General features: G+C 38.2%; 6 protein-coding genes across 29 annotated transcripts in view; all 6 read left to right on the top strand.

Annotated features, from left to right (window-relative positions):
* Nucleotides 1–9880, top strand: part of ndst2a (N-deacetylase/N-sulfotransferase (heparan glucosaminyl) 2a) — a 117682-nt gene extending 107802 nt beyond the window's left edge. For all 4 annotated transcript variants that reach the window (XM_084390875.1, XM_084390876.1, XM_084390877.1 and 1 more), the window contains 12 exons: nucleotides 2052–2139; nucleotides 2629–2783; nucleotides 3948–4133; nucleotides 4809–4937; nucleotides 5215–5397; nucleotides 5630–5726; nucleotides 5827–5950; nucleotides 6261–6435; nucleotides 6734–6904; nucleotides 7339–7448; nucleotides 7546–7648; nucleotides 8799–9880. In XM_084390875.1, coding sequence (XP_084247001.1) covers nucleotides 2052–2139; nucleotides 2629–2783; nucleotides 3948–4133; nucleotides 4809–4937; nucleotides 5215–5397; nucleotides 5630–5726; nucleotides 5827–5950; nucleotides 6261–6435; nucleotides 6734–6904; nucleotides 7339–7448; nucleotides 7546–7648; nucleotides 8799–8924 — 1647 coding nt within the window. In that variant the 3' untranslated portion in view covers nucleotides 8925–9880. The remainder of the gene's footprint in view (nucleotides 1–2051; nucleotides 2140–2628; nucleotides 2784–3947; nucleotides 4134–4808; nucleotides 4938–5214; nucleotides 5398–5629; nucleotides 5727–5826; nucleotides 5951–6260; nucleotides 6436–6733; nucleotides 6905–7338; nucleotides 7449–7545; nucleotides 7649–8798) is intronic.
* A 2535-nt stretch (nucleotides 9881–12415) lies between these two features.
* LOC311280318 (arylsulfatase I) lies at nucleotides 12416–19451 on the top strand. The gene is made up of 3 exons (XM_084392395.1): nucleotides 12416–14268; nucleotides 14705–15037; nucleotides 15121–19451. Exons 1-3 carry the CDS (start codon nucleotides 14009–14011, stop codon nucleotides 16214–16216), a joined length of 1689 nt encoding a protein of 562 aa, XP_084248521.1. The 5' UTR covers nucleotides 12416–14008; the 3' UTR covers nucleotides 16217–19451.
* Nucleotides 19452–22965: 3514 nt separating this feature from the next.
* On the top strand, nucleotides 22966–83683 carry camk2g2 (calcium/calmodulin-dependent protein kinase (CaM kinase) II gamma 2). Of its 17 annotated transcripts, XM_084390879.1 has the most exons (23): nucleotides 23022–23223; nucleotides 27864–27958; nucleotides 43709–43768; nucleotides 49411–49465; nucleotides 50471–50536; nucleotides 52972–53044; nucleotides 55946–56048; nucleotides 56625–56708; nucleotides 56887–56981; nucleotides 61008–61130; nucleotides 61413–61496; nucleotides 61699–61741; nucleotides 62005–62067; nucleotides 65992–66032; nucleotides 71237–71314; nucleotides 73473–73517; nucleotides 73926–73980; nucleotides 76933–77037; nucleotides 79278–79409; nucleotides 79857–79932; nucleotides 80548–80642; nucleotides 80758–81006; nucleotides 81088–83683. In XM_084390879.1, exons 1-22 carry the CDS (start codon nucleotides 23159–23161, stop codon nucleotides 80988–80990), a joined length of 1869 nt encoding a protein of 622 aa, XP_084247005.1. In that variant the 5' UTR covers nucleotides 23022–23158; the 3' UTR covers nucleotides 80991–81006; nucleotides 81088–83683. The 17 variants fall into 17 exon arrangements, with proteins under 17 accessions (XP_084247014.1, XP_084247015.1, XP_084247017.1 ...); XM_084390888.1 differs by lacking the exon at nucleotides 73473–73517 and having other exon boundaries at nucleotides 22966–23223; XM_084390889.1 differs by lacking the exon at nucleotides 62005–62067 and having other exon boundaries at nucleotides 23003–23223.
* A 2416-nt stretch (nucleotides 83684–86099) lies between these two features.
* On the top strand, nucleotides 86100–96154 carry synpo2la (synaptopodin 2-like a). The gene is made up of 4 exons (XM_084391544.1): nucleotides 86100–86468; nucleotides 89786–89937; nucleotides 90103–90812; nucleotides 92376–96154. The coding sequence occupies exons 1-4, from the start codon at nucleotides 86367–86369 to the stop codon at nucleotides 94904–94906; spliced, it is 3495 nt and encodes a 1164-aa protein (XP_084247670.1). The 5' UTR covers nucleotides 86100–86366; the 3' UTR covers nucleotides 94907–96154.
* A 2799-nt stretch (nucleotides 96155–98953) lies between these two features.
* On the top strand, nucleotides 98954–104967 carry myoz1a (myozenin 1a). The gene is made up of 6 exons (XM_084391546.1): nucleotides 98954–99067; nucleotides 100655–100751; nucleotides 102220–102407; nucleotides 102603–102867; nucleotides 103689–103860; nucleotides 103950–104967. The coding sequence occupies exons 2-6, from the start codon at nucleotides 100664–100666 to the stop codon at nucleotides 104182–104184; spliced, it is 948 nt and encodes a 315-aa protein (XP_084247672.1). The 5' UTR covers nucleotides 98954–99067; nucleotides 100655–100663; the 3' UTR covers nucleotides 104185–104967.
* Nucleotides 104968–106023: 1056 nt separating this feature from the next.
* The window catches only part of usp54a (ubiquitin specific peptidase 54a), a 49999-nt gene continuing 11843 nt past the window's right edge, over nucleotides 106024–144179 (top strand). For 4 of the 5 annotated variants that reach the window (XM_084390577.1, XM_084390578.1, XM_084390580.1 and 1 more), the window contains exons 1-9: nucleotides 117513–117680; nucleotides 127283–127879; nucleotides 134715–134807; nucleotides 136911–137045; nucleotides 137967–138080; nucleotides 138563–138645; nucleotides 140245–140350; nucleotides 141351–141497; nucleotides 142086–142235. In XM_084390577.1, coding sequence (XP_084246703.1) covers nucleotides 127733–127879; nucleotides 134715–134807; nucleotides 136911–137045; nucleotides 137967–138080; nucleotides 138563–138645; nucleotides 140245–140350; nucleotides 141351–141497; nucleotides 142086–142235 — 975 coding nt within the window. In that variant the 5' untranslated portion in view covers nucleotides 117513–117680; nucleotides 127283–127732. Of the gene's footprint in view, nucleotides 106129–117512; nucleotides 117681–127282; nucleotides 127880–134714; nucleotides 134808–136910; nucleotides 137046–137966; nucleotides 138081–138562; nucleotides 138646–140244; nucleotides 140351–141350; nucleotides 141498–142085; nucleotides 142236–144179 lie in introns of those variants that run through there. The other variant, XM_084390579.1, reaches the window with a different exon arrangement.

Here is a 144179-nt window from a genome sequence, read left to right on the forward strand (position 1 = left end):
ACGGCACCTATAAATAAATAAAAAAAAACACTAATTGTGTCCTCTTTTTCATTTTGTTCTTTTAATGTCGGTACATATTCCATGTATCAGCAGATGGCATTCTGAAGAAAAAAAAGTACTTTTAAATAGACTTCTGATGACAAATCTGAGTTGTTCAGTGATGTGAAATATAGAGTGCCACTTAAACATAACAAGAAGGAATTATGTATTATGTATTAATATAAATTTGTTAAATGTATTTCATTTTTTATTTGAATCTAAAATTCAAGTTTACAAATAAATAGACATGAAAAATTGTGTAGTTCAATAGATCACTTTCTTACACTTCAAAGCCTGTTTTTACTTTCAGTTGGTTAAGTTTAGACCCTGATTACTACTGTATAATAATAGCAATGTCTTTTTTATACTTTAATTTTCACAGTTTGTTGCAAATTTGAGCTTCTTGACATATCAAATGTACTTAGAGACTTCATGTCACCACTGAGTCGCCTTTGTCGCCTCTGGCTTTTGTCTTGCTTAGTTGGGGACACTTATTATTCGACAATATTGTTGGTCTGCCTACATTGACACCATTATATGAGAACTGAACGATGATATCACTGTTTAAACTAAATGAATAACGTTTTTGCAACAAAAATGAACCAACACTGAACTTAAGCTGGACTATGACGCTATTTTCTTCTAGATCTGCTGTACAGCCGAAACAAACTTTTGTTGCATTATTTTCCTGTTATCACTGTAAAGCTGCTTTGAAACGATCTGTATTGTAAAAAGCGCTATATAAATAATTGTCAGCTGTACGGGGAGAAGAGAATATCTGTATGGGAATGAATACTTTATCCTTGTCCACTGACCAAATGTGTTCCCTTTGCTGAATGCGACATTGCTGTGCATGCAGTCAATCTGTCTGCAGGAGCTGAATCTTAAGAACAATCTTGAGTCTGTTAAAGATAATCAGACTGGCTATGGGAAGAAAATAGGATTCAGGTATGAAGATGTTGCTGCAGTGCTGAGCTAAGTCTATTGTGACGGCAAAGTGGTGACAAAAGCTTTGTTCTGACCCCTGGCCATATTGACTGTTTCCCTTTCTCTGTCGTAACTTTGATCAAAGTTATTGATCGTCAAAGAAATACCACATTTTCTTTTTTAAAAGGGAAACATGATTTTGTTTTAATTGAACTCTTTTTATCAAACTGTCAGAGTTGATTCGCACTACTGATTATCCACCCTGGACACCACCCTGCAGTCTTGCCATAAAAACTGCAGGATTATGCTGACATGCTGAGCAAACACACTCAAGGCAGAACAAATATTGGATACACATACTCAGGGACACCGGCGTCTCTTAAATCAGCGTAAGATGCCATCTCTTCATGGCGAAGCAGCAGCCTTCTCTCCCCAGCAGCTCATCTTGATTTGTGATATTGCTGCAACTATCGGCTCAGCTTTGTGTTAGATTTGTGCGGAAAGCGACACTATCTCTCCCCGCCGTCTGATTTGTGCTGGAACAGCTCTGTAATTCGCTTATACCCCCATATCACTCTCAGAGTTTGAAGGGCTTGATGGCAGGATCATTTTGTATTTCAAGCCTCACAGCGCCGTCATTAGCTAGATGTGCGCAGTGATGCTAAGTTATGAAATGTGTTCATTTCACAAGGATGAGTTTAGATTGATGTTAAGGCTGCAGCTTCATTCGGCACGTCTGACCTGCCCGTGGGTAGAGGAGATTTGAATGCAAATGTATATTTCACATCCCACTCATTCTGTCTATCTGGCCTACGGCCTGAAAGTTAGTCATTTCTTCATAGGACTGAATAGGCACCACACTGCCATCTGTTGGTGACTTTAGCGCATAGTTGCGGTAAAGGTATCAAGGTAGCGGAGAGATTCGTTTTAACAGCACTGTTGATGTTTTTGCCTTCAAGCACAGCTCAGGGTAATGTCAGATGTTGTTGTTGTTGTTCTTGGCAAATTGCTAATCTTATTCCACAGATTTAAGACAGGACTTTGATAGCATGTTATTAAAGTAATAACTCTTCTTCAATTTCAAGGCTTTGCTCAACGCACAGAATAAACTACGGACGCTAGTTCCCAACTTCACCTTCAATCTTGGCTTCTCTGGAAAGTTCTACCATGCAGGTACTTATTTTTTCTCTTCTTTTGTTGTCTTTTAAGACTCTAAGCATTTGTTTACACTTGTTTACAGCTGTTTTATATTTTTAAATATATTTATTAATGAAGTTATTATGTGATGGTGAAGCTGAATTTTCAACAACCATTACTCCAGTCTTCAGTGTCACATGATCCTTCAGAAATCATTCTAATATGCTGCTTTGCTGCTCAAGAAACATTTCTTATTATTATCAATGTTGAAAAGAGTTGTCCTGCTTAATATTTTTTATGGAAACCTTGAAAAATCTAAATTAAGTGCAAACTGAGAGTGTAAAGTGATTTCAATTCAACTTACAAAGTATTCAACTTTTTTTCCTGTTCAGACTACAAAAACACAAAATGGATCTTTGTTACATAAGCACAAACAAACAAACACGTTTTTACTGTCTTCAGCCATTCTAAGATCCAAATGTCTTTACTATTAAACTTCAACAGTATGTATATGTGTGTTTGCAGGTACAGAGGAGGAGGATGACGGTGATGACATGCTATTAGAGCACCGGCATGAGTTCTGGTGGTTTCCACACATGTGGAGTCACATGCAGCCTCACCTCTTCCACAATGGCAGCGTGTTGGCGGAGCAAATGAGACTCAACATGCAGTTTGCACAGGTTAGTTGGTGAAATGTATCTCAAAACTGAAATACTGATTTCTATGCCACTAACAGTTTCAAACTGATTTTCGGTAATAAAGTTACCAAAATAGTTTTTTTCACTTCTATTTGGAGATGATCCCATCCTTAAAAGTACTCCATTGTTTTAATGTTTTAAGTGTTTACACTCTTCAGCCAACCTACAGAATTCTTACTTGTAGTTTTCTTGAAATATTAAGCTTAGATAGGCAAAATCATTTTTGCATAGAAAAAATGTGACAAAAAAAAGTAATTTCTTCGATATTTTCCAAATTCGTTTTTTCCCCTCATGTGTTGTTGTGACAGGGGAGCACGCTTTGTTCCTCCTTCATTGTGTCACTATTTACTGGCATTATTGCTGCTGTCGCAGAGGTGCGAGTATCGATTCTCTGCCCGCCTGCTTTATCTCATGTTGGTATTTCATTATAGATTTGTATTAGCACTTTTTCATTGGATCGGTAGGATTCTCTTTGACCTTGACTCGGTGTGCATCCGCTGAGGAGATTGTGAATTTGGCCTGTTGAAACGAGCCCACCCTGGTGTAATGATGGTCATTGGAGTGGGATATGGACCGCAGGCAGAAAGACAGAGAGAGGGAGTGCGCCGTGAATACTAACTAGCCCTTTCCTCCTCTCGCTAATCCCTCTGTCACATCCTGTCTTTAGAGCAGACACTGACACATATGCCTTCTCCTGCTCTCTGCTCAATGAAGAAGACACAGCTCCTTCATCAAGGTTTAATGAGCCTGCAAAGGGCCGTTCTTAGCCGGGGCTTATGGATCTCGCAGTTTGTGCTCACACACGAGTGGAGGAAGCTCTTAAAGGTGGCACTTTTGACTTGAAGTAAAGCCCTCTGCTCATCTTAGGATGTGTTTGTCTACCACCCTCCTGTGGTGTTGGAAAAAACTATGCCTCTTGATACACTGCCTCTGCTGAGAAACATAATCAAAAGCTTCTCGCTCGCAAACGCCCTGATGACATGTCTTGTTAACGGTGTCTCTAATGCATCTCTTATCGACTTTTCTCCTCTGTTCTACTCCCATTCACCCTATAAGTCTTGGCAGTGCAATTACGAGTGAATTTCAAGTGGTGAGTGGATTTGTGATTGATCATCTCAAGCGTTTGTTTGTCTCTTGCCATTACAGGAGCATGGTATTCCCACAGACATGGGGTACGCTGTGGCCCCTCATCATTCAGGTGTGTATCCCGTACACAGCCAGCTGTACGAGGCCTGGAAGAGTGTGTGGGGGATCACAGTGACCAGCACAGAAGAATATCCACACCTGAGGCCAGCACGCCATCGCAGGGGCTTCATACATCATGACATAAAGGTAAAAAGATGCTGCTTCACTGTAAGGCCCAATGATCTGATACAAAAAAAGAGGAGAGAAACCAAGTAAACCATCTTTCAGCCAAACGCATATTTTCTAATTTGCTGATTTGGTGCTAAAGAAATATTTCTTATCAATGTTGAAAAGAGTTGTGGTGCTTAATATTGTTGTAGAAACAACTTTTTTTCATTTTTCATTTTTTGAGAATAGAAAGTTCAAAAGAACAACATTTATTTTAATTAGAAATCTTTTGTAACATTGTAAATGTCTTTACTGTCACTTTTGATCAATTTAATGCATCCTTGCTGAAAAAAAAAAAAAAAAATAGTTGATTTTAGTGTCAAAGGGCCTTTTTCACCCTTTGAAAAAGGGTTTTATTCATAAAACACAGAATGATTTTCTGTGTAAATCTTACATAATTCAATTGCATGCAACAATTTATCTGATAAGGATTGTATAAACAATTCAGAGATTCATTCTGCTTGTGTTTTATGAATTAGACACAATAATGCAGTTATTGTAGCCTGATCTCAAATTGTGCCCACCATCATTAGATAAAAGTGACTTATGGTGGTTTCATTCCTTCTAATACATTTGTCTTGGCCATTCTTGGAGTGTGGCTGAAGCAGAATTGAGGCTTGTCTGTTCAGGTCTCTAACCTTCTTCTGTCTGCAGGTGTTGCCCAGGCAGACATGTGGCCTGTTTACTCACACTATCTTCTATAATGAGTACCCTGGAGGCTCTCGCGAGCTGGACAAGAGCATACGTGGAGGAGAACTCTTCCTCACTGTCCTCCTAAACCCTGTGAGTTGTATTTGTGCTGTTTCTCCTCTGTGTTTGTGCATGCGTGTGTGTTTAGTGAATGGGAGTGAGTATATTTTTTGGTGACAGAGTCCTGCCCTTGAACTGTGTGCTTTTGTTTGTGTTCGGCCCTATCGCCTGAAGTGTTTGTTAGTGCAGCAGCTGGAAACATAAACTAGATTATGATCTTCATAATGAAAGTAGTAGATGTTTCCACAGCTTTTATTTTAAAAAAGAAACAAATTAACTTAAATGTAAATAATGTTGTTTCCACCCTCAGATCAGCATCTTTATGACTCATCTGTCAAACTACGGAAATGATCGGCTTGGTCTTTATACCTTTGAGTCTCTTGTGAAGTTTGTGCAGTGCTGGACCAACGTACGGCTACAGACTTTACCTCCAATGGAACTAGCCGAGAAATACTTCCAGATCTTTCCAGAGGAGATGGACCCCCTATGGCAGGTAAGAGAGCATCACATTTGTGACACATAGATCTATTAATTACAATGATTGGTGCCTGACATGCAAAAAAAGAAAACACTCCAAAAATCTCTTTATTTAAAATGATAAAATAGTGTTATAAATTATATAATAATAATAATTAAAACTGTAATATTGAATGAATGGGAAAAGTCATGGAAATGTTTTAATCAAAATGTGTGGGAATGTTTTCTTCATCTTTTCATCTATTCAGAACCCCTGTCATGACAAGAGGCATAAAGACATCTGGTCCAAGGAGAAGACCTGTGATAGGCTTCCCAAATTTCTGGTTATTGGCCCACAGAAAACGGGTAAGTCCACATGTTTCCAGACTCAAATCAAAAATCCTGCTTAGGATCCAAAATACAACCTAGATGTTGCATCTGATATATTGACTATTTTTGGCAACAGGTACCACAGCTTTGCACTCCTTTCTGACCCTTCACCCTGCCATCACCAGCAACTTCCCCAGCCCGGTCACCTTTGAGGAGATCCAGTTCTTTAACGGGCAGAATTACCATAATGGCATTGACTGGTAATATACAAAGTACAACATTTTCTATCCCAGCCAATGTAGCAGACACAAACCATTAGTCATATGTTGTATTACCCCTCCACCTTATTATATTAGTAATACTGTCTGGGTTTCATATTGAATTCCTAATAGATCCATTATTTACAGGACAATCCCTCTGTTAAAAAATTAATTGTAATAGTGAGACATAATTTACAGTGTTCTGTAATGAAAGACTTGTCACAGTCTGGGTTTATTTGGAAATAAAAACATTGTGATTGTAGCCTCTTATAGCATATTTTTATTAAATGAGTGTCTTAATCTTTTGCAGGTACATGGACTTTTTCCCCTTCCCCTCGAATGTCAGCACAGACTTCATGTTTGAAAAAAGTGCCAACTACTTTGACACAGAGGTTGCTCCAAAGAGGGCTGCTGCCTTACTGCCCAGAGCCAAGGTCATAGCAGTGCTTATCAACCCAGCCGACAGAGCCTACTCTTGGTATCAGGTACTCTACAGCTTTCTCTCATCATCCAGATCTTTTCTTTTTTTTGCTTTTTTTTTTTTGTGGAGTGACTCAGAAAATATAAGTCTTTGTGACAGCCATAGTCTTTTTCTAGGCATTTTCTTCCTATTAGTCATTTTATGCATTAATAGGGCAGCCCTTATATAGGCAGCAGGAAGTAGAAGTTCTTGTCTGAAGCGTCCTAGACAGATGTAATTTATCTTAGTCACGAATCTGCCTCCACCCTTCTCTTTCACCATAGAAACTATGACATGAATTGTGTTTTTTTATGTCTTGTCAGCATCAGCGAGCTCACCAGGACCCCGCTGCAATAAACCACACTTTCCATGAGGTTGTAACAGCAGGTCCCTCTGCATCTAAAGAGCTATTGACCCTTCAGAACCGCAGCCTTCAGCCCGGGACTTACGCCACACATCTAGAGCACTGGCTTATGCACTATCAGGCCAGACAGGTAGACTAGTTATCTGTGTATGATTGTCAGGTCCTTTCCAGTTGAGTTTTTGATTTTTAACAGCATTACTTTTTTCTGTTTATTCATATTTTGAATGAGATTTTATTCAGATTTTTATTCCGGTTTCATTTTAATTGTAGTTTTTTTTTTTTTTAAGCAATTTAATGTGCTTTTGTCGGTTTATTATCATTTTATTTGTTTTTTTAGATTTCTGTTTAGCTTTGTTTCAGTTTTACTTTTTTTCTCCCATTTATTTCAAGTTTTTCACCTAATATTTATATTTTATTTTATTTCAGATTTATGCAAATAAAAAATTGATACTTTTAGTTTGAAATGTCAACGTCAGTAACATTTTGAAAATGTTAGACAAAACATTAGCAATTCTATTTGTTTTTTTGTTTTTTAATGCTTTCTTTAACACTCCTCCACATTAGCTCCATATTGTAGACGGCACCCTGCTCCGATCTAACCCAGTCCTGGTGATGGACGGCATCCAGCGGTTCCTGGGGGTCACACCCATCTTCAACTACACCCAGGCCCTCGTGTGAGTCCCGCTGTTTACACATCACCTCACACCGTTAATGAACACCTGTGAATAATCTTATTCTTGTATAAAACTGTGTGTTGTGTGTGTTTTGCAGCTTTGATGAAGGTAAAGGATTCTGGTGTCAGAGGTTGGAAGGTGGGCGTCCTAAGTGTCTGGGGAAGAGTAAAGGCAGAAAATATCCTGAAATGGCCCCTGAGGTAGATGATAGTCTCCTTTCTTCTCTCCTCCCTCATATAACTTTCTCTCTTTCTGAACGATGCCAGTGGCAAGGACACGCTGTTATGGACGTGTGACTCACCGGCAGTGTGAAGTGATGGGCTCGACCTCACACAGACACGGATAGTCATGTGTCATATATCACTGGATATGTTTCAACTAGTAAAATACAAGAAGCATGTTTGGTTCATTGCAAGTAGAATTAAATAGAACACACAGGGTTCTCTGTGCCATTCTAGGCTATTTGTCATGTTTTCGTTTATTGCTTAATGAAAAAAACTGAATAGGGAAAATGGCTTAGTGAAACAAACAAACTATCAATAAATGTACACAAAAACACATCTGTTAAAATAATCAGCGGATTCCACTTCATGAATCTTCAGGTGCCTTTCCACCGTCGGGCCAACCCGTTCTTAGAACCGCTCGGCCCGACAGTGGAAAAACTGCTTTTGGCAATTTGAATATTGGTAATAATAATCCAAACAATTTGTAATTTTATATTAATGTAATTACAAATATGTAATAGTACTACTACTACTACTAATAATAATAATAATAGAATTAACACAAATTCAGAAATAACAATTATTTTTATTAATAACAAATTAATAAGAATAACAATAATAAACTGATTTCACCACATGAATATTTGGTATAATAATAATAATAATAATCAAACATTTGGAATTTTTATATAAGTTATAATTTTATGATAATTATAGAACTAATCATTTCTAATTGCAAAATGTTATATTTATATTATTATATTATATTTCTATTTCTAATAATAATAATAATACAATTATAATAATTCAATTTATAAATGTATTCATAATAATAATACTACCACTTAGGACATTTTTTTTAAATAGATGTAATAGTTTTAAATACATTTTAAATTGAATAATAACTACATTTTCTAATGTTTTTATTTAATTTGTGGACCACTACTTGAAATAATTTCTGGGAAGTTGTTGTTATAAAACACAAACTGTAGCAGGTAAATTTAAGCATTTAAGCAATGGTACTCTAGGATGTTCTATATTGCAAACATAGTCTGTTTTTAGTTAGGACACACAACAGTTATAAGCTGCAGGTTTCCTGAAACAGCTCTGTTTGTGTCTTTCCCAGACACGTGCCTTCCTGACGGAGTACTACCGGGAGCATAACCTGGAATTGTTGCGGCTGCTGAATCGGCTGGGCCAGGCATTACCTACCTGGCTCAGAGAAGAGCTCCAGAGCAGCAGCTGGAGCTGAGAGGACGTCTCCTGCACCTCCAGTATCAGAACACGTAAAAAAACCAGTCCGCTCACTACAGAGGTACCAAAACCACTTGGTTCAAAACTATAGTAGCAGATGAAATGAGTGACGGCTTTGAGTGGACTGCAAACTTCAGCCTCTCCCTGCTGCCAAGGTGCTCACATGCCCTGTCTGGCATGTTGAAGATGAGGGAATGCTGGGATATGTAGTCCCTTCTCTTCTCTTAATGACAGATCTACCTATCAGGACCAGAACGCACAACCAGTGTGGACAAGCATGAATAAACTGGTGACTTAAGTGTGTTAATACACACTAGTACTCGTACAAACACACACACACACACAGTCTAGCCTTGCTCATCTCTCCTGAGGAATGATTGTAAAGCATTGTACATTTAAAAGCGTTGTATATTTTGGGTCTGGGTGGGTGGGATTATGACTGAATAGACATCAGTTGAACCTGAAAGCGTTTGTGTACAGCCAGAGCTCTGTTTGAGTAGGACACTTAGAGGACGTCAGATCCGCAGCCCTTCTCTTCTCCACACACACACACACACAAACGCACAAAGCTGGATCAGAAACCAAACAGTAAGAAAGATATGCAATCGAGGGAGCAATGTCTCGTCTCCCACTAGAATCCTCCAGTGAAAAGTGTCTTATCAGGTGTATCCCCGTATTTATCCTAACCATGCACTTTCCTCTACACTACGCACACTGACATGTGGAAGTTACTGTAGATGCTGTGGCAGATGTGTTGTATGTCAGGAGCTGTGAAAGCGGGAGAGGAGAGGGGCTGTCCTGTGCTGTGTAGTCTGTCCTATACAAGGAGAAGCTGCTGTCTAGTCTATTTTTCTTTTTCTTTTATTTTCTTTTATTTTTATTTTGTAAAAAAAACCTGTATTTTAAAAACTCCCAACGCTGTATTATCTCTAATAAACTCTTAGAGAGGTTGGATATGTTTGTGACTCATTTGATCTGGTATTGAGCATTTTGCAAAAAAAAGCAAATGGGCCTATGGGCTAAAAAGTAGGTGGAAATATTTTGGCACCTCATTCATGGAGTCATACTATTCATGGAGTCACAATCTGATTCCTGATATTTTTTGTTCATTAGAACATGCATGGCTGCATCCAAAATCGCATACTCTCTTGAGTAGGTAGTGGTACTTATTTTGAATAAGTAATTACTTCACGACCACAAAAAAAAAAAGGTACATTCTGTATAGTATGAGAGTGTGTAGTATGAATGTAATCTGGACGTACTACATCCGCCATGTTCCCCTTATCACGTGACCTACCAGCATCAGTCATTCACAAATCCTCTCCCGTGGCCTCATGGGATAGTATAGTTCCCAGTGTATGCACTCTTCAGAATCTCGCCGGAAGAAGTAGGTCATCCGGTTACTTTTTTCCTACTCTTTTATGAGTAATGTGAATTCTGACATACTTTTGTCACATACTGCTTTTCACCTACTATATAGTAGGGAAGTATGCGATTTCAGATGCAGCCCATGTGTATTAGCTGGACAAAACTGAAAATGTTTTTTTTAAGCTATTTGAGCTCAGGTAAAATTGAATACCAGTGTTTTGATACTAGTTTTTATTTAGATTTTATTAGATACAAACTACTGTTCAAAAGTTTGGGGTCAGTAAGGTTTTTTTTTATTACTTATTACTCTTATTCTTACCAAGGCTGCATTTGTTTGATCAAAGATACAGTAAAAACAGCAATATTGTGGAATATTATTACAATTTAACATTTTCTATTTTAATTTCACATGTAATTTATTCATCTGGTGGCAAAGCTGAATTTTTTGCAGCCATTACTCCAGAATTTAATGTCTTTACTATTAATCTTGATCAATGTAATGCGTCCTTATTCAATAAAAGTACTCATTTATTTTAGCAACAACAAAAAGTCTTACTGACCCCAAACTTTTTAAATATAGTGTATGATCCTAAAATGCCATCTGTTTTAGAGATTTTGGTATTTTTTCATTCAAGTAGACGAACTGTACTTGCCTACCTAGAAAATAGCTGCCTTGTGGGTGTTGCCACCAAATCAACTTTTAAAGGGAACACGCAGGAAAGCTCTTTTGAATATTTTTATATTTGCTGCCCAGAAGCACAAGAAAGTGAAAAAATATGTGTAACAGTCATATTGTGTCTAATAGTGAATACATAAATATTTTAAAGTAGCTCAGTCTCCATCGCAGTGACTTCAAGCAAACCACATTTCTCTCACCACAGATCACACTGCTGCATAATGAGCTTCCTGTGGAAGATTTGCTAAGAGAAAACATGTCTGTAAAAAGATACATAAATGAGAAGGTGATTTCATTTCTCTTTCAAAATGCACTCTAAATACGAAAAAAGTTTCTCTAAATATGCCAACACCATGCATGAGAGCCTGATGTGCACCTTACTCAGTTTTGTAAATAAATGCATAAATAACTGCATTCAGTTTCAATTTTGAATGCAGCATGGTTGTATATTACTGTCCTTTTGGTAGCTCCATAAGTAACATCATAGGTGTTATGCCTTTTTACCCCACGTAGTGGCGCTACAGACTTGAGTAATTGGTGGTGGTTTAATGCTCTCATGCATGCTCTCACATAATGCATGCATACACACGCTGTACCTCTGGAACATTTCCATTTATCTATTGATTTAAAGGGATAGTTCACCCAAAACAAATTTATTCACCCTCAAATTGTTCCAAACCATGTAGGAATTTCTTTCTTCTGCTGAACACAAAAGAAGATCTTTTGAAGAATATGGGTAACCAAACAGGCCTTGCTAGGGCCCCATTGACTTCCATAGTATGGGGGGGGAAATACTATGGAAGTCAATGGGGCCCATCAACTGTTTGGTTACTGACATTTTTCAAAATATCTTAATTTCTGTTCAACAGAGGAGAGAAATTCATTCAGGTTTGGAACAACTTGAGGGTGAGTTATAGTTTTGGGTGAACCAACACTTTAATGACACATGCGCATTAATGCTTTATGGGCTCACTGGGTGTTTGGCCACAAAAGGGTTTACACCTCTTTTGAGTGCGTTTGTGTATTTTTCATGTATATTTAGTTGTGTTATGTACTTTTATGTTATGTTGTGCTTTCAATAATGTAAAGAGATAGAAAAGAAAATTCTGTCATCATTTACTCATTTAGTTCCAAACCTATATGACTTTCTTATATATATAAATTATATATATATATACACACATTTTCACGTGAACAATACCTTTAAGGCTTGTTCACGTCATTAAAAATCTGTAATACTCGACATCTGTTTAGTCTCGTAGTAAAATGGCCACACTTTTAATGTCAATCATTTTAGTACTGTGTTAGGTTGCCACAATGTCCAAGGTAAAATCTGGGTCCTGAAGCTAAACCAGTTGCACTAAAGCCTGAACAGGCCAGACTGCTCATTTTAAGTGTTTTTTTTTTTTTTTTTTTTCTCTGGCTGCCTCCTCCATTTTCTCTCCCTGCACTGAAATGGCTGTGAAATTTCCCACTTGGGTGAGACTGTCGTCTGTTTTGGCTTAATGTAGGAAATTGACTCATTTTGTGGCATTGATTTCCTCTCTGCTACATAGAGATCACTGGCAGAGCAAACCTGAGTGCGGTCGATAGCCCTTCAGAGGGTCGGATATGTGTGCCGCACCTCTCCTCTCATAGGAGAGCGTGCGCTTGTGTGGTGTTTGTTTCCCTGTTTGAATTCTCACAACCTTCATCTGTAAAACTACAGCAGTAATGTACTGTCATGGCCTCATAGCTTTATCTAGCTGTTCCTGGTGTAGGTGTGGTGGTTGCAAACGACACATTTGTTATCTATCAGTGCTCATCTGGCTTCCTTTTGCTTTGATTGATTGAATTGGTAGGTTTCACAACATGACACATTTCCTCTAAGTGCAAGCTCAGGCCTGGTATGTTGGAGTGTATTTCTGTGGTTGCTACTGATTTTATGGATACAATGGGGGGGAAGGGGGAGGTTCATACAATGGAAGCATTCTTCAAAAAAGATTTTGTGTTCAGCAAAAGAAATAGACATACAGCTTTGAACCAACACAAGGGTGAGTAAATGACAACTGAATTTTTTGTTTTGGGTGAACGGTCCCTTTAATAGTGTAAGTATAGACTTTATTAAGCTTTAGACAGCAGATCAGTGCTTGTCCTTTACATGCATACTTCCACCGTTCCACAGTAAGCATCAGTAAGCCACTATACAGGAAAGTCAGCCTCTGTTCTGGGAACTCATTATTAGGTAAACGCCTTTCTGTGGTTCTGAGGTAATTAAAGTATCAGTGAAACGATTTGTGAGGTTTGTCTCATCAGCACTGCTTCACTTGCACTAATGCTTGTTGTTTTGTCAATATCATCCACAGGTAATATCCAACAGTACCTAATATTAGTTGGGTGTAATACACTTACTGACCAGGTGGTGTCAACAATGTATTTCATTGTTTGTTTGTTTTTCTTCTTCTTTTTTTCTTCTTTTTTTTGTCCTGTATTTTCATCATATTTCCATATTTTTTTTTACATTTCCCCCTATCAAGAAACATTCACATGCAACATCACACAATGAAACTTAATATAACGTTTAAAAAGTAATGCTAAAAGTATATAAACTATGTGCTTTAAACTGAAAATAGCTCAATTTATAATACATTTTTTATTTTTTAATGATGCATAACACTTTCGATTACTGTTCTATTATCCTGATCCTGTAGGTGTGTGCTAGAGGAATGTAACATGGTCTTGTTAGAAGACAGCAGTGTTTACTCTTGGACAAATCATCTCAGCTTGAAAAGTTTCTCAGACATACAGTATACCATCCTAGCATAACAAATCGAGAAGACCTACAGAACGGATTTCATTAAACGCTAGTTTCAAATTAAATTAAAAGAGCAAAATCTACTTCAGTGGGGGAAAAAGGACCTTCATGCAGTCCGAAGGTGGATCATAACAGCAAGCTTTCTCGGTTGATTCGGCTTGGTTGAAAGTCAACATTTAGAACATTTAGAATCACCAAAGGGCTAGTCAACGAACAACCAACCTGGTGGATTGGTGTATACATTATGGATGTGTTGGTGCTTGGCTTCTGCTTGGTGCTTGGACCGCTACACACTACGGAGGGAAAGATTTTCAGACCGGGCAGAGTTCCCCCACATATTGTTTTCGTGATGGTGGATGACCAAGGCTTCAATGACATCGGGTACCATGGCTCAGAGATCCACACGCCTGTGTTGGACCAACTGGCTGGCGAAGGGGTGAAGCTGGAAAACTACTATGTTCAGCCCATCTGTTCCCCCTCACGAAGCCAGCTTATGACTGGACGGTAAGAGACTTACTATTGTTGTTCGATGCCACTATTATATGCATCCTACTGTGTATGTATGTGTATGTCATACCTGAATGCAATGAGACTTCATACTAATAATCATAATTTTAATATTATTACTATTAATATGATCCTATCCTGTTTAATTTAATATTATATTGGATATTCAATATTAGTAGCTGTTCTCTGTTGTGTTTAAACCCAGTGAATGTATTGGTATAAACAAGGGTTCCTCTCTTGCAGAGTTTAGCTCCAATCCTAATCAAAGACATTTGAGCAAGTTCATCAAGGTCTTCAGAGTTACTAGAAAATTAGGTTGGTGAGTTTGATCCTGGTTTTAGCTAAGCTCTGCAGGGCAGTGGCCAGATTTGAGGAACCCTGGTATAGACAGTGTTCCTCCATCACAATCACCCCCTACCATCTTTTTCTTCAGGTATCAGATTCACACTGGGCTTCAACACTCGATCATCCGTGCACGCCAGCCCCTCTGCCTGCCCCCTGACATACCAACGCTCCCTGAGAGGCTCCGACAGGCTGGCTACAGCACCCACATGGTAGGGAAATGGCACCTGGGTTTCTGCCGGCCCGAGTGTCTGCCAACGAGCCGTGGATTTCAAAGCTTCCTTGGATCACTGACGGGCAGTGGAGACCATTTTAACTTCCAAAGCTGTGACGGTACAGAGGCCTGTGGGTTCGATCTGCACGATGGAGAGCGGCCAGCCTGGGAGCTGAGTGGAAATTACTCAACAAGGCTTTACACTGAGAGGTGAGAAACTGCAGCCATTTGTGAACCAAATACTTTTCTGCAATGGGTCATGCATGCTTCTGTTGTCATTTGGACTCTTGCAGAGTGAAAGAAATCCTGAGACATCATGACCAGCGGAAACCCCTGTTTCTATATGTGGCCCTTCAGGCCGTGCACACACCGTTACAAGCTCCTGGGCATCTTCTCAGACGCTACCAGACCCTTGGCAACAGACCTCGGCGCCACTATGCCGCAATGGTGAGCGGCGTAGATGAGTCAGTAGGGGAGATTGTCAGTGAGCTGCGGGGGCGAGGCTACTACAACAACTCCGTGCTCATCTACTCTTCAGACAACGGGGGCCAACCTCTCTCAGGGGGTTGTAATTGGCCCCTGCGTGGTGGCAAAGGCTCCTACTGGGAAGGCGGAGTTCGAGCAGTTGGCTTCGTACACAGCCCACTTTTGAAAAGGAAGGGGGTGGTGAGTCAGGCTCTGATTCATGTTTCCGATTGGTACCCAACCTTGCTGTCTCTTGCAGGACACCGAGAGTCTGATTCCAGCCACCTGGACGGCCAAGATGTTTGGGGCGCTATAAGTAGCGGCCTACCCTGTCCACGAACTGAAATCCTCTTCAACATTGACCCAGTGTCACGCAGGCATGGAGAAGTTGACCCGAGACTCCTAACTCTTAATGGTTTTGGGATCTGGGATACAGGAGTGCGTGCAGCCATTCGAGTTGGTGACTGGAAACTTCTGACAGGAAACGTAGGCGATGGAGACTGGTTCCCTCCACAGACGATGCCAGGAGGTCCGCAGCAGTGGCAGAGCATGGAAAAGCGACGAGACCAGCGGGGGAAGTCTGTCTATCTTTTCAACGTCACTGCTGATCCCTACGAAAGGGCAGATTTGGCAGAGGCACGGCCTGAGGTGGTCAAAATGCTCTTGACCCGGCTTGCCGAGTACAACCAGACTGCCGTGTCTCCACGCAATCCACCAGACGACCCAATGGCGGACCCGCAACTTCATGGAGGGGTGTGGACTCCTTGGCTAGGACAGGAGGAAGCTGGAGACGAAGGGGATGATGAGGAACCAGACAGCATAAACAGAAAGGCCAGATCCAAGAGTACCTGTAAAGTCTGTAAACTCAGGGCCTTATTCAAAAAGGTTGGTACCCGTATGCAAAGGGCCACTTTGTTCTTGTAGTCAAGAGGTAGTTTTGGACAGGATCTACAAAGCTATCTATTTTATTCTGGCAGTCCATTTAACTCATCTTTGCAAGATTATTTGTGGCACACTGGCTGTGTGTAATATGTGCAGCGATGTTGACATCAGGAACTCTTGATGTCCTGCCTGCATTGTAAACTAAGATTTTTACACATAAGTTCCCATCTGTTGGATGCAATGGATTTTACTGTAAAGTTCAGATCACCTACTGTTAATGGGTTCCAGACAAGAGCAGAATGAATTTGATCACATGTGACTCCTTAAGCACTTAATGTAGATGTTACTGGATCTTTATTAGATGATCCAGTTATTTGGCTACATAAAATAATGCAAGTAGTGGCAATGATTTAATAGGGAATAATACAGCAGTTAAATTTTTCTTCACTTGTTTGTGGACTAGTGTTCTCCAATCCACCCCCTGGTTCACTTTCTCTCATCTATCTGTTCTTTCTCTGACATGCCTCTGCCTTGCACTCCTCCTCACGCCTCTTATTCTCCTACCTTTTGCTTTTATGCTTGTGCTCCATCCAAATCCGCTCTTACATAGCCCACCACAACTAGAATAACACATGATTCTTCATTGTTTCTGCACTTTCTCCTCCACCTGTTTCTTGTCCTCTTGCATTCCTTCTTAGTTTGAGTAGATCAGGTCAGAGCAGATGAAGAAGCAAGCATATAAGAGCGAGGAAAAGTATTGTCTTTTATGTAAAATGAGGGCTATTTGAGGAGGAGGAGGATCACTCTTGGGTATGAAGGCTGTGTGCCTTTATACAATACATTTTTGGCCTGTTCATCTCCCGGTTTCAAGAGATAATACAATTCACAAGAAGTGATGAAATGTTCTCTGTATTCAATGTAATGTGTATTTTGAAAAAAAAAATAATAATAATTACATTATACCTCCTATGTACTGTAAATGCTTTTAATCTGTTGTAATTGTGTGTATTTCTGATAATGTTGTTAAGATGTTAATATAGTCACAAAACATAAATGGTACTGTAACCTATATCAAGCTGCAATGAAGTGACTTGTATTAAACACAATTCATATGAAATAATTAAATGAGGAGAACGTTTCCTTAAGTCCTACAGTAGGACACGCAACGCTTCGTTGTCAGAAGATAAAGAATCTAGAGCAAGGTAAAAGTCAATACACAGTTAAAAGTAATGTTAGTACATAGTGAAGATAATGCAAAACTTGTGTTTACTTTAAGAGCTACACACAGCAAGAAGTGTATATTTTGTTCAAACAATAGCAGTCAATAGACACCAAAACTGTTTGGTTACCATCATTCTTCAGAATATCAATTTTGTGTTCAGCGGAAGAAAGTAAGTAATACTTTTTTATTTTGATTTTTTTACTTCAGACTTAGATTGGAGAAACAGGGTCTAGTGACCACACCTTTACAATCTCTGATGTAAATCTGTTGTATACTTATCTTAGGTCATAGTCCAAAGGGCATTTTTATTTCCTGTTTGTGTCCATTCTAAAGAAGTGAAGAAAATTCAGGAATCTACCAGGATTATTACATAACTAACTATTATTCCTTCACACAAGCAGATGTAAGTGTTGTAATTTCACCAATGTAACAAAAACACTTCCTCCTGTTTATCTCTGAAAACTGTTCAAAACAGCTTCAGCCCACTTTGGAAAGACTTCAACTGTGGTAAGAATGCACAATGGGCAATCCAACTAACTCCCTCACAGTGTGTGAGTCATCCTGAACACATGCTGAGTTTGGCATCTCTTAAAGGTGCTATGAGTGATTTGTTTTTGAAATACAACGCATAAAATGTCCTTACTACCTGACAGATACAGCTGCTCAGACTAAAAAATTATAAAGAAAAAGACTAGGGCTCCAAAATTAAATATTTAGGGGTCAAATTATGTTTTAGTTGCCAAATTACAGAATAATTTGATACATTTGGTTGTTCAGAGCACTGTTGTCCACGCTTATGATTCTATTGCAGTGGTTGAGAATCTTCAGGGGGAAACATAATTTTTTTATATATTTACACCAAATAAGTTCATGGAATGTATAGTGTATATGAGTGTATAGCTGCTTTTGTTTACCTTTAAACCACCAGTCATGCTATGGTCTGAGATGAAGGAATGTTGTAGTTATATAAAGTAATGTTTTTCTGGCTGTATTTCAATGTATTTGCTCCACATAAGTTTGTTTTATTTAAAACTAGCAGAAATATTCTTATGAAAGTCAAATGTTGCATTGTTTATGGTTCCAGCGGCACATGCCACTCCCAAACAAAGTGCTCCTCAATTGGTTCAATCTTACAATTGAGCCTAACTATGCTAGACAATAACCTGATTTATCTAACCTGAACATTTTTTTTTTTTAGAATAACATTGTGATTTATTACTGCCAAACTCTTTAAATTTGTATCTTAAATTGCATGAACAATCATTCAGCAAGTCTGATGCAAGTCTCACACATTTAAAGATATGTTACTGTAATGTAACATAACCAAAACACAAAACTTGTTCAAAGTTGTGAAGTCTGTAATGGCTCGATAACTGTCTGATTCAAATCACTAATTTGCTTGTGACTGTTTTGCCAATCTTTACTGATTGAATCGTTAAAAAGAATCAGCTCATTTGTTGGCAAATATCATTCGTTGTGGCATCCAACAAGCACACCACAGCAAATAGATACAGAATAGTAATACTAGGAAACACTCATAACTATTTTTATTTATTTATTACTGTAACTCATTTTGGATGTTCGAGTTTGTCTAGTCTTTGAAGGGTGGGGTTTTGGAGAAAGGGCAGATTGTTGAAAGAATGTGTGTGGCCTAATTTGCAGCAAGTGTGGCGGAAGTTAGCAAAATGACTGAAATCGCTTACAGCATCTTAAATTCATCCTCGTTTAATGGTCACAACTAAGAGCAGTAGTGGATTACACATTTGTTTCACAAATCAATACAGCAACATAATGCTGTGGTGTGGCAACACAATCATCGCCACAAGGGGCAGCAGTCAACTCATTAAAGGCAAATTTTAATTCTTAAGATGGTAATTATGCTGATGTAAAGATGTCATGTGTAATACAATATTACAATTGTAATATACAAAAGATTAAAGTGCCCCTATTATGGTTTTTCGAATATTCCCTTTCATGCAGTGTGTAATGTAGCTGTTTGTGAACGTAAACGTTCTGCAAAGTTGTAAAGTTGAAAGTGCACAATGAATAAAGTTGTCTCCCAAAAGAAAGATCGACTCGTTTTTAATTCGAATCCTACTGCTTTACGGTTCTACATCAGTATAAGACATCTGCATAATGCCTGCCTATGTTTGCGCCCGCGACCAGCCCACAAACGTCTTCTCTGCTTCTTAAATCTCGTTCAATGTGGGATTCACAAAAAGCTTAAAGATGGGTCAGTAACCAGTATATTTGGACCAGCTTGCTCCTCAGAATCACAACCTGTAAGTATGAATAATTATTTAGGTAGGCTATATATTTTCTACCAGGAGATCAAAATAGTTTTGTAGTTTTTCTGGCAAACCGGTGTGTTACTGAAATAGTTCTGCTAATCAGCTGTGGGCCACTATTACCTAAAACGGTGTCTATTAATGCAGTTTGTTTGTCGCTCTTACTACTTTGAGTAAATATAAAGGATGGAGCAAGATTTGTTTTAAACCGTCGGTCATTCATGTTAGCGCTGGGCGAACATATGCACCGTTATTGATAGTTTCCACGTGCACCGCGATAAATTAGAAATATATACATCGGTTTGTTGCTGGACATACATTTGTTAATGCTGATGGTGAGGATTTACAGTTGCAACATCTCATAATGTTCACCTCAAAATTATTAGCGCATCACTGAGAAACACCCTGCTCAAGTCATCCTTGCAATGGAGGTTCAGGTTAAATAGCTAATTCTTGGATTGATATGGTAAAATCGTTACTGTCTTTACAGTGTGTACAATCGCTGAGCTTTAGGAAGCCTCGGATGGAGCTGCAGTTCAGTTATGGTAATGGGAGTCAGCTTCCAATGCACTGTACACGGTAGACCAATCACAACAGACTGGGCCATCTGGCCAATCAGAGCAGAGTAGGCTCTCGAAAAGGAGGGATTAGAGAGACTGATTCATCCGACAAGTCATTTGAGAATCACTGAACAATGTGGTGATGTGCAATGTATATTATGAGAAAATTAAACTGCTTTTTGATATTTGATGCATGTAAACCTGTTGTAGGAGACCTCCAAAACTAAATTGGGAACCTTTAAAATAGCATAATAGGGGCAATTTGAGCCCCACAGACTGCTCTTGATATTTTAGCCCGTTTTGTGACGCTTCAGTTAATCTTCAGATACACAGATGAAGTAATGACTGTGCTGATACCTCTTTCTTTTTACTGTAGCTCAATTCTAAATGCAAAACAAACACCGATCACTCATTTGTGTTTAAATAACTTCATAAACACTAACAGACAAAATAGCCTGATTATGGCACATTGTATCACACAAATAATTCAAACATGATCTGGAAATATGGTCTAAAATACCAAAAGCACTACATTTTCCTGAAGAACTGACGCTGTCTGGCAGCAAGCCATCCACCCTCTGCTGCTGTGCTTTTGCAGAGGACTGAGAATACCAAAATGTGGCGTTTCCCAGCATGCAAGGACACACTGCCATACACAGCAACATCACTACAGGAACACTGCAATTAATAACCACCCACCTCTACTCCGCTCTAATTAAGCTTTCATATCAACCTGCCTCTGTGTAATTACAGTCCCTGCACTTCTTATGCATTAATTCCTAATCGGACTGTTTTGCTTCACAAGGTTGACCATGAAAGAAGAGAGAGTATTTACGGCCATGAGACAGTATACTGTTACATTCTTTATGAAGCAATAAAAGTCCACATGATGGAATAATATAGTGGATCAAACTGAAGCAGTCTTGCATTAAATGAGTAAATCGATTGATTTTTATATTTAAATGTACTGTATGATTGTTGTTTTACCAGTGATTGACATTTGTATTTATTTGTGTTGCCAGGTCTATTTATTGACAAGACTCTAGTGTGAGATATGTTTATCTTATTAGGAACTACATCAACAATACATCTACTTGGGCATTTTGACATACAGTGTCAAATGGAATTGAGTTTAAAATGCATGGAATTGAGTTTGTGTAGCTGGAAGCATCTGCATTTATGTTGTTACTTAGTGTGTCATTTTATCTTACACCTCCAACCCTGTTTATTCAGTTAGGGTAAGGATAGTCAAATCAAGTACTCTCACTGGTCCGCAGGTTGAAGTTCTTCAGGAATGACGTAGAAAACTCCCTTGTGGTTGTTGTTTTTTGAGACTCAGTTTGTAGTTATAAATAAAGTCCTACAGGAGGCAATCGTAACAATAAAAACACTTATTTTGCTGTTTAGAGCTTGATTATAGAGCTCTTAGCTGATTTTAAGTTTGTTTGTTGCATTCATTTGTATTGGAACCAATAAAATAAGTGTTGGGGCGTGTGGGACTTATAAAAAGTGAGCCTCAAAAAAGAACAACCACAAAGGGAGTATTCTATGTCATTCCTGAACTTCAACCTGTGGTTTAGGCTAGATTTGACTATCCCTACCCTACCTAAATGATCATAGGGTTAATGGTGTAGATAAAAAGACACACAAAATTACAATTTACTTGCAAAGAGTATGTTTCGGGCCTTGCTACACTGTCTGTTAGTTTCTTCCAGGAAGTAGACCTAGTCTTCCAGCGATGGATTCAAATGTGAGGTTGTGATGATATCTGTCATGGTGTCAACAATGTATAAGCATGGTAAGACTAGAATGCAGACTGCCAATGAAGTGCCCTTTATCCAGCTAAATATTAAATATTTTATGAATATGAGCTAGGGGGACTGTAAAACTGACATTTAATGATTCAGTCAAACATACGCCAAAGAAAAATAACCGACCAATGGTGCATCCATCTAAGAGCTCAATGGTGCAGCCACAGCACCTGATAAGATATAATAAAACAATACTAAAATTGTATTAGGCCTACATCTCTTATGGTTTTTGTACATTTTGCATTGCTATCCACCTAATATTAATGTAAGAGCAGCTGTGGCCATTTAAACTTTAATGTGCAAGGTTTCTGGTGTCAGCTGCTTCCAGTTATTGTAGGCTAAAAAAACAGGTAGTTATGCTGCTTAGTTAACAAAAAAAAAAAAACAGTTTGTACTATTTACTGCACTTAGCCTACTTTAATCGAAAGTATCGCACATAGGCTATAGGAAATAGTTTGCTTCCGTGTTAAAAGATAAAGTGGGTAGGCCCAATATGCAAATTAACTCTGATGTGGTATTATAAAACGTGTACACAACCAATTAGTAATTATATTTCAATAATATGTTTTATCTGTAACATAATTTTAGTTCATTCGTCTCATCATAAAAGCTTAGGCTACTTTTGCTAAGCCATCCTTTCATTCCAAACATCAGCTCTCGGTTCATTAGGCCTATAGATCATATATGATATATGTCATGTATTCTAAGTTGTTGACTTCTAATTGTTCAAACCGGTTTTGGGGAACAATTCCGACTCCAAAAACGGTTTGTGCACGTTCAGACATCTCAACGCGGAAAAACACCACAGCAGTCAGTTCATTCAGCAAGAGCGCGACGTCGTTCTAGTCTTGTCGCGTCGCGTGCTCGGGCTGTGTTTGTCACTTGTCTCGACGTCGAAGGAGAAAATCTCGCGTGACTGGCTGCTTTCTCTCTCTCCACCTCCACACACACACCACTTACCAGCAACTCTCTCTCTCTTCCTTCTCCCCCACCTCCTCCTGTTCTCTATCTCTCTCTCCCTTTGAGTGAGCGAGAGATCTCCCGAAACCTGAGCGAGGCGGTCCCGGAGACACCAGAGAGGCGATATCCTCGTAAAGCGCAACATGGCTACAATTGTAACCTCCACCAGGTTTACAGACGAATATCAGCTGTACGAAGAGCTCGGAAAGTAAGCGACCGCACCGCTGCATTTGTGTGACTCGCTACACACATACACACACATTCACTCACTCTCTTCACTCACTGCATTGTGTCTCATCGTGTTGCCTGTGTCTAGTTCACTGTTGACAGCAGCCTTCACACACAGAGCCGTATCGGTTTTGCATGTGAAAAGCCAGTGCAGCCCGGTAACGGAAAGCCCGATTGGGTCGATTTGAACAAGTCGGTGTGAATATTAAGCCTCGTCGTTCACAAAGCTCGTTTCTTTGTTTATCTTTAGATGCGTTTCCTAACATCGTGCTCGCGCGCCACAGGGTGCTTTCGGAGCCTGCGTGTTGTCGTGATGCAATGTGCAATACTTTATAAACACTTTATCGACATTCGTTAGAAAGGGAAAGCCTTCAGTCTGAGGTGATCTGCATCCGTGTTTTGAATGCACACCTAAACTTTTACAGCATTCAGTAGCATTGATCGGATATCACCGATGACTCCTGCCGCGCAGGGTGATAGTAGACGGTTTGCTGCAGACTTGTGTAACGATAGTTATGGAAAATACTGCTGTTTTGGGCGTCATATATCGCAGAGTCATTGGGCGGTCGGTTACGGTTGTTGTCCAGCCGCCAAAAACATCACCGCGAGAATGAAGGAAAGGAAGTGAATTAGCGTTGTCCAATTCGTAAACGAAATATTTCTGTGGTATAGGATTGTTTTAATGAACCAGTTAAACCTGTATAGAAAACCGGCCTGCACGATTGTTCGTGTATCGTATTGAATCTATTTGAGCTGTTCTCGAGTCAACAACTCATGCAAATTACTTGAATAGTCGAATAGCAGATATTACACATAAAGCATACGCTATAGCCTACCAGAAAAGGTTAACGGTTTGATGGTATGACAGTTTTATCTACACATACAAAACCGAGTTGGCTTTAATAAAAACTGTAGCTTTGTAAATAAACGCAGCAAAAAGGGTCTAAAACTTTATTGGGCAAAAAAAAAAAAAAAACCCATATGACTGAACTATTGAAACGTTTTAGAACATGATGAGAAAGACCTGCTGAATATTTTTTTTAACCTGTTAGAAACTGTTAGAAAGACCAGAGCTGTGGAAATAATTCAGATTTCCCATCACTGTATTAAGCGTTATATATCATATATCAGTTGTTTACCAGCAACCAAAAGCATCAGAACGGAATGAAAGAAGTGAATTCGCGTTGTCCGGTTCATTTATCATATTGAATCTGTTTAAACTGTTCTTGAATCAAAAACGGACTGTCTCATTAATCCGAACCGATGAGCTACTAGACCATTTGGAATTACGTAGCATAAAATTGCTTTATAAAAACAGCTTAATAGCAGAGATCTTACTAAAACATACTGCGAATATGTTTACGATTAAATTGTATGCAGTTGGTTTTATGAAATAGCTATAGAAGAAACTTGGAGGTGCACACAGAACACACTGAAGACATTAGGGTCCACATGAGGATGCAAGGTCCTGCTTAATTGCTTTTTTCCTGTTAAACAAACTGATAGAAAGAACTTAGCTGTGGAAATGATTCAGATTTTCCATCAGTATTTTTAAGCATCATATATCACACTGGTAACTTTTGCTGACAGTTGTTAACCAGCCACCAAAAACACAGCATGTAATGAAAGGAAGTGAATATGATAACGTAGTAATTGCTTTAGTGCTGTTTTGTTTGTGAATTTGACATGCAATTCCTGCTGCTGTTTTTCCTTATACCATGCATTAGATCCTTATGACAGATATCACTGTAATTGGTGTTCTAAGAAATCACATTTGTAAACAGGAAAAAAATGTTTTACATGCCTGTACTAGCAACTTCCAACAGACAAGTTGGAGTTGTACTCTGTGCGAATGGTGTCAGTTTTGGCCTGGGCTACCTTTTTATCCGACCTAAGCTGCATTCACTCTATAAATGACTTTTTTTGCTGCATGTGGCCAGTGGCTGGTGGTGAGGTCGCTAGTGGGCGTTCCCACTACGGGTTGCCTAGTAACATTTGTGAATGACATTCACAGATGTTACTCCATTTTGTAGACGGCGAATCAGTTTTCTTGCCGCTACAAACAAAATTTTTGAGAAAAAATAGACTAAATATAAATGGAATCAGTACATAAAATGCTTAATATTAAAGATGAACAAGAAACAGCGAGTGTTCCTTGCCATCACGCCTATTTATCTGTGGCACAAGCACTGGTCTATCTGGGTTCATGAAACCATTCAGGCCCCGAGTCATCACGGCAAGTACCACCATATGTACACGGAGACGTATCATAAATTATAGTAAAGTTACTGACCGCTAAAATTAGTTTCCCCTCCATCTTGCCTCGACACTCCACTACAGGATGTATTGACGGATCGCGTGCGCTTCACTCCTATTGTTTGTTGTTCCTGAAAGTCACTCTTCATTTGCATAAAGTTACATTTATGCTGCATTCATGCCATGTCGTAATTCCCGTAGTCTTAAGATGTCAACACGTGACACACTGTGCACATCCTCAGACTGGGAATTATGCGTTTCTATGGCACCACTATCAACGCCTAAATAAATCTGCAGCGGTCAAGTGGTACAAATAGAAGCTCTCAGATAATTCCCATCTTACAAGCTGTAATTACGAGCTTTACGAGGACGTGACCGCCTTTTAAAAGTTGAAATCACGTAATTGCAATAATTACGGCATGGCATGAACGCACCTATATCTCACATTTGTGGCGTCGCTGGACAAACTCTGTCATAGCCCTTCATCCTGTCACCAACAGTCACTGTCACTTGTTTAGCCAGAAATCGCCAGCTCTCTATTAAAATGAATGGGATTGTACATTTCGACAGCGATTTCCACATCATGACTGACAGCAACTCTTAGCAAAACGACTAAGCTGAAGAGAGCTTACTAGAAACAAACTTCTTAACATACAGTGACTCCACGGCTTCGCGATTTAAATACTGTCAGTGTGAATGCATCATAATGGGTTAGGGTTTAAAGGGTTAGTTCACCCAAAAATGAAAATTCTGTCATTAATTACTGTTTTAAAACAAATTAAGATACTTTTGATGAAATCCGAGAGCTCCCCCCCCCCCCCTCCCCCATAGACTGCAACGTAATTGCCACTTTCAAGGCCCAGAGAGGTAGTAAAGACATCGTTAAAATAGTCCATTTGACTACAGTTGCTACGAAGGTACTTTTTGTGCGCAAAAAAAAATAATGGCGTTATTCAACAATTTCATGGAAGCCCTTGGATTTCATCAAAAATATCTTAATTTGTGTTTCGAAAATGAACGAAGGTCTTACGGGTTTGGACGACATGAGGCTAAGTAATTAATGACAGAATTTTCATTTTTGGGTGAACTAACCCTTTAACTAGCATGATTAATTTAGCCCCTGCTGTTAGATGCCATACCCACACCATTCTGCTGCCAAAAAGCATCTTTAGAGCTCTTTAGAAGCCAGAAATAGACTCATATTTTCCCTATTTGCTACCATTCACGATGTTACAGCTCACGATAGTTGCCTATGAGAAAAGATGACATTTCTGCAAGTATGTGTTGTGCAACATTAATCATGAAAAGCAGCTTTAATTATCTTATGCGGCCATCACATGGCCATATCACAAGCGACAGTCATTGGTCTCTAAATAATAATAAATAAATCAAATTATCAAATTATTTTTCCAGATTTTCTGTCCAATAGAGTGCAACAGTTCGGTCCTGAAGGGGAATTGATCAGTTCTCTATAGGGGAATTGATGATGCTAACTTTTACTTTCACACCTTTAAAGACAGACATTATGTGAGCTACAGAGTTGTTAAGCAATGGTAAATGCTTTTGTTGAAGCCATCAGACAGCATTATTTCAAATTATTTTTTAAATAATAGTTTAACAGTGGAATTCCTGGTGAAAAACTAGATTACCCATGATTGTGCAAATAAATCTTCACCAATCAAAACAAGCAAATCGCACAGAAAGAACACTTCAGAGCCCGCCCACTCCCATGAAGCACTGCAAATGACGTTACGCTCTCAAGCTACTTCAAGTATTTGTATGCATTATATGCATATTTTGCAATAAACTTGAAATATGTTGTTTATATGTACATTATCGTTAAGTACACAGTCTTGTATCCTTTGTCCGTTTTTCAATTTTTGCTTCAAATTAAAACCTGTAAGGTTGTGATTTCTTTTCGTAGTTGGTTGGTTTGGTTAACGCTTTAATGAAGACTTGAAGACTTCAGATGCAAAAGTCCGTCTGACACTTTTCTTTTAAATGAGCATTTTCATTTGGCTCCCATGTTTAAGTTCAGTAATTTCACTTTAATGGCAATGAAAAGGTTATTAGCCAGTTATTGAAATGCCTTATTTAAAAAGATTTCACTGATAAAATAAAAAAACATAAAAATTATAATTTAAAAGAAAAATGTCAGATGGACTTAGAGGTTTTTGCTTTACTTTAATAAAATTAATAAAAGAAACCTATGGGAAAAACTTATGTGAAAAAATACTTTTTGAAACCAATCCCACTGCAAAAGTGGGCGAGCACTGTTAGCTTCATTTGAAACATTACTATTGTGGCTTTTTGCTTGAATTGAATTCCAGTCTAGCTTGATTGTGCTGTGCTTCTTTTAAACAGGGGAGCCTTCTCTGTTGTTCGGCGATGTGTAAAGAAATCAACCGGCCAGGAATATGCTGCTAAGATCATCAACACAAAAAAGTTGTCAGCAAGAGGTAAGATTTTTCTTTTGCTGTCCTGTTAGTTGGTAGCCTGGATGCCAGCCGAACGTAGCCCCTCCCACAACATTTGAGGTCGGGAAGTTCGGTAGGATTTGATCCGTTGTGGAGCAACTATGCTCGAACCAGAGCTGTTCGGACCAATCCCGTCATTCCTACGGGATTCGGCAAAAGTTTAATTTATCAGCTGGCCCTGATGGTCGCTAAGAAGATGGGGCGCAATGAAAACCCTGTGGTCATTGTGGTTTCTAAAAAATTAGATGACTAACTTTCAAAATTAGTCTAAGCTGTTTATGCAACTGGCGACTGGTCACTTTTTTTGAGTGGCAGACACTGCTGTCTGATTGTACTTCGAGCAAATGCTAATTTAGGTACATTAACCTACCACAAACGATTAACAGTGAGCACAGAGATGAAATATTAGTCCTTCCGTTCTGCATCAAGCAGACTGAACGATATTGGTAATTTGCCTCATTTTGGATGGGTCTGTGCTGTGCTCTCATATGTGTAACAGCTAATGCAGTGGACCTGTTGATGCTACTTCTTTCATTCTTTCTCTATCTCAGTTGAGTCACTAATCACTGTCAGCATCATCAGTGCTAATTATGCTGTTGGTGAAGGGGGTAGGGATATATGAGCCTCAGCCACTGTTTCACCTGCATCACAAACAAAAGCAGCAGATCTATTTCGGGAAGCAGGGTATCAGATTGGGCTGTCTAGGTTTGAATTAAATTAAATGAATTTTAATTAAATTACTCGTATGGTATGGATTGTCAGCATGGGAATGATAACGCAGAGGTGGCAGCAAAGATTGATCATGATAACAAAGTAATTGCATTAACTTTGTGTGAACTTTTCACACAGACCGAAATCCAGTAACAATAAAGTGCCAAAATGGTGCTTGATTTGAAATCTGGTGACTTGTTAGGGGTCGTTCACACAAAATGCGTTTTGTTAGGAATGCACCGATGTTTTAGGTCGATACCAATTTTAACAAACATCTGTTGGCCAATTCCAATACCCATATTTGTCACTTGCTCACTAATTTTGTCATTAAAATAGATTACTGTTTGATCATGTTTTAAATTAGCAAAGTTTAAAAACATACATTAATAGGGTGAGGATATACTATTGATGCATTATCAAATTGTTTTCGTTGAACATGGATTGGAACCATTTAACAATCAGCAGGCCAACATTATAAGAGAGGTACAAAATAAGAAATACAAAATACAAATAAGATATTTGCTGTCAAATATTTCTTAACAACATGAACTCGTTTTTGACTTTTTTCTTTAATAAACTCATTAAATAATTCCAGTGCTGTTGCTTTATACATTATATTATTCAGAAAGAGATTGACTGACTGCTTTTTATCCACTAAAGTGTGTCTGACAAACAATGCAGAGCTCAATTCTAAGGAATTTTTCTTGCACAAACAAATAAATACAATAGAACAAATGATATAATATTTGTCTGGTAGGTCTAACCGTTTTCAGTTACAGAAATTGAATGAAGTAATCAAATGTAAAATATCACTGCATAGGCTATTCCTCACTGTATAAACATTAATGTTACAAAGTGAATCAGTCGAGAGCAGTTGTTTTTTGCCGTTCGATTAAAAGCACAGAAGAATATCAGGCTGTTGCCACTTTAAGACCGAATTCATTCTGTCCGAATGAAATGAATAAAGCTGAAATGCAGTGCATTCTTTCCTTTTATATCAACAGGTCAACTTCTGAACTGGAGTCATTTCACAATCACATACTTATGTGCAAGCATGCGCTTCTGTTTCTCCCCTCATTGTACTGTAAAGTTTTTTTTTTTGAATGCCATGTCATGCACGAGTCGCTGCAAAAGTCAAAATGTGTGTCTTGCACGTTTACGTTGAAAAACAATGGAATGAAAAAATGCATTCTGTGTGAATAGCCCCTGACAGTGTGTTTTTTCCCCACTGTAAACATGGTCTCATGTAAAAGCAGTTCCCTTCAGCATTTGTTGCTGTTTTAGGGTGAAATGTGTAAGTGGACACATGGCCTGAACTGGAGAAATGGTTGTTCTGTCTGTAGACCTTCAAGTTGAATTACAACAGATCCTTTTCTCATTGTATGTGTTTGTGTATGCTACGGTCCCCATGGATGACCAGTAAACAACAGATTTATTTAAAAGATCCTTGGACAAAAAGCAACAGGTAATTAGATCAGCATAGTTTGGCGACTCTCATAGGCTTCTTTTCAAGGAACCTGGCAACTGTTATTCTTCAAACTCTTTATCATGCTGGCTGGCACTGTATTAAAAAGCAACCGTGCTATTCATCCGGTGGAGCCCACACAAGTGCCAAAGCCCCCTCCCACGAAATCTCCCCATTCCCTTGGCCTTAATCAAAGCCCAGAGAGATCTCTCGACATGCCAACCTGTTAACAGACACGTATAAGCTATTATCATCTCTGAGTCATCTTGCAAAGGCCAGGAAAGTCTGCAATTGCTCAGTCAAATGTTGTTTATGTCTTATAGTATATAGAGTGCAGTACACTCTTGTATGTTGTTTAATGGTAGTGCTCCAAATGGCTTGTTAGATTCTTGTTGATATATTCTTATTGTTCATTGTGTAGTTTACATTTTTAGTACCTGTAAAATTCAGATTAATCCAGTGAAATGCAAAGGTAAATATTATGTAAATGTAGAGCACAGTAACTGAGAACAAATAACATGAACTTGTTCCTTGTTGCTCTGATCTCATGCTTTCTTTTTACTTTTGCTGTGAAACTATTGAAGTGTCATGAACTGACAATGAACAATACTTAATGTTAATTTCTACATGTGCTAAACCATTTTTTTTAAGTATAATTTAACATTCATTTCTAAAGTTAGTTTATGCCACAAATTAAATTCTGCAAAAAGTTGTTCATTGTTGGTTCATTAAACCTAATGCACTGAAGTCATTATGTAATGGAAGCAGCTACAGATATTTTCTTTCATATTGTCAGGCATCCACACACAGTACACGAAAAATAATGAATTTAATGCATATTTTCAGTATTTTTCACTAAAATGATTTGAAACCCGTCCAGTACCCCTGTTGAAGACCTCAGATGTAACATTATTCCTACACAGTTCTGTGGCCATGTGTGGTTTGGCTGAACGTACTAATGGAAGTGTGCTTGCTTGTAGCGTGCGTATGTGTGTGCCTGTGTGTGTGATGGTGGTCAGTGGTGTGATCCAGGGCAGCGTGGAGCCTGTGGCTGAGACGCAGACATCGTGAGCATGCAGTGGTGATGTCAGGAGGCGCGTGAAACACTGCTGAATAATTGAAATGCACAGCCTGCCGTAGCTCTAAATGGAAAAAGAGGCTAAGACCTTCACCACTTTCTGCCTCTCCACATCTCTCTCACTCTCTCTGACCTCCCTCAGATCAGCTGCAGCATCGTGGCCTTGTCGTATTATCGGGGCCCTGGAATGCTTCCTCGCTGCTCGCTGGAGGGCGACTGGCAGAGGCCTGATAAACGTAACAGCACTGCTGTGGTGAATCTTTAATGGAACAAACTGTGAATTTTTAATGAACCCCATCCAAATGGTGTGTGTGCACAACGGAAAGAGAGTGGCTGTTGGCTGAGTGTGTATTGGGACACATTTAAAGGAAAGACAAGACACTATTGTGCATGTTTATGATGTACGTGTGTAAGTACCAGTGAGGGCCAGAGGTGTCAAAGGGAGGGAGAGATGGTTGTGCACTTGTTAGATTTTTATGTACTTGTAAGTTAAGCATGCATGCATGTGTTGGGCTTGAATATGATTCCATGAGGGATCATTCTCAAATCATGCTGGATCAGGTTTTACATTCAACAAAAACAAGAACAAACCAAATACTAAGATAAACATTTCAGTTAAGGGTGTCAAAGTCAGTTCCTGGAAGCCACTGTCGAGCAGAGTTTAGCTTCAACACTATTTCACCAGCTAATCAATGTCTTCAGAATTACTAGAGACTTCCAGGCAGGTGTTTTGCAGCTGGTTGGAGCTACACTCTGAAGAATGGTAGCAAGGTAATGGATAGTGACATTGTATCAACCTATCCACCCCGCTTTTTAAATATCAATATTGCCCATTGAAAAAAACATATTGCTCAACCGCTAATTTTGTCTAGTTGTCCCAGACTTTTGGACATAGTCAATGACCCCCCCCAATCCTCCTGATTAACATTGCATGACATTCACCTCTCTACACCTTAAAGCTCAGTTGATGTATGTACCAATCTCCTGTCACACCCTTCTCAGATGCCTTGAGTTTACTTTGATGATGCCACAATCCTTCCTGTAACCTTAGATGAACTCATAGCTACAATTTAATTACAATAGCTTAGAAATGGGTGTTTGAAAGGAAAACTGCCTTAATTTGTCTCGCAAGTTTGAATGGGTGACGTTTCTCATTTGCTCAGTATCACTTGCAATCTTAATTAAACAGGATTTCCGATTAGCAGCGTTGAGTTCATCAGTGTTTACTTCCCTTGACCACATGCATAGGTTATAAGGAATGTTTTTGGATCGGAGGAGATTCATCTCAAGTCCTAGGTTTTGGCTTAAATTTAGCTTTAGCTCATTTAACATACTGAGGGATAAAAGGATTTTCTAGTGATCATAGCAATATAGGTTGTATAGCCAGATCAATTGTGTATGTAGATTATGATAGTTAATGACAAAATTTGGACACTTTTTGGCTATATAAACATTTATATTTATTTTAACTGTCATGTATTGCTGAAAGATATTCAAATGTTCTGCACGATGGCAGATATGCTGATTTATTACATGCGTATTTGTTTTGTAGAACTAAAAATAAAACAGGTAGACAGCTTATTTCGTTTTGCAATTGAGCATATGGAAGCCATCATTTCACTACCCTGGAGTTTGAGTAGTCTTGTTTAAAGGAAAGCCTCCTGTGCATGTTTCCTTAAAAGCAGAGGACTTAACTTCTGAAAAGTTACATTTACTACTATTCAGTTAGTTGGGAATTAAAATAATCTAAAGTTTGGACTCAACGAACTACAAAACAAAACAAAAGTTGAGTTTCCTAGATGCAATCCATAAATATAACACTTTCAAGTTTGTTTGTAGTTCTAGTTCAGCAAGTGCCCTGAAATAATCGCAGCACTTCTATAAACTTTCATTACGACTCTTGCTGATTTTCATAAAATTGAGGAATTTTGTGGCGACTAAACATTCGTTTGAATAGATTTTCATTTAAGTGGTTGGGTTCCAGCATTAGGGATTTTTTAGATTAACATCATAAAATATGCTGCACCTACCACCAACAAGTAATGAGCCACATTTATCGCACAATTGATATCAACACAAAAGCTCACCTTTTTCTTCCACATAAACAGAACACAGGTCTGTCATGCTATTTACACCGCAGGCTCTGTTCATTTCAAACCGATGAATGTTGCTCTGTATTTTGAAAGGACAAAATGTATTCAATGATACAGTCTGTACCATGTGGCACGCTCTACAAACATTGACACAGATAAACCATTATTCAGGTGGCTGACTCGTTGTTTGCAAGGCCCTAAATAATTGATTCATATTTCAGGCTAAAGTCACTATCCCCAAGCTGTGTCGAAGGAGAGCTGAAAGAGCTGATCAGAAGTGTTTGACCTGGTAATCTTCACTGAACTGAGAATTATCTATTAAGCGTTAATCATTTTCTGTCATGGGCAGTATTCTATTATCCTGCAATACACACCATTTTATATATAAAAAAAGCTCAATAGTTGGTAAACGGGTTTAAATTATTATTTTTGATGCTATAGATTTGAAGTTATTCTGGAGGGGCCGTAAAACAGAGCCCCGCACACAAGTAGTGACCTCGTTTTCAAGCGTTTTGTGTTATTAGTGATGTTATTTCGGTCATTTTTGACCCTCACTTAAATACATTAACATTACTTAATTTAGCTTTTTCATGCTGAAGTTATTTTAACTTTATCTTTCTAGAACTCTAGAATAATATTAATGGGCTACACCAAGCCTGTAGTAGGTTAATTTAATTTTGAACAAGTCAGTAAACACTTGACCCTGACAGAACTGAGCGGGAAGTGAATTCACAACAAGGTCATCCTTTATTCTCTCACGCTGTCATGCAGTGGTCAAAGGGATTTGTCCTACCTGCTTTGTTTTAACTGCTGGGAATCTGCAGGCGTCTAAATCACGTAACAGGATAATCCCTGTTGGATCGGGGAGAGAGATGTAGTGACACCCTGGATCAGCAGATGGTCTGGTGCGGGACAGACGCGCGGCTTAAGCTCACACTTACACACGAGAAGCACGTCAGCGTACAAAGCCAGACTCCCTCCACTTAACACAGAGCAGCTATGCTTATTCTTCCTAGAAAGAGTTGAGCTGAAGATGGTGTGAGTTTGCATACATTGTAAACATTGTTCCCATTAGCCAGTGTTTGGATGTTTTGGATGTTACCTAATGAGGAAATAACTGCCAAGAGCCTTTGAGGTGATTGCACTGTCTGGCCATAGGATGTTTCCCTCCCTTTTGGAAGAGTGTGGGGGGCATAGTTTCAGTACAGAGGATATACACTATTGTGAGTGGTGTCTTATTGGAAATTCATGAGTCTATTAGTAGGGCAATTCTGGTTGACAGTTTTACTGTCCTTTGTTGAATATTTACTTTTATCATAGCATGTCAATAAACTTGCACAAAGCACACATACGTCTTCCTAAAAGACTGAAGTTTATCTTGTAGTTAAGAAAGGTTTTTTTTTTTATCTTCTCGGTGGGTGGATTGATGGCAGAGTGTGTAATGGTGACAATGCTGTTGGTGGTTGGACTGCTCTCATTCCATGCCTCTCCACAAAAGTATGCTATTGAACTTTGAAATCAATCAGAGGGAAGAGTTTTGAACTGAAACCACTTGAATGAGCATTAGGGATGTGCAAGAGCAGTCATAATTGATCAGTCGTGTGGTTGTCTGAATTTTATATTTTTCTCAGATGTTCATGTCGTGATGTTGCGATAGATCTTTTCTGCATTGTGATGTACAGACTTGGTTCTATCTGTATGATGTTGATTGGATCTGTATGTGAGCTTGCAGTCAATTGTAAGTGGTGGGGGTTTACTGGCGTACATCACGAGAGAAGTATGTTGTTTCCCCCTAAGATTGAGTTATGACATTTTCATTAAAAAAGAAATGGTCAAAAAAGATTAACATGCATTTGATGAATTATTCACAATAAGATCAATATCATGCATTTAGAAAATTTCATTTTATGCTGACCTTATACTCATGGCATAAATATATTCTCCAGTACCAGCTTTATATGCAGAGAAAACTATAGTCAGCCAAGGTAGGTTGATTCCCACGAAACGTATAAAGAAGCACAAAACTATCATCAAATAAAGACCTTCAGATTATACATGCTAACAAGAACTTTGTTCACGGCAGTCGATTTGAAGTCAGACAGTAATTGCCTTTTATTATTGTAGAAGGTGTAGTTGTTTGTCAGTGTTTTAATGGCTGCAGTGGCATTGCTTTAAATGAATTTAGAGGCGCAACTTATCTAAGAGCGTTTACCATGCTGACAGTTTAACAACATGCTAAAGTATAACATGCTGTCGTTTGAAAAAACAAAGTAGTCTAAACATTAAAGCTAAAACAAAATTAGATAAACTAGGACCTCACTAATCAAATGATCAGTTGGTGGACAGCTAATGGACCATCCGAGTGAAAGATTTTGCTGTGCCTCTGAATGCTTGGAAAGCTGGCAAACTTGTTTTGCTCTGGTTATTGAATCATCTCCGGGGCTGTCATCCTTCGACCTTAACCTGAAGTTAACAATTCTGCCTTTCCACAACACTAGGCCTTTCCCAATCCATCGCAGACTTACAGAGCTGAGAGAGGAAGCCAGAGGAAGAGGAAGCATGCTTGGCTCTCTTAGCTTAGCGTATGCCAAATTAGTGAGTCTGTGCTTTTCTTTTATTCTAAGATTCTATCTATTCTAATGGGGTGGTGTGGCGCAATGGATAAGACACATGCCTTTGGTGTGAGAGACCCGGGTTCGAATCCACTGTGAGACACCAATGTGTCCCTGAGCAAGACACTTAACCCCTAGTTGCTCCAGAGGCGTGCGACCTCTGACATATATAGCAATTGTAAGTCGCTTTGGATAAAAGCGTCAGCTAAATGAATAAATGTAAATGTAAATGTAAATGTAAGAAGTTTCCGTTTTTTACTACTGCTGCTCCCCATGTGCTTTATTAATGTGCTGCAGGTGAAAGACTCCCTGCCTAACTGATTGAATCAAAAGTAGAATTGTCTGTTCTGCCTGCATATTTCTATGGCATAATTGGTGTCATCGAAGCAAGACCAGGCATGCAAAATGAGCAGTTTTGATCAGTGTGGCATCATCATGATTATGATATAGATGATTATCAAAACCACTTGGATAAGGCAAATATTGTAGGGATTCTACAGTTGCTTTTTCCCTTTTCAAAGTCTCCATCTGATGTGCTTTTTGTTTAAAATGTTATTTTATATAGAAATATTTCTGTCATCCTTTAATCACAAACCTGTATTATTGTCTGTCTTCTGTAGCACATGATGACAGAATGAATATATTGGTCACAAATTTGCAACCATACACGCATACACATCCAGTTTTTTTATATTACTAGAGATGCACCGATTGACAACCATAAATCGGACCTGGGCGCATTTTCGTTTTATTTTGGCCGATCTCTATTCCGGAATTGTGCACAAACTGCATTGCAATCATTTCCCAAAATGTGGGAAAAATTTCCCAACATTTGTGTGGAAATATTCCGAAGTATGGAAACAGGACAACAACAAAACTGTACAATGACAAACTCGCTTACATTAAATGTAGAAATTGTATTAACAAAACGAATAAGCACGGCATACTCCTGCTGCTGATCTATGCTGCGACTCGTTCGCTCACACTGCCTTGAGCAGACACGTTTAGTTTTTAATTGCAGTGTATGTTCTCTAACTGAACTAAATGATTTTTAAAACGATGGTGGGGAAGTGATATAATCGGTGTGCAGCTGAACATCGTGTAAAGCCGGGAACACTGTCTAGGCTATAGCAGCAAGCCAGTATCAGTATGTGATGCTACTGAGCTGGCTATTGTAACAACTACAACGTTTTATCTCCTGACCAGATCTTTTCTTCCTCTTCAGTAGAAAACAGATGTCAGAAATGCATCACAGTCTTTCACAATTAATTTCATCACAGATTAACAACATGTAGCACATCTGTCAAACAAGCTGTGTCTCCTGGCGTGTGCGGAGCGTTGGAGAACACTGACTCGACCCAGTCCTGCGACATGCAACAGCTACAGCCGGTATGATGCAGGGAGTGTCTGGAATCAGAGTGGACTTGCTCCCATGCACACGCACACTAACAAATGTGATAGCCAGTAGAGTTTGGTGTGTATATGTGAATTTTCACGCATATATCTGTGGTGATATTAGTCAGAGTGTAAATTATTCCAGAGAACGACTGTTTTGACACGTTTATCAATTGTTTGTTTGTTCACAATTTTTGTTTGACATTATCCAGTTATTTTCAAGTGGACCGTAGGCCTCAAGAGCACATAAACTGTTTGGCTTTTCCATTAGCCGTAGAAAAAGCGCCCCCCACACACCTCCTGAGACAGATTGAATGATAGAAATATGTGGCAGAAAGCATATAGGTGAAAAGAGAGCTCAATGGGGTGGAAAGAGAAGTCAGGTGAGTGTTACCATGGTGGCAGGATAGGATATAATGTTATAATAAACGTGTGTGTACTCAATCGTGTGCTCGTCCACGTCCCCCTGCAGTTGTCTAAGGAAAACTCTGCACTGCAGATTAGGCGTAGGATGACGAGGGATCAGACATCCCCGCCACAGCACCTTAAGCTGATTTTAAAAGGAACAGGCCCAATCGCCTCAGTTTTTGGAAGTGTGCATTACTTGGAGGACATCAGGCTGACGAGGCTGCCTGTCTATCTTGTATTTGCAGGCTTTCGATTTGATAGGCAGGCTGAGATGTGGTGTTTTCTCATGCTTAAGATATTGAGAGCTGTTTTTGGTTGTTTATTCTGGCAGTATGATGCTTCATTGGTATGAGCTGAAGAGCCAAACCAAGCTACTTTCCTGCATTACTGGAGTGTCTGTCTCACTGGAACCATTTTTATTTGCTCTTTGACAGCTTGGCTCACAGCGCGCTTGCGTTGAACCAGCGATAAGGTGTCGTAGGGGCCTGGATTTCATTAAAAAGCACTCATATACACAAGGTTTACTTTCTTTTCTTTCTCCCTTATATATTTACGCACATCCCTCTAACACACACACACATTTCCCCTTGGGCTTTGCTGCTGTTGCAGGACCTGTTTCATTCTGCATCCACTGCATTAATAAGAGGAGACTGGATCTGGTTCCAGGTAGAAGCTGTTTCCTTCTGATTGTCCCTTCCAGCAGTGTCACCCTGTCCAAATCAACAACCGTCTCACACCCTCTTCTGCTCTCACTGACTTCATACTTTGCATTCTTACAAAACATCATTGCAAATACCAGAATATTCAATATTTTGATCAGTATTGTTCTAGATATATCTTGATACTTATAGTGTATAAATAGACTAATATAATATATAGATATTATAGTCTATAATATAGTGTATAATATTTATAGAGTTTTTACCAAACAGTCAATAATGATTGTAGACCGAAATATGTATACAATAATCAAGACATGTTTTTCAGTACAGTATTTACCTGCAAGGAATGAACAGGAATAACAAGCAAAATATTTTTTTAATTTTGTGCCTGGTATGATGCCACTGCTGAGAGAGAACTTGCTGCGTCATTGCTGGACTGAAAATCTAAATACTGTCCAGTAGTTCATAATTCATCAACTGATATTTGGCCATTTTGAGATTAATAATATCAACCATTGCCAGTTCCCATTTGGATGATTGACAGTAGTCAGTCAAGATTCTGCCTCAAGTCAGTTCTGGAATTATCTGACAGCCTTGACGATGAACAATGCAAATATGTTTGTTTTTTCCTTCTTTTTTTGTTGTTGTAAAATTTTATAAAATAAGTTTTCATTTTTATGTTTCATCATTTTTGTCAATTGTATCTTATTTCTATTTGAATCGTTTTAAAATGCAATTTTGTGTTTTTGTCATTATTTAATGTGCCTTGCTCAATAAAAGTATACATTTCTTAAAAAAACAACTTACTGTCCTCAAACGTTTGAAGTAGATATTTAGTAGACTCTACATTTCTTATATATTTAGTGTGATTAGTATCTGAACTGAACTTGGCCTTTTTACAATATTAGATAGAAAGATGGCCTGGGCTTGTCATTCAAAACGTTGCTGGTTCAAACCATGAGGTATCACACTTACTGTATGACCTTGAGCAAAACACTTAACACTTAACGTGACATTCTAAGTGCTTTTGTCTACTAAATGACCACTACTGACATGGATATCTACACTTCTAAATCACTGCGGTTGGAACATTGTGGAATAGCAGCTGCTGAACTACATTTGCATTTCCTGAAGGAACTGCCAGTGCTCGCAAGACAGCAAAAGAATAGGAAGCAAGAGAACACATCAGGAAAAGGGCAGGACTGGACAGATTGGACCAGTACATGTCAAAGAGATGGCCAGGTTGTGATAAATGAGTCAAGATGATGATAACACTCCACCGTGTGTCTGTTGTCATGGAAGAACAGCTGACCAGCAGAAAAGGAAAGGAAGGGATGGAGAACGAGACGAAAGTCAGTAGTCTTCAACTGGAGTTAGCCTGTGATTTGTAAACAGTGAGGACACTAAGGTCAGCGTTGATGAGCCAACAGAGGATGAAAAATAAAGCAAGCAGACAGAACGAGTGAAAAGGCCACAACAAGGGCACTTCTCTGGAGTGCAGAGGAGATGTGAGAGAAGAATGAGCAATTAATTAAAGTCCCTCACCTTTTCCAGTATGTGTAGGAGTGACCGTATACTGTCTGTTCAAGAGTCTGGGCTGACTACATAGTTTCGTGTTCTGTGACGTGTTGGGATCTGTGAGAGCAGGAGCAGCTTGCGCATATGTGCACACATTTTCTCAATGTGTTTTTCAGAGCTGTAGGACTCAACTAAACTAAATTAAGCCAATTCATTTTTGCTGTGTAGCATCTGTTAGTAAATCCAGAACAGAAATGAGACTTATAGAGCTGCATGGCACCTATTACAAAAAAAAGTACTGTGATTTGTACAGTGGTATATGGTGATTATTTGTGTGCATACAATGTAGTGAATATATTACCATGGTACCAATTACTTTGTTTTGTATTGTAACTGTAAAAGCAGTAATGCATCTGGCAGCAGGTTTCCTTCCCCCTTGCAATTTTTCTTCTTATTTTACATAGACTCTAGACTGAGACCTTGACCACAGAGATTTACACTCGCTCTAAGGGTGCATTTGAGGTTACCGGCCCATGATGCATCTGCTCATGCTCATGCTGAAGTGTCATTATTGTACTGACTTGCTTACAGAAGTTATTTCGCTGTAGCCATTGATAGACATGAAAGAAACGTATTGATTTGACTTGATGTTTTTATTGTTTAAGGAACTTGGAAAGAGCACCTGCAAACATATAAACAGCTCCAGCTGTGCTTTCAAAACGGATTGGTATTTATGGTACATTATAAAAACACACAGGTCTGATATTGGATGAGCCATGGTGCTGTTGTAAAAGCTGATAAACATCTTGAACGTGTTACTGCACATTCAATTTTAATGTGTAAGTTTCTACGTTGCTTGGCAGGTATAAACACCCTACAGCTAGACCAATGAACTATATTCATTTGTGGACATTTTGTCTGATTATTACACTACAGTTCAAAAGTTTCAGGTCAGCAAGTTTTTTGTTTAAGAAATTAATTATTTTATTCAGCTAGGATGCGTTAGATTGAGCAAAGGTGACAGTAAAGACATTTATAATGACAAAAGATTTCTATTCCAAATAAATCTGTTCTTTTGAAGAGTCCTGAAAAGATTTACCATATTTTCATAAAAATATTAAGCTGTGCAACTGATTGCAACATTGATAATAATAATAAATGTTTTCTGAGCAGCAAATCAGCACATCAGAATGATTTCTGAAGGATCATGTGACTGAAGAATAAAGTAATAATGCTGGAAATTCAGCTTTGCCATCACATGAATAAAACACATTTTAAAGTAATTAATATATTACAATATTACTGTATTATATTATAGAACAGTTACTATTAGATGGTAAAAAAAAAAAAAACTATATTTCACTATATTACTATTTTTAGTATATTTTTACTCAAATGTAGGCTTGGTGAAACTTTAAAAAACATAAATTCTTACTGACCCCCAAAAATCACACAAATAATGGTTTTAATTCTATTTTCACTGACCGTTTGCTGAAACAGAAATATAAATTGTATTGTGTTTGTTTTGTGGAAGGTTCCTGCTATCTTTTGGAATTTTTTTGGAATCTATTGGAATTAGTTTTAAACCATATATACAGTTGCTGGTCTAGAATCCTCATTGTCATCAAAGGTTTATGCTGATCCAATCTCAGGGCTCTTATACACCTGTTGATGTTTCATTTAACCGTTCATAGCAGTCAATTCACTGTTCCTGCTTTCTGAATCTCTCTGTTTCTCTCTCTCTGAGAGTCCATGACATCATGGACCTGACCGCACAGTGAGAAAGCAGCACTTAGCCCAATTGGATTTTAGATATGGTCACTGAACAACACATCATTTATTTATCTCTTCAGTAATGGGATAAAAAGAGAAAACGAGAGAGATCATCGCACAAAGGGAGGAGCGTGAGTGGAAAGAAAAAAAGGTGGGAGAGGGGCCACTCAAAGCCATTTCTCTTTTTCGAAGCCTTTATCAGATCACAGCCATCAGTGGATTTGTGTTTATTCTACTTCAAACTTGATTTATAATGCAGTGGATAGATTGCATGTGGAAGGTGCAGCAAATGATAAAAACAAAATGTTTTATTACACATTCTCAAAGTGTTTAATTTATGTGTGTGTTTATTTTCTCTACATGCCAGCAGTCGTTGTACGGCCGTCTCTCACGCTCAGCCATCAGATTAACTGTTCTGTAGGGAGCCGAATATTAAATGTCCTGGATTAATTCTGTTAGGTAATAAAGACATCTGCTGCCATAAACCGAACGCACACGCACATCACTCACAGCGGTCACCGTTCGTTCTTTCAGAGGGATGTTTGTTAGGTAGCACTTTTCAGAAAAGCTTTAAGCCACCCGTGATCCTACACCCACATGTATTTCTACAAATATGATGAAAACATCATCACTTCAAGTGTGTGTGTGTTCATGAGAAGTACTGTGAATGCTAAGGCTGTGTGATGTTAGTGTGTTGGTGATGGTTTTTAGATTAATATTTGATCCTTTAAGATTGAAGCTGATGTCATTTCTGAGAATCATGCTTTGGGGCTGTCAGAGAATTTGAAGTCTTTTTGGGTAGAAGATCCACATCCACATGCGGTTAGTGAAGGCCTCCGACAGGAACATAGCAACACGAGTACATAAACACCCTGGGACATCTATACTTTTTTTTTTTTTTCAGTCTTTATTATATTTTGTAATATTTTCTTACAGTTTGAGGTCTGGCTCATTTTAGACGAGTAGCACACACCTGGTACTGTGTGATCTTGGACTAAGGATATGTTATGCATAAGAGCACTGTGTGTGCTAGTGTTTAAGTGAGACTGATCTGACCCAGCAGGAGTGCCTGCATTGAGTTCATGATTTGAATTCCTACTAGTGGATCACTGCTGCTGCAGATGACTGTGTTTGGTGCACATGTGCATTCTTTTCAACTAGGGTGTTGTCTGGCGTAATGCAGACAACTCTATTAAGATTCTTGACATGGTTTTGATAGAGTATACACAACAGCCCTGCATTAGAAACTCTGCTTTTCCATACTGACACATAGTCAAGAGTTCAAAACCCTCTTGGCTTATTCTTTATATCACATGATCAGGTCTCTACCATGAATGGTGGTGCGTAACATAATTGTTTATAGGCTGGGAGGACCTATGTATTCATATAATGTATTTACACTGCAGAAACAGTTTGTTTGTGTGTCTGTTTGATTTCCCTGCCATAAAAAATCTTGAAAGGTTTCCCATAGAGGTTATGACCTTGTATCCTTTTAGAGATCGATGCTCGTTATTTCAGGATGGGCAGTTCTATTAATCTTGGACGCTTTCTTTCTAGAGTGGACATCTTTACCTCATGCACATTGCATTCGCCCAGAGTCATTAACTATATTATTGCTAATAATAGGGCAGAATGCCTGCTATTAATTATGTCACTAAACGGTTGCATTGACTGCATCACAGGCACTGTTTACACCTGGGATTTGATATTCATCTAGGGTGATTGAGCACATCGGTCATTTCCATATAATGAAAGTGAACCAAATGACCAAAAAACACCATTTAAAAACATCATAAAAGTCCGTCTTCTGAAGCCAAAAGAGAAACAGAATTGATTTGTGTGAGAAACTGTATTTATGATCAAATACATGCAGACTTTTTTATTAGGAACATTAAAAAACCCTAAACTTTTCAACAGTAGTGTAAGTGGTTCTTCACTGATAATGTTTGTGTTCTGACAGGTGTGGAGGTTCAGGAGTTAAATGTGCTGAATTGTTCTCTCTGTGTTTAATCCTCAGATCATCAGAAGCTGGAGAGAGAGGCTCGGATCTGCCGTCTGCTCAAACACCCCAACATAGGTGAGTCTCAACAACATGCTTGTGCTCAATATGCTCAATGCAGGGGGTGCAGATTCGAGTCTGGCATGCAACATGCCCTGATGCCATTCTCCCCTCAGTAATCAAGGATAATAATGGATGTACAGTGAGACATACTGTACAAACATGCTTCACATTCAACACAAGATTATTTGCATGGAATGAGAAAGGATGTGGCTGACACGACAGATCACACAGACAAAATCTCCTGCTCATGCAAAATCATGGAAATGTCTCAGGCTTCGTCTCTTCAGGCTCACTTCAGTGTGTGTGAACAGCTGATTAACAGCCATTAAAACAAAATGGTCGGAACTGTTTGTGAAAATATCCTTTAACCGTGATTAAATGAGTCACACCAGACTTATTTAACAGGGAATATTCACCCAGAAGGTGCAATTTTGTCAGCATTTACTTTCCTTCGTGTTTATTCATGTTATTATTTTCTTCCATGAAACAAAGAATGAGAGGTTAGATACAATGTTCAAGCTGCTCCTTTTTATATACCAAAACAATTTGAACTCCAAAAAGGACAGAGATGCCACATAAAATTAAACCATAAGACTTTGGCTATTCCAAGTTTCCAAGAGATACTATACCTTTATGTAAGGGACAATCTGAAATGTGTGTCATTGATAATCATTAGTAGCCACAATCGTTGCTTGATGTTGCACCTTTTTTGTGTTTTTTGTAGCCCTCATTTTTCTTCTTTCTAGGATTTGTCTCCCTTCCCACCCTCTTATCTCATCTCTCCTCTCAAGCTTTTCTCTTTCTCTTGTATTCCCTCCCTTCCATTCCCAGTGGCCTAAATCTGTCTTTAGTACCCTTTACTGTTTAACCGCCTTAAATGGCCCTTTCTCTCTCTCTCATGTTCTCTTTTTCTCTTTTTTTTACTCTTTCTCCCTCTCACTCTCTCTCAAAGGATCAGATTGTCATGTTTTCTGCATGGACTGCCAGTAAACTCAAGAGCAATCAAGTGTGTATATGAGAGAGAGAGAGAGAGAGAGAGAGAGCATGCTCAAGGAGCACATGGCCTATGGCAGCAAAGACTCACACTCGTTCTTTTCCGCTTCCTTTTTCTTGAACACATAGACTGTACATATGCAGGGTAACTAACAGCCTCTGTACATTTTACCAACAGTGGGGTTTGTTGGTAACAAACCCTCTTCTAAAAAAAACAGCAGATATGAAAACATGACTGCCGTTGGCCCACAGACTCATAGCTAGACCAGATAGTGTGACATAAGCTCTGTCACACACACAGCCCACATGCATCTACATGCATTCTTCATGTTATCTCACTCAGAGCTGCGTCTTCAGGCATGCGTTTTCAGTGCAACAAAATGTAAGAAAGGAACAATGCATTCCTGTGAAGCTCTTCAACAGATTGTGACAATTCACCCAACACTGGTGTTTTTGCAGAATTTATTTTTCCGCTAAGTAAAAGAAAACTCACCTACCAATAAAATAAAAGATTTTGATTTATATGTCCCGTGACTTTTATTGATCAGTCAGATTTTTCTCCCAATATGGTTAGTTCAGTGTAGGGTTATAACAATAGATGTAGGGTGATAACTGAACAAAGATACAAAATAAATTAGCAAATAAATGTTCAGAAATATTTAAAAATAATAATAAAGTAATATAAAATACAAAAGTTTGTGGTCGATAAGGTTTTTTTTTAATGCTTTGACCGTTAAATAATGCATTTATTTGATCAAAAATACAGTAAAAACAGCATTATTGTGAAATACTATTACAATTTTAAATAAATGTAATTTATTCCAATTTAAAAACAATTATTCTAATATGCTGCTTTGGTGTTCAAGAAACATTTCTTATTATTATCAGTGTTGAAAACAGTTGTGCTGCTTAATATTTTTGTGTAAACCAGGATAAATTTACAGCATTTATTTCAAATAAGTCATTTTTACATTAACATTATAAATGTCTTTACTGTCACTTTCATAAATTTAATACATACTTGCTGAATAAAAGTATTTCTTTCTTTCGAGGAATTAAAAATATTTACTGACCCCAAGTATTTAGTACATTGTCTATTTTATATATAAATATGTTTTATACGCATCTGCAGCAGAAGCTACATTACTACAACACACACGACTAATATTATTGCTTTTTTTCCATTTTAGTTTTAGACCAGTGAAGTACCAGTACTCTAGTTCAAGTCAAAAGTATTAGGGCAAGTTTTATTGCTCTAGAGTACTAGAGCAATAACTAGTGTCATCTCCATCAGAGTACAACACAAATCTCCTCTATCCACACCTCACTTCTCTCTGGCCAACCTGTTAAAATCTCTCTCCATTCACACACTGTTCACAGCACCATGAGTCTGAATTGTGTTAAAAAACACAGTCCTCCTGTCAGAATGTGTGTGTTTGTGTCAGCGCCGCGGGTGATCCTGGGTGTATGTGGAGATAATATAATTCTGCTTTGTCCTCTCTGCCCTCCTCTAGCACAGCCACCTCTCACATGTCTGAGATTAATGCACGCTGTCATTTACACAGACCCACACACAATGAGAGCGAGCCAAGGGGTCTCTTAATGCCTGCGTGTGTGAGATCTGGCAGGTGCACTGTTTCAAATCTGTAACTACCGATGACAAATTCATTACTTTCAATCAGGATAACAAATGTTCCTTGCCTTACTTGCAATGCCACCGTTCCCTCAGTAATGTGAACCTCAGTACCTCCTCTGACACGAATGATGTCAGCTGTGATTCTTTTTAATTTAAAGTGGTCATGAAGTCAGTGTTTCTTTTTTCACAGCTCGGTCTTATTGTGCACAATATATCAAGGCACACTGTTTCAAAGAAAAAAAAATGTGATAGTGTTGCCTTCTAATGTAACTTGTATCCTTTGAAGAGAAAACAATCCCACAACAATGCATTGCAACAAATACAAAAAAGAAAATCCTAGATGTTGGCCGAGCATGAGAAAATGTTGTCTATAAATAAACTTATAATTCATTCAGTTCTAAAATAGTTCAGTGTAATTAAAAATGTTAAATTAAAATGTGAGTAAGCCAAATAAAAATGTAAAAATATTTAATTAAATTTTGCCCAATATTTGTATGTTATGTATCCTTATTAGTGTATCACAGTCTCCTATTATGAAGGACTAAAAATGACAGAACGAAAAATAAATAAATAAATAAATAAAAGTAGAAATAAAAAAATAAATGCAGAAATAATAGTGAAAATAAATACATTTTGGTAATATAAATGGCTATTTCTGTATTTTTACATGTATTTATGTATTTATGCATTTCTATATGTATTTATTTATGTATTTATACATTTATTTATATATTTATGTATTTCTATATTTATTTATTTATATAATTATATATGCATTTATTTCTACATTTATTTATTCCTACATTTATTTATTTCTGTATTTCCACATTTCTACATTTATTTATTTCTGTATTTCCACATTTCTACATTTATTTATTTCTGTATTTCCACATTTCTACATTTATTTTTCCCTGTGCATGTATGCTAATTGACCTATGGCTAAGCCACGCCCCCAAACGCGATGAGCCAATCACAGTACGCATAGCATTCTCTGCTTTCACGTCCATTGCAATGCATTGCAGTTAGTCAGTTTTTATTCGTTTTTATGTTTTTTCTTGTCATTTTGGCTTTTAAACAGCGTACGTGTGTGTGATTTTGGTTGGGTGACAGTTGTAGGTTACAGTTTGACAAGAGTTTACAGTTTGACAAAAGCACAATGTTGTGTTTTACACAAATATAAGTAGGCTAAACACTTTGCAGTTTTAATTATGTCCTGTATGAACAAAATGGAGTATGTTTTTATGTTTCCACTGTTCGATCGCGCCCGCTCTCTGACACACACACACTCCAGCATTGCAATCTGACATCGCAGCCTGTTCTTCTGCGCTCACACCAAGCACGAATAGAGCGTCAAATTCGCGCGTATCCGCGTCTAGTTCGACGCTTGAACATTTTGAATCCAAAGCGAATAGGACGCGTATAAAGCGAGCGTTTGAAGCAAAATACCACCAAACTATAACGTTTACACTGTGAACTGTAAATCTTTGTCTGGAGCTGAAGCTTATCGACCTTCTCAACAATAAAATTATTAATATAACCCTCCAATGCATATTTAAGGCCCTTTTGGTGACATCGAGATGATATATAATCTTTCTGTCTCCAAAAAATCATCAATTGCCTCCTGTGAAATGTCTCCTACTGTGACAGCTGCCATAGCGCCTGTTACCCAATGTTGAATGTTTGTCTGAGTGAGTGGAGGGGGCGTGGCTTAGCCATAGGTAAATTAGCATACATGCGCAGGGAAAAATAAATGTAGAAATGTGGAAATACAGAAATAAATAAATGTAGAAATGTGGAAATACAGAAATAAATAAATGTAGAAATGTGGAAATACATAAATAAATAAATGTAGGAATAAATAAATTTAGAAATAAATACATATATAAATATATAAATAAATAAATATATAAATACATAAATATATAAATAAATGTATAAATACATAAATAAATACATATAGAAATGCATAAATAAATAAATAAATAAATAAAATACATGTAAAAATACAGAAATAGCCATTTATATTACCAAAATGTATTTATTTTCACTATTATTTCTGCGTTTATTTATTTATTTCTACTTTTATTTATTTATTTATTTATTTTTCGTTCTGTCATTTTTAGTCCTTCATATCCTATGTCATTGTGGTTAATTAAAATGGGGTTTATTAACTTAAATTACCCGGAACAAATTGTCCCAGGAACTTTTTTCCCCCCAGACCTGTTGCTGTCTGCGTTTCCATTTCCAATCTTAATAAAGCCTGAACCTCGTCGTCGGTCCATCGGATGTATTTTAAACTCCATTGTCGATTCGAATTGCAAACAACTGTTAATGCACGCACCGCAACAGAATATAAAAAATGGTGGTTGAAATAAAATGCTGCGTAGAGACAACCAATCAAAATGCTGCGTGAACTCAACCCATCAGCATGTTCAGCGCCCAAGTCCCACCCCCGAAAGTTCCTGAACTTTGAAACAATGCTACCTTGCGAGCAGGGAATTTTTTCCCGGAACTTGATTTAGACCCTGGTTCCGGTCGAAACACACAGAGTACCACCCCAAATTCTCTTGTTCCTGGGGAAAGTTCCAGCAGTGGAAATGCGGCTTGTAAAAAGGGGCATAATAGGTCCCCTTTAATATATAAATAGTCCCAGTTTCTGTTAATAAAATAATTTCGAAAACAAGCTACATTGTCATAATTACAACAATTACAGAAATACAGAAAATGTCTTACCTTATATGGTGTATGGCCTTCGAATATTATGCTTTAGGTTGAGAACCACTGTCTTTTGCTGAGTTCTATTTGTGTGGCATGTATGTGGAGTCGCTCTCTATGTGCACCGTTCCAAATGGGTCACTTACGATGCTGCCTTAGAAGGCATTAGGCAGCAAGGTTGGGTTTTGTAATTGAGCTTAACGAGGATGACTTCATGGGCAGGTCAAGAAAAGGATAAAAGCTTGTTCTGTTCATCCTGCTTATGTTGTTTCTCTGTCTTACCTCATTCTCTCTATCTGTTTTCCCTCAACAGTGCGTCTCCATGACAGTATCTCAGAAGAAGGCTTTCATTACCTGGTCTTTGACCTGTAAGTATCTGAGTCAGACACTCTGATCTTCCCTCTTACTTCTGCTGTTAAACAAGATTGATCCTAGATGAGGCCTGTATACTCGCACTTTCCACTTCCTTCCAGCCCTGTTTGGCTGTAATTAACTGTTAATTACAGGAAAATGTAATTGATGTATGACTATTAAACTCTTTTCTCCAGCCAGTAGGGCCATTTCTCTTTACCATATAGTAGGGATGCACTGATATGAACATTTTGGCTGATACTGATAATTCTTTATATTTGAAACCCGATAACCGACATATTGGCCAATAAACATGAATCCCAAAAGTTTTGAGAGCCTGATTACAAAAACAAAAGTCTTGACATTAAAGGCCATGTCACAAGCACACAATTATAATGTTCTCATTATAATTTAATGTAGCCTATATGACACACTTGCGCTGCACACGTTGCACTTAACTGTATTTTCCTTTTTGAAGTAATTCCAATCAGATTTCAAGCAATTCAAAAGCATCATGACGAACAGTTCACATCTGAAGTGTCTCTGCTGAAAGAAACTATTATTTATCGGCTTTAACATATCAGTTACATTTTCTTACCGGGCCAATAACGATAACATTAAAAATGAACACATATATATATCTATACATGTTGTGCATCCCTACCATATAGTCTAAAATACTTTGGTTTATTTCTGAACTCCTTTGCTTGAGTTATGTTGACATCATGTTGAACGATTATCAGAGTCTGAAGTGTTGTTGAGATATAGAGTCCTCTGTGTAACTGCGTTGTGTGAGAGCGAGACATACGTGTGTGTAGATTGTAACTGTATGGTCCTCTCTCAGGGCTCTTGTGTCATTAAGAATCTGATAGAGCTCACCCAACACTTAAGTGCCGAACCGCGGTGATAAAACTTCCCTCCATTAGCCACACACTCCTCTACAGGCCTCATGCTCTTTATAGTTTATAGTTTTGAGTTCTCCTCCCTTGAGCTGTTTATAAAGCCTGTATTTCTTCCTGTAGTGTGACTGGTGGAGAACTGTTTGAAGACATTGTCGCAAGAGAATATTACAGTGAAGCAGATGCAAGGTATGTTCAAAAATTCAGCTAAAACCATATCAGTGTTTAGTTGTACGATTTTATATATATGTATATATATTTCTGTATATATACAATACTGTTCAAAGGTTTAGGGTCTGTTAAAGTTTTTGGGAAAAAAAAGCTCACCATGGCTACATTTATTTAATAAAAAATTATTTAAAAATACATTATTTCAATTTAAAATTACTGTTAAGTAACTGATTTCTATTTTAATATATTTAAAAATAAAAAATTTCCATGTGATGGCAAATTTTCAGCATCATTTACTGTCACATGTTCCTTCAGAAATCATTTCTAATATGCTGATTTGGTGCTCAAGAAACATTTCTTATTACTATCAATGTTGAAAAGTGTGCTGCTTTAATATTTTTGTGGAGAAAGTGAAAAAATATATATATATTAGTCACTATACTATATAACTATATAACTGCTATAGTACAAACACACATACAACCGTGTGTACGTACAGTACGATAAAAAAAGAAAAAAAATATATATTATATATATTATTATTTTTTAAATCAAAAAATGTGTGTGTTTGTACTATAGCAGTTATATAGTGATGTACGCAATACGCATAGTACCATGGTATTACTGTCTGCAGCCATCACTGCACCATGGCACCACCGCAGTACTTTACTGTAAGGCCTCAGTGAAGATATTCTGACTCTAATGCTGCCCTTTTGTCTCAAACAGTGAGACAATCATTAAATGCCAGGGCTACGCAGGATACTGATTATTAAACATGATATTTTTATTTCAAATAATGTCAAGCTATGTAAATACTCTGTGCTTTAACAGGGATGGAACCTGGCCTGAAATGTGATTATTTTTAAACTGCTGCCTGAATAGGCATCCCCTTAAATTTAAGCTGACTGTCTGCACTTCAGTCCATATCCACTTCATATTCAGCACTAAGCCGGAACAGCAAAATTAGTGTCACTTTCCAATTACTTTTGGAAGGCACTCTCCAGACTTACAGTGTGAAGACTGCTTCTGAGAGTTTGCATCAAGGGAGAACAGAGAGAGTTTTTGCTGGAAAGTGCCTCTGTAATGGGATGGAATGGAATGCAGTCCACAGATTTTGCCAAATTTGGACACAAGAAATGCCTTCCTCGCCATCCTTCCTCAAGAGAGCTTTAGGGAATTTCTAATGGGGCTCTTTCTTTCCGCAACTCCCATTGCTTTTCTTTCTGCAAGCGCTCTCTTTTTTGCTCTCTCTTTACATGAAAAAATACATCTCTGAATGATTTGGTTTAAGTATGTTTCCAAACAAACAAATAAACATTCCCTCAGAGAGCTGTCATCACCTCCCAACCCTTCGTCTGTCCTCGGGTCATGACCTTTTGAACAGGTTTCAGAGCTCCGTAATGAGCAGCTCCACTCTCTGCATTTATAAACATTCTTTCCAGCTCCACCGGTGCTTATTTATGTCGCCTCACTTTCTTGAAATGTCTCTCTGCAGTGCAAGTCTGCCGGATCAACAAATGCCCTATAGAGAGTGTGAGAGAGAAATATTGATATAGATCAGAAATAAAATAAAACGGTATTATTATTATTATTATTATTATTATTATTATTATTATTATAAACTGTATTATTATTACAATTTAAAGTAACTTGGTTAATAAGAAACCAATTTCTATTTTTATATATTTTAAAATGAAATTATTTCTGTGATGGCAAAGCTATTAATATTTTTGGGGGAACTGTGGTAAAAAAAAACACAATTCAGGATTTTTTGCTGAATAGAGACATTGACTATAGAAATATTCTGTAACATAATAAATGTATCTACTGTCAGTTTTGATCACCTTAATGTATCCTGAATTAAAAGTGTTGATTTCTGTATATACCTAAACAATCTTACTGACTTCAAACCTTTGAATGGATGTGTATAATGTTACAAATGCCTTCTATTTCAGATACATGCTGTTCTTTTGAACTTTCTATTAATCAAAGAATCCTGGGAAAAAAAATGTTTTCAACAATGATGATAATAATAATAAATGTTTCTTAAGCATATTTTAATGATTTTTGAAGGATCATGTGACACTGAAGACTGGAGTCAAATAGAAACAATTATTTTAAATTGTAAAAAAGCAATATTACTGTGTTTGCTCTATTTATTCAGCTTCAGGAAAACTGTTTTGGCATTTGGATGACATGGTAAATGTATCTTCATTCCCATCCTGGAGAGCTACTCTGGCAGCTTTGACAACCATAAAACAAATCAGAGTATTTATCTGTTCATACAAAGCTCAGTCTCTCCGCATACGCCAGATTCTTCAGCTAGATTTCTTGTGCCTGATCTTCTATTTGGAGTTAGATCCATGTGCTAATGCCTGGGTTTCTTTTCCTAATCTGTCCCTCTTTTCCTTCTCCCTGCTTTCTCTCTCTCTCTCTCTCTCTCTCTCTCTCAGTCATTGCATCAATCAGATCCTGGAAAGCGTCAGCCACATCCACCAGCATGACATTGTGCACAGGGACCTCAAGGTGAGTCATGCCGTCAGTGTGGAAATGTGCCAATCCTGGAGCTTGCGTCATCCAAACCCTCCTCCTCCTCTTGGCAACGCTGTGGCGTCATCAGCACACACTCAAACATGTGCTTGTGACATTAAACACTGTGTGGCTGCTAACTTGTCACTGGAGAACATGGATGTCCGTTTTCTTGCCTGTTTGATTGTTATTTGTGTTTCTTGACGTCAGAGAGTGGCCAGTTGGCTGTGGCGAATCCAGAGGGGCGATTTGATGACAAGCACAATGCAGAAAGCAATCAAAGGGATGTTTAATAGAGGATGGAGAGATTTGTTGCTTAAATTCCATCATTCAGTCTGAACTTCATATTGGATTGATGTTAAACAGTGCTTGTCAGAGGTTACAGCAATTTTTTTTCTTTTGTATCTTCTCATCTTCCCTGGTAGATGTAGAGTAGGTAATCTGTGTAAGAGGTCAAATCGTGTGTTTGCGTGAAAGTGGGTTTTTTTCTGCAGTAATGACTGATGAAACACAGATCAGCGGCATGTGGTGGACAAAAATGTGTCTAACCCCACCCCTCCAGAACCTCCAACTGAACCGGCCCTTTCATATTAGTTCACCTCTAAAAGTAAAGGCAGACAGAGGAGTGCTGAAGGCAGGCCGGTTGCTATGGAAACTCGTGTGATGTCACAGAGGCTGCAGAACCGTGGCATGGTGGTGAGCGTGTGCGGTAGGGACTCATTTTGCCTCCTCTAATTCATCAGAGCGAAAGAGACTATTGAACACAGACAGACAAGAGAATCTTATGACGCAGGGACGTAAGAACCGAACAGGGACAGTCGAGCAGGAGCACAACCTATGGCACATTGGCACGTGACGATAGCTAAAGCGGTGTATGCATTTAATTTAAATGAAGTCCCTTAAACTTGCATACATTTGCATACTTGTCTTACATTTTGAAGTAATCATTCCTCGTAATCACACAGCCTGTTTTATTAAGTTAGGCATTATAAATACCAATAAACTGAAATTTTAACCTGTGCTAGCGCACAGTTCCAACAGACCATTCGCTTCAGTGGTTATCCTTCTACCTTTTGTGCCCTTGAATTAAGTGAAAAGAACAGTTGTTCCAACAAATGTAAGGTTGACCTATTTATCTAGAAAAGTAGCAATTTATTTATCTTATTTATTTGTCTACTAATTTATCTATTATCTGCAATTCTGTGTTGATTGTTTGCTGTGTTTTTTTTATGTTGATACCATTTTCAAGTGCTAAAAACTGATTCAAAAATCTTTGAGCTCTTAAAAAAAGATGAGGAGGAGGATGTGATGCCTAGCATTTAAAAATTTGACCTTTAGACATTTTTTTTGGCTTGGCTTATGAATATTCCTTAGTTTACATCATTGGGCAGTCTAGGAAAGTAATCTTCTGTCAGTATGATTTAAAGGGATAGTTCACCCAAAAAATCTTTTATCACTTACTCACTGTTAAGTTGTTCCAAACCTGTATGAGTTTCTTCTGTTGAACGCAAAAGAAGATATTTTAAAGAATGTTGGTAATCAAACAGTTGACGCCGGTATCAATTGACTTCCATATAATACTAAAAATACTATGGAAGTCAATGGCTATCGTCAACTGTCTGGTTACCAACATTCTTTAAAATATATTTTTTTGCGTTCAACAGAAGAAACTCATACAGGTTTGGAACAACTTAAGGGTGAGTAAATGATTTTTGGGTGAACTATCCCTTTAATTAATATTTATTATAACAAGCCATCACCATGTCATGACGTCACAGAAAGTGTGTTGTGTGCAGCTCACTATAAAAATTGTTCCGGCAGTTGTTGTAGGTTGGCTGCGCTGTGTCCGGGTCAGGCCTGTGTCTGCAGCATACAGAGGCAGCGGGGTGTGTGGGACAGCGGGGCGAGAGAGCAGCTCACCCCTGCTCTCGTAGCATGAGACTACAAGCCCTCTCTGTCTCTTCATGAATTATGCAGCTCAGAGCAGTGGGTGTGCTGTCATAAGTATCGGTCTGCTTTACACACAGACACCAGTAAGATAAAGACACCACATGCGATCTCTCCCTTCTTTTCGCACACATATACAAGCATGCACACTATTTCTGTCTCTGACTTGATTTTCTTTGTAGTTCGAGACCAGATCTCAGTATTCCTACAGTGTGGGGATGAAAGACTGTCCTCATAGAACATGCAGGATACGTTTATGTCCTTTAATGCAGATCACAGTTGATTAAACTCAGTCTCGTTATGTTTGATCATCACCTTTAGCATTATCATGCACAGAATAAGTGAGCAGCCGTATGGGAGGGAATGCCTGTCGACTGCACTTTATAATTCTTTTGGCTCACACACATTTTTTTCATACTGTACACTATAATGTTGGTTTAGTGTTTTATTTTTAAGTTATTTAGATGAAATTGTGTAGAATAGTAAAGGTGCGGTCGCATTTACTGTTGTTCAGAGAATGTTTGCGAGCCAAAAACAGTGATATCAACAGGAATCCATCCGGTTGGGAATTTCTTGTGAGATTTCACCTCAGATTCAAGTTGGTCATGCAGATTCACCACAATGTCCAACAAAAAGTAGCTTTGTTTTAAAAAAGTGACTTCTGATTGCTATGCTTCATACATTGACGGTGGACCTTTTTTGAGTGCGAATTTTTGCTACTGTGGCCTCAACTTAACTCAAGTTAACTTTTGACCTAAAAAATGGCACCTTTACTTTTTATGGTAAAAATCACAGCATTTGGAGATTCAGTTCTGATATACCCATTTTATGTTCTCCTTTGTGCTTTCACACTCTCTTATCTATGTCTCCTCTCTCTTTTTCTTTCTTTCTCACTATTCCTCCTTCTTTTCTTGTCTCCTACCCTTTTCTCTTTCATGTGTCCTCTTATAGCCAGAGAACCTGCTATTGGCCAGTAAGATGAAGGGGGCGGCTGTGAAGCTGGCTGATTTTGGCCTTGCCATCGAGGTGCAGGGAGATCAGCAGGCCTGGTTCGGTAAGACTCGTTTGCTTTTCCTTCAACTCGTTGGTAGCCTGATCTCTTAAAGGGATTTGGCTTGAAGCCATTGTAGATCATCTTGATGCAAGATTGAATTAAATTCAAGAGACCAAATTAATTTCACTGGTTTCTGATACATTGAAACATTTGCTGATTTTCAAGCAGCGTTAGCTTTCCCTTATTGCTGTGTTTGCTCTCTATGGCATATTTGGCTCTTGTGGGACTGGAGAACTCTGGAGAATAGCCAGCTTGTGTTTTTACACTGTGCTCATGGGAAATATGGAGTTTAATGTTCTTTTTGAGTCAAGACTACTCACTTGAACCAAGTCAGAGGTCACAGACGACAAAGCAAGTGAACAAATTAAAAATAAGCTTTTCCAACATTGTGGGAATTTCTTATATGCTTTTTCACATTATACAGCCTTATAAAAAATAAACACATCTGCACATCTTTTTTCACAAACTATTTTGTGTTTTAATACAAACTGAAATGTTATTGCCTGTTGAAGATTTTGAGTGAAATCAGTTCATTTTAGATACTAAATGTATGTAAATCACAATATGGCCTTACAGGTTTTGCAGGCACCCCTGGATACCTCTCGCCTGAAGTCCTGAGAAAGGATCCCTATGGCAAGCCAGTGGATATCTGGGCCTGTGGTAAGATTTTTACCTGTTTTATTTAAAGTGTCATTTAAAACGTCTTTTGTTTTTTGTAGTGTCATGTATTTGTCCCCTTTTATGAATAATCAGTGTACTAAATTTGTGATTCAGTCTCTTTACTTTGGAAGAAGAGTGGATTAGTATTTGAATAGTTCAATTTATGTGTCCTGGGCAGGTGTGATCTTGTATATCCTGCTGGTGGGTTACCCTCCTTTCTGGGATGAGGATCAGCACAAACTGTATCAACAGATCAAGGCTGGAGCCTATGACGTGAGTGATCACACACACTGTTTCCCTTAATGAGTTCTCACTGCTTCATAATGTAATGACACTGTTTTAGATCTAATCAGGCCTGTTCCATTGAAGGAAACGCATCCACCCTAATATTCAGATCAGTGGTTGACCAATATGAGATTTTCAATGTTTATTCTCATTACTTTTTGTCCAGTAGACCTATAGATCCATACCCAGTAGATCCAAATCAATCACACACTATTTTTAGTGTTTTTGAAAGACCTCTCTTTTGCTCATGAAGGCTGCATTTATTTGACCAAAATACCGTAAAATCTGTAACATTGTAAATTATTATTACAATTTAAAATGATTTTCTATTTTAATATATACTTCAAAATGTTATTTATTCTTGTGATGGCAAAGCTGAATTTTCAGCAGTCATTACTCCAGTTACATGATCCTTCAGAAATCATTATAATATGCTGATTTGATGCTCAAGAAACATTTCTTATTTTATTAATGTAAAGGTCTTTAATGTCTTGTAATGTAATAATCAAAAAAATATTTTTGTGGAAATTGTGATTTTTTTTTTTTTTTTTTTTTTTTTCAGTATTTGTTAAATAAATAGTCAAAAGAGCAGCATTTGTTTAAAATAGAAATATTGTGTTACAATGTAAAGGTCTTTACTGTCACTTTAGGTCAATTTAATACATCCTTGCTAAGTAAAAGTATTAATTTCTCTCTAAAAACTTTTTAACGGTAGTGTACACGTGTTAAAGGAAAACTTCTCGTTTTCACATCACAAGTCTTTTTAAATTCCAAAACAAACCTATGGTTCCCCGGTTGTGTTTCTCCATCATTCTCCAGCTTGGTGATGGAGCAGTGCCGGAAGAAATTCAACTTTCAAAACGCCTACTTTTCACTCCAGGCAAAATCGCTCCGCACTGCACCCATATCTGATCTAATTAAAGCAGACATTTAGTAAACAGTCGAACAGTAAAAGCATGTCAAACAAAAGGCCTATTTATTTAAAAAAGTGACTGTAACCCAGTTTAAGCGGAATTTGGCTCAATCAGTAGCAGAAAGTGAAAGGCCTTTCATTAGTCTTTTATTGTCCATCAACTTGTTGACAGAGAAGCTCTCATGGCCGTCCTCATACAGAGATTTCAGTGCCACCTCATCGACCCAAGAGTGACGAGCCCAGATTGAAGCCTTTGTTAATATTTAATTGGTTGGGATAGAGAGCCAAGTTACTCAATAATAAATTATGGCAGCCCCCTCCTCTAGAGCTCAGCAGTGGAACATACAACCGAGGAGTCTTCTTCATTATCATCAGCATTATCATCTCCTCAAACCCCAAAGGAAAACAGTTTACAGTGGGATCTTTCCCATTAACACTATTCTATATAGCTTATATGAGGTTACAACAGTCTTGGAGATGGCATTGTGTGATCAGCTGTAGTTTGTCAGTCCAGCATGATCATAGTATGGATTCATACTAATTTGATTTAATTTGTGTTTTCAAAGTCCCTCTTAACTAGCCTCACTAAGTGCATGGGAGTATAGCATGCTTTTTGTGTTTGTTGCATAGTGGTGTTGTCCATTTGATGGAGTGCTGCAGTGTGGGAGAGATGTGATTATGAAGGTCAGTTTTGGTTTCAGCATTTTCAGCCATCCAGGTGGAAAACAACTCTTCCAGTCATCACTTTAGCTACTCTGCTCTAATCATATTAAAATCCATTACAGGCCATGGAAGCCATTGATCTGTGTGTTTATCCATGTCAGTATACATTTGAGCTCTCAGTTTCATACAAAAGTCTGAGATAGTGAAAATGCTTCTATTTTTCATTCTTTTCTTATGTAGTACAAATTTTCATTACTGTTTATATTATCAGTATTAGCAAAACTATTTGGGTGCAAAGTTGAATTAACATTGTTGAATTCAGAATTAGTACTTGTTTTGTCTTCTTTTTGCATTGATGTCAGCAGTGCTTAAGCTTCATGAACTCAACAAGTTTGTGTAAAACCTGATGATCGTGTTCTCCAGTATGATTTAGGATGATAAAGAGCATCTTGAGCTTCAATGGAAGAACATCTTACCATCTGTACAAAATCACATGATCAATGTCACAAAATTACTTATGATTAGTGATCTTGAAATATTGACTTCACATTTATTTGTGTAGGGCTTTTCTCAATGCATTTCCTTACAAAGCAGCTATACAGAAAATGCATGTTTAAATGTAAAAATATCATTGGGCCTTAATGAACTAGGAATCTACCATTATAAATAAATAAATACAAAATAAAAATATATAAATAAACTATACCAGTGGTTCTCAGCTGATTTGGTCATGGGACCCACATTTTCCCATTGTCATTATGCTGCGACCCAAATATTTATGAATTTGAACCAAGCAAATTTATTTCTCAAAAATGGTTAGCGCACCATGCCCACTTTACTTAACATACACCTAAGTTGTAAGAATATCACTTACACTTATGAATAAACAGGATAAGGAAAGGCTATTAAAAAACTACACTGAACAAAATTATAAACACAGCACTTTTGTTTTTGCCCCCATTTTTCATGAGCTAAACTCAAAGATCTAAGACTTTTTCTATGTACACAAAAGGCCTATTTCTCTCAAATATTGTTCACAAATCTGTCTAAATCTGTCTTAGTGAGCACTTCTCCTTTGCCGAGATTATCCACCCACCTCACAGGTGTGGAATATCAAGATGCTGATTAGACAGCATGATTATTTCACAAGTGTGCCTTAGGCTGGCCACAATAAAAGGCCCCTCTAAAATGTGCAGTTTTATCACACAGCACAAAGCCACAGATGTCGCAAGTTTTGAGGGAGCGTGCAATTGGCATGCTGACTGCAGGAATGTCCACCAGAGCTGTTGCCCGTGAATTGAATTGAATTTCTCTTCCATAATCCAAAGGCGTTTCAGAGAATTTGGCAGTACATCCAACCAGCCTCACAACCGCAGACCACGTGTAACCACACCAGCCCAGGACCTCCACATCCAGCATCTTCACCTCCAAGATCGTCAGACCAGCCACCCGGACAGCTGCTGCAACAATCAGTTTGCATAACCAAAGAATTTCTGCACAAACTGTCAGAAACCGCCTCAGGGAAGCTCATCTGTATGCTCGTCGTCCTCATCGGGGTCTTGACCTGACTGCAGTTCGTCGTCGTAACCGACTTGAGTGGGCAAATGCTCACATTCGATGGCGTCTGCCACTTTGGAGAGGTGTTCTCTTCATGGATGAATCACGGTTTTCACTGTACAGGGCAGATGGCAGACAGCGTGTATGGCGTCGTGTGGGTGAGCGGTTTGCTGATGTCAACGTTGTGGTTCGAGTGGCCCATGGTGGCGGTGGGGTTATGGTATGGGCAGGCGTATGTTATAGACAGCGAACACAGGTGCATTTTATTGATGGCATTTTGAATGCACAGAGATACCGTGACGAGATCCTGAGGCCCATTGTTGTGCCATTCATCCACGACCATCACCTCATGTTGCAGCATGATAATGCACGGCCCCATGTTGCAAGGATCTGTACTCAATTCCTGGAAGCTGAAAACATCCTAGTTCTTGCATGGCCAGCATACTCACCGGACATGTCACCCATTGAGCATGTTTGGGATGCTCTGGATCTGCGTATACGACAGCGTGTTCCAGGTCCTGCCAATATCCAGCAACTTTGCACAACCATTGAAGAGGAGTGGACCAACATTCCACAGGCCACAGTCAACAACCTGATCAACTCTATGCGAAGGAGATGTGTTGCACTGCGTGAGGCAAATGGTGGTCACACCAGATACTGGCTGGTTTTCTGACCACGGTTTCAAGGTTATGGAAACTATAGTTACCATGGTAAATACACAATATAAGACATCCCAACCTGCAAAAACTAATTTCCGGGAGGTAGCACGCCCTCATTTTCAGGTTTAAAATGAAACAAACCTCAGGTTTTCAGTGTAGACCTCACTGTATCTCGCCAAGAAAACTCAATCATCTTTCCTCTCTTGTTTTTTCATGTCTTAGTTTCCCTCTCCAGAGTGGGACACTGTTACCCCAGAGGCCAAAAACCTTATCAACCAGATGCTGACCATCAACCCAGCGAAGAGGATCACGGCTGACCAAGCAATCAAGCATCCATGGATCTGCGTAAGTGTCCTGGACTTAAACCCCAAGCACTTTGATATATCTTTCAGGGCTGGTCTATATTGCGTCACCCAGCCTGTCACGATTACATGCACCAACTGGCATAATGTCAAAGAGCTTACAGTTCCAGTCTGCAATGAAATAAACATTTGCTAGCCTATTTGGTAATAAAAAACTTTGAATGAGACTTTATATCCAATTTGTATTATATACAATCTGTCATAACATACTGTATCTGAATAAAGATTTGTCCTGAGGACTGTGACATCTTTCTCTCACACTTAGCAACGCTCCACTGTCGCCTCCATGATGCATCGCCAAGAAACCGTTGAGTGTCTGCGCAAGTTCAACGCCCGTAGAAAACTCAAGGTCTGAATCGTTCCTTGCTAACACAATAAGGTTCTATTTTGTTAACATTAGTTAATGCACTGGCTAACTTGAACAAGTGCAATACTGTATTAATCTAGGTTACTTTCCATAGCCATCATTAATGCTCTATCCAAATCTATGATTGTTTGAAGACTTTGTCCTTTTCTAGATAAGATACTAAAGATACTTATGTCTCCTGCAGGGGGCCATTTTGACCACCATGCTGGTGTCCAGGAACTTCTCAGGTGAATGCCTTATTAGCTTCTGAATTATGAATAAGACTTGTGATCATACGTTGAGATTAGTATGTTATGTTTATGTAGGTTTTCTTTCAAAACTTTGATTTTATAATCTGGCCTCACTTTCCTGACTGCATAGAGGCATTTGGGCTTTGCTTTTGGTTGCTTTGTTGTGAAACAAATTGGGTAAGTTTTTCTGTGATCCCGGAGAGGCTGAGCTTCTGCCTTGAGTATGCCTCTCCAAAACGACATGCTCTTTTGTCCAATAGTGGGTCGGCAGCACACCAGCCCCGCCACCCCCACCACCAGCACAGCTGCACTGGCACAGGAAGGTATGTGAGATGGGCACTAGGGGGCCGTTGCCCACTTTCAGCCTCAGCATGTGACCAAGGGGAGCCTGCTATACCCCTGCCAACGCACGGGCACTGAAACTCTTCTGAGAGGCCATTCGCTAAGCAGAGAATACTTAACACACGCTCCAGGGTTTGGGTTCGTTGAATGAATTTAGAATATTCAAATTCTAATTTGAGTCAATAGAAATCTTGCGTGACTGCATATCTTGACATTAATAAAATGTAAGTAAATTGATGTGGATAAAACATGTAATTCAGTCACTCCCAACCCTGAGACGCATTCGTAACCCTTTGTGCTTCGTGGCTTTTGACCAAAGTCTTGGATGAAGGTCCCCTTTCCTGTCAGAGGCGACCTTTGCCTTTAGTCTGCACTGAACATCTTTACACAAGTGCTGTGAACTTGTCAGAAGATGTTTTGTGTCATTTTCAGCGGGTTGGGATGGTAAGAAGAGTAACACATTATGTCTTCCAAATGGTGTCTCTCTGGAAACATAATGCATTATGGGTTTGCGCTCTTGGTGATGGTCCAGGGATACTCCGGTGGAGGTATTTCGACCCGAGTCACCTTAAGCAACGGCATCATATTTAAGGTTTTCATTACAGATTAAGTGGCCTTTATTTATGTTGATGGTTTCTTAAGGTGGCTCCTTCTCCTTGTATACCTCACAGTCACAGTCAGGTCGGCTTTCGGTCAACCAGCTGCAGTGGTATGAAATTGTGGGTAGATGCTGACATGCATTTGCCTGTTGTAAGAATGAATGTCTACATCATGTATGTATTAGCAATAGCATGGTTTTAAGTAAATACTTACTGAAAAGAACCACTGTACTGAAGTCTTCACAGCGGGGATCGCTGTGGGGTGCTTAAAAAGCACCTTTCAGCATGTCTTCGGGTGTCTTTGTGCATGGGGGACACGAAGCAACAGGGATCCACATGTCCTTCTGTCTTGCTTTTTGTTTGTTTCTTAGTTTCTTGCCCCTCTCTTCATGTATACGTCTTAATGAAAGTGGCATGTCTGTGAATGCTCTGCCAATTGCTTCTGTCGCTTTACAATGATACTTAAAGGTGCAGTATGCTATTTTTCGAAATAGTTGTTGAACACTGTTGATATTTGAAATCAACCCAAACAAACACACCCCTCCCTTCATTGCTTTGCCCCCAAAATGCACAAACATGCCATGCAAGAGTGTTTTTTTGATCATAGCAGAAACAAAGCAAAATAATAATAAAAAAGTGAAGAGGACAAACAGACGACAAGGAAGCACAAAAAATGAACCTACAGTACACGAGTATATACACAGTATATAATGTTACTCACTGATGGAGCAGAAACATCGCAACCTCTGCATCCATTTTCAGGCCTTCCTGCTTGGGTCTCACCACTGTTGGAAAGCTTTTCTAATATTAACACGGGTCCTAAAGCTCTTGCTTGATTATAGCCCTTCTTTTTCCAGTGAGCTTTTCTCTTTTGTAATCTAAACTTAGTCTTTCTTCGAATATCCCTCGTGCTCAGCTCACTGTCTCTCCTCTCCCATCATTAGTATACGCCCCCTACTGCTGATTGGCTGCAAGTTTGTTGCGGTGCTGAGTCTGATTCACTTTTAACAGCATTTTTCAAAAATCGCTTACTGCACCGTTAACAGCTGCAGCGGATTATATAAACCTCACAAGTACATCTAATTTAATCAGAGGCAGTTGTTTACAATGTGATATATCAGCCAGGCCATTTAATTAGCTGCTATTTGACTAGTTTGAAAGACACTGCCGATAACCATGCCCACTTATGAGTTTATTTCATTTGAGCAAATGTGTCTAATTTCAGCACACACAATTTCTACTTGTACACAGTCATTTAAAATTTTGGGGTCAGTATTTTTGGGGTCAAATTTTTAACTTTTTTTTTTAGTGTCTAAAAATGTCTTTAGTGTCACATGATCCTTCAGAAATCATTCTAATATGCTGTTTTTCTGGTTTAGAAACCGTTCTTATCAATGTTGAAAACAGTTTTGCTGCTTAATATATTTTTGGAAAATGTGATTTAAAAAAAAATCTTTTAAGATTATTTCTCGAATAGAAAGTTCAAATTACTTTTTTTTTTAATTAGAAATATTTTATAACATTATAAAAGTCTTTATTGTGCCTTTTGATCAATTTAATTCATTCTTTCTTAATAAAAAGTATGAATTTCTCTTCTTCTTTTTTTAAATCTTACTGACCTGAAACTTTTGAACAGTATTGTGTACAGTACATGATCACTTACTCGGCCATCATCCACCCGGTTCTCTCTATTGGCAGTGGCACTGACTATTTAAAAAAAAAACTCTTATCAGTCCACCGCTACCCTCTCTAACTCATGCTAAATTAGTTTATTAATTTCACACTATCAACAGGTGCAGCACACAAACTAATTTGATGCATTATACAATTTCAATTACGAGACCAGTTTAATTACGAGCACAACAGCTGAACAGATCAGGGAAAAAAGGCCTTATCGTCCAACCACTCAGTCCTCTCATGAATCAGCAGTTCAGCTCTAGAGTGCTAGAGTGAACTGAAGCAGACATAGGCATTGGTTTGTCAGATCTGCATGGAGTCGTGTGCAGGAGAGATGCCTTCAGTGATGACAGCGGGCCAGGCAGGAGATGGCTCTGCACAGCATGGACACAGCATGAACAAAAAATCCTCTAGTTTTGCTTTGAGTTGCTTGACTACTTTGTTTGCCATAGCTGTTTTTCTTTTTAATAATCCGTTGATTGATTTATCTTACCTTTTTCCCTTTTTGCATTCTTTCCTACCTCTATCTACTTTTGAAGGTAAGGGAATTTGAAGATCATACTTATAAAGTCTACTCATTTCCTTGTATTTTTTTTTATTTGTTGGCATTGTGTCTGATTTGATCTGTTTCGCCTTTTAAACCACGTTTCTGTTTATGAGAACACAGGATAGGATGTGCTCATAGAAAGTGTTTCATATCAAACTGAGGTGGTCTTTCACGTTTCTTGGTGGAGAGAATCTTCTAGCCACTTTATATGCTACCAGTGCTTTGGTGTTTGCTTGTGCCATGGGTTTAGGTGGCATTTTTACTGCCCTATGGATGGTATTCCATGTCATGTGGCTTGATTCTGCCATTGTTATTTATGTACTATTGTAGTATTCATTCATATTTTGAATTGACTTTTTTAATATATATTTAACATGTTCATTTTAATTAAAGTTTTAGTAATTTTATGTGCTTTGTCATTTTAGTTTTTTTATTTATATTTCTATATAGTTTTTGTAATTTGATTTATATAGTTTTAGGGGCCGTGGACACGACACTGTCAACTAAAAACGTTTTATGCGTTTTAGCCGATCATTTACACAACAACGGCATTTTGGGGGCCTGAAAACGCAAACCTTTGAAAATGGGTTTCAAAGTTTTTAAAACGATACCATTATAGTCTCTAAACTTCAAAAATGTGAATTTGTGAAAACGGTGACGTATTACATGCTCATTCTATAGGTGCATAGTTTTTCTTTACTAAGTTGCCAACTACTGGCCTGACATGCATAATAATCGTTTTCGCGGATTGTTTTGAACGTTGTCGTCTGTACGCAAAAAAAAAAGCAAAGGAAAAACCTCGCCGTTTTTAGTACTGTACATCTGAACGTGTAAACGTGCCCTTAGTAATGTTAGTACTTAAACTTAATTATTTCATTTTTAAAAATGTTTAAGTTTACGTTTTTCATCTAATGTTTTTATTTTCAATTACCCAAAACAATTTTTAATAGTTTTAGTCAAGAATAACAACTGGTTTCTACAGTAAAGGAACAACATTTGTAGATGTCAGTAACTAGTCAGTTCATCAAGAGATTGACCATTTCTAAGTGTTTCATTTTTTTTTTTCTCCTCTCATCTTTCAGCATGCAAAAGTTTACTGAACAAAAAGTCTGACGGCGTGAAGGTAAGCCCACACACACATTATAAACCTCTGGCATTGGCATCATAAAATGTAATGTTTTTGTATCATAAACAAATGCACAGTTTTTCCCCAGTTTTTATGTTTAAATGATGTTTCCTGTCATATTTATTTTCCTTCTTTTAAGGGCATATTATAAACAGAACTGACAGTCAAGCTAACCAACAAATGGCTGGCATAAACCAAAGACATTAAATACACTCTGTTTCTAATTTAAAATGATTAGCTGTTTATATGATATATTTTCAGTGTGTTAGCTTGAATAATATCACCCTGAGGAGGCCCAATCAAACCCATTCAGCATTTTTAGACAGATATTTGCCCATTTGTTAGTCCTGAGTCATGGTAAAATCTGTTGAAGCAGAGAGACTTACTCAACCCTGTGCCGTCTCTGTGCGTGCAGTGAATCGCCAGCCTTTCACCAAGCAACTGTGAAGCAACAGTTTCTCTAAATGAAACGAGTCTTATCAATAAATCAATTTCAGCAGTTTAGCACTTTTCAACTGTTGCTACTAAACACCCCTGTCATGTCACACATGGCTTTGCAACTTCTTGTTTATTTTTCCTCTTTTTCTTCTCTGTGGGATCTAACTAGCAGCTTTATTTTTTTTCTGTGTTCACTGGCCTGTTTTCTATGCTTCCCTGTTTTGCCCTCCTCTGTTTCACTCCGTTCAGAAAAGGAAGTCAAGCTCCAGTGTTTATTTGATGGTGAGATCTGTTCCGTGTCTCTCCCTTTTTTCTGACTCTCCCTCAACACTTTCTCACTCTCTGGCTCTCTTTTTTTCTTGGTTGAGATGCTCGAGAGTTTGTTTGGGTCTTTTTTTGTCTCATCGTAGGGTTTTGTGAGTCATGGGATCATCAAACATTAACAGAGTCATGTTCACCCCTTCAGCTCTGTTTTATTACATACACACGTTCCTATTGGAATCCCATTCCCCTTGAAGTTCATTCTTCATTCTCATTGCATCTTGGTGCTTTCTTTGTAACTCAGACCAGGGCTTTTGTCTAAGAGGTTTCTCCTCGACCTCTGCAAGCCCTTGATACACCCTGTGAGCTTCCTCCAGTTCGACTGTCTCCGCTTTCATGTAGCCACTGATAATAACCAGGGCTGAGGTTTGCTCAGAGTGTACAAAGGGCTCTTACTTGGTGCTCTTCGATAAGAAAGAGAGAGTTTAAATGATATTGGAACAGACTGTTAAGACACAGACAAACAAGCCTTTCTCTCAATGGAACTCCCCTTTTTCCCACAGTCCATAGTTTGCCAGGCGATTTCTGTTGCCATGGCAATAGCTGCAGTGCCTGTGACATCGAGTTTGTCCTGACAACAAGTAAAGAGGAACTTGTTACGATAATGAAAATATTGTATGTTAAATTTTACTACTTAGAACGCACCTTTCTTTTTGTTCTGTTTTTCATTTTTGTTTATGGTTATAAAGAATGTTTTATTAACCATATCATGGATTTCCATGATTTTCTGTTTTAGCCTTGTCACAGAGGGACATTTTTAATATCGAACAAACATCATTCAGACAGTGTGCATAGATCCCCATTTCTCATGTCTTGAGTTTCTCCATCAGGTCCAGACAAATGCCTGTAATAATAACACAATAACCATAACGCGTTGTTCATTATAAACATGGGATTATGAATTATATTGAGAACGTCGTACATAGAAAACATGCCGTAATGTACCCTGAGTGTAAACAGCCGCATTCATCCTGAAGCAAGCGATTTGCAAAGATTAATATAAATATTAATATAAAGGTTAATAAAACGTTACACTCACTTCTTCTTCTGGAGGTGGAGCAGGAACACGAATAGTTGGTACCGATCCTTTTTTCAGGAGCAGCAAAACCAGCTTTATACTGACCTCGTTTGTAAAGCAGTCTGGTGTGTGAAATGATTCGCGCAAACATGAAAGCATTGACGTTGATCGTGGGGAATATTCCCTTCGAAAACAAAACTCAGCCACTGCGTCATTAGCGGTTCGGATTTAGGAACATCAAAATGACTGCTGTGTTCCTTATTACACCCAAGAACAGAACATAGACAGTGCTCCAGCGTATCAACAATGACCGCGCGGACTATGATTGACAGCTCGCTCACGAGCGAGGGCGGGTCTGTGTTGAAACGCGGCTGTCAATCAACAATCGTGGGAGGGGCGTCGATTTTGTGACGTCACAAAATTTAACGGCTTGATTTGAGATGGGGGAAAACATATACGAATATTTAAAAAAAAAAAAAACACTGGATGGATTTTTATCATTTTATGATGGTTGTGTACAGGCACTGCCAACACACATTTCAGTACAATCAACTTGTAAAAGTGCATGTACCATTATATGACCCCTTTAAAGGAGCCTTTAATTGATTCAGTGATCTCAATTAGAGTCTTGGACACAAGATTTGATCATCTTTAACATCTTGTATGAAGTTATAAAAAAAAAAAATTTGTCTCATATTTATATCATGATATACTTAAAGGGTTAGTTCACCCAAAAATGTCTCACCCTCATGTCGTTCCAAGCCCGTAAGACCTCCGTTCATCTTCGGAACACAGTTTAAGATATTTTAGATTTAGTCCGAGAGCTTTCTCTCCAATCTGCGTTCACGACTCCACAGTGAGCGCTGCTGACATGCACACTTACGCACCATTTAAAAAAATATAGCAATACCAAAATATAAACAATGTAGAATAGCTTGAATACAGCGTGCGTCTCCCTCAGACTGTAAACGAAGCTCGGGCGCACCAGATAACACGGCAGCAGCGTCACTGCGGAGTCGTGAACGCGGATTGACAACAGAACCGGAAGAGAATACAATGCTGAATAATGCCGTAGTTTTTGTTATTTTTGGACCAAAATGTATTTTCGATGCTTCAAAAAATTCTAACTAACCCACTGATGTCACATGGACTACTTTGATGATATCTTTATTACCTTTCTGGACATGGACAGTATACCGTACATACATTTTCAATGGAGGGACAGAAAGCTCTCGGACTATCTAAAATATATCTAAAATATCTTAAACTGTGTTCCGAAGTGAGTCATTAATGACATAATTTTAGTTTTTGGGTGAACTAACCCTTTAAGCAATATCACGAGAGTGCTTTTTTGCCCCGAACGAGTGCAAATTGTGATATTGATTTTATACAACAGTTAATATTGTGTTATATTTTAGACACAATATTGTCTGCATTTGCTCAGTTTTGCCAGTGTAAAGTCATAGCAGAACTGTTGTGCATCTCCGAGCAACGCACAGCAGTGCTTCGTTTCTGAATGAATCCGCATTTTGAGCGAATCAATTGGATGGACCAATGATGCAATGGACAATTTATAAAGAGATCCATTTACTTCATTCCTGAATTAATCAGCCGTTTGAACAAATTGAATGAATGACTCGATGACTTACTCATTTAGACATTAACTGCCACCTACTGGTAGTTTTAGTTTAGTTTATTTAGAGTATCATTTAATAAAAAATAAAAAATCTTATTTCCATATTAATGTAAAATCCATTCAAAAGGTTTACTTCACCCAAAAAAGAAAATTGTCATAATTTACTCACCCTCATAGCCGTTGAAGCCTAAAAGTTTGTGTAATAAATTCTATGTTGAATCAAATTAAATATTTTTTGTCTAAAGCTACTTTTTGTAATGACTATTTTGACTATCTTAGCCAGATTTGATGTGCGATTAATTTGATTAATTAATCGGTACATTGTGTAATTAATTAGATTCTTTTTTTTTTAAATAATCGCTGGACAGCCCTAATAAATACAATAATATAATATTTTATTTAATATGAATGTATTTATATATTTTTTTATTTATATTTGCATAAAATATTACAATAAAATATAGTATAAGTTTTAATTATATTTCCTTCTTCATAAGCATCTAAAACATATGAATTGACAGAAAATTAACAGGCGTTTTTAAGGGATGATATAGTCGGGTCACTTACAAGCTTGCTGCCTCTATCACTCCTGAAAAATGCTGAAAAATAACCGTCAATTAACTGAGACTGAATGCATAAATAAAGCAGTTTCTTTAAAAATCTCTCTCTTCTTTCTCTTTATGGCTGTTTAACATTTGGGATGAACAACTTTTGTCTTCTGCTTCAGTCTTTTTGATCCGTGTGTAACCTGTTCTAATCTTTCTGTAAGGATTCTTGAACATTCTTCTCAAGAATTGTATCGGTTTTACTGCCGCCCTCTTCTTTCTTTCCTATAGTCAGCCTTTGTTCTTTTTGAATCATTAGTTGTACCCTGAACTGATTCACAGAGTCCGAGGTCTGAGCATAAACTCTTCTCGCTGAAGCTTTTCACTGCATGCACTAGTGACCTATCAGGGTCCCTTAACTCCTTGACAGTAACATTGGCCTCTAATTGTTACTGTGCCAGCAAAATAGTACATTTAAATATTTCTGTAAATACCAAACATTTATGTTCATATCTGTAGCCTTTTTCTTTTCTTTTTTTTTACCATTGTATCCATCTTTTTGGATATATTCAAATACAAATTCTATTAGTATATTTACATGTTTATCAGCACTTAACAATATCTCTACATATGAAAGGTTGAAAGATGTTTACATACACACATACTTAATCTATTATTGTTATTATTATTATTATTATTATTATTATTATTATTAAATAAATGTCAACAAAATATACTTATTCTCTGTAAATTTACTTATTTTCTCTAGTCATATTTTAGGATAAGTGAACAGTTCCAAAACAACCGAATTGTATATCAAGGAACATAACCATGTAATGTAATCTTACTGTCTCTCTTTGTACAGCCCACCATGTTTTATCTTTGTTTTTATCAAGAATTGTAGTGTGATTTTACAGATATGGGAGGATTTATTTCAATATTTTTTATTTTATGACTCTGCTCTAGTATTACCGACCATGATTAGTTTGAATCTGTAATTCCATAACGTACCTCTCACAAAAACATGCCTTTTAATAAAGGGTTTTTTTTTTCATGAAAGTTTATCATTAAAAGTGCTCTAAGCTAATTTACCCATACAGATCCCCTTTCATGTCTAGAATGAGCTGAGGTTGTCAGTTCTTGAACTGCACTGAAACCGAGCACCGATGGTGCGAGGACCCTTTTGGAATGGCTCTGTTTATTTTGTGTTGTCATTGTTTTTTTGTTTTGTTTTTTGCCCCAGCCACAGACAAACAACAACAAAAACAGTGTAGTAAGCAGCAGCACCAAAGACAGCAGCATATCATCCACTGCACCAATGGTACCTCATCTTAACTTTTTATTTCCTTCATTCATAGTCTTTCCTTTTCTTAGTTCTTAAGTCTTTGTTTAGTGAAAGGCTTTATCAGTTTGTCCCATACCTGTTATTTTGACTTCCACCAATCATCGCTCAATCCACTCAGATGAAGATGTGTGACGTTACTCATGGTTTTTGATGAGTTGAACTAAAACATCTGGTTTGTGCCTGTGGATTTCTCTCTGACTTCCTATTTTACCCAAACAAACTCGCAGGAGAAGTTTGACAGCTTAGTAGACAACCCCTGTACTTTTAGACAGTTTCAAAAACTTTTCTTTTTGTTCAGTATCTGACCATATTAAAGTGAGAACATTTTCTTAGGCTAGTAATGTGTAGATAATCCCTGGTTGCATCTTCTCTGAATCTCACAGTCGAGTCTCCAAGGGTAAAACAGGATAATTTTACGTCAGGAAGCAGAGCTGCTCTGTTTGTTCTGAAGATGCAGTTCCTAACTTTTATTATTATGGGTAATTGCTCATTTACCCAGTTCACAGCCTTCAGAGGACATAGTGCTACTTCAGAGGTACTTCAGATCTGTCAACAAACAAATTTGTCAACTGACACGCACACCCAGTCAAGGAACAGTGGGGTCTAAAAGTTGAAGATCATTATGTTATCAGCAAGAAAATGTAAAAAAAAAAAAAAAGGATTTTAAATATCTGAGTATTGAATTGATATGTAATGTTTTATTTAATTTCTATTATTTAAATATTATTTTGAATGAAATTGTAACTGGTTGTCAGCACGTAGGGACTGCATCTTCAGGTCTGCGTTGACAGGTTGCTTATTAGAGGGTGTTGTGTTAGTGGTGGTGGAAATAAAGTAGTATCTAGTGCGCAAGACTGTTCGTTTATATGTGGGGTGTGTGTATGTGCAAAGGTGGGATCAATGCTTTGTGTTTTCTGGAGAAATAACATACTGTGGCATCGAAAGCTAACTGTTTGTGCAGTGTTAATCATTTCTGTTATGTCTGTGTGCTGTTGGTGACTGGGATTGGTCTGGGAGAGAGACTTCTCAAGCCTATTGACTACTTCCTTTTCCACTGTCTCTGTGGTTAGAAGTACCCAATCTTTGCATGCATATCCATTGAACTTCAAGTTCTTTGTATAATGTCTTTCTTTACAAAACATTATAGTTATTGTATACAGAGGCCTCAATGTATTTGGATACCTAACCCTATACACTTAAACACAAATTAATGTCATTGTATTATATGTAGCTTTTTTTTTTTTTTTTTTTTTGGAATAGTTTACCTAAAAATGAAAAATCTGTCATCATTTATTCACCCCTAAGTTGTTCCAAACTGGTATACATTTCTTTGTTCTGCTGAACACAAAGGAAGATATTTTGAAGAATGTTTGTAACCAAACAGTTGTGGGGCACCATTGACTTCCATAGTATGGAAAAAAATACTATGGAAGTCAATGGGACCCATCAACTGTTTGGTTTCGGCAGAACAAAAAAAATCATACAGGTTTGGACCAACTTGAGGGTAAGTAAATGATGACAGAATGTTAATTTTTGGGTGAACTATCCCTTTATAATAAATGTAGTACAGTCTTTGCTTTATTTATTTCCATTATTTCATTAATTTTATTAATTCATTATTTTATTATTTATTTATTGATTGTTATTTCTGGTTATCAAGCATTTCAACAAATCGAGTTCCATTAATTTTAAAGAAATATAGCATAAGGACATTTATTTATATATTTATTATCCCCATTCATTTAATTAATATTTTTGGCTATTAGTGTAATATGTCCATGATATAACAACACCATTGACAAGTGGCATTTGTTTTAGTGAACTATATCACACGCACATTTTTGTTTTTTTAATTTAGCATAAATTAAAAACTATAACAACAAACAACCAATACTAAATACCACTTGTAAATGTTATCATCTGATGCAATGAAATTCATACTTTTTAAAGTTTCAAATAAGTGCCCAAAAACATTTTGGGGCCATTGTATACGCATTATTAGCTTATGGAACAAACGCAGAAGTCTTCAATGCTCCTGACAGTTGTACAGTCACATCATGCTAGTTGTGGAGTCAGGGTCCCCTCACCCTCTTCCCTCAGCCCCGCATGGTAAACTCTCTCCTGCCTCCCCCAGGAATCACAGACCACTGTCGTGCACAATCCAGCCGATGGCATCAAGGTAAGCAACCTCTTTCAGCTCTGCCATTGAACGCGGGTCATTAGAGCTACTTCCTAAAACCACAACCCCGAACTTCACAAATATCACTCAAGTGAATGGGTCTTGCCCTCATGCTTGGTTGGCTGGTTTGTGCAGGGCTCGGTGTGTTCCTGTCAGGGGTCTGTGTGTGTGTGTGAGGGTGTGCTGGGGTATATCTGTGCTTGCGGGTGATTCTTTATGTGTGTGTGTTTGCTGGTTTACAGTGTGTGCACCATATATTGTTCCACATGGTTTATAGACCCTGTCTTTTTCGCTCTTCCCACCTTCATATAACCACCCCTCCATCTTGCATATTGTCTCTCTCTCTCTCTCTCTCTCTCTCTCTCTCTCTCTCTCTCTCTCTCTCTCTCTCTCTCTCATATATCACAGGGGTCTACAGAGAGCTGTAACACCACAGAAGAGGAGGACATGAAAGATAAGAAAGGTACACTATCAACTCCTCATGTACTTTGCATGTCTTTCTTTTGTTCTCTGGGATCTACAGAACAGGTTATATGTGTATGAGTTTGTTCAAAATGTAAATATTTATTAAACGCATCATTAGAATCAAAGGCCATGTTTACACCTGATATTTAGATCTGTCCTGTGACCACAGGTTTTGTGGGCACAGTCTCTGATTTTCTGACTACATGCAGTACTGTGCAAAAAACATTTCTTTCAAGGTGGTTATTTGTCTTTTTTGATTTAGTGTGTCAGTAGGAAAAATCCATTTTAGATTTCCAAACATTCCTTTTGCAAATATTGGTATTATGCAGTGAGATTTTTGTATGACCAAGCAGTCCAACATCAGATGGTTTATGGTCCACACAGAGATCTGAGCTCCGCATTGAGTTCGTCTGGGATTAGATAAAGAAACAGAAGCCACTGAGACTGTCTAAATCAATAAAAGAACATCCTCACATTTTTTTTCAAGAGTACGTAAAGGGATAGTTCACCCAAACGTGAAAATTGTCATCATTTACCAAACCAATCATATGAGAAAACAGCTTTTAGTTTTATGAGAAAAGTACGAATGAGACTGTACAAATTCATTTGAATTTGCCACCAATTTGCCAAAAGAGAAAGTAGTTAAAATAGTTAAGAATTGCCTTCACTCACCCTCACAAGCCCATGAGACTATCTTCTAAACACAAATAAATGGATTTTCAATGGAGGGACAGAAATTTCTCATGTTTCATTAAAAATCTATTACAAACTTTGATGCTTAATTAAAAGTTTGTAAAGAGATGGTAAAAGAAATATATGAATCAAGAGGTTTAATCCAAGTCTTCTGAAGAGACACGATTGGTTAATATGATGAACAGATTTTATTTATTTACAAATATGAACCAATGATAATTGTCAAGTCAAGCTAGTAAGGTTGACCTTCTGTTTATCATATTTGCGTTGTTTTGTTTTCTATATTAACAGAAAAATTGTCAAGAACGCATCGGAATGCATTTTATGTAGTGTTTCTGACTACCTCTGAATGTGGTTTCAATGAAAGGATCACAAATTGCTTTGGACGGACATTAATACCAGATGTAAATGGGGTCAAGGCTTGTACACCTTCCCAAATAGTGGTAGTGACGGCCAGAGGGAATAAATATACAGATACAGGTAGTGAGAGATTGACAGTGAGATTGATTCCTGTGTGGTGAAAGGACCTTCATGGTATGATAATTGCTTTGCGTGTGTGGCGACGGCCAGCTTGTCAGCTCTAGATACATTGCTGTTCACTACAGCTTCAGCTATTGTGTAATATTATATAAGGGACCAAAACAGGGTCAGACTGACTGATTTGCTATCATGAATCAGCACAAGCTTTGCTATGAAAAGGAGCCATGCTGTGATTGCCAAAGTTACCATGACACTGATGAATCACAAAGTCTTGTGTTCGCATAATGAAATGTCCACAATTTCTGAGGGAATATTCGTTTTACAGCAGTGACCTTTACTGGCAACAAATACCCCTTCTGAGAATTACTGAGCCTCCGTATCACATCTCAGTATGTTGTCTGGCAGAGTCACATGGTGGTTCATTACCACACAGCAATATTGCACAATGGGTTCAACTCAATTATATATAATCATGGCACCATTCATCATCTGATTGGCCTTTTTGATCAATTCTGAGCTTTTATATTGCTTTTTGAGTGCTGTTAGATAATAAGATACCTTAATCATTTCTATTCAATCTGGGAAACACAAGCAGAGGTTTAATGAGTCAGTAGAGCTTTAGGATCATTCCTTGCTTGACATCTAATCTAAGCTTGATGGTCAGGTACGCTCGATAGTCACTATACTGAGATTTAACCCTCAGAGACCTAAGCACAGATATTGATATACACTACTGTTCAAAAATCTTTTTTAAAGAAATTAATACTTTTATTAATCTTTTATCAGCAAGGATGCGTTTAACTGACAGTAAAGACAGTTATAGTGTTACAAATATTTCTATTTTAAATAAATGCTGTTCTGTTTGAACTGTAAATTTATCTAAGAATCCTGAAAAAACTAATCCTATATTATCAGCATTGATAATACAGTAGTCAACATTTGAAGTGGATTAAATAAGTTGATCAAAGTTGTCCTTTGACAAGAACGGCTATTGTTAAAAATTCATGTATATCTTTGATGAAAGGTTTTGATCCACTTCAAATGTTTACTACTGTAATCATAAATGTTTCTTGAGCAGCAAAACAGCATATTAGAATGATTTCTGAAGGATCATGCGACACTGAAGACTGGAGTAATGATGCTGAAAATTCAGTATATAAATTACATTTTAAAATATATTGAAATAGGAAAATGTTATTTTAAATTGTAATATTATTTCACAATATTATGATTTTTTTTACTTAATTTTTTTTAATCAATCAAATGAATCCCTAATTGTCATCATGATGTTTTTCCTGGTTTTATCCTGAAGATATTTTATTTAAATAACCATTGCAGTTCTTCCAACAGTAAGTCTCTGAGGGTTAGTCCACTTGCGTCATAGCAGAAAGACCCAAAGATCTCACATTCTATACAAGGGTGCAAAAATGTTCCCGACAGAGAAGTATTGTAGCTTTTTCTAAAACAAACAGTTGTATAGCATGTCCTTGTATCGAGGTATTAGAGAGTTCAGGGCTCAGAAAATATTGCAATTTTTTTTTTTTTTTTTTTTTTTTCTACATAACATTACCTTTATATTATTTTCTGCTCTTAAGTTGCATGCACATCGTGTCTTAGCATGAGTGGTTTTTTTTGTGTGGTGTGTGCTGTTGATATTTTTGGACGATTATCATGCAAATTGTGTCACCACAAAAGGCAAGCTGGAAAAAGGTTTGTGCCTTGTGGTTTAACTTACCACAACAAATGTCACATTTTTCCCCTGAATTGTCTGTGTCAGTATCGGTGGGCGGGGCTAGCACTGACAGTGCAGTGGTCAGCCAATGCAGTGGCTCCGATGAGCCGGCTCCTCAGACCGAGGCTTCTCCCCCCTGCCCACTACCCAGTAAGTCAACTGCTACAGCAGTGACCTTATCAGCGGCTCCTACAACTCCCTCTTGGACTCATCTGATCTCTACCTCACATTCTCTCCGTTTCTACTGTTCCCACTGCTAACCTAGAGTATTTCACCTTTCTAAGCTTGTCATTACTTAATATGTTACTCTAATATATCTGGCTGAGATGGACTCACTGGACATCTACATTGTTAAATGCCCTAATCTTGTATTTTGGTGTCAGTATGAAAGGTCATATCATACATTTTAATTTTATTATTGATTTATCATTATAGGCAGCAGTTTTAATGCTTCAATGTTATGCATAAACCGTTACGGTCGTATTGAAATGACCAGTTTGGTAAAAAATAAACTTAAGATACTCAGATGTCAGAATTTTTTTTATTGCTCGTTTTTCTGATGTGAATACTGTGTTAAAGTGTGATGGCAGAAATTTGTGAATGTTTAGATAGTAAATTCTCTTTTTGTACTGAGGAGTTAAGATTAATGTTATGGAGTGTTTTTGTAGTTTATCTCAAAAGCTCAGGGAACATTTGATTCCTTATGATATGACTCCTTTAAGACAATAATATGGCATTTTTATGGCTTTCGTGAGTCATTGCAACAAAATGCACGCCACATAATCTACTGTACTCCGCACAGCAATCAAGGACTGAGATTGTCACTTTACCTGATTTGGAGTCTCTCGCAGTCCACCATCTTTGCCCTTTTACTCATGTACGTCCTCACCTCTGACATGGAAAGAATTGCACTGACCTTCTCAGTCAGAGTGACCTTTTCATTTATTTATCTGTGACACTGAATACTTTGAGTGTGACAGATGAGCAGAGGGCCCGTGCTGAGACTGTACACGCCAGACATCTCTCAACACATGCACACACTGCCTAGATCTACTCAGTATGGCCATTACTCCTTTTGTGTTCTTCATTTACTCCTACTGCTTATGCCAGTTCAGTATATAGATTACTGCCACCGTCATAACACAGGCCGTCCTCCCTGTACATCTCTGCTCTTTCTTGGCTGCATGTCGAGTTCAGCGACTGCTCAAACCACTGAACCAGACTGCTGCAGGTCTTTTTCTTTTTTTTTAAACGAAGAAAAAAAAAAACCTTGAGATCTGCCACCATCTGCTGGACTGTTAAAACAAGCACTGCCAGCTCTCTGTTGCAGTTGCTTGAACATACTGTAGTCATACATATTTATCACGTCTGCTATTGTGCATTTAATGTTCATTATTCAAATTCAGTTATAATCTAATTACTGAGTTTATTTCTGCTGTGTTTTCTGTGTGACACATGCAGTGGTTCAAGCATGGTTTGCAGTAGCTTGATGTTTTATGAAGCATGCTAGTAATCAGTGGTTCTCAGCCTTTTGGGCTCGAAGTCTCTCCGTTGTCTAACACAATATTCAACCCCCTTTCCCTCACATTATAGGATATAAAAGATATTTCGGGTATTTCTGCTGTATGACAAAGCTGCTTGTTTTATTAACTGCAAAAAAACAGTATACAGTTATTACATCTTGATTTTGTTTTTCTAGATGTTTAATTTAGATTAAGTGTTTGATTTATTTTAATATAATAATTATTTATTTATTTATTTATTTTTATATGTTAATGCACACACAATGACTTAAAAGTATCAAGTCAACCTGAATCCCCCCTGGAAATTTAATGAGGCCCCCTTGTGGGCCCCGGTCCCCTGGTTGAGAACCACTGATCTAGATGAATTAGTGACTGTGTCTATGATTGGAATAGAATACTAGTGTACTACTAACTAGTATTACACAGGATACACTGTATATTGCCTACTATTTAAAAAAAAAAAAATAATGAATGGAAATAAAATATACAATTATATATACTTAGTATAAAAATGTGTCTAGACATTTTATGAAGAAATGGATGGTAAAAATTAAGTCAATAAAATTCCTTATCACATTAGAAACGGAAGGTGAATTTCAGCTCATTTCATTGTGGGATGTAGTATTTCACACATTTCTGTTTAATACTGCATGTTTTGTCAAGTGTAACTGGTCATTCAGCTCTGCATACAGAAAATGTGCGCAGGATACATGCAGCTGTAGCAATAGTAGTAGAGTAGTATACTATTCCAAACACAGCCCGTCTCTGTTTAGTGCTCACTGTGTTTGTCAGGCTTTTGCTTTGCTGTGGCCTAGCATCTCTGTGTGCATAGTTGCAGTTTTGTTTATGTGTCCCGTTGTCTTGCAGCCGAACCACCACATGATGTTAAGAATGTTGCTTGGAGCAGTTCAGGTCAGAGCTCCTGTCCTGATTTAGAGCCTGCTGTACCTGCTCCAGCCTCCACAACACCAGGGGGCAGCAGCGTGCACAGGCAGCAGTGTAAGTCTTAGACTGTTGATTTAGTGACAGACATATGGTGAATTTGATGTTTTTCTAAATAGACATCCTGACATTCCCTCTGGTTATACAAAAGCCCCTGCAATTCATCACACTATTACAGACCTCTAGCGAAACGTGTCCATCCGGAGGAATTATGAGCTCACGCGAGTGTGAACTGTTTGTACTTTATGGTTGGCTTATGGTTACTGAGCGGGTTGAAATCATAAGCGTTTAATAATCATTGAATACAAGTCATTCAAGACCTCTGCTTGTGCTAAAATCAGGATGCTTGGGTAGATACTGAAAGACAGTTTCCTGTTGAATCATGGGCTGAATGAGATTTCTGGGCCAGCTAGGAGCACCACAATGGTTTGCAGTTTTCAAATAATGGATGTGGATAAACCTTGATTGTGTCCTTGTGCTTCCTCCTGTCTCTCCAAACACCAGCACGAAAGCAGGAGATCATTAAAATCACGGAGCAGCTGATTGAGGCCATCAACAACGGAGATTTTGAAGCTTACACGTAAGTACTGTTTATATATGCTGTTTTCACATATCACTGATTAAACATTGTGAGCATTTTATGGATGGTGATCATTTTTGTTGGTAAATTTTCTCCCAAATAACAGCCAACAAAATGTTACGCATATAGAAAATAGAATATCTTATATTTATTAATAGGAACAAACCTCATATTTAAGATGTAACACTTTAATTGATATTGCTGGTAATTAAGAGAACATTTAAAAAAAAATCTTGTTTTATCAGCTCTTTTGGTGGATATTCTAAAAAGCACTAGTGTGTTTAATTAAAACATGAATGAAACATTTTATGGAATATTTCATTTAAATATACAACCTTTTAAGATCACCAACCACTTTTGTAATATATTGCAAATGTGTGCATGTTAAATAAAATTATGGCAAATCTTTTTTTTTTTAAAGGTAAAAAAATGTATGCCGTATTTTTGTCAATGTTTTATGATGATGAAAGGAAGGGTATTATTGTATTGTATTGTATTGTATTATGGTATTTTCATTGATATTCAGACTGGCAGGTATTTGAAAGCACATAAAGCCCTACAGTCAAAACTGAAAAGTGTTTTGCATTGTCATCTCTGTTATCTTTACTGTTCCAGGAGAATCTGTGACCCCGGCCTGACCTCTTTTGAGCCGGAGGCCCTTGGAAACCTGGTCGAGGGAATGGACTTCCATAAGTTCTACTTTGAGAATTGTAGGCCTAATGCTTTTTAATGTGCTAAAGTAAAGCTGTTTAAGTTTGTTGTATTTTTAAGCAAATTCACTTGAGTTGAATGGTACCTTTGTCTACTGCCTGTGTTTGACTACAGTGCTGAGTAAGAACAGTAAGCCTGTGCACACAACCATCCTGAATCCCCACGTGCACCTGATCGGAGAGGATGCCGCCTGCATCGCTTATATCCGACTGACGCAGTACATCGACGGCCAGGGCCGGCCACGCAGCAGCCAATCAGAGGAGACGCGTGTGTGGCACCGCAGAGATGCCAAGTGGCTCAACATCCACTTCCACTGCTCCGGAGCGCCTGCCGCACCTCTACAGTGAACCACACAGGGCAAAGGTATATACTGATTGACAGACATCTTGGTGTCGACACTACAAGTGAAATATTATTCAGTGTTCTTCATATTCTCTCCCTTAGCATGCCTGAATACTAAAGCCGATTGGAGCATTTCTTCTCCGTGCACGTCTTGCCGCCTGGAGCCCGGCCTGAAGAGAACCTCTTGAAGTTTCGAAAACGTGAGGGAAAAAATTGACACAACTAAGAAATATATTTAAAAGTGGCCACCACTTTAGTCCAACTCTAGCTAGATGTGTGGCGGGCGGCCACGGCAGCAGCCCTGCCTTCTGGATGCTGCATGCTTCTAACGCCCACACGGGGCGCTGTATTGTCTGTAACCATAATCTCTGCTGCCCAACATTCGGAAATGGTGTTTAAAGTATTAATAATATATTGTAAAATATTGAGATCTTCACATGTGTAATTAACAGCTGGTAGAAATGGAAGTTAGAACCAGAAATGTGAATTTTTTTTTTGAAGAGCACACGCCGTTTTAAGGGTAAATGGTGTGAGTTTATTACGTTTCAGAAAACATTTTTCTGTTATGTCCTCTTTTTTTACGCATAGAATGTGATGGCATGGCATATCAGAGGGAACGAAAAATTTTATCAGACGTTGACGCACCAAAGTGTAGACTCTTAGACTTTGAGAAGAGGATGTTTTAATGTTGCTTTTATTTTTTATTAAAAGGGGACAATGGGGTTGGGGAAGATTTTCTTTCTGGCTTTCTGTCGTGTTTTTGTGGAACTCTTGGTTTTTAATCTCCTGAATGATGCTGTATTTGAAAGTATTTTGTGTTTTCAAGACAAATGTTTTAAAGTGGGACAGGATTTAATATAGCTGTGCATAAATAGATATTTATAACGAGAAAGGACAGTCTGTGGTGTCTGGGGTAAAAGGGTGAGGAGATGTGTGTGTTTGTGTAAGTTTAAATGTTCTTTCTTGGGTTCAAGATGCTCGTTGCTATGTAGTGTTTTGCGTAGATCTTCTTTCCACACACTTCCACGTGAGGCCTAAACTCAAGTTGGGTTGGTTTACTTGCCTTCATGTATGTTTACACCCATAACCTCCTGGCTCTCTGAACCTGAAGTTGCAGAACTCTCACTTACTTTGATTCAAGTTTGTTGTATGTCTCTTGGTCCCCAGGGGGCGCTAAACACTACACACAAACACGCTCACGGTTACTCTGCTCACTCTTTTAGGCTTCCAGCTGCGTGCATATCATTTTGTAGACTATAAGCATGTCAAAAAAGGAAAAAAATGAAATGGCCTGTACTGTTTTGCACACAAGCTTGAGACTCTATGCTGTTCTGTTCACTTTTTTTGTGGACTGCTTTGCAACTTCAGGTTATGAAATCCATCCATAGGGGTCCACGCTTTAGAAGAAGACCCAAACTGTCACATTACCCCTCCGTGAGTGTCTGTACACTTGTTCTGATTATGTCTCATCATCGTATATAGTGACTTGAGTGTGGTTTTGGTAAAACAGTGATCACCTGAGCATCCACAGGCTGGTTATTGAATGAAAATGACTTGATGAATGCAGTTCCAGGGTGTTTTTGGGTCCATTTTGTGGCAGAATCTGTTCTGGGGATGTTGATTTCTTGTTTTATTTTAATTTTTTCAGTGTAACCTGTAAATACTAATGCAGATCAGTGATGAGGGATGATTCGAACTCTTAGCCAGTCGTCTTCATCCGACTTTCAGTACACAGTAAACATGCGTAGTTAAAAAAATGTCGGTTAAAGCACATGGACACGTTGTGCTCCCTTTAAATTTGATCTGTGTGACTGTAATACATTGGAACACTGTTCTTGACTGTGTTATTATGTAGAATCCTGTGTGTGAATTGTGATGCCTAGGGGGCTTGCCGTTTTCCCCCCTTTACTCTGTGCTAAGCCATTTCTTGTGACACGTTACCTTTTAAAGTTGGGCAAATGTTGCACCCAAGTTTATATGTTGAAAAAAGGGAGGAAAGAGAGTACTCCTGCCCTACAGCATCTTGTTATTGAGTTCACTTGTCCACCGATGAAACCGTCTGGCACTGTGATGTCTGCCATACCTTCATCAGCGCTCTCTGCTGCAGTGTGTGTTCTAACCGTGTGATCAGTCCTAGTCTCTGCCTGGCCACTTCCTCCACTCATAGTGTGTCCTCTCAGATATGAAAAAAGTGCAGTTTAGTCTGTTAAACTTACATAAAAAAATGTACATGGTTAAGAGTTGTTTCCAGATCCAGGAGATTATAGTTCTTGTATTTCTTATGACTGTTAGATGGACACAAACGCCTTTGTATGATAAGTGAATAATTCCTGAACTAAATAACTCTCACAACCAAACCATATATGCAGTTCAGCAGAAGGAAAATATGCATGTGTAACTTTCTTGTAATAATTTTCACTGTCTGTGTTACCTAAATTTGAAATATGTGTATATTACCTGCATCTTCAAGGTAAATGACATGTGGCTCTGAGATATGGTTTCCAATGCTAATTTTGTAAAGAAATGGACTAAAAGAAATTAACAAAGCTTTAGCTTGGTATGTTGCCCCACTTTTGTCAGTTTTTTTGCATTGTAACCATATATGATGGGACTACATATGATTATACTCTGAGGTTTAATTGGATGCTGGATTTTTTTGCATGACCATACAATTAATAAAACTATGAATTTAAATCTATCAAGTGTTTGTTTGAATGTTGTTAAACCATCATAGCTTTGTTATTGTTGAAACATTTGGAAGCATTTAATAAAAGATAATCTCAACATCACTGTCTTTCTCTCCTGCTCAGCTTGCAATTGAAGCTCACCTGCTTGATTACACGAGGACAAGACAAAGTACTCGAGCCTCGAGGCATTGTCTGTGTTACGCAAGTTACGAAGGGCCCCGAACCACCAGGGGCCCCCTTGCTTTCAAAGATAGTGTAAATATGCAATTTAGTTTAAATAAAAATGTTATATTATCCAAATGTGGATTAAACTTAGGAGTCGTCATGTGGAAACATTTTACTATATACCTTACTACTGAATGATTTGTATTTATGTAATTACCGTTTCGGCAGGCAATAATGTGACATGTTTTTAAAAAAAATGAAAAAATTTTTGGGGGATGAACTAACCCTTTAACGTATGGCTATGGCTTGTCAAGACCTCCAGATTCAGTATTGGTCTACTGTGTTTCGTTAGAAATGCCCCATGATGAAATGAAATTTCAGTTTGCATCAGTACACCTCAATAATCAAAAGGTTCTTAGAAATAAACACATTTCTGTTCAGTCATACAAGTTGTCCTAAAAAAAAAAGCCAATTGGGCTAAAGTTTGCATTCTGTATTTAGAGAAACTATATTATGATTTAGTTTTGTTAGTAAATCACACATTTGGAAATACATTTCAGCTTTTTTTGACAGCTACATGGTTCCAGAGCACAGTCACTTTCAGAAAGCATTTAATTGGAAAGCATTGGATTCAGTGTTACAGTGTTCTTACTATCAGTTTAATGTTTTTGGACTTTCAGTCTTCATTTATTTAGACTTGTTAAATTAATTAATTCTATTTTTACTGTATTTCATTTTTATTTCCTTACTTCCATTATAGAATATTGGCAGTGCACCTTCAGTACCATATTATGGTTTATATATATATATACCACCATTTTATAGCTACATGAATGAAATCCATTTGTGTTGTTTGTTGACCGCAAAACTGCTCTGAAACAACAGATTAGGGGGTGGGGATTCATTTAATCTTTTTATGAATGGATTGTTGTGGCCCCCTCAGAGAGTTTTGCTTAGGGTCCCCAGAAGTCTAGGGCCAGCACTTACTCAAGGGGACCCTAGAGGTAAATGTCTGCACCTTTAAACCAGATGTGTTGTTATTCAGGCAAGTTTCTAAAATTATCTAACTCCCTGAAAGATATCACTTAATACTTTGGGGTCGTAGGAAGAGGGGGCGTGACTTATTTGTTGGCTAATTATGGCAGAACTTTTATGTTCTATTTTCTTTTTTTCTATTATTCTGTTAAAATGTGCTATGGCTTCATGTGGTCATATACAAATAAGAGGGTATAATAAGAAGGGGAAAAAGTGGTGTGTTATTATTTCATCTTTCTTTATGTTTGTGGTATGTTGTATTAACCGGCACATTGCTATAGTAACATTTAATGTGCTGTTTCTAAAAACCAGAAAGAAACCGTAAAAGTTTTCTATTTGAATATATTTTATAATGTCATTTATTCTTGTGGTGACAGCTGCATTTTCATCATCATTACTCCAGTCTTCACTGTCACATGATCCTTCAGAAATAAATGTAATTTGCTGATTTTTTTTTTTTTATATGAAACTTGGATATTCTTTGATGAATAGAAAGGACATTTATTTTTAACTGAAATCTTATATAACAATGTAAAAGTCTTTGACACTTTTGATCAATTTAATGCATCCCTGTTAAATAAAAATATACATATATTTTTTTTTTAAATCTCACTAACCTCAGACTTTTGAACCTTACTGAATTATCATTTGGGAATGTAATAAAAAATCTTTTATGTCTAAAATGTATAGTGATCAAAGTCTTACTCATGTATGTGGAAATAAATAGTCACCAAGTCTCTTTTAATTTCCCACTGAGGTCAGGTATGTGCGTGCTTGTCTAAAGAAAGATTGATTGGCCAAGTGTCCCAGTTTGGCCGCCAAGAGAAGACAGGTCTGCTGTCAGTGTGTGTACAGATGCAATGATAAAACAAACCGTTCCATGCCACAGAATTAGAAGGTCCTGATGTTATAATATAACCCCTAGAGAAGAATAACCACACAAACTCAACTGACAGCAGTCTAATTCCTTGACCACCCTTTCCAGAAAACAAAGGTTAGATATTTTTCAATGATAGTTTGTATACATAAATAATTTATCTCAATTTCAGACTCAAATCAACTTGTTGCTATTCTGAAGTCGGTAAAAAGCTTGTCCGCTTAGCAAGAGAGGCAAAGGGCTATTTTTATATCAGCGATGTTCGCCCCCCTCCCTTCACGCCAGCTCTGAGTGACAGCACAGCTGTGATGAACTAGTTCCTACCTTCATCCAACACAAGATTCCACTTCATAGGGAGACGGTGGGTATCACTTCTCTTTCCCTCTCTATTTTAACTGACTTTATGGCTGCGCTCCTATCACCAGCATCCAGCTCAGGGTGTGGGAGGGGATCTGTGTGTATTCGTGTGACACACTCAGCTCAGGTGGGCTACTAGAAGGACATAGTTGCAGTAGTAGTTGTCTTCTCTGAGGGGGCCCTTTAATAACATGGACCGCGCAAACTGAGGGCCCCCCAGGCCAACAAACTGAACCATAGACGCAAGCACAGACCACACAATGGTGGCCGAGGAGGTTATCATCACCCTATCCGGAGGAGCACCATGGGGCTTTCGACTACAGGGAGGAATCGAGCACCAGAAGCCTCTGCAGGTCGCCAAGGTATGATTGCTGGAAACATCAGAATAAAATGTACTTAAAATGGGTGCACTATACATCACTTTAAGACTTGAGGCCTGGTTTCACAGACAGGGCTTAGACGAAGCCAGGGTTAGATAGTTCAATTAGGACATTTAAGTAGCTTTAATAAACGTGCCGTACAAAAAAAAAAAAAAAAACGTTAATGGTGTGCATCTTGAGACAAAACATTGACAGTGACATATTTTAAGATTAAAACAGCTCAAACATGCATTTTAGTCCCGAATAGGCTGTGAAACGGGGGGTGGACGTTGTGTCCGTCTACAATTATTCAGTTCTAAAGAAACTTAAGATGTTTAAAGCAGCCTTAAGATGTAATGGACACCAGAAGCACAGGCCCCTGCACTTTGAGTGTGGTGTGGAACTGATCCTTTACCAAAAAAGCAAAATGATTCATAGAGCTGTGAACTTCCAAGTACTATCTGAACTGCAGACAAACTCCTTAACATTTTGAGTCCTAAATAGAAAGTGCACTAACTGTAAATTTAGTTATAGTAATAATTCAAGGGTATATTACTAGTAACAAGCCAAGCTTGAAGAATGAATCATATGTAGAATGATAATTATTGCTGAAATGACACATTATTTGATATGCAATTTATGACTGTAGCTCATGAGAAGCTACTGTAAAGTACATCTTGTGATGTTGATTTCTGCCGTTATTTTGTAATTACTTAGTAGATGGCAGATTATACATTATAATGTTAGTGAATATTATCATATAAATTAAGGATGTTGAACTTTATACTCTCGCACACTGTTTTAGTTCATGACTGTCCTCAGGCTTTCAGGATTCAGGTCATATTTAATCAAATTTGCCCTAATTAAATCTAATTTGGTCCTACGCCACACCATGCTTGTCATCTCTCAAAGAAATTTGTCTACTTTCTTCCGATTCCAGGAGACTTTGTTTTCTTTATAAAGGACAATGTCCTGTATATAACGTATTTAGCAAGTAATCATAAAGCAGATATTCTTTTTGATCGTCATGTTGATGTCATATATGTTTGTAATTGTATAGGAAATAAAAATGATTTTGTATTTTAGTTTAATATGATACCGAATCTGATCATTCAGGCCAGGAGTAACAACAGTGCTAATGGACTATTTTCTGTCTATCTATATAATAATGTTATCTGTTTATGGTAGTTTTATGCATCCATTAATATTGTCTATCATGAGAAGTATTGTTTTTTATTGATAGCTAGATGCTTATCAAAAGAGAATTAGATTAAACTAATGGTATGGATGCAGTTTAGACAGGGCAGTTTCCAGATCCAGTTCACCACTAGGTCCTGAACCTGTACCTCTGCATTTACAACCTGTATCCCAAAAACCACAGGCAACAGGATAAGGATCCGAAATGGAAAACCAGATCACTGACCCATATTCCATGTTGCTTTAGTCTGTTTTGCTCAATCAATGGCCAAAGGAGCACACATACTATAAAATGTTCTGTTAAAGCTGAGGTAGGCAATTTCAGAGACGCCAGCTAACTTTGAAAGCATTAGATCCCACCGTCCCTTCAGAGCGTCTCCAAAGCCCCGCCTCCTCCAAAACACATGATAGCGCACAGCCAGAGCAGAGTCTGCAAAGCATCACGAGAAATGACATTAATTTACCTCATGTCTCAAAGCACATAACATTAGAATAATTATTAGTGTAAACAACTTAAAGAGCTCCGACTTCACTTGACTACTAAAGATTCATTTTGGCGTTAATCTTCCTTAAGCATAAATCCGAAAATCTGAACAGCTCCGAATACAACGTGATGGGTTGCCGTTTCTTAATTACTGAAATTATGACATGGCGTGAACACAGCATAAGCTCGTTGTTTTGGTTAAAAAGTAACAGTAAAAGATGGTGCTGTGTGTTTGCGGCACACCACTGTCTGGCTGAATCCGAAATCACCCTTTAAATCCTCAATCATTATTCCCTATGTTAGTCCACTAATACAGTTTACTTGAAGGATTGAAGGAGTAAATGAAAATGAGTGAGCAAATTCGGACAGCCGTTGAGTGTAGATTATTGCAGTCCAATGCGGGAAAAGAATGAGTGCACTCGATAACGTCCACTAGAGTTTTGGACACCACTACAAATGGCTGTCCCCTCAAATAATGCCGATTTGAGGTTATAGGGGGAGAATTCGGATTCAGCCTCTGTCTACAACTAGGCATAGACTCATGGGACACGCTGATGACGTGTGAAGTCTGCATGAGCAGGGTGCGCGAAGGTATGAAAATACATTTGTTGTTTGACATATCATTGCATTCGGACCGAATATTTGAAAAAAAATGTTTTGGTCTATTTGGTCCCAGAATATGTACATTTTAAAATATTTAGACCACTTCTATTATAGATTGCTATCAGGATATGAAGAGCATCTCAACCAGTATCAAAAAGTGTTTATGAAAAACATTGCCTATCCTAGCTTTAACAGTCAGGTTTATTGATTCAGGAGCTTTCACAGTATTAAAGAGAAGAGAATGTAAAATGTCATTAACACATCACACTGTTCTTATTTAAAGTATAAATGTAAGTATTTATAGACTAATTATTGCAGCTTCAGTAATATGTGCAACCTGTCACTGTGAACAAATCCACTGAAATCAGAGACTATCATCCTGTGCTGAGTAAGATGACAGACAGGACAGGAGTTGGAGCAATGGCATTGAAGGTCCAATTGAGAAACAAAACTGTTAACTGTGTATGCCAGCCTACTGTGTCGTTTTCATTCTGATTTAGACATCATTCATACTGTAAATATTAAGCTAACGTTATCTGAAATAAAATAAAAAACAGTATTATGAACAATGTTGCACGTTTTTTGCTGGCTCATCTCACTTAGTAGCAGAAACATTTATTGATTGTTTAAGAACTCTATTTTTTATTTCGAAATATAATTTGTATTGTGTTTATGGGTGACATAATGGCTCAGTGTGTAGCACTGTTGCCTCACATCAAGATGGTCCTTGGTTCAAGTCCCGGCTGTGTCAGGAAGCCTCTTGATGTGGAGTTTGCATGTTTTCCCAATGTTGATGTGTACGCTCTGGTCCCCCTTACAATTCAAACACATGCAGGATAGGTGAATTGGAGACACTAATTATGAACTTTGTAAATGCATATGACCAAATTCATGTCACTCGTTGTGATTCCTTGCAGGTCTACTTTTTTAAAGATGGTAAGAATTTGATATGTTATGTTATATTCTATGTTAAATATCCAATGCCATTTCAAAAATCGACCTATTCATACATTATCAACTTGCATTTATCCTGTAGGTGCGTAAGCGAAGTAAAGCATGTCGGGCCGGACTACGTGAGGGAGATGAGCTGGTGTCCATCAATGAGAATTCCTGTGGGAGTCTGTCGCACGCCCAGGTCATGAACCTGATCGACTCCATGCCAGGAATGCTTCACATCCGAGTTAGGAGGTAAACCATATTTTACTTTGCCAATGCTTATGTGTTTGTTTATCTCAAATTGGAGCTGAAAGTAAATGATTGTATTGACTGTATTTAGACCTCCAAGCCAGGGATGCTGTGAGATATTGTTTCTGACCATCCCTGTGCTATTTTACCCCTTCACATGTCTATCAGGGCACCGGCTGGCTTCCAGTCGGTGGTTCTTGTTGCTCGAGCTCCTTCTCCCCGCATTGATAAAGAGTACCGTGCTGCCCTTAGGGCCATGTCACCATCCAGCTCCCGACCTCACCAGTCCAGTGTGCGGCAGATACACCGTGAACCCCCGATGTCCCCGACCGGACGCAGTGGACTGACCTCCCCGCCAGGCAGTGAAGCCTACTACGGAGAAACAGACAGCGATGCAGACGTGGCTGCTCATGAGAGGCAACGCAAACCAAAACGACGCAGTCCCAGCAATTCACCTGGCAAGGCTGCTCGAGCCTCACCAGAGGGAGCAGAGACTTCAGAAATGAGTGGGTATGACAGTGCCTCGGATGCCCAAATGTACAATCTTTTGGGGCCTAATAAGAGGGAAGACGAATTGCCTGGTGTAGCCCGCAGAGAAGTGATTTACCAGCCCCCTCCCCATGGAGCCTGGTCCTCACAGACCTCAACGGAGACCTCATCCATGAGTGCGGATGACCAAAACCCACGAGAAGCGCTAATGGAAGAAGACAGTGGGTTTCAGGAGCCCTCAAACCTCCCCCCTCTGGTTTCTCTAGAGAGAGCCAAAGAAGCTCTTATGCTGAGCTCTCGGAGTCAAATGGTTCCCATGGTTGGTCCAGTTGACAATCCAGTGGATGAGGAACTCACATTAACATACATGGATAAAGCAAAACAAGCAAGTGAGTATATTGAGATTATTGCTCTTGTGATTGGCTTACTGTCATGAACACCAGCTTTGTAAATATGTGACCATGGACCACAAAACCAGTCACATGGGTCACTTTTTTGAAATTGAGATTTATACATCATCTGAAAGCTGAATACATAAGATTTCCATTGATGTATGGTTTGTTAGGATAGGACAACATTTGGCCGAGATACAACTATTTGAAGATATGGAATCTGAGGGTGCAAAAAAAATCTAAACATTGAGAAAATCGCCTTTAAAGTTGTCCATTTATGTCCGCGACTGTGCTGCATTCACTCACAAAAATAAATGTTTTATATTTACTGTAGGAAAAATATCTTAATGATTTTTGGCATAAAAGAAAAATCTATCATTTTGACCCATGCAATGTATTGTTGGCTATTGCCACAAATATACCCGTGCTACTTGTGACTGGTTTTGTGATCCAGGGTCACATATGTTCTTAAAGTCACTGTTTGTGGTTGCCTGCATGTAAACCCTTGAAGAGGGTTGATCATACTGAGTAGCCCCCACCAGTGTCTATATTTGTCCTGAGGCTCGCAGGATTGATAACCTGAGCACTGCTTTGCATGAGCTGGCAGAAGCATCTCCAGCTGCTAGCTCATATCAGGTGACAGTGCACCTCACAGGCCTCATTCTCTTCACCTATATTCTCAGCTGAAATACTGGACAGGATTGTTAGTATTCTCAGTATTGTTTTCAGACATGAACAGCCAGCATCTGGCTGGAATGGAATTTAGAGTCACTTAAATGTCATCAGTATAAGTCACAAATTAGCATACTTCAGAGGACAGGTTAGTGTCCATAAAATGAGAAGCGCACCATTAGTTACACAGGTTTTACATTCCAGTTCCTGGACACTAGTAATGCAGTGTCCATGCACTGGTATGACACTGATCCTGGACTGCAGCTGTGGAATGTGTGTTTGTTGATCCCAGATCAGGTGGTAAACAACACATTGGCATCTGTGTTTATGCTGTGGAATCTAATGTGCTATTAATAGAACATTAATGTTAAATTTGTATGAAAAATATGTACGATGATAACCATTCATTCATTTAGTGCAAACATTAGATTCAGCAGTTATTAGATCCAACGAAATGGCTACAACTCATGATTTACATTAATTCTAGTTCAATTAATTCCCTTTTATGATAACATTTAGGTTTAGGGATTAAGTTAGAGGTGAGACTTAATGGTTAGTTTTAGGTTCTGGTCATGTGCCATAGTACCATTTTTATAAAGTGTACAAGCATATTCAGAGCTACGGCTATTTGAAGCACTGACATTTCAAGCAACAGCATAAATAAACAGTCATAAATCTAAAGATAACTCTAATCTGTACCCTAAACATTCTCATGCTCTTCTCAGGGACCACAATAATACAGGCCTAATGAGACTGACTTTATTCAACACTATATCTGACTGAATAAAGTGAATGGTGCAAAGCCATAAAAAATAATTTATAATTGTAATAACAACATAACAATAACAATAACATTTTGTCTGAAATCTTTCATCTCATGTTATGCAGAATTGAACCGTGGAGAGACGGTCACGGACAAACAGGTGAAAGAAGCTCGGTCCAAGTGCCGCACCATCGCCTCACTTCTGACGGATGCACCAAACCCTCATTCAAAGGGTGTTTTGATGTTTAAAAAGCGCCGGCAACGCTCCAAGAAATACACACTAACCAGCTTTGGAAGTGTTGATGAGGACATGAGGCAAGACTCTCAAGAAGAGGATGGCTTGTTTCCTGGCAGCGAATCAGAATTTGATGAGGAAGGTTTCTCTGCTGCACCGGACCCCACATGGGACAGCGACTATCTTGAGATGCTAGAGAAAAGATCTGCTTCCAGAGGTCAGGAAGGAGAGGGTGGTGCTCTCAGTCCTGGTTTGAGTGATACTTCTGGGAAGGGGGCACAGTTGTTTGAGCAGCAGAGGAGAAGGGCTGAGGAACATGCAAAGAAAATGGAAGCTGCGCAAGAACAGTTGCAAAGCCAAATGCTGGGCATTGTCCTGAAAGAGACGCAATCACTTCCTCAACTACAGACACTGCAACCTCAACCACAACCAGACTTATTGACAAAGCCCAATGTCCAGCCACCATCAGTTGCTCCAAAACCTGCCAGACCTTCAAAAACACTACATCACGAGGTTCCACCAGCAGAAACACAAAACATGACACAGATGAGCACACCTAAGGCCATTTCTGCTGTCCCTGTTATGGCTAGCAGGGATACTTTAAGCACAATGGTGCCAGCCCCCTCTGTGTTGCCCCAAACTAATCCCTCAGTACCTTCTGCTGAAACTGTGATGCTTCCACCACCAACTCCTCTACCAGAACTACCTGCCAGCTCTGTGTTAAATAGAACTGCCCGTCCATTTGCCCCAGGCTGCGTTATCAATCGGGCAGCCACCGCTCCTGTCGTGTTTCGCCCTGCAGTTAGTAAAAAGACACCCAGACCTGTTTCGGTGTCTGTGTTGGTACCATCATTTTCAGCAGCATCAGAAGAGCATGATATGGGTGATACCCCTGTCTCCTTTGTTAGCCAAGTCACAATGAATCAAATGAGTGAATATGTCCCTTCTGAAATGATACCTACACAGCCCTTTATGCCTGGAAAGTCTGTTCCTCCATCTACTTCTGTATCCATGGAATCATATTCTCAACCTGCTCTTCACTGCTCCTCAGTGGAAAACATCCAGGTTGCATCAGTGCCACCTCCCATAGTTCAAACCAAAGAACCTACCTTTCTTATAAATGACAAAACAGCTGTTCCCCCTGCAGTCCCCGTTGACAACATCGTGACAACTTCTGAGACCCCTACAAGCCCTGTTACTTCGCTGTCACCAAAAGTTAATCATGAAAAAACCTCTTCCTCTGGTGGCCGCACTGGTATTCTCCGAGAATCCCAACGCCGTAGTGCATACAGGCCAATGTTTAAGATGCCTGACAGCAAGAAGAACTCACCAAACCCTGAGCTATTGTCTATGGTGCAGAACCTAGACGAAAGACCCAGGTGTGTATATTCTGAACCTGAAGATATTACCCACAACATTGATGACAATAGGACAAGGGTCCCACCGCCTGTGGCTCCTAAGCCACGGGTCATCCCAGAAATGTCACAGATCCCTCAAGCTGAGGGAAAAGGTGCAGAGCTGTTTGCTCGTAGACAGAGTCGCATGGGTTTGTTTGTTGTAGACTCTCCACATCTGCAGCCAGCACCTCTACAACCCCAACAATCCCAATCAGTCATAGACTTGATCCAACCACTGGAACCCTTGCCAACCCCATCCCAGTGGAAGTACTCCCCTAATGTTCGTGCCCCTCCACCAATAGGTTACAACCCCTTGCTGTCTCCTTCCTGTCCTGTTGGGGTGCAGCGTGGAGGTGCCAAGGTGTCTGAGGGAAGTTTCAAAGGAGGTAAGGGTACTTATGGTGTCCCAAAAGAGGGTATCAAGGTCTTGGACTTCATGAGGCGGCAGCCTTACCAACTGAACTCTGCAATGTTCAGTTCTGGTGGCGGCATTGGCACACAGTCTTCAATCCCCTCCTACCAGAGGCAACAGAGGGAGGGCCACACTCTGACACCACCCAAGCAGATCCCAGTAAAGGCAGCACGTGTGTATGAAATCAAACGTTTCTCCACTCCCACCCCAATGTCAGCACCAACTCTCAACCCCACAGTGATTGTACCACGCTCACAGACCACGCTTGGCGAACACTTCTCTCATTCTGACCTGACGTCACCTCCACCTGAACCTGTGACCGAATCAACTTCAGCACCTTTACGGGCCCCAGGCCTCCCAGAGCTCCCCAGACTTTCAGCTGTGCCCATCCCTCACCCCATGCCGTACTCTCCCCCAGCTCCCATGTCAAGTATGTCAAGCCTAAGCTACTCTGGGCTCCAAGCTGCCAAACAGTTTAAGAGTGCTCCTGAGTTAAGTGCCCTACCACCAATCCTACCAAAGTCTCATATTCAAGTTCCCAAACCTCACTTTATTGCAACAAGAGGGGGTATCCAGCCCCGCGTCTGGAGGCCTGGAACCCTACCTCACTGACAGTATTAATTTATATGCGAAAGAAGCTAAACCATCTGCTTCTGTTCCAGACTCAAAATTCCTACTTTGATCAGTGTGATCAAAGTATGATCAATGTGTTAACATCTGTTTAATATAACTTGAAGAAACAAAGAAATGATATTCTTCATTTCATATGAAAATATACTGTCGAGTATATTAATTATTTTTCAAAACTTAACTGAAAAATCAATCATTTCTGCAAAATGTTCATCAATATTATAAACCTCCCATGTTAAATATTTTGAAATCAAAATTGAACCTACATGCATGCATTTCTCAATGCATGTTCCTGGTCTTAATGTAAACAATTTATCTACGTTATGCTAAGAAAAATATTGTTTGGCTTTGTAAACTTCAATCGAAGTGTAACTTGCTCTTCTCTGAAATGACTGTGTTGAAGTCTTTCAGGCTGTGCGGGCAAAATTGAATATTAACCAATAGCCAAATAGCTACTCAGGCATTGTTTAGGCAAACTCACATTTGGTCTGGCTCCCTAGTGGTGTGTAATGCCCATTATTCTCAATCCTATCAGTTGCGTTATGTATTGTTTCTTTTCTCATTGCATATCTTGTTACATTTACACATCAGTTTACAGCAGTAAAAGGGGTCCTAACAAGTTAAATACTAAATGTAATAATAATTATTGTAAAGCTATTTACAGTCATGTGTCAGAGTACTTATTTATCAGTGACTGCTAGACAACAGGGTTGTGCAGTGCAAGATTCTCAATTTTATAGGGATGAAGAAAACTACATTCTGACACAGTGCCAAGAAAAACATTTCACATGGATTGGACTGAAATAGAACATGGATTTGACTGAGGTATTTTGAGATATTTTCCTACAAAATTTCTTCAAGACGTGTGTGAGTTTTGACTTTTGGCACCTTTTACATACAAAAGTGTCATCGCTTTGCAAAGCTTTGATCTACTTATCCCTAAGAAAATGAGACAAGCTGAGGCTTTGTTTTGCTGTATGCTCTTAGGTCAATCAGAAATGATATCTCTCCTGGCAGAGCCTGAACTGAACAGGTGCATGAGGGTCACAGCCTATTTGTAGGAGCAAAGTAAACAGGGAAACCAGGCTGGTTCTTTAAAATGTGCTCTGGCTGGATGTGTAGTCTTTATATCCCTGTACCTATATTTTAAAGGGCTGAGATTAATGAAAATCTTTTTAATTAATTAATTTAGAAACGTATTCAAGTGGTCAAATTAGTAAGTGTTGGAAAGATACAGTGTTGGAAAGAGTCCTAGAGACAGACATAGGCTATTTGACAAGCGTAAAAAGTGCAAACCTAGCACTGTCCAGGATTATTAGAAGGTTTATTAGCCAACTGGCTTTACTAGAATTAGTCAGAATACTCAAAGCAACATGACATTTGTGGCAGTGAGGCTGATAATTGTGGTTGTTTTTGAAAGTGTTCCTCAAAAATATTGCAACGTCTTTAGAGAAAATAAATCTGAGGCCTTGTAACATTAAGGGAACAATGAATTGAGGTTAAAAGAAAGGAAATCAGTTTATATAAATATGTGTTAGATAAACAGAGACTCAGAGAGGATGAATAAATAATGATTGCAGTACTGGCAGGAGAGAAAATTTCATTTTTAAACTCTCCTTTAAAAAAAAAACTTATTCTACATGTAGAAATTGAATTAGACGTTAACAAAAACAGAGTAGATATATGGTGTTTAAAACCTGAGCCACAATTTTGTTTGTCTCTCCAGTTCGTTTGTTATCATGTTTTATTTTATAAACTAAAGTTTTACATTGTTCAGTTCTCTTAATTTTGGCTGTTGTACAAATCATTTGATCAATGTGTCTGTCTTTGTAAACACTTTGTGGTTAAACGGATAGTTCACCCAAAAATCATCATTTACTTACCCTCAAGTTGTTCCTAACCTGTATGAATTTCTTTCATCCGTTAAAGATAAAGGAGGATATTTTGATGAATATGGGTTACCAAGCAGTTGATGGACCCCATTGAATTCCATAGCATGAAAAAAAAAAAAAAACTATGGAAAACAATGGTGCCAACAGTTTGGTTATACAACATCCTTAAAAATCTCTTCTTTTGTGTTCAGCAGAAGAAATAAGTTCATACAAGTTTGGAACAACTTGAGGGTGAGTAAATGATGACAACATTTTCATTTTTGGGTGAACTAACCCTTTAATGTCGCTGGTGATTTTGTTTTTTGCAATGCTTATAATGAGCTCAGCTGAACTTTAGGACATATGTGATTCTAACTGAAAGTGTCATGTATTTCTAATACAATCAATAGTTTGAATAAAACCTGAAATTTCACACAGTGTCTCTGTCTCATGGTAAGCGTCAAACCATTGCATGTAATTCAGCTATGATCCTAATGCCTCACTTATACTCTCAAGCATAATGGTGTGTGAATTATTAAAAAAGCCATTATGAAAAAGGCCAAACTCGTTTAATCTTTGGCATGTTTTAATAGTTGATTAATTTATTTGAAGAAAAAAAAAAAATATCAGTATCAATGTGTCCCTTTTAGAAAGACTAAAACCACATGGTTCGGGCAATGAAGGTTACTAATCACCACGTGGTGGCGCTTATGTCTCACATTTTATCATTTAAATCAGGTTATGTAATGAAACATGAGAGTGAGCATTTCAGCGTTTTCTTATTTTTCAAAATAAACAAACAAACAAACAAAAAACCCACCTGCTGTTATCTTTATAATTTTAAATCACAATAACTGACATTTATATAGTGCCAAATGAATCTATAATCAACACTCTTTCTTCTAAAACTTAGTAGCGGTGAAGTGTGGTATTGCACACTGTTGGTGAGACGACTACAGCTGAACCTGGCACCATTCTCATGCATATGCTCTCCTCCTATATTTAGGACTGATAATGTTCAGGCACTTTTTATGGCTGCTCCAAGCTTTCCCTATTTAGATTCCATTTTTGAGTAGATCCTTCCTGAATTGACAAAGATAGCGAGAATCTGACGAGTTCTCGGGTTCATGCAGTGCAAATGATGTGGGTGAGAAAGTGATATAAACAGGCATTGTCTCTGAGACAGGTGGGAAATGTCACCTCAAATAATTCTTCCCGACTGGCAGAGACATTATGGAGTAAAGAAAGAAAATTATATTATTTATAGTAATTTTACTGTTCTGAATAATTGTATAATTTTTATATATATTTATGCATTTCAATTAATAGTAAAATTCCATCAAATTGAATTGAATAATCCTTAAATATTTTAATAATTGATTAAGGATTGTTATTTTATTCAATTAAAATATGTAAGGATTATTCAATTCAATTTTACGTAAGTTTACTATTAATTGAAATGCTAAATCTAAAAAAAAAGGCTTAACATTTTTGTACAGTGTATATATATATATATATATATATATATATATATATACACATATAGACACTGTACAATATATTTATATATATATATATATAGTGACAGAGCGAGTGAGTGAGAGTGAGAGAGAGAGAGTATACACACACACACACACACACACACACACACACACACACACCTTAAAGGTTCTATTTCAACCCAGGCCGTTATGTCAAACTTGTGAGATTGCAAATTTGTGAATTTCACCACTAATTGTCTCATTCACACTACAACTATTTAGAACCATGTTATATTGGACTAAAGTTAGTTGACCCCTCTGAGTGCTTAAATCATTATCATAAAAATACATTTAGCATAGTTAGGGGGCCCGCTGCTGGATTTAAAAAGTGCAAATCCTCTCACAAGTGGAAGGTGACTAACCGAAGAAGAAAAAGTGCAAATCTACCACAGCACTTTTGCCTCTTGAAGCTATTTGATAACTATGTGCAATCACCCGGTCTCTCTCCTTCTCTCTATATTTAGCCAATGAAGCATCTGCAAGACAGATATTAGTCTCTTGATATTCCCATCAGCAAAGTGCTGTGCAGACCAATTGGGCCCCCTTACCCCTCACTCCCCCTTCTTACCCGGACTCTCCCTCCCCCCATGAAGATCTGCCATCCAAATCCCGAGTGGATTTTGCACGCCTTGGGTTCTTGGTCCAGCCACACAGGTCAAAGGTACCAAACTTCTTAGCCACATTTTCACTGTACCTTTGAGACCACGTCTTGTAAGCAGTCTAGAGCCTTGGTAAGTGGATTATGTGATTTTTTTTCGGTCACTTAACTAACCGAACACACTGTTCAACTAACAGCTGCATGACGGCGATGAAAACATGACCAGCAATAACTCCTTTTGCTGGTGTGATACCCACTCAGAGTTTGCAAGCACTGACAGCATTTTCTCATTGTAAATTTGCATTGATTGGAATAATCCAGCTTGAATGCTCCATTTTCCCTGTGCCTTTTTGTTGCCAGAAAGTGGGAATGTGCTGAACACTCCCACCCAACCTGGCTGACGATTTTATATGGAATGCAAAGCATACTGTCCAGCTAGGGAACTTAAGCCTAGTGGACCCCAGCTCGTGATTATTTTACAGGGTGGGTCAGTGCGCCCCCCTCGTCACACCACACATCAATCCGTGGTGTCGATTCAGTTTGAGGGAGATTTCCAATTTCTACAATGCGATAAGTCATCGTGTAGGTGTGTTTATGTGTGTATGTTTGTTACAAATTCAGAGTACCTAACAAAATAAATAAATAAATCCAATGCCACGACTCGTCACTAAAATAGGTCTCGCTTCAAAAATAGCCATACTGTATTGAGTTACAGTCAAGTCGATGCAGTGTTTGCCATTAACAGAGCCTTGAAAAAATAACAGATATACTATGTGTAAGCCGATGAAATGAAAATTAAAAATAGGCCCAAACTGCACTTTACTAATGGACTTGCATGCTCAGACTTTGAAAGTAGAAAATTAGGTTAAACTTGATTAATTATAACTTTATTTTATATGGCATGAAAATAACGGAACATATTGAAATAAAGAGCTAAATTTGTTTGATTCAGATCTGTGAACTAGATACAGATATCATATAACACATACATACAGTACATTTATCATACTGATTTCTGAAATTTGGATGCAGTGCTTTTAAGTGAGACAAACCAATTAATAGCACAAAATTACATAATTCATGTATTAATGTATTAATCAGGTACTTCATATTTGTATTGTTGATGCTCCACTAAAAATGCTGTCACCTCCTGGAGGAGGACGTCATTACGGAATTAGATTTTGTAAGGAATTGTATAAAGGATTAACAGAATGGAAAGTGAAATTGAGGAAACACTTGATCAGTTAACAATATTTTTAATTTTTGTTTTATTTGGGGGGGAAAATGTATTGAAAAGGAAACAATGAAGAAGCACCTGTCAATACATTGACAGTTTTAGTAAGTAGGAACATAATGATCCAACCACATAAACCATATGTATTTTCTGTTATGAATAGAGAGTTTGCTTTTCTGTAAATCTCATATCAATTGTGTCTGGAAACAGTGTCTGAAAATACCACCCCAAACAAACCAAACACTGTTATACAGTACAAGCATCTACAGATATCTACTTGTCCTTACAATATGAGGAATGTGAGGTCATTGATATTGATATGTCTGTTCTTCCCCATTATTCCTCAGGGACTAACCGTGTCATCTGCAGAGTTTGCTTACAACACAAAAACAATACCTGTTCATCAATCAATAACTACTGCAAATAGACAAGACAAGGATGCGTTTTAGTATATGGTCAAATCCACTCTGATCTCTGTTTTCCCAGTCTGGAATCATGCCTCTGTCAGGAACACCAGCCCCACCCAACAAGAGGAAAAAGCTTTCCAAGATCATCACTGACCTGTCACACATAACCCAAGACGGTGAGACACCCACAATTGATGGGTTCTAAGACTAAATAACTGTTGTTGTTTTTTCTTCCCATCTTTTGTGCTTCATATAATTAAAGAGTGTGTTTGTTTAGCCTTCCTGACAGGTGTGAATGTGTCTTCTTTGAAAGATGTCATTAAAGAGATTAGATTATGACCATGCCATTATGCAGACAGTACACAACCTGCTCAATCGTCTGCGTAGACAGCCTGTCTTATGAGGTGTCACTTTGAAACTGTTTATTGGGAACATCATCTTAATTTCAGGGCCTGTCACTAAGGTTTCATGCGTCTGGATTTAATATGTTTTAATGAGGAGAAATATGTCAGCGACAACATGTATCTTGTAGATTTCATAGCTGAAATGTCAGCTGTGTTTCTGATTATTACCAGAGCACCTCTTCCTCCCCCTCATCATTATAATCATGGGACACATACTCCACTGAAAGAACATTACATAAGTGTCTCCAGCGGAAATGAAATGAAATCGACATGTTCTTTTTCACGCTTTGAACGTGAGTGAAAAATGATTGTTGTGAAAGAATGGAAAATTTAGCCAATGAAGTGTGAAGACTGTCGAGAGACTCTTGTGATCCTGGTACATGTTTGTTTTTTCCTTAGGCAACATTATTTTGATGTGAGGAAACACTTATTCCTTGTTAAAGCTATGAGGGATGTTAGATAATGCAGAAAAAGACTTGATCAATTTCAAATAAATGTATTGTTTATATTAACAGTCATGAACATTTCCAAGGAACTGTGGGTGATTTCCCAGCACAAACAGTGCGTGGTAGGATGACTAATGTTTACCTAGTTCTTTTTATGATTACAATGCAGAAAAATAGACATATCTGTATAAATATGACGACACTTGATATTAGAGAATCCAGGACCTTCTTTTCAAGCATAGTCTCATCATAATAATTTCATGCACAGTTAAAATACAAGTTTACCAATAGATAAAATTGATCACGCTGCCAGGCATGTGCACAGATAGACAGAGTGTGTGTGTGTGTGTGTGTGTGTGTGTGTGTGTGTGTCAAATCAATTAATCACGATTTATCGCATCTAACATAAGCTTTTGTTTACATAATATATGTGTGAGTATATTTATATATATAGGCCTATATAATAAATATATATATATGTCTGTGTGTGTGTGCATACTGTATATATACTGTATATATACGCACACATATATTTATATATACTGTATGTGTGTATATATTATACACACATTCGATTTGACAGCACTATTATATATATTTTTTTCCTGAAAATAATTGCACACCTTAGAACGTTCATCAACCAGTCAGATTCAAGCATTCATACACTCTCTAAGGTTCTATATAGAACCTTTTCTTCTATTAGAGTGTATTTTATAAAAGACTTTGACCAGACTTTTTTCATTACATGATTTATAAACATAAAATATTTAGCAAATAACGCCTTTTTTTAATAGAGTATGAATCGGAGCCTGAGGCCTCAGAGTTTGACTTGGGGAAGAAAATCAGGGTCCCCAAGGACGTCATGCTGGAGGAGCTATCCCTTCTGAAGAACAAAGGCTCCAAGATGTTCAGGATGAGGCAGATTCGTGTGGAGAAGTTCATCTATGAGAACAACCCCGACCTCTTCAGCAGTGAGTCCATGGTAAGGCGGAGAGCTCTGAACATCTGTGTATATTATTCCTAATTTATGCCTGTCATTATTCCTAAATAACAGATCTTCTGTAAGTCAACGTTCTACATTCATCTCTGATTCTTCATTCTTGTCATGTTCTTATTTCTTATTTAAATTGCTGATTTGGAGATTCTTCCACTAATTACCATGTTACTCGGTGTAAAGGATAACCTCCAGAAGTTCGTGCCCAGCCTGGGGGGTCAGATGATGATGGATGTTGGCGGCCGCCTGATTGGTAGACAGATGGCTGGTCAGGCTGGTGGGACCGGCCAAGCACCAGTGCCTCCTCCCAAACCCGGAAGCTATAGCAAGGGAGCAGGGGGTGGGCTGCTAGCAGGTGGGCTCGCTGGAGGAGCGGGAGGTGCCGGAGTGGCAGGAGGAGCAGGAGGAGCAGGAGGGAAGGATGGTGTGTCAGGAGATGCCTCACAGAGTGAGTAGGAACCCAGATGGAGACCTTTATACACTAGCCTGTTCACCCACACTAGAAACTGCCATGGAGACTCACAATGAAACTTGTGTTAAACAGAATTATTCTCGTTAATTAAAACAATAATTATTATTATTTTTTTTAAATCTTAATTGAAATGAAGCTGAAATAAAATAAAATATATATTAGATGAGAAACTTAAACTGAAAGAAAATTACAGATCTTGCCTTGGAACTAACTAAAATAAGCTGAAATTTGAAGCTCTAAAATAAATTACTAACTTGAAATGAAAACTGAAACTGAACTAAAACTGAACTAAAAATAAATAAATAAACATACAAAGTCAAATTTAAAAAGAACAAAAACTAATCAAAATGATAAAAGCACATAAACTAAAATGAAAAATTATTTAACAATTTGAATAAAAACTATAATAGTATATAAATAATACTAAAATAACACTGTTGTTAAAGAGACAGTTCACCCAAAAATGAAAATTCTGTCATTAATTACTCACCCGCATGCTTTTACAAACCTGTTTCACTTCTTCTGTGGAACAGAAAAAAAAGTTGACTATGTAAAGGTTTCATTTGTTTTTTGTCTATAGATTGGAAGTCAATGGGGTCTAGTGTTATTTTGGACCCCATTGACTTTCACTGAATGGACAAATCCAGTCATAGAGTTTTGGAACGACACGAAAGGAGTAATTGATGGAAGGGAGAATTGAACATTTTGGGCAAACTATCCTTTTAACTAATGGAACACTTTTACTTATGTGACTTGATCGATCACTTTCAATCAGTTTATGATTTATTTCTATATAGGTGAGGAAAGTGCTCTGGAAAAGGCTAAAAAGAGGGATGCATATGGGAGGACATACGTTTCGCCTTGGGAACGGGCTATGAAGGGCAATGAAGACCTTCTAGCCACAATGAAGGCTCAAATGCCAGGACCCTATTCTTATAAGGAGCTGAGCAAATATAAGAGCTTCAACAGGTGCCGTTGCATTTCTTCACTTCCAATTGTGCTTTTCGGTCATATGGTCTCTTTTTTTGCCTTTAATTACTATCTCTCAATCTGTCTAGGAGTGCTATGCCCTATGGAGGCTTTGAGAAGGCCTCTCAGCTGATGACCTTCCAGCTGCCAGACATCGAGGTGGCTGTTGAGGAGCCTGAAACTGCAGTGGTGTACCAGCATGATATCGGCTCACGACCCTCCTTTAACCGCACACCCATTGGTTGGGGGGGTAGCGCTGAACCAGGCAGCATTCACATGGAGTTGGATACTATACCATTTGATGGGGAGACTGACGACCTGTGAACCTACGACCCTAAACAAACCTAATTTATGCCTGTCCTTATTTCCCTGCACTATAATAACCAAAAGCACACCTATGCACACATAGTCACAATGCAACAAACTGTAGATCCATCAGGAAGACGTTTAAAATGTGAATGGCAAACAGTCTCTACTTGTACTTTTAACTTTGATTCTAAATCTGCATCTGAATGTGAGCTTTAAGCGAAGAAATATGTATGTATTTTTGGAGGAATTGAATGCAGGGATTATATCAATTTAAATGAAGGTGTCAGGTGGAGAATGTTTTGATTCGCTTGATATTTTGTCTGCATGTTGCACTTTAGAAGTGAACAAATGAGAATAACGTGCCTTGGGCAACAATGTCCGGTTAGCACTATCAGTGATGAACTGCTTGGCACACACTGCTGTTTTTCCTGTAATTTAGATAAAGGTAAACAGTTTTGACTGCATAATCTGGAACCGCCCTTTAAATTACATATCATCACACATTACCATTCATTATAATGTAATTAACATGAGTAAGTACTGATTATAGTCATGAAAATCATGTACTTATGATTATAATTAAGCTGGGGAACACTTTAAACAGTATTGTTGTTCTTGCTATGGTAAATTACTATTATAACAAGTAATATGAAATGTTAGCACATTATGCACATCAATGTACTAATTAAATCCGAACATTCATGCAAATACTTAACAAGGGGTGATAAAATAAAAAACTCCAAACTGCTGTATTCACACTACTACATGCCCATTCTTTAATAAATGATTAATTGCTTATATTTTTGTTGCAGTCTTTTGTGAATATACTGTACCTTTTGTGGTCTCATAAAACATCTTATAAAAATGTTTTATGTCACTAATACTGCACACATCCGTGCAATATTTCATTAGGACTTTCACAATGACTCTTATGAGGCGGTTCTTTTAGTGAATGAAAAACGTGCGACACAACCAGTGTTCAATTGAACAAATGACCCATCAGTTATTTCTATTAAAATAAATATATAAAATAATAAAAATTCAATAAATTAATCAGTTGGAGCATTAACTGAATTAATCTGATTCACAAATCTATCCTATTGTTTAGTTTTTATGTCATCTTATCTCGAAACAAACCAAGAAATGTTTGGTCTACACTGTATTATAATGAAATATTACGAATTTGAATGAAATATGTCAACATTTTTGTTTAAGTAGGCCTAGGCCTATTTTTAATATATAGTTAGGCAATTTATGGTCAATTGCTAATTAAAAAATGTGTTTAAATGATATGTTAAAACTAGTGTAGGAAATAGAAAATGTAAATTATTTTATTGAATTTGAATTATCATTTTGCTCCAAATGTTGCACATTTGGTTCTTAAAATGAAAATTCAAATACGAAATACATTGCCATTTTACATGTTGCATTGCCATTTTTCATATTACATTTCAAATTGAATATCGCTACCCATAAGCTTCCATATTTCTGGGCCATTCAAAGTCTGTAAAAAGTATTTTTCAAAAGTCTGCAAACATTAATAATTGCATTTTTTGTCTGATCTGTTATATCTGTGAATCTGTCCATGATTTTACAGTTTGGCAAAGGATCAGACTGCTGCTGAGTGAGGTAGGCTAAATGTAGTGGGACCAGCATTTCTTTTTGGAAATATTTCTAAAGTAGCCTAGTAAAAGAATCGTTAAGGAAAACGTTCAAAATGTTTCGATCCCCCTTTCTACTTATGAACCCCTGTATTTACAGAGCCTCGGCTCCAACCATCCCATCCAACAGCCCAGTCTCCTTGTCGCACTCCGTCGACACCTGAGACGCCAAACATCGCGAGAGTTTGGTTGCCTTGGCTGCAGCACACAGTGACGCTGAGGGATGTTTAAGGTTTAGCGGCAGAAAATAACAGATTTTGCCCAACCGACAATCTAGGGGGAGGATGCACACTGCAAGGTAAGGAAACCACCTTTCACCATTCTATCGAAGCAAGTCATCTCGGTTCTTCCGACATGAAAAGAGGGCAGAGAAGACGTTTTGCACTCTGAGTTGGGAAGTTAAGACGTAGCTGCTCTCCCACAGGCATGTGCTGATCTAGTAAACAAACATAGGGATGCATCACTGTCAGAAAAGATGGGTTTAATAATTTACGCAGTACGGCGTATTTCAAACGAGCGTTTTCTTTTTATGCTATATGCTTCTCCGGGAGGGTTGTTTTGTTAACACAGGCATAGTGCGAAGGAGAGACACGACATCTCACATGCTGTAATGTGCTGACGAAGCTGTGCACACTGTGCGTTGTGGCGGACACAACGAGCGCATCTAGAAGTTCGCCACGTAGTAGAATAACCACATGGTTGAGCCTCGATCGTGTCGATGCATGCATCAATTCTATCATATATGGCAAATCATGCATGCATTTTCACATTTTATATTTGTTATGTCGATGTAATGCAGCCTACATCATAGGGAAAATTGATATTGTAGCCTATATATTTTAGGTGATTTATTTCTGACACCGTCTCGTGCGTTTTAACTTACAAGCACAAAAAGACCACATGCTTCACACCATTTTCAGTGACGTAGCGGTTTCTCATCTTTTCAATACACTTGATTGTCCTCTAGACGCCAATGTCATCTGGTGGTGTTTCAGAGGCTGTGCAGGTGAGAAGCGAGAGACTGAGATGTGTAGGTCATTCAGGTGTGCTGAAAATGATATCTATCTATCTTGGTTCATTTTTCTTACTTTTTTTTTTTTAACTGTTCAGAGACAGGTCCATGTATTCCTGTCACCTACTGTTCAGGGGAAATGACAACATCATAAAATCATAATTGCATTCATCACAAAATGGCTGAAGTTTAATGAGTTGGATCAATGATGTGCACAAAAATCAGTTTTCATCATGACATGTTACATAAACACATAAATAAGGGGGCGGTGTCTCTCTTAATACAGGGAAGAGGAGTGATCAAAACAGACACCCCTCCATCCGAAGCTTCCATTTATGTTCTCTCATCACCCCTTTCTTTAGCCATCTCTCTGTGAAAAGTAAATAAGAGCCCTGGCATGCATGCGAAAGAAGGCTACTAATTGTTATGTAAAGTTTAGAAATGAATAAATTAACATACTGATGGTCACACCTCGAGGGCCTACGCTCCCGTGTATTCAGCTTTCAGTCTGGCTAATTGGTTGGGGGTGTATGGGATTCCTGTAAATTTCACAACATGCTTTTAAGGGCTTATGACAGGAAGGGACAGAAAAGCGCTTGAGGGTAACTTTTATTAAACTTCTCAAGGTAGAGGAACTTTTGAACTGAGTGGGGGACATTCATGTGTAAATGAAAACTCTTGTCTTCATTTGATATTAGCCAAGGTCTTTTTCTTGTGAGAGCAGTTCTCCTGCATCATCAAGCCCCAAGTTGAGTCTGGTTGCAGATATGGACTCTCAGCTCACATGCACTCCTCTCTCGGTGATGGTATATATTCACTCTCCGCAAAGGAGACGCAAATAAGCAGCAGTCCATTAATGCTGAATGGAATTTACCAACATATTGACATAGAAATGCATAATGAGAATTCTACTATTTCATGTACTTTTATAATATTTTATATACTTATAAAGTGGCAGTGATAATTCTTGTCATTGGATGCACTCAGAATGATGCCGTCATGTTTTTTCCTGTTGCTTTCATCAGCATTGGTCATGATCAACTAATCGCAGTCATTTGTGATTACAGGCTTATACACTTTATTTTGTGAAATTATGAAAATTGCAGTCCCATTTAGGTGCCAATATTCTCTAGAGTAGATAAGAAGTCACAGGTCTTGCATGCAGCCCAATGGAGAATTCTCATTGTGTTTTTTTAATGAAATGTAGAAACATTTTATTTTATGTCTGTAACTGCTTACTTTATTTGCACTTTGAGGGTTTTATGGTAATACAACTAATATTTTTTGAACAGTCTAAAGCCCAGTAAAACTTATCATGGACAGTGAAGATATTTTAATGAGATTGACACTGCTGCTGGCATTCCACATTGCTTTATTGCTTTTCAGTTTGCAAGTCTCACAGCAGTCAGTCAGTATAAATAATCATGCACATTTGGACTGTTATTGCCAGTCAATATTACACAATATCATAACAGAAACAAACTTGCATACATTTTTATAAAATCTAAAACAGGTTGGGTAATTGCCAATAAGTTAGTCGCATATACAGTTGTGATTTATTAAAGGAACAAAACTCTTATTCAACAAGAATAGTGCAGATTTTTTTTTTTTTTTTTTTGCAGGAAATGCATATGACAGACAGCAGAGTCACTTATTTCACAGTGATACAAGTCTGTCTATATAACAGCTCTGGTCATTTTCTAATGGACAGTTGCCCTAAAAAGTATTTATACACTTAAAAATTAAAAATACATTTTATTGCATTGATAATAAAATATCAAACTAACAAGTGCAGCCTAACTGTCCAAATATGTTTTGGGGCCACTGTGTCTTCGTCATTTTAGGAAATGGCCCTGTGTTAGAGCTTCATGATTAATTGTTAAAAGATCACTACTGTATGTCAAACACCCACTCAATCTTATTCCTACGTGACAACGATTCACCTGTGCCTATATAAACCTTTTACTATATCATACCAGAACATTCAAAGCTGTGGTTGGCTTTGCCGCTGACCCAGAGAGAACAGTTATCATGTTTAGTATGTATAAAACCGCTTCACAAACAGTGTTTCAACCATACAGTATCGATATTGTGTTACAAATATTAAAATGATCTCAGAGGGGTTAAAAGTTTATAGTTCGGATATAAACACTGATGTTTAACGTAGTGATCAAAATAGAGCAAATCACCTTTTGAAATTAACTTGGCTTCTCAAATAACGATTGTTTCGATTACATTGCTATGCCACTAGGGGGCGACAAGTGACTTAAAAAATGTTTTTGTCATTGAATCATTCACTCAAACCAATTAAAAAAAAAAATCTGAATAATTAAATATTTTTAAATGGACTGCAGAAATTAACGTTATGTCAGAACCTCTAGTAAATGACATTTTATTGTATGTAGTTGTCTGTTCAGAATCGTGGGAGAATCGTGATCTCTGTTTGAAACAAAAAATTGTGATACTCAATTTATCCAGAATCGTACAGCTCTACTCTGTGTTTTCTAGTTTTTGTCCCTATTGCCCTTTTGTTTCTTATTCTTTATTAATTGTTTGTTGAAATGCTTTTAGAGAGAGAAATGGAGAAAGATGAATGCTTTCAGTGGTCCAGCTGTCTTTCGAGTGCTGCTCACACGCACCTGCCTGTTTCTCATTAAATTCTGTCTGCTGGCCTGTAGCTGATAGTGAGGGCCTTCTCTCACATGTAAGCTGTGTGGCAGTCTGGATCAGTCATTATGTAACAGTCTCTGAAGCCACAAGCCTCTTGGTCTCACTTTACATTTGGTCTTTTAAAAAACTTCAAACTTGCAAAGTTCTTTCTGTAAAAAAGGCACGGAGCAAATTTGAATAGTTAGGCAACACTTAAAGGGTTAGTTTACCCAAAAATGAAAATTATCCATAATTTACTCACCCTCAAGCTATCCTAGGTGTATATAACTTTCTTCTTTCAGCCAAACACAATTGTAGGTATATTCTGGCTCTTCCCAGCTTTATAATGAGAGAGAATAGTAGCCTCCCTTTTTTGAAGCTCATAAAAAGCGCTTCCTTCCATCATAAAAGTAATCCATACGGCACCAGGGGGTTAATAAAGGCGTCCTGAAGCGAAGCAATTCGTTTTTGTAAGAGAAATATGCATATTTCTAAACAATAATCACTGGTTTCCGGTAACGGCTGTACACAAGTCGAGTTCCGCACGAAGAGTGAGTGAACTCTGACTTAATGAATTGAACTTATTAATTGTTCAATGGTAATATTTTTTTTTCACTTAGGGGTAAAACAAAGTCCGAAACACGTGACCAGTGGTACGTGCTGTTAGCGAACATCCTGACGCTGCCCACACTGCTGAGAGTGGCTTTTAGATATGTGCTGCGCACTTTCCTTTCTATAACAAAAAAAAGTGTCAGTGGCTCCATTAGCTAGAATTACAACTTTTCTACTACAAAGCATCTCTTCAGTGTGTTCACGTTTTTACTCGCGGCCATAGAGCACACCTTCCTATTACATAAGCACCACTGACAAATTCAAAGGTGTTTACATGCCGAATCAAATCTTTCCGGAAAGTTCGCTTTGGCAAGCTGTTTCGAACTCCCAAAACGAACTCCAAACAAAAACAATTTTTTGCCTGATTTTGTTCGAAATGACGTCACACCAGTTAAATTTAGCTTGAAGTATATTTAGGCCTTTATGCTCACCAAGGTTGCATTTATCAAAAATACTGTAGAACAAGTAATATTGTAAATCTAAGATGTTACTTTTTGGTGGTCAATTTAACGCGTTTTTGCTTTAAAAAAAAGTTCTGACACAAACTTTTGAATGGTAGTGTATTTAGTCATCGTTATTATTATTATTATTATAAAAAAATTTTATTGTATTTTGTATCAAAGTTCCAAGGTCTTTTTAAAGTGTGGTTTCAGTGAAGAAATACTTTTTGCGGCCATAGTACGTACTTCGTGGTATTTACACGTTACCTATTTCTACATGCTGTGTAAAATATATTTGTAAGTTACAAACTATGTTTAATACCAAATTGCTGCTATTGTTTTCATGGAAAATCATTTAGTAGACATTACTACTGAAAAGAATGGATGACCCTCCCATAAATGTCAGTGTAAACATTTCTGTTTACATTTCTGCTGATTGCTTTCCCTGTAAACTTATTTCCTATTATTACTGTATTTAGTAAATGCTTCCTAAAATGACTTGTTTAGGTCAGTTATAAAACCCTGTTTCACATTAGCTACTCTTAAAAGACTGGTGTCTGAACACAAGAGACTTCCACAGGCTCTCTCAAATGTAATTAAGGGAGGCCCTGCACTTTTTAATCTGCTGGCCGGTTTATTTAATATCTCATTGTGGGGTGCATGTGAACTATTTGCTGTTCCCATAGAAAAGATTCACAGTAGCTTAAACAAATAATTGGATTTGGAGGCACCGAACCGAACATTAATTGAAGCTGACAGTGTATTTGACATACAGGGTCATTACACAGTGTGTTTAAACCATGACATGACCCCCCTATAGGGTGTAATGCTGGTAAGGGACGTTACGATGTTGACTAGGCAATTATGATGTCAGGTAAAAAAGACTCAATTTGTTACAAACACTGGTTGACCTTGTTCCGAATAGGCGTCTGTGAGTCATTGAATAGGATTTTTTTTTAAAAAATTTTTTCACTCCCTCTTATTCTTTCTCTCTCTCCCTCCCATCTGTTTCTGCTTATATCTCTGTGTATTATTGAAAAAGCTTGAGTCACGGGCATTCCTTGAAAACCATGAAATTTCTACACAGCCATGAAGACATGGAGTTGTGGGTTGCTGTAAGGAAGTCCACACCCTGAATGCCTAAGCCACCCAAAAATGAGAGCCTCCTGGAGACTTTACTTAGCTAAAAACTACGGTATCTCTTTCTGATATGAAAAGAACAGCATAACCCAAACAATTTTGACCCAGACAGGCTTTAAATAAAAAAAAGACAATATCCACATTCTTATCTCTGGCATAATAATTTCATGGTTGAGGCCACAGTGTTTATAGATGATAAAGAATAGTGACGCTTCAGCAGCCAGGTTCAAGCTTGGAAACATGCTGAGAGAAAGAAATTCTGAGAAAGGCACCCATTTGAAACACCAGACTATTTTTAACCCTCCCCCAGAATTCCCATGGGAGCACAGCGCACATTTGTGAATGGCTACTGTATTCTGTGCCATTGGCGCTGTGTGTGTACTACCAACCACCCGAGGAGACGCAGTGCACATATTGACGGATGCAGTTGAGCAATCCAAATTTAACCCCCGCAACCACTCTAACCCCAACGAGCCTCTGATTGGGGACACTTTTGTTGCATAGTGACAATGTGAACAGGTCAGCCATGAGGATAACTATTGATATGTGGCTGGTTTTGTGTTTATTTGCCAGGGATAAAACTATCTTTTCTCCTGGATATTGTTCACATTTTTTAGTTTAAGTTTAAAAGTTTTACTTTATACATGTTTTGACAGTTTTGTGCATTATTCAATTTTGTTCAATTACAATGTGCTGCTAAGGTGTTTCTACTAATGTATGTATTTATTCATCATTCTTTCAGGTTATTTTGTCCAGAAAATGGCTTTTAAATTGGCTTAATAGAAAATAAATTTGATATCTTGCATAAGCACACCTGTTGCGATGGATAAATGCCCACACCAATAAGCCACAATTAAGGGCAAATTTAGTGGTACCTACATTATTTTATTTTATTTTATTTTAATGCAAATGACATCTGATAGATCTTGAGTTAAGGTTGTTGAATGTCTTAATGTGAATGGCAGATTAAGATTGTAGATGACAGGTTCTTAATGTTTAAATACTTAAGTTTTAATGATGTAGGCTAATTAGCAGATCTCTAAGAAAAGCTTATCTCTTAATAACAGATTTTCAGGACAAATTAGTGATAAAATTAGACCAAGACGCCCTTTCATTGTCCATCCATGCAACAGCGCCACTCTATTATGGCAAAGAGGATTACAGCCAAAAATGTCCCATATGGCATTCATTGATGTTTCTGGCTATGAATGACATTTCAGTTGCTAATTTTAAGTGACATTTTAGGGGTTTAATCATATAAACATGTGGGCCTACTAAAAGGCTTATATTAATAAGCATCAATACAAGCCAATGTTTATAAAATATCTATTTAGATATTGTGTCGTTTAAGAGTGTCAGCTGATTAATATAAAATGTCTGTCATTGTTTTTTTTGTTTTTAATTAATCCTGGTGCATAGGCAATGACACACAAAAAACAAGACCTCAAGACATTACATAATATTAATGGTCATTCTTTTTTCTATTTGACTGACTGGCTCTATATTCTGTCTCCGTTAACTGTCTCAAGTAATATTTGCTATCTGAGTCAGGTCATGTTTGTCTAAAACACACTGTTTGGCATCGGCTCACATGACCAAGTCTGTCCAAACAGATAATGTTCTTTATGAGTTGTCACATGGTTTTTTGTGGTACCCTATCTGTCCCTTTAAAGGCAGAGAGGTGGGAGGAGCTTCCTGAGGAAACAGGTGTGTGCTGATAGGGATGATGTCATTGTTTCAGAATCACCTGGAAAAACCTGCATGATTGTCAGCAAGATATACACATTCCAGCTGCTCCCGACCGGATCACAGATGTCTTTCAGACAGGCGCTGTAAGTACACAGACATAGGATAAAGCCTTGTAAGAAACTTCTTTTGTCAGCCTGAGGGTTTGTTTTACAGTTTTACGGGAACCGTACGCCAGAGAGCTGTAGCTGACAGGTGCGATTGCAGTGTTTTAAACATTTAGTGGCTTCATTCTGGCTTTTTCATCTTTAAAGAGGACATTCGGGTTCTGTTTGTGTTGATAATGAGCAATACTTTCAGCATAGGCTGTGTATGGATGTCATCATAGATTAACAGTTCGGCTTTTTCCTTGGAGTTGTGACCCTGTAAAGTTTTTACTTTTAGACAGTTTATCTCGGTCTTTGTCACCGCACAGATTTATTTAAGCTGTGTTTTATGCCATAAAGTGGTCCGCTTTGCTCAGATCTGTTTTAAATACCATGAGCTGTTGTGCTTTTTCAGAATATGAAAAATGAGACCTAGAGCAGATAGGAATCTACTGCAGGAAATTGCTAAAAATATTAGGGCTCAGAAACATGCTATGAAAACTGGTGAAGTAGTAAACAATGAAATTCCAATAGTGACCTATTTTCCATTCTGGTGTAGTATTTATGGAGCAGGTGTAGTTTTAGTCAGACAATGAGTTTATACATAAGAAGCCTTTTTGCCCTCTGATGTCATTACGGTGTGAGATAATACTTGACAACAGCCCTTGTGTTGGGCAATCACATGACCGAGTGAGTAAAGCATGCCTCGCTGTCCGGGAGGTGTCACTCAGCGAGGATGATGTCATTCAGGAAGTAGATCAAGTAAAGCAGGAATAGTTACTCAGACCTCTGAATCACCCGGATGGTCACTCATTCATTTCTAATGAATGATGTGAATGCAAATTTTGCGTTACATGAAGTGTTTGGGTTATTGTTCTGGGGTTTAGATGTGAAAACTTAGTACCTGGAAGTACCTGTTTCCCCTCTCGCTTCTCTTCCTCTTGCCAAGAAAAGTGGGTTATACATTTTTATGCAAATCAACAGTTACAATAAATTGTAGCCAGTGTGCCCCAAAACTGAATAAGTGACATGCTTTTTATAAGCACTGTACATTTTGAAGGTAAATGCAGTGATACTGTATTGTAGTTTGTTATTTAAATATCAACCAGGAAGAATAGATAACATCTCTAATGGACATTAGTAATTTTTTTGCTTGCTAACATTTTCATATTGGACTTTTTCTTGTCCATGTTTTTGAAGCCAGTTAGTTTTCTTGTGCCATATGTTAAGTAACACTATTTATTACCACTATTCTCAGAAGAATTTAATGATTTTTTCACTGGTTCAATACAAGTATTATTACCATGGGTGAGTGAAGATGCTATGAAGATGCTGACATTTTGTGCCTTGTTTGCTATAATTCCCTAACCAAACTCAAATGTTTTTTCTGGGACAATAATGGGGGGAACAATCACCATTAATGAATGCAGTTGTGAAGTTAGGACAACAATTTGTCATGCCTTTGGGACGGGGGAGGAAGCAAGTGGTGGAACTAGGAGTCCAAGCATTATGAATGAAACCTTTTGTTTTTGAACTTGAGCTTTTGTCTTTTCAGTGAATAGCCCATTGTGGGAAACGGTATGGCTTTTCCCTCTTAAATTGACAATACAAATATATTGTTGTTGGTTTTTTTTTATTTATTTTTTTATTGTTATTATTTTGAGGGAGGTTATTTTCTGTGAAAAATTGTTAGTGATTATGTTGGATTGGGGATTTACTTTCATAATTTTTTTATTTATTTTTTGGTGTGTGATTGATTCTCTTTGTGTTTTATTCCTGTGCAGACTGGAAGATATACAGTTTTTTTTTTTTTTTTTTTTTTTTTTTTTTTTAGTTTACATTTTAAAATCCATTTCTGTGCAGTGATGTGTAAGAACAGTAGCCTCGTTTCTGTCTGTAATAGAATGCACTAGAACCTGTTTGGTTTGTTCATGCATAAACATCTCAAAAATCTCTGACAACACAAAATGCCATTGTATGTTTGGAATTATCCTGTTATTCCACCTCCAAGCTTGTGAAATGATTAGTGAGATTTTTGAGACAAAACTTATATTAAATGCATGTCAGAAATGGCCTTCATTATGGTTTATGGGCTTCTGATGTTCATGCTTTGGTGTGGTCAAATCTTTTTCATACTTAAAAGTCCATTACAGTCGCCACATCAGTCTGTTTTTCAGAAGAAAAAGCCTTTAACGTCTGCCAATGTAAAGTTCAGTGTGAACTGGCCCTCCCTTCCCTTCCTTCCTCTGTGTGGCCACTGAAAACCAACTATGAGTTTAGACTGGCTCTCTGTGAAAAAGCATTGCATACTCTTATCAGCCAATGGAAAATCTGGGTGTAGATGTAACTTTTTGTTTTGACCACATTTGGTCATGTCATGAAGGATATCCATTTAAATCTTGATTCTGTATTACAGCAGAAATGTATTAGCATATACTTGATGAAAATTTAAGTTCTACCAAAAATGAACTGTCATCATTTCCGCACCCTCATATTGTTTCAAACCTGTTTTCATACAGGTTTGAAACATGAGGGTGTGGAAATGATGACAGTTCATTTTCAAAAATCTTCTTTTGTGTTAAGCAAAAGAACTTAATTCATGAATTAAGTTCTTTTGCTTGACACAGAAGGAGATTTTTTTTTTTTAAAGAATGTTCATATTCAAACAGTTTTGGTGACTATTGACCTGTATAGACAAAACAAACACTTCAGACATTTCTCAAAATATATTCTTTTATGTGCACAGAAAAAAAAAAAAAAGTTAAATTTTTAGGTGAACTATGCCATTAAAGAGTTAAATGGTGTTGTGAATACATTCTCAGTCATTTTTTTCTGATGTGTAATAGAAGTAGTTTCTCAATCTGTGACACTCGTCGTATGTTTTTAATAATGAGTCTTGATGGGAGCTGCTGGCTGCTTTCCAGGTTAAATGTTCTTATGGCCCTGTTAATTATCTCTGGGTGGAGGAAGTAACTTGCCCTACACCGTGTTATTTTCGTTCATTCAGTCAGCAGTCAGTCAGTTAACAGCTTGGGAATTGTAAAATTGCTGGGGTTTTTTTGTTGCATGGTGCCTGTCATCAGTGTTCTGTAAGTTATGTGTTTATTCTCAAAGAACCTTGTCACTTAAGCTTAAAATAATAATTTAGCATAATTTCAATATATGGAGGATCTATGTATTGAAATTTGACAGATAAATCACAAACCAGTAACGCTCTCATTAAATGCAGAGAATCCTCTATGAATCTCTGTGACAGCTCTGTGACAATGATTTATTCACTCCAGTGTAATTCATAAACCATCAGTACATAAAGTATGGGAATTTGGATGCAGCTCATGATTTATGTAGCCTATAAGTCGGAGGGACAATCTTATAAAGAGCATTTGATTTGACAAATATATGAAGACCTCCGGGGCAAAAGCCTCTAAAAGCCACCTTTGTCAAAAATGAGATGATAATATTGAGTGAATGCTCTCCACACGTAGTATATGTTCATTAAAAATACTTTTCACTTCAAACTCACTAAATCTCGGCCTCAGCCCATTCAGAAATGCTGGTTCTTGGGTAGAAACCTATAGGAGCCTAATAAAAATGTTAGTATTAAACAAAAACTTTAGATGGACTTAGAGGCTTTTGCATGTGAAGTCTTCATATTTAGTGCAGAGTGAGTAATTGACTTTAGTATTTTCTCATATAAGGGATGGACTATAGGCCACAATTTAAATGCATGTTAAAATGTAGTGGTTTTTTTTTTCAACATTTAAGTGTACACTGTCGTAAAGATACCCCCAAAGCTAAAATATATGGACTAAAAGCTATAAAACTCCTGCTTTTATTTCATGGAGTGTTTAAATCCATAAACGCATCCTTTTTCATGGGTGGGCATTGCTCAGTAGTTCACCCGCCCCCATTTAGTGTGTGTCGGGGAGGATTTGGGGGGTGCAGGGGCTGCAGGTAATAGCGCCACCCCTCCCCCGCCCGTCCGGTCTGTGTCTGCATTATCACAGAGCTCAATGAACGCGCGCGGTGATTTATGTGCTGAGGAGAATCCGGAGCTCGAGAGGATACCGGTAACTGAAACTAACGGTCCCGTTGTCAAGTAATAAACGGGAGGTTTCCACTCACAACTTTTGTATGGACGTAAGTTACATTTGAAAGAAAAAGGGTGAGTTTTACAAACATTTTCTTTAACGAAAAGTTTAGGAAGATAACGTTAGCTCAGGCATTCCTCACAGGATTTGGTTCGGAAGAGTATTGTTACTGAATCCCTATGGAGCAAAGCTGGGAACGTAGTCGAAGGCTTCAGAGAGAAACATTCAGAAGAAATGTCGTTTTCACACACAAGACATGTAACTTATCGTTACTTGTTTCTGCTTGTGCTGAAACGTGAAGAAATGTTTGTTTAATAGAAATATGTTGGCTTGACCTAAGCGCACTAGAGCTAACGTTAGAAGGTGAAAACGGCAGCGCTAATAACTTTAACGCAGCATCGATGTTTCAGAGAGTGTTAGGCTATGTACATCGTAAGAAAGTTAAACTTGAACGCGACTATAGGCTATAACAAGTGTTTAACGTCTGAACGTGAGTGCTGTGATTTCATGTGAGAGAAAAATCTTGAAACCCTTCGAAGAAAACCTTTGTCTTGCTTTAGAAACCTGTTGAGTGCCTAAATAGTGTGTGGTTGTTATAGTTAATATGTACCTCCTCAGCTAGATCATTAACGTTATATCAAGTTACTTATTGTTCTACTCGTTTCCTTTTAGTTAATTTTTATCTCATGGAGCAATCTGTGTTGATTACATGAGGGACCTGACACTGAAGTAGCCAGTATGTTTTATATGTAACAGATTTATTTCCTAACATTAACAATTTTCAATAACTTTGTTGTACATACAATTTGAAGAATTTGCAATATTTCAAGATTTAATTGAAATATGTATGGAAATTAACAATTGACCAGGGGTGTCAGTGTCACTGAACAATAAAACCGAATTTTAACATAAAATTAAAATTAGGATAGCTGAAAACCTGAGAGAACATGTAAAGCAGTAAAACAATGGTGACACCAGAATAAAAATATTCATCATTCTGAACTCGAAAATACAGAATTATAGTAAGCATAGCCTATAAATAATGTAAGCCCCTTTTTACTGGTAAAATTTGGCTTTATTAGGACCCACAAATATTGCCCCATTGCATTATTATACATTATATTCAACATTAAATATAGTAGTTTAATGTAACTTAGTACTGTTACTGAAAATCTGTAAACTTGAATTTTTTTCTAACGCAGTACACTTGCGCTTTCAATGCAGACATTGGTTGAATCTCTTTTACACAGACAAGCCACCTGAGCAGATTAATGCACTTACCTGATGAGAATAAACAATCTAAAAACGCTTTGAATCATCATACTACCAAAACTAAAAACGCAATATGGTGAGTTAAATTATGCTTTCACTTCAGGGAGAGCCACTTTAAATCGTTAGCGCTTTCACTTTGAGGAAAGCGTGTCAAAATGTCTATTCCCAAACTGTAAATGGTTAGTTCATCCAAAATTTTGTATTATCTCTTCATTTACTCCCTCTCATGAACACAGGGGACTGAAAAGACCTTTTGTCACAGATATTCCTGTGATACCAATGTCACATTAAAATACCAAGAGTTAAAAAATGTTGTTGGATTATTTGTTGCAGTCTTAATATTCAAAATGTTTCAGTCCTTTTGAGTGGAAGTTCCCCAAACTGGAAGTGCCATCCATAATTCAAAATGTAGTAGACTCGTTCGGAAAAAGGTGGACTAGCTGCTCAAGAATCACTTAAACCTTTGCAGATCAGCTCTGGTAGTCACATGTCTAATTGCACTGATGTGAAATCTGGCTAAACCCTTGGCCGAGTCAGCTTCAGATCAAACAGACCACACTAACGGGCTTTGGCACACAAAAGAAAGTGTTCGTTGGGAAAAATCCTGTTGATAGTAATGCCACAGTAACGCAATGAGCACTGTGAGTTCCTGTATAAGTTACTGTTTGTGCTGAGTTTTATGAAGAATGTTGTAACAATGTTAAAGGTTCAGGTAAGGAGGATGCCTAACCCTAACGCAAAACACTATTCATATTACGATACTTTGGCTTATTAAAGAGATAATTGCAGGCTGTCAGTCAGTGCAGTTATATTATGCCAGCAGGTGGCGGCAAGGGACTGTCATCATCAAAATGTTCATTCAACTAAAATGCTGATTCATTCATGAATGAAAAAAGGTGTTGAATGATTGATGAGGAACACGTCACCTGGGTAACACTAATGTTTCACTTCATAGAGATCACTGGCATTGATTTAATGCATTGAACAGCATGATGCCAGTCATGGGAAATCCCCTTAAACGTTGAAATGATACTACGACAAAGATATCGCTTTCAACTTTTGACAACTGATGGCAAACTGATTTTTTTTCACGAATATGACTTGATCTAAAGAAGGACAGACGCAGGTAATCACACACGCTCAGTTTCTCTATCGCTGTCTGCTCTGTGTGTGTGTGTGGCGGAGCTGCTTGAGCCCTGAGACCGAGAGAGCAGATGACAGAGGCAGCAAATCAGGTTCGCAATTGATTGGAGCATCCCTAATTAAAACCATTTAAAAATCATAATATTGCATAGTGCTATTGTGAAATCAATCTTAAGTCTGCAATTCAGCTAAATAAATATATGTCCTGCCGGTTTCAGGGTGAAGAGCAACATTTTTTTTTTTTACACGAATTCTCGATTACTAAAATAATCGGTTGTGACAGCCCTAGTTTTAATATATTGTGCAGCATTAGAAAAGTCTAATAATGCAGTTCATGGATTCTCGTCTGTGGAATGCCCCACTTCCGGTATTTTGCTGGTTATTCGACACATTTTAAAATCTGATGATCAGTTCTGTGGGGATGTGCACTGATGGAGAAGCCTGTCCATTGACTTCATCCTGCAGGTATAATGGCAAATCATGAAAGTCGTCATTGTGCAGCCAACCATAGACTCAGAGTATCCCTCTGCATTTTTATTATAATATGTTTTTTTTTTTTTTTGCACTACTTTATTGTGCGGAGCTTGGATTGGTTTTTGTAAGTGAGAGTATAAAAAGAAACAAATATAACCTGTTCTAACTAGAATGCCGCCACCTTTCGAAATTCACTCGCTGGACTCCGTTTCCAGAGTCCTATGACACATACTAACTACAAAAACAGTTTACTTAGACTTGAAAATAGCTGCCCTGCAGTTTTCTGCCATTGCTTGTTTTCAACTTTTTGAATTGGATGGCTCCTTTGTTTCTGTGGCCTTATGGGACATCCAACTCATCTGACTATGCTTTTACATGCTCTTTAGCTGGGGTGTATGCATATTCAGAAAAAGGATTTGCATAGATTGATTTGTTGAAGTGACACAAGTGTTATTCCAGATTATAAAAAAAAACTAACAGTTTCATTAACTTGTGTTAGTTACAGCACTGAAGCTAATCCTGATGTGACTGCGGTGGTTACTGACGGGCTAAATTTGCCCTATGGTTGCATTCTCCGTCTTGCTCTGTGCTGTGAAGAGAGAGCTTGTAGCGTACTGGCCCAGATTCAGGTGGCCTCAAAGCTTCACAGATGGTACGAGGGAAATGCAGTTGCTTGTGCCAGGGCAAAGTGATGCTCACTAGCTCATGCTTACAGGAGAATGACTAAACTCTCCAACCATGGGTCACATCCTCTGATCCCTTGGTATGTGATCTATGCCATGTCATGGCATGCATTTATTCAGTATCTTTTGTATAACAAATTTGTTTTTTAGTTTTTTATGCTTAAAGGTGCAGCAAGCGATTTCTGGTGAACGCTGTTGATATTTGAAATCATCAAAACAAATACACCCCTACCCAAAAGGATCCCACCCCATCACATTCACATATATGCTATTCAACACAGGCAATGACTATTGCGGAATCTGCGGTGCCTACCGGGCATGATGTCATCAATAAGTGAAAGCAATATGTGTTACAATGCTAATTCATGTTGAATGTCTAATTGTTTAGCTCCTCTACTCCTTTGATGGCAAAGTCATCCCTTCCATCCCAAAAAACAAACACGTTTTCATGAACAGCCCCCTACATAACACTAATTAACACTAACCAAGTAACTAATTTATTACAAATGTGACAAGATTAAGGGGTTATAGCAGTCACTAAAAGGGGAACAAAAAGAAAAAAACATATTAGGAGTATGTTTTCTCACTTTTTGTACACACTTTGGGAGCCGATGCTTAAAACAGATGGGGGAGGAAGTTTACACATTCCAGGCATATAATATTAATAATGCAAATGAACAAACAAGCGAAGATGACAAATGAGTATATTCAAGCACAAGCAGCAATGGTCGGCATGTCTTAGTTCTGTGAAACACAGCAAATCCTACGTATCAAGAAGAAATAAAGCAACCTCTGCGTCAGTTTTTAGTCCTTCCCGTTCCTTAAGGTCTCTCTAGCCTGAACGTAACCCTTCTTTAAAAATTGTTTATTCCCCTGGCCTTTTCCTCTTTTGTATTTTCTCTGCCATCTCCCTTGTTCTGTTAATGTCTGTCTTGTGCACTGAGCTGTCTCTCCTCCCCCATCATGAGTATATACGCCCCTTGCTGCTGATTGGCTACAAGTGTGGTTTGGTGCTACAAGCGTGTTTTAAAAATCGATTACTGCACCTTTAAGTAATTTTTGGAATAGTGCTTAGAAACATAAGGACACAGTTTGTGCCTGGCTGTATCTTGTGCTTGACCACCCTATGTGCTTGCACCTCATCCTTCCAAAAACAGCACCAGGTCTTGGTCTCCATGGCAACCGCAACCCACCCTGTCTTATTTCTGTTTAGTGGAAAATAACTGTGTTTCAGCCTGGACCTGTGCTTCCTCAGCACCGGGCTCCTGCTGCGGGATGATGTCAGCCTGGGTCTGATGGAGACAGTGGAGAGCGTATCATTCAGGGATGGGCCTGTTTCTGTTTCCTATCGCCCTACTTAACTTCTCTCAGACGGTAAAATAACCCAAGCCGCTAACGTGAACATTCAAGGTTTACTTGTCCTTTTGCACTCCGTAAGCGGCCTTTAATAAGTAGGTTAAGGCTGATTACGTAAGCAGAGTTATGTCTTATTAATATAATTATCTGGACAGAGAATATCCCAAACATAGCTTTTGCCGCATACAAGCCTGTCCACTATCTGTCTAAACAGCATTGTTCATTTGGCATCTGATGATAAGATGGCAAAAAGCCTCTGCCGAAACAGCCTCTAAATCACTTTCAACTAAAGTAAACTGTAGAGAAGCTTTGGCCAGATAGCTTGCTTGTTTATCATTCACTTTCAGTAATAGAAATGGGGTGCCAGGACTATCAGGCTCATCCAACTGCACTGTCGCCTGGCGACATGTTTCCCTCAAGCTTTTGTCCCTGTTGGATATTTTCTCACTGTTGTTTCAAGTGAAGGTTTGGCAAAGCGGTCGGTGTCAGACTGAGGTGTGAAGCTTCTCGCCAGTGAGACATTACAGACTCCATTAGTGCCACAAATGTGCCCTGCTGGATTGAAAATGTCAGATAGCTGCGTCAGAGGTGGTGGCTGGGAGGGATGGAATTCTCTCACCCCTGATGGCTAAATGGGCATCGCTGTTCCCGGCAGAGTCTATTATTGCAGGAATAATCCTGTGACACCTTATGTTAGATTTGGTCGGGGGATCCATCACCTTCGGCTTCTTGGCTTTTCATAGTGGTTTTCCTAAAATGGAAATGGCCTTGCTTGCATGATGATTTGCTCCGTATTGCAGATGAAGTTGATGCAGTTGACCTTTGTTCTCTTAGATCTCTTGTTCCTTGAGGCCTGCAGAGGCTGTTTGGTGCTCAGCATTGTTTGTCTGTATGAGGTGAACTGGTGGTTGTACTAGTGCTTGTTGATCAGAGAGTGGAGCCGTGTGATGGTGGAGCTTAAGCCAGGCTAAAGCATCATATCGTCACCTTCGTAAAATAATTGGCCAAGTCATTTTTTCAGGTTTCTCAGAAAACACACAAATCATTTTTGTCAAAAATTGACTTTATTTTAGGAAGGTGACGATATGTAATAGGCTAGTTGCACGTGGCCGCCATTTTGGATTTCGGATCAGCGAGTGTGCGCTTAGACACTTCCGGTTTCGCGTTACGCCCGGTGCAGGGAGCCGGAGAAAGCCGAAATGTATCTTTTATAGTTGTTTATAGAATCAATTATCACTTAAAATACTACTAAGATCCATATTACTATCACACGAGCCAATGACAATTAAATGCACGGATGCATAGTCAGATTAATGAATGAAATACAACTGTTCACGAACAGAAGATATTTGACTCGTATACGCATACGCAATGACAATTATGCCTACTGTAAATATAGAGTTACAACTACGATTAGAGTTGTTTGCATAAAATGCACCGTGAACATTCACGTTTGCCCTGTGATAGGCTACAATTGATCTCCATAAATACTATTTTCTCAATTCTGCATGCAGTTTTACTTACTTACATCAATTGCTCGATCAATATTATCATCACATATTTCACATTTACATTTTTTACTGTAGGTACCACAAACAATTTAATATAGGTAAGTTTGTGTATATTTTACACGTAGTACAATACTGTATGTGCTGCTTATAAACACCAGACAGATGATTATTATTATTTATGAAACAGATCTTTACTCATCTCATTTGCACAAAATAAATGCAGTAATAGAAAGCATAGAAACGCACAGGGTGAAATACACTGAAAATTATATGCATTTAAAAATTTGGTCGGGTTGAAGTTATCCTCCGGATCTTCTGCATCCACTCAGTCTGTACCGCAGCGGCAACGGGGAATGCATGAAAACTGACTTCTCTGTTGTAACGTGACCCAAAACGGCACACAACGATGAAGTGCTGAGGCTGTCACCGTCTGAAAGGCAAGTCACCTCTCTTGAATACTCATTGTGAAAAAAATATCTCTGTGGTAATGGAACTCGGTCGCTGTTGTCTCTCGCTCTCGCTCTCGCTGTCAGATCACCGTAAGTTTTCACTGGAAGTACTGGCCCACACACTCAAGTTCGAACAACGGTCGCCTTGCACGGAGCGAATTGTAGCCAATCACAGGGCAAACGTGTGAATGTTCACAGTGCTTATGCAAACAACTCTAATCGTAGTTGTAACTCTATCATGATACATGATACAATATCTTGCAATTCTGTAAGAAAGGCTATATATTGCAATATTTCTTTTTTTTTTATAAAACTGTCATAAAGAACACCACCATATGCATAAAACCTGAGCAAATCTAAACGCTCAGCAGCACGGAATACAAACATGCAAACATGACTCTTGTCGATCTCTTTAGTGGTACCTTTTATAGTGGAAGCAAAATGAATCCACACTTCAGCTCTGAGCACTGTGGCGGGAGCTGGTATAATTCTATAGTCTTATGAGTTGGGTTTGCTAATGCTAACGCTAGCGATGCACTCTTGCGCTTCTCCCCTTCAGGTAACGTTCTGAGATTACACTGCCATCTAGCGGTCGATTTAAACTGAACACAAAGCCACGGACATGAATCTTGGATGTAAATCGATACAGTATCGCCAAATATAATATTGCGATATTCATGTGTATCGATATTGTATTACACCCCTAGTATATCCATGTTTTTTTTTTTTGAGGACATTGAGTGAATCTCTGAGACATGCTTGTTTATCCGCTTGTGGTTCACCAAAACCATGTTTACAAGAACATACTACAGTGCCCAGCAAGACAGTCTCAGCCACTGTCTGGGAGCTAATGAGGACCTTACAGTAAACACTGCTAGTTCTGTTTTCTGCCAGACAGGATAATCCACCGTCTGATCAAGATAATCTGTCTGCTTGACCTGCCGTTCGACCTACTTCACCCCCTGCTGACCAAGCAGAGGCACAGTACACAGCCTACCTGGGAAAAAGAACCCACCATAAGTGTATGCACATTTTTTGTGATGTCTTCAATGTTAAAGTACTTTCTACTATCCTAGATAAATGTGCAGAGACATCTAAGTAAGCCTTTTTTTTTTTTTTTGGTTGAATTCCCCAAACAAAGTAAACTTCTAAGCTTTGTGGCACTTTTAACATTGCTCGGCTTGTTTGCATGGCCCAGTGAGGTCAGTAATACCTGGAGAGAGTTATCAGCTAGTATAACTTTCCTACTCATCACATGGTCACTGCTCCAAGCAAAGCTTTGACAAATCTGTCCGAAAGACTAATGCAGATGAGTGTTTGAAAGAGGACATTATACCCTGTTGTTTATAGGCAAAGCATATTTTATGAGCGAGTTTAGGCGTTAATGTGGTTTCAAAGCCATAAACACAGACATGGAATCCAGTGACATCAGCAGTGTAAGGTCAGCCGGTGACTCACAGCTGGGTAAACACACATCCTGGTAGAATTTCTTTCTACATTTCAGTCTCAATCAGTACTTTTTCTTTGTAAATATTTTTCTTCTGTTCATCCATTCTCTTTGGCTCTTGTCATCTTTGTTCCTTTTTGCCTTTTCCTGTCAGTCTGTGGTCCTCCCACCTCTCTTGTTTTATTCTGCGTTCCTTGAAAACTGCCCTCAAGTCTGCATTCGTTAAAAGCACATCAGACGTGATGGAAATTTGCTAAACTCTTGAGAGGAACGGCTCTAAGCTGCGGCTTTTAAACTTCATGCCTCTTTGGACGTCTTTCTAACCTTAATGCAAGTGCACAGGCTGGCTGAGTGCTGCTAACATAGCTAAGGCCACCAGTGGGAGAGTGGTTTAAGAGCTGTGATTATTTTATCACTTGTTGAGTTATGTCAGAGTGTTGTGTCTGGAAGGTCGACCTGTAAGTCATGTGTCAGTGCAGGACATCAACAGTCAGCTATGGGATGTTCTTTATGCTGGCTTGGAGTGGGACAAACAGATAACAGATCCCTGACTGGGACCACAATGGAAATAAGCCCTAGGGATTTATTGTGTTGTGACTTTGTTTTTTTGTTTCTTTTATAATGTATGGTGCAAAGCTGTATCGTATTTTAAAGAAAAGGGTCAAATAAAATCAATCAATCAATCAATCAATAAATCCTTGTCTGCTCCCAAGTGTTATTTTAGTCAGCAGGATGAAATCTGAGTCAGATTGTATAGGAAATTTCACAGCTACGGTGTTAAGACGTCACTGTTTGAGTAAAGGCCCGTTCACACCAAGCACGATAACTATAAAGATAACGATAAAGATATAATTCTAAAAATCGTTCTCCATATTAAAGAATAACAGAGTTCACACCACAACTATAACGATAAAGATATGAGGAACGATATCGTTGGGATCACTTTCAGAACGATTTTTTTCCAGCTGTCAAACGATAAAACACTGACAGGCAATCAGAATCCATTCTAATTTAAAGGTCTCGCGCATTTAAAATGGGGCGGGCGCGCGCGTGCTTAGAATAAAAAGACCGTTATCGGTCGTTGGTGTGGACGCATATGTAGTTATCTTTATCGTTATCTTTATAGTTATCGTGCTTGGTGTGAACGGGCCTTTAGTCTATGCTCACTTTCACAGAATTTTCATTTTTGGGTGTACTATCCTTTTAAGGGTTCCTACATGTATGGTCATGGAAAACCTTGAAATATTAAGAAATTTGTTTGATTTAAACAAAATAAAAAATGTAACCAAAATTTGATTGAGTGTGAGATGTTAAAATTTTTTTTTTTTTTTTTTTTTTCAGATATACAGTGTTGTGAAGATTCACGCCTTGTGACCTGTTTACAAGTAGGACAAGACTCTTGCCGTCAGTCTGCACACTGTTGCTTCTGTTTAATGGTGTAGCACAGAACGCAGTAGTGAAGATCACCACACCTCCTACAACCCAAAAGTATAGTAGTGTGAAATTCCACAACCAAGTCCCAGAGAGCAGTTAATAAGGCCAAGAGGCAGCATTTGCTTTTTTTGTCTGATGCAAGAGGACAACAAGAAGCCAACACCCTTGGATGAACGTTTCCCCAGTACAAATGTATATATTTTATATTTTCTGATTGCAAAAACAGACCATTGAACTTTTTAAAGAAATATTTGCATCTTTTGGATACAACACTAATGCATTTCCCCTCGGCTTTGGAAAGATGAACATGAGATTAAGCGGAGGGACGATTTAGAGTTTGTGCAGATTTCCTCCACCATGTCATGGAAAAGAAACTATTTTGCATCTGGCAGCAGTGGGTTACAGGGCATATTCACCCCACGAACCATGACATCAATCGCCCCCAGCAAAGGACTCATCAACGAGCCGGGACAGAACAGCTGCTTCCTGAACAGCGCTCTACAGGTAGGACGACATATGTTCATGCTATATAAACACATCTTATGTGTTACCTCCTTTTAATTTCAGAAATCTGATCAGGGACTTATAGTACAAATAGTTTCTCATGACTTTTGACACAAATTATTCGTCTTTATATGGTGCTTTTAGGGATTGTATCTCAGATGTATCAAGTGACTCAGTGTGGTCTCTATTAAACTTTGCACACTTGGAGGAAAACCCACATGAGCTTGCCGAGATGTTTTCATCAACTGTTCGGATCTACTTTTGCTTTGTAGGCTGCGAGGATAAATATTTTGCATATTCTTTCATTAATTAATGACTTGTGTGTTGCGTGACCTCAATAGATGCTTCCTCTCATGGGCGAAATTGTGCTCCCCTCATGATTAGCCATTTAAAGCAACAAGTCAAGCGGCTAGATGCATATGGCAGCAGTAGGAACGGTGCACTGGCTCTTTACTCGTAGCTCTCCTCGCATGAGCGCCATTAGACAGAAACCACTGTGCCTTTTATCCATTGTGCTGCTCGTTGGAGCCTGCGTTAGATTTAGTGATGATTCAAGCACTGTCTGCACTAGACCCCACAAACAACTGTCAGACGCACACTGTCCTGGCCGGTAATTACCCTGCACAGCAACCTGCCATTACTCACCCTCTATTTTTGGATTACTGTATAATCAGCTATATGGAAATAAAGGGGCTTAGCTGGCTGATAATATGTCTAAAGCTACAAATTAGCCAGTCAGTTATGACTGGTTTGGGGGGTTGGGTGTTTGAGGGAGTGTCGCGGCTGGATTGTCTGTTGCCATGAAGATTAACAATATGGCAAAACCCGGGGCGAAAACAGTAATCCTGTTTTCCAAAACGTATATCTAACCATCTTGATATACTTGAAATGCAAATGTAAAATGAAGTCTTTAAAATGTAACAAAATTGAGATTAAGTCAACAGTGGCTGGTCGTATTGAGCGGCCAGCGAAGGTCAGTAAAAGAAAACATCCATTAGAATAGGATTACACTAATAAATTCATGTAATATTTCTTGCAACGAGAGTGGTAGGGGACATGTTATTCTTGGAGCTCAATGGCGACTGACTGGACTGAACTGCCAGGAGTGGCGGTAATCAAAAAGTCGGATGTGAATGAAAATAAATAAATATTAATTGTTTTTTTTTTAAGTATTTTTTTAAGCAATTTACAGAAAATAGAAAATGATTGTAACTGTTTTATTTAATGAGCCTTAATGTATAAATCTCGAATAGTTGTCTTAACTTGGTTGGCAGGTCAGCTGACTTGCCAGTGGATGGTGGCAGGTCACGTGACCTGTCAGTGTCGGCTTCTGTCGGCCAGCTGAAGATTGAACCCCCACTCCTTAATTAAGTAAAAGAAAAGAGCCAGTTGGTGGGAAAAATTACATTCTTCACTCTTGTTATAATTATTAACTTATTTAACATTCAATACACATGCATGAAGTTTAAAACAAGAAGGGGATAGCCTCGTGAAAAAAAGAAAAAACATGAACATCGCGGTTACGGCTGCTTGCCATCCTCCATGGTTGGTTTGTCAGTATCGTGGTATTACAATATTGTGGTTATTGCGACAGCGTTGAAACAAGTTTCCTCAGAAATCACAGACAAATCTATATCTGTGACAGCCCTAGGCTGGTGAAGGCCGTTTAATACTGTGGATAAATTTATATATATTCATATAAAAATATAACAATTACATTCTATAATATAAATAATGTTCTGAACTGCTGGCAAGCTAAAAAAGAAAAATAAATAAATAATTCTTCACTTTGAACCCTGAAATCGTTAGGTCAGGTTTGTTCTTGAAATAAACATGTTGCACATGGTGTGAAATGGTCACATTCCGTGAAGGAAAGTCCTCACATGACCGCTCACATTATTTGAATGTTTGATGAGCTGAAGAAAGTAACTCAGTTTCAGTCAGTCATAGTAATTTTCATTCCGTTTCAGTCTATCTCTCTTTTTCATCAGCTCTGCCTCCTGTCTGCTTTCCGTTCCCTGGATCTGAAGCGTGTAATTTGGTTAGTGATGGGCCGTGGTGTCCATCTTTGCAGAGGGCTATCTCTGATCTGTCCAGTTTGGGGATTCGTGTAGTTTTGCTCGCTCTTATTAAACTAATCTTTCAAGCAACGTCCTATTGCAGTTCATGTATTTCACAATGACAATCTCCACAGTTCATCTAAAAAGACCATTTCTTAAAAGATTGTCTAAAGTTTCCTTGATCCTGCTGCCATTGACTTGTTTTGCACATATATTTATGATTTTATTTTTTAACCGTCAAATTGTCTTTAGTTTCAACTGTCCCTTTACAGGGGCTTGACATTCCCCTCAGTGATGACGGCGAGTCAGAACATTGCTTTAATGAGCAGATGTGACCCAGGTTGGCAAGCGAACACCTGTACTATTTGTAAGGTCCTGCAGGCTTCTCATCAATACGGCCAGTCGCATCCCATACAACTATACAACTCTACTGGACAGTTGAAAAGCTGGATTTTGTTGTTAGACATTCTCAGAGGCAAACTCAATGGCATGTCAAAAGCTCCCAGAACTTGAGTGTCAAATCAGTGATGTCAAATCAATAGAAGGGGACACTGTGCCCTGATGTTGACCGCTTGAGACATGGACACACTAGCTAGTCCATGGCCACTGGCTGAGAATGTCCCTGTGTGTCTGCAGAGCTGCGTACATACACCCAGAGACCAGGATTTGCTTATTGTTAGAAAAGTCCTGAAAATATCTTTGTCTAAGGTGTTTGGTTCTGTTTCTTTCCTCTCCAGTGCAGTTAGAATGTATTTAAACAATATTAATGTTGATATGTTGTAATATAAAAAAAAACTGTTTTGCTTGATTTTATTTATTTATTTTAACCCTATTTATCCAACCCATCTCCTGAAGGTATAATAAATAAAACTGTTTTTACGTCATCTTTTTATCATATCAATATTTTTATAGTGTACCTAATATTATTTAATATTTTACAATTATTTAAAACTATTGCTTATAATTTTTTTAGTATCAAATTATCCTGTTATTATAATTATACAGGAAACTACAAGACAACCATAAATTCATTCGCACTTGCCGGACAATGATGGCTCACATGGCAAAGCATTGCTGATTGGTTCATAACTTTCAGCATGTTCTTACTAGGAGTGGAAATCTTTTCGACTCTCATGATTCCATTCTTGTGGTCACAATTCCGGCATGTCTTATTTAAGGCTATTTTCTATGCGTTAAAATATTGATATAGGAACTGTTGTTGTCAAGTTAGTTTCATTTGTCCCCCGTTGCAAGCCTGTGCACTCTCTAAACTGTCCGGGTGCTCCACTGTTCTTTGTTCTGTCAACATCACGTTATTATCATGTAAAAAAAATATATATATATATATACATACATACATACATACATACACACCCTTTCCAAAAAATTTGAATATCATGGGAAAGTTTATTTATTTCCATAATTCCATTCAAAACGTTAAACTTCCATAGATTATAGATTCAGGGCCCACAGCTTAAACGATTTAAAGTATTTAGTTGTTTATTTGTACATAATTTGGGCTTCCAGCTCATAAAACCCACGAAAACAGGATTTCAAAAAATTTAAATATTACATGAAATCACACAGTAATTACACAGTGATACCATGGTCATTGAACCAGGTTTGGGTTATTTTGGCAGTGTGGGCAGGTGCAAATCCTGCTGGAAAATGAAGGAAGCATGAAGTGCTCTGAAATGTCCTGGTAGACGGCTGCGTTGACTCTGGATTTAATAAAGCACAGTGGACCAAAGTCCTCTTTTCTGATGAGAGCAAATTTTGCATCTCATTTGAAATCCAAGGTCCCAGAGTCTGGAGGAAGAATGGAGAGGCACACAATCCAAGATGCTTGATGTCCAGTGTGAAGTTTCCACAGTCTGTGTTGGTTTGGGGAGCCATGTCATCGGCTGGTGTTGGTCCACTGCGCTGTCCACTGAACGCAGCCGTCTACCAGGACATTTTCAGAGCACTTCATGCTTCCTTCAGCAGACAAGCTTTATGGAGATGCTGACTTCATTTTCCAGCAGGATTTGCACCTGCCCACACTGCCAAAATAACCAAAACCTGGTTCAATGACCATGGTATCACTGTGTAATTACTGTGTGATTTCATGTTTAGTTTAGTTTAGTTTAGTTTAGTTTATTTATACTGTGTGATTTCATGTAATGTTCAAATTTTTTGAAATCCTGTTTTCGTGGGTTTTATGAGCTGGAAGCCCAAATTATGTACAAATAAACAACTAAATACTTTAAATCATTTAAGTTGTGGGCCCTGAATCTATAATCTATGGAAGTTTAACGTTTTGAATGGAATTATGGAAATAAATAAACTTTTCCATGATATTCTAATGCTTTGGAAAGGGTCTCTATCTATCTATCTATCTATCTATCTATCTATCTATCTATCTATCTATCTATCTATCTATCTATCTATCTATCTATCTATCTATCTATCTATCTATCTATCTATCTATCTCTTTCTCTCTCTCTCTCTCTCTCTCTCTCTCTCTATATATATATATATATATATATATATATATATATATATATATATATATATATATATATAAATAATAATATTTTTTTTAAATACATGTTTTAAAAACCTGTGTGAATTTCTTTCTTCTGTGAAACATAAAATATATATTGAGAATGTCACAAATCATTGGTCAAAACTGAATCGATTAGAATAGTTAGAGGACAGAATCGCGATTCATATGTGAATCCGACCCTCCCACCTCCACCACTAATTCTTAATTACTCTTTTTCAACCTGTCCCGAAACACTCAGATCTTTATATTTGAGCCCTGCTTGCCAAGGTTTCGTGTAAACCTTCACTAGTTGATTTTCCTAAACAATTACTTCCTAAGGCCATTGCAAAATTAGTACGATGGATACTGTGATAGTGCTGTTTAAGTTCTCTTTTGGGCAAACATTTACATTTAAGCTTTTGTTTAAGCTAAGACTGCATTGCATTTCAAGCATTTTATTCACTTGCCTTACAGTTCCTTTTGCCACGCAAAGAGCGTCAGCAGAAGGTCATATAGGGTGAGCTGAATGACCTTAGAGATCAATGCTGTTGAGTGCAGTGGAGTTTTATTGTGCAGAGACATGTTCAATGCCCCAACTGCACTCAAACAGATGTTTTCTGATTTGTGTCTGAAATTACTCTCTAAAATTGATTCTGTCAGCACTACAGATTTTTAAAGGGTTTTTCAAAGTAAAGCGAACACACAGCTCTGCGCAAGACATTTGACTGAAGTAAGTCTTACAGTTCATTAGCTATGTTTCCATCCACCTATTTTTATGTGCATTTTGGGGTATTGCATAAAAAAAAACACTGGATGGATAGTGCGCAAAAATGAAAGTGCGCATTAATAACGTATACGCTCAACTGAGTCAGATAAACGTTTTATCCAATAAGAAAACAAGCATAAACTGTCGCGAAAACACATTTACTGAATAATTTCCTCGATGCGCATCAAAAAAGACATGACTTTGCAATGAGACGGCATAACAGGACTAACCAGCGGTTGTTCTGAAATGCCTGAGCAAAAGTCTGTCGTCAAAGGGGTTCAGTATAATTACCTCCCATAACTGTCTTATACAACTGTGTTTCCAAACAGCAGACATCTGCCTCTGAAAGCAAATTAACTTTGCATTTCGTCCACGCGTTCTGAGGGGCAAGTAATTTATTATATACGAAATTATTATATACACAGTGGCTTCTCCTACTGCTGCAACTTCCATTTTTCTCAATGATCATTAGCGCCAACTTATCAGGAAGTGACGACTTTGTTCTCTTTAGCTCACTGGATGGAAACGGTGCTTTATTTTCAAATGTTTTATGCGATATTCCAATTTTGCACATAAGTTAAATTAGCAACTTCGGATGGAAACATAGCTATTAACAGAGTTTATCACTATTAGAGTTATTAAGATCTGTTGAGGTGAAGTTTGACAGCAGATTCGTTTGGGTAACTGAGTTGTGTTTAGTGGGACTGACAGCTCTCTCAATAATTCAGCATGCAAGCGTGTAGATGTGCCGGACGAGCAGCGGGGCCATGGCACACAGTCTCAGCTCATGGCAGGCAGGTGGGGTCAGGACGGCCTCCGCAGCCTCCTGGGCATGGCCAGATGGGAGGTGTATATGATTGTGTGTCTGTGCGTGCGTGCAAGCTGCCCGGCAGGAAGCTAGCAGGTCTTTGTTTGTTCCGCTGACATTACGCATCATCCTTCTTCTGGAGATGCATACATTCCTCAAGATGAAAGACTAAAGCTGGGAAGCATGCTTATCACTTGATCTCACTCTCAGAATTGCCTCTGCTTGGTAACCTGCTCCCTGTTTCTTCAAACTCTTGGATAAATCACATGGGCTTATCAGATCTTTGACACCTGATTGGTAAGACATAATTGCTTCTCTCATGTGATTGGATGAGATTGGATTACGAGGTGTCAAGAAAGCTGAATTTAGGAGATCGTTGAAGAAAGGTGTCTGTCAGCATCAGATACAGCTTGCAAAATCTCCGTCTCCAAACTGGCTTCTGTTCTTAAGATGTCTTGCCCTCCTGAGAGAGACATTTAAGAAGGGGTGGAAAGTCAACTGCAGGCGGTGCAGAGCAGCAAGTGCTTAGGCATTTTAGAAGGTGTCTTGAAGAAGTGTCTGACGCTTGATTCAACCTTGTCTTTCAGAGAGCTTTTGTATCATGCACAGTCAGCTTCAAAGATCAGAGGTCTATGTAAACATTGCTTTGGTCTAATTTCTCATTTTTCTTACAGGTTCTCTGGCATCTGGATATCTTTCGGCGAAGTTTCCGGCAGCTCACCACACACAAGTGCATGGAAGACTCGTGCATCTTCTGCGCTCTGAAGGTAAAGCACTGAGCCCATCAGGTTTTAACATTATTCATGATGCATTTAAATCATGGAGCTGACTGGGATCTCTGCTCCATTATAGCTTTTCTAATTCAGTAGTTTCCTTTTTTTTATATGAAGCCTAATGCGTTTCTTCCATCTGTGTATGATTTAAGATTCTGAAGTGTTATGAAACATTAAATACTGAACTTTATTTTTGAAGCAGAGAGATAATCGGGTTTACACAGGTTTTTTGTTGTTGTTGTTGTTGTTGTTTGTTTTTAAGGCATAGTTCACCCCAAAATGTCATGATTTGCTCATTCTCGTGTTGTACCAAGCCTGTATGACTTTCTTTCTTCTGTGGAACGTAAAAGAGGATATTTTGAGAAATGTCTCAGTGGAGAGAAAGAAAGTCATACAGGTTTGGAATAACATTAAGCAGTAATTATAATTTTTTATGTTGGTTTAGCCTAACTGATTACCATTCGGTAAGTCTATAAAGAACAGCACCCAACAACTCCATTACACCACTGTGCATTCAAAAAGGACTTATTTCATGTTTTGTTTGCATAAGTTACTCAAATTTATGTAACCACTATTCATTCTCAAATGAGAACCAAAGACAAAAATTCACTTGCCATTTAGTTTAATTATTTTCATAATATGTATGGTTTATTTTAATGATTATTTAGGCCTAGTTATTTTGTCAAAAAGCACAAATGACCAATTATTAAAAAACACTGGATGTTTGTTCCAAAACACAAAAATCATTGTTAAATCAGTTCAAAGCTTCCAGACATTGCTTAATCTCTTGTGCTGTTGGCAGACCTTTTAACCTGTATTGTATTATGTTTATGTACTATTAAGACATGAAGTATATGGTAAAGCATTTTAAGGAATAGATGTGTGTCAAAAAACTAGCCGTCATGTGTTTAACTAGAGCTGCGTGGCAAGCAGTGCTGTGGGTATGCAACTCTTGCCGTGCCATTCCTTTTTCCGTCCCTTTTTTTTTGTCCCTCCCTCCCTCACTCTCAATTTATATTAGATTCCTTTTTAATGTTCAGGAGTGCCATTGGCGCTTTCCATCAAATGTTCAATAACTCAGCTGGAAATTAGAGAGCTCTCTCCTGAGCCCTGTGCCAGTGCAGTAGGGGGCTGCCTGTCTGCTCTCACACACAGGACTGGGACAATATGTCTGTCAGCCTGTCCGCTCTCTCTCATGGGTATAATACTGCCTCTATATTCAGCTGTCTGTGTTTCTCTGACTTTACTCCAGTATGTTTCACTGTCAGTGCATAAGTCCAGGGTATATCTTGCTTCAAACCTCTCAGAGTTTTCAGCCTTCAAAGCAAAGATGTTAATCCCGTAATGACTCCGTTTACTGAAGAGTTTCTTATATCAGCACAGAAGTCTTGCAGACAGACATGTCTTGCGTTCTTACAGCATGGGAAACCTTAGGTGTGTTCATATATACCAGGAGACACTTAATTATGCAGGGTTTAAATGTGGCTTAAGAGGGGAAAAGAGACTGCTTTTAAAGGGATAGTTCACCCCAAAATGAAAATTCATTCAATTACTCGCACATATGATGTTCTTTTTTCTGTAAAACAAGCAAAAATGTTTTTAAGAATGTCACTGCTCTTTTTCATACAAAGCAAAAAGTTGTGATTATTGGCTACATTTAAAAGTATTCTGAAGCCATTCAAATGCAGTGTTTGTGGAACAAACCAAAATGTAAGCTGTTATTTGCTGATTTGTAACATCATTTACTTAAACATGGCTTATTCATTTTCCAACATCATGTTTTAAAAGGTTTCAAAATCGTACAACTTTTTGTTTAAATTATTTTCCCAGGTGCCCTTTTAAAGCCCACTGTATAATTTTAGAAACAAATGCAAAAATTGTACCTTATCTGTCCCTAAAAAGTGTATATTAGTGCTTTAGAGTAGTAATATATATACATAAGGTACTACTATGAACCTTTTAGGGGTCCTTTTAAGGGTACTGGCCCAGTGAAGAGTGTTTTTTTTTTTTTTTTTTTTTTTAAGAAACTGGGTGGCAAGGTGTTGGTAATGTTCTCTTTGATTAACATTAACGGAAAGCTGTTGTTTGTTTTTTCAGAGCATCTTTGCGCAGTTCCAGTTTAGCAGTGAGAAGGTGCTGCCCTCTGATGCTCTCCGCTGCGCTCTGGCCAAAACCTTCCAGGATGAGCAGCGATTCCAGCTTGGCATTATGGATGACGCAGCTGAGTGTTTCGTAAGGGCTCTTGACTCTTTACCATCACTCTTTTCTTTCACTTCCCTCCCCCTTTAAAGCATCACTGCTTTTCCTCCTATTCTCCTCCATGTCCTTGCTCTTTCCATCTTCTTTAGTATGCTTTCACATGCCACATTGTACTCTCCGCTGATGAGGTAGATTTTCTTGAAGAGGATATTGCTTTGTCTTAAATATTTCTTGTGTACATTGTTAGCTCAGCTTATGACATGTGTCTTGAGTCCATCAGTACAAGTAGAAGGAAGATGTTTGTTATCCTCTTGGCCCTGTAACTATATCTCTATCTCAGTCTTTTCCTTTCATTGTTGCTTGCATGTCTGCTTCCATGTCAGTTTTCGGTAGGATGATTGATAGTACAGATAGCTGCGATGCGATCCACTGAAAAGTAAACCTTCCTGTTTGACGCTGGAATCTTTTGTAATCACAGAGAGAGACATCTCCTATTTTACACAGTGATTAATTTCCTCCTAATGGCTCATTTTAAAGGCCATAGCATCATAACATATAAGATAAAGAATGGCTCCCTGTCTCAGCCCCTCTCGACTGCTGGTTTAGCAACATTGTACAATGTGCTGACCAGTAAGAACTGCAACCACAAAGTGCAAATGCAAATTTTTTCCTTTTAACCACTATTGTTGTTTGGCCGTTATGCAAGACTGGAGACACTGGTGAAGGGCAGATGCTTGAACTTTCAACATTTCCCTGCAGAACACAACCAATCCCCCCCATAACCCAATTTCCTTAGCCATAACCCTCAGCCAAAAGAGTTATCCACAGACTCACCCACTGGACAGTGAGAATCAATTAACATGAGACATGCAGGACACACGCTGTTTCTCTTCAGTTGGATTTTGATTGGAGCACACTAAGTGTTAATATTTTAGCAATAATTCTCTTTTGCAGGAGAATATCCTCATGAGGATCCACTTTCACATCTCTGATGAGACCAAGGAGGACATCTGCACAGCCAAACACTGCATCCCTCACCAGAAGTTTGCCATGACACTCTTTGAACAGGTAAATCCCCTAAATTAACAAGCAATTAGTAGTAACAATTAACAAGTATCTTTTATTTTGAAGGCAGCATGAAATCCATTGGAAATGTATTTAACTTCCATAATGGGACATATTTCTGAATGGCAGAATATTTGTTGGGAAAAAAAAATCTAAAATGGTATACATCAGGATTTGATTTGATACGCAATTGATGTATGTCTTTTTGCTCACTTTTAAAGTATTTATTTGGCTATAAATACCTCTTTATAAGTTATGTATTTGTAAATAATGTTTTAAGATCATCATAAATGACTCGAAAAATAAGTTATTTTAGATCATAGGAAAGTAATATAAAACTAAAGAAAATTTATTGTATCAATTGTAAATTAATTTATTGTATTGAACCCTAATACACCTAGTTTTAATATACAGTAATGTTTACCACTCTGTCCATTTTTTATAGAAAGGATTACTTAACAGATATTGTTTGCTTTCTCATTTAGTGTGTGTGCAGCAACTGTGGAGCCTCCTCAGACCCCTTACCCTTCATTCAGATGGTCCACTACATCTCCACCACCTCTTTGTGGTGAGCAAAAACATCCCTGCAGCACATACACATGCACAACAGTGAGTGATGCTAAAGAATGAGGTCATTTTGAAAGCTGGGACCAAAAAGGGCCACACTGTGCACGGCACAGAAAACATCATGTCCTATACTCTTCTCCAGCTGAGCAAATGAGCTCTGCGCCACATCAAACACAGTGAAATCAATCAGAACAGAAAGAGATTCCCTCAATGGCCAAGAGCACATGGCAACAGCCAGCTTAAATATTACTCTAGGTCTCCTGGCCACTGCTTTTTATCATGGGTGATGAGCGGCCAGATCCGAAGCCGAGCCACACAGCAGAGCAGCTCCCCTTGAACCTCTGCAGTCAGACTTTGTCAGCATCTGCTTTTAGAGCTGCGAGTTGCGAGTGCAGTCTGGATTACTGCATTCAGACTGCCAGTGCGGCAGATACTTTGCGCCGTGAACAAACAGACGTAAGCACAACAACAGTGAAAGGGCTTCATGAATATTCCAGTATTCAGGAATCACTCTGTGATTAAGGAGGATTTTTATGACGATAGCTGACATTGCTATTACTGTGTAAAACACTGAACCTGAGTACTGTTACTGTCCAAGTACTGTCGCAAGGATTACAACTAATGGATTAATAAATTAGTACAATACAAATATTTAAAGTTATTCAGCTAAGCAATATTCTCTGCCTCAAAGCTTCTGCCTGATCTGCCTACATGGAACGTTAAGTGCAGTCTACATAGGCAGGCTCTGATCGGTTTCAATACGCAACATGAAAGGAATGATTCAATATTCTAATAATAATAAATGTACTTAACACGTTTTAAATAAAAAAAATCGGACTATACTTTTCAGTACTGTATGAATTGTAAGTATATTTAGCTTATCATTAGCATCCCATAATTTGGAAAAACGTGGTATCTGAGGGAGACATAAAACGTTTCCTAACTTTTGAGACGATCTTTATGGACATGCCTTTGAATCCCGCTCAGCAACTGGCCCATTAATATATAATTCAACTCATGTTTGGTCAAAGATGTGAGCATATAGGCTGTTTTCCAGCAGCTTTAAACATGGCTCTCATTCAGTCAAAAATTTTTTAATTTTAGATCATTTTATAATATTGTGTATTTGAATGTCAGTGGGAATATTTATATTAAAAGTATTGTATGGAATGATGACGAAGTCTCCCTTGTGTATATACACACTCTCACTCAGAGGAGCATGTACAGGTAACATTGTGACATTGGCAAGACTGTTACCCTGAGACCTGCCTGAGCTGTGATGTTGCTCCAGGCACGCAGTGTTGCAGTGTCTTTGAGATGCAGTGACCTCTGCTGCAACAATAACTTCAAACCTGTCTGGACAATGACCTCAGAAACACCCTCCTGAGTACAAAAACACTGTACACAAATACACCCAAACACTTGAATCACTTATTTAGGTTAGTGTTACAAATTCCATTTGAAGTCATATAGTAATTATAGGCTGTTTACTAAATCAAAGGCAGCAAATACAAACACTTCACCCATAATTACAGATATGAGAGCTGCAGTTTATTGCTTGTGATATCTTAACGTATGACATGTGTTGGTTATGCTACAGTAACCAGGCAGTGCGAATGCTGGAATGCCGAGAGAAGCCCACCCCAGACATGTTTGGAGAGCTGTTGAGGAACGCCAGCACCGTGGGAGACCTGCGCAACTGCCCGGTTAGCATTACTACACAGCACCACACACTCAGATCCATCAAATCAAGTGCTAATTAGGCATAATGAAGCCTGGGACAGTGTGTCTGTGTGTGTGTGTGTGGTGCTTGTCTGGGTTTGAATAGGATGGTGGCCATTGAGTAATCGCTGGGTCAAAACAGGATACAATCAGTGGAATGTTAATTTGTCTAGTGGCCCTGAGGAGGACCAACTTCTTAAGCAACACACACACACACACATTTGTTTTCGTGTCAGATCAGAGTTTCCGTGCGTAAGGGATGACGGCTTATCACATCGCAAAAAAATACTTTTCTTAATCAGTATTTTGTCTTTCCAGCAAAAAATATCTAAACATCCTTGAAACAAGATATGTGTACTTTTTAAAAGAAATTCTATACCAAGAACTTAAATTGATCAAAAGTGACAGTAAAGACATTTATAATGTTGTCAAATTTGGGGTAAGAAGAATAAACTTAATTCAAAGGGAAACAAGTTTGTTTCTTAACCCCTTGGCAAGCAATTTTTTCTCATTTTAAGTATAAACCATATAACAAAATTTTGTTAGATTTCTTTGATATTCATATAAGGCATTCATACAACAATGAATCAGTACATTATTAGATTGTATTATGCTTGGTCTGTCTGTTCCCTAGTGCTAATGGAAGCAAACATGTTTTGAGATTTTAACCCTAAAGCAAAATATTCAGTATGAATTAAACACATTTGAAAGTTCAAGAACAAGGTGTACAGATCTGAAACACACATATTTTCTTGACCCTCAGGGATGATGAAGACATGCTTCACATGCAACTTAAACACACACAAACATACATATTATGTGTGTGTGTGTATGTGATTTGTGAATTATGAATTATGTAAGGGTGACTGGTGTAAGTTGGGGCAGGGAGAGGAAGAATTAATAGTAACAGTGTGTGTAAATCTTTCTGTGTGTTTTTCATTAAGCTCCAGTATGAAAAAGCCCTCTCTCTTTTCTCATCTACAGGGCAACTGTGGAGAGAAGCTCCGCATCCGACGTGTCCTGATGAACTCCCCAGAGATAATCACCATTGGCCTGGTGTGGGACTCAGACCACTCTGACCTGGCAGAAGACGTCATTCATAGCTTGGGCACCGTCCTGCGGCTCGGAGATGTAAGATAAACTCCCTGCCAGTAGTCAAAAAATCCCACAAATTGCACTCAATGCTGCTGACATAAGTCAGATGGTAGATGAACAAACCCACAGCCAAAAACAGAACCCTTTGATATAGATGGTGATAAATGCAGTCAGGCTCAAAGCAGCAGTGCTGCGACTCTGAGATTACTGTGATGCACATGGGAATTACAGGCAGAACTTGTCAAACTTGTTGCATCAATGACAGTGACTCAAACATAAAAGCCACTGAGTTCACGCTTTCTTAGGACACGGGGCGGGCACAGGGTGTCCTAAGTGGTTTAACATTTCGCTAAGTACCAGGTTCATGTTTCAATGTGAAATGTAAACCTTTTTTAAACAGGCCCAAACAAATGATTGTTGTAAATCAAAATGCATCTAGAGGTCAAGAGTGGTAATTTGATCTCCTCCATCACAGATGTTTCTAGTGCCTTTGAAAGATGTCATGATCACTTAAAATACGTAATCTTTGTAAGTTTTGCGTGCATCTACTTTTATGTGTGTGTATGTGAATGTGTATGCCTGTATGAGTAATAAGCGCCCTCTCCTCCTTTGTTTCACCCGTAGCTGTTCTACCGAGTGACGGAGGACAAGGCCAAACAGGCGGAGCTCTACCTGGTGGGCGTGGTCTGTTACTACGGCAAGCACTACTCCACTTTCTTCTTCCAAACCAAAATCCGCAAGTGGATTTACTTCGATGATGCTCATGTGAAAGAGGTAATTATCCGGCTGAATGTGAAAGACGCTACTCTTAGCTTGCTGGTTTGTCAGAGTTGTTCGTATTGCTTTATTTATACATGCCCTTGTCTAATGTTCCTTGCTTGCTCAGTCCACGGGGAGTTTGTGTGGAATCATTAACTGGGATAGTCCAATGTGTTGGCTCGTTATTTAGCATTGCCCCACAGGCTCCCAGCATGTGGTGAGTGGGTGGGTGAGTGTATGTGTGTTTGCTCCGTTAGTGCTTGCGTGCTGTTTTACATAATTCGGCAGCTTGTTGACTCACCAGTCAGGAGTGTGTATGCAGGTATATTTGCCAGTAGCTCGCTTCATGTCAATAGTCATCAGTGCACATTATGGTCATAACATAGACAGGAATGATACAGCGTTCATGTGAACGTCAATGAGTGATTATTATTCACCAGTATTACAATTCTGGATCATGCCGACAATATACACTACTGTTCAAAAGTTTGGTCTGTTCAAAAGATTTTTTTTTTTAAAGAAATTTTACTTTTATTCAGCAAGGATGCATTAAATTGTCCAAAAGCAAAAGTAAATACTTTTACATTGTTAATAATAATAATAATAATAATAATATATTTATTTTTTTATAGTGCCTTTCAAGAACCCAAGGTCGCTTCACAAAATAATACAAACAGTTGACAGACAAAGAGACAAGCAATCTGCTTATTATAACAATCAAACAAGCAGAAAATGTTACAAACTATTTCGGTTTCAAACGATAAATGATGTTCTTTTGAACTTCTTCTATTCGTCAAAGAATCCTGAAATAAAATTATCACAGTTTCCACAACAATATTAAGCAGCACAAACGTTTTTAACATGGATAATAATAAGAAATGTTTCTTGAGCACCAAATCAACATATTAGAATGATTTCTGAAGGATCATGTGACACTAAAGACTAGAGCAATGATGCTAAAAAGAATACAAGAATACTTTGAAAGCGACAAAAGAATGTCAAGAATAAATGACATTTTAAAATATATTAAAATAGAAAACAGTTATTTGCAATAATAAATGATAATAGTATTTCACAGTATTGGTGTTTATACTGTATTTTTTATTTTTAAAAAGCAGTTTTGGTGAGCATAAGTGCTTTAAAAATCTTATAGACTCCTATAGACTTTTAAACTGTAATAAAAAAAGTAATGTAATGACTGATAACTGATAAATGGTACATTTTATTTAAATATTAAATATTAATAGTGTTAAATACAAAAATTCTATATTATTTTGGCTAAATTAATGAACAATAAAACAATATTTTATAATATAAAGTATTACATATGGAGCAGTTTTTACAGATTAAGTTTATGTAAAGGTTGAGATGACAGCAAAGATTTTAAATGTAAAAATAAAGGTACTGAGCATGCACAATTAACTAACCAAAATATCCAATATCAGCTGATACCAATCTCTAATATTGGTTGATGACTGATGTGGTACCAATATTGTGCAAACTACTTGGAAAAAATAAATAATTTGCGTTACGTCACTAACGCGGTGTGTCATTCCTTAGTTCTGAACATGCAGGATTTAGATTCACAATAGCAGTGCAGGACTGTGGATCCTGGACAGTTGCATACAAATCAGCTTTTTTCGTGGAGTCTGGCAGGCTATGCTGACCTACACGTGAGCTGCGCAGAGCTCTTACAAAAGCCCTCTGAAAACAAGGATATCCCACTATTGTTTACAACCCCAGCTGGACAGCGGCAAGGCGTGGCCTACAGAGAGAAACCGCCATGATAGTCCACCGCAAACAAACACACACACTAAAGCTAACTAGTTCACGCTTGCGTTCATGCTTGTCTGTTACTGCGGCCGCTCGGACATCCTGTCTGGTTATGGAGGAAGCGTAGAGAAAGTCGTCCATTTGGGAAGTTGGAGTCGGTAAGATTCGTCTGAAAAGTGTTGGACT

This window comes from Rutilus rutilus (genome assembly GCF_951802725.1).
Source record: "Rutilus rutilus genome assembly, chromosome: 20".
Taxonomy (NCBI): Eukaryota; Metazoa; Chordata; class Actinopteri; order Cypriniformes; family Leuciscidae; genus Rutilus; species Rutilus rutilus.

Coding starts and splice junctions, on each gene's coding strand:
- LOC311280318 (XM_084392395.1), top strand. CDS start 14,009: ATGGATGTGTTGGTGCTTGGCTTCTGCTTGGTGCTTGGACCGCTACAC. Junction 14,269..14,704: donor AGCCAGCTTATGACTGGACG/GTAAGAGACTTA, acceptor CTTTTTCTTCAG/GTATCAGATTCACACTGGGC. Junction 15,038..15,120: donor ACAAGGCTTTACACTGAGAG/GTGAGAAACTGC, acceptor GGACTCTTGCAG/AGTGAAAGAAATCCTGAGAC.
- camk2g2 (XM_084390879.1), top strand. CDS start 23,159: ATGGCTACAATTGTAACCTCCACCAGGTTTACAGACGAATATCAGCTG. Junction 61,131..61,412: donor TCAAGCATCCATGGATCTGC/GTAAGTGTCCTG, acceptor TCTCACACTTAG/CAACGCTCCACTGTCGCCTC. Junction 71,315..73,472: donor TATCATCCACTGCACCAATG/GTACCTCATCTT, acceptor TGCCTCCCCCAG/GAATCACAGACCACTGTCGT.
- synpo2la (XM_084391544.1), top strand. CDS start 86,367: ATGGTGGCCGAGGAGGTTATCATCACCCTATCCGGAGGAGCACCATGG. Junction 86,469..89,785: donor AGCCTCTGCAGGTCGCCAAG/GTATGATTGCTG, acceptor TTTATCCTGTAG/GTGCGTAAGCGAAGTAAAGC. Junction 89,938..90,102: donor CTTCACATCCGAGTTAGGAG/GTAAACCATATT, acceptor CATGTCTATCAG/GGCACCGGCTGGCTTCCAGT.
- myoz1a (XM_084391546.1), top strand. CDS start 100,664: ATGCCTCTGTCAGGAACACCAGCCCCACCCAACAAGAGGAAAAAGCTT. Junction 100,752..102,219: donor GTCACACATAACCCAAGACG/GTGAGACACCCA, acceptor TTTTTTTAATAG/AGTATGAATCGGAGCCTGAG. Junction 102,868..103,688: donor GTCAGGAGATGCCTCACAGA/GTGAGTAGGAAC, acceptor ATTTCTATATAG/GTGAGGAAAGTGCTCTGGAA.